Source organism: Gorilla gorilla, chromosome X (genome assembly GCF_029281585.2).
Source record: "Gorilla gorilla gorilla isolate KB3781 chromosome X, NHGRI_mGorGor1-v2.1_pri, whole genome shotgun sequence".
Classification (NCBI taxonomy): Eukaryota; Metazoa; Chordata; class Mammalia; order Primates; family Hominidae; genus Gorilla; species Gorilla gorilla.
In genome coordinates, this window is record NC_073247.2 from 147,796,442 (window position 1) to 147,922,393 (window position 125,952).

A 125,952-nucleotide genomic window follows, 5' to 3' on the forward strand; every position below is an offset into this window, starting at 1 on the left:
TGCACTTCCCACTCTCAAAAATCAAACAATAAATAAAATAAAATACAAAATAAAAATTAATCACATTTCTATATGTCAGCAATGCACATGTAGAAAACAAAATTTCAAACCACAATACCATTTAAAATTGCTCCAGAAAATAAAATCCTTACGTATAAATCTAACGAAACATGTATAAGATATGTGTGCAGAAGATTTCAAAATTCTGATGAAAAAAAATCAAAGATGGCCGGGCATGGTGGCTCACCCCTGTAATCCCAGCACTTTGGGAGGCCAAGGTGGGCAGATCACCTGAGATCAGGAGTTTGAGACCAGCCTGACCAACATGGTGAAACCCCATCTCTACCAAAAATACAAAACCAGCTGGGCGTGGTGGCACATGCCTGTAATCCCAGCTACTTAGGAGGCTGAGGCAGAAGAATCGCTTGAACCCAGGAGGTGGAGGTTGCAGTGAGCCGAGATCATGCCATTGCACTCCAGCCTGGGCAACAAGAGCAAAACTCCATCTCAAAACAACAACAACAACAACAAACCAAGAAAGAAAAAAATCAAAGATGACTTAAAAGACTGGGGAGACACAAGAGTCTTGGATAGGAAGACTCAGCATAGTAAAGATGTCGATTATCCCCCAAATGATCTACAGATTTAACATAATTCCTATCAACATCCCGATAAGGTTTTTGTGGATATAGACAGATGTATTCTAAAATTGAAATGGAAGGGCAAGAAACTTGAATAGCTTAAAACAATTTTGAAGAAGAAGAATAAGGTGGGAGGAATCATTCTACCCAATATTAAGGCTTCCCTGATAGCTGTGGTAATCAATACAGTGTGGTGTTGGTAAAAAGATACATAGACTGGTGTTTAGCTGGACTAGGGCAGGTATTATCTAAGAGTTTCTGTTCCATTAGGGCCATCCTTTTCCTAGTCCCTTGGGAAGGGAGAGCAGGCTTTTCTTAGAGCTTTTTTTGGTCTGTGCCTGTTGGTGGTTCCAACTTTCAGGCTTCTCTGGCACCCTATTTGGAAAATATAAGAGGCCAAAGGGAAACCCAGAAAACATAGCACCATGTTATTCCTGAAGACCCAAGTTCCCTGGCTAAGTTAACCTTCTTCTTTCCACCTGTCTTAGTTTGTTCAAGCTGTTAGAACAAAACACCATAGACAGAGTGTCTTATAAACAATAGAAATTTATTTTTCCCAGTTCTGGAGGCTAGGAAGTCCAAGATCTAGGTGCCAGAAGATTTAGAGTCTGATGAGGGCCCATTTTCTGGCTCATAGACAGTGCCTTCTCACTGTGTCCTCACATGGTAGAATGCGGGAACACGTTTCTTCAGGCCACTTTAGTAAGGGCACTAATTCTATTCATGAGGGCTCCACCCTCATGACCTATTCACCTCCTAAAGGCCCCACCTTTTAATGTCATCATCTTGGGGGTTTAGGATTTCAACATTTGAATTTGAGTAGGACATAAACCTTCAGACCACAGCATCATCTTTGAAAGTCTTCATGTTTGTTTGTTCTGCTATGCCGACTTTTTTAGTTGTAAGAGGGGCTCTTTCTTTCTTTCTTTCTTTTTTTTTTTTTTTGAGACAGGAGTCTCGCTCTGTTTCCCAGGCTGGAGCGTAGTGACAGTGACACAATCTCAGCTCACTGCAACTTCGACCTCCCGGGTTCCAGTGATTCTCGTGCCTGAGCCTCCCAAGTAGCTGGGATTACAGGTGCATGCCCAGCTGTTCTGTTTGTTTGTTTGTTTGCTTTTTGAATTTTTAGTAGAGATGGAGTTTCACCATTCACCTTATTGGCCAGGCTGGTCTGGAACTTCTGGCCTCAGGTGATCAACCCGCCTCGGCGTACCAAAGTGCTGGGATTCCAAGTGTGAGCCACTGTGCCTGGCCCCTTTTGTGGTATTTTCAGTGTAAAAATGTACACATTTATAATCTGTCTGAGAATTTGTTTTAGGACACTAAATGCTCACAAGTGGCCTGGCATGGTGGCTCATGCCTGTAATCACAGCACTTTTGAGAGGCCCAGGTGGTGAATCACCTGGGGTCAGGAGTTCAAGACCAGCCTGGCCAACGTGGTGAAACCTCATCTCTACTAAAAATACAAAAAGTTAGCCGGGTGTGGTGGTGCGCACCTGTAGTCTCAGCTACTCGGGACACTGAGGCAGGAGAATTGCTTGAACCTGGGAGGTGGAGGTTGCAGTGAGCAGAGCTTGTGCCACTGCACTCCAGCCTGGGCGACAGAGCAAGACTGTGTCTCAAAAAATGAAAATAAAATAAAATAAGAAATGCTCACAAGTGCCAATCACTGGCCATTACAGAAGGTTGTTTTGGATTTCATGTCCTGAAACAATTAAGTGTTGAGGTTCAATTTATTCAATTCTGCACCAAGTCTTTTGAATACATTTCCTTTGAAAAGCGTGACGTATTTCAGTGTATAAATGAGGAAATTCGCTGTAAGATTCAATGTTTATTTTCTGGCCGTGAACAGCCCTTCACAACAACAGTCATGTTGCCTCATTTGAATTTTATTTTACAGTATAGTTGTGCATTTAATATAATAGTATTTTAAATTATTTATTTATTTATAGACAGGGTCTTGCTCTGTCACCCAGGCTGGAGTGCAGTGGTGTGATCTCGGCTCACTCCAACTTCCACTTCCCAGGTTCAGGTGATTCTCCTGCCTCAGCCTCCTGAGTAGCTGGGACTACAGGCACGCGCCACCATGCCTGGCTTATTTATTCTTTTGTATTTTTAGTAGAGACGGGGTTTCATCATGTTGGCTAGGCTGGTCTCGAACTCCTGACCTTAAGTGATCCACCCACCTTGGCCTCCCAAAGTGCTACGATTACAGGCGTAAGCCACCGTGCTTGGCTGGCTCTTTCATCTTGATAGGACCAGGAAGTCAGATTTCTTTCTGGGCCTTTTTGAAAACTGATGCTGTCATGCAAGGTATTTAACCACCTCTTCCAAGCTTTATGCCACTTCCACATTCAGTTTCTTTTTTGTTTATTTTTTTTGAGATGGAGTCTCACTCTGTTGTCCAGGCTGGAGTGCAGTGGCACAATCTGGACTCACTTCAACCTCCGCCTCCCAGGTTCAAGCAATTCTCGTGCCTCAGCCTCCTGAGTAGCTGTGATTACAGGCGTGCACCACCAAGCCCAGTTCTTTTGTGTGTGTGTGTGTGTGTGTGTGTGTGTGTGTGTGTGTGTGTGTGTGTTTAGTAGAGATGGGCTTCGCCATTTTGGCCAGGCAGGTCTCGAACTCTTAGCCTCAAGTGATCTGCCCACCTCGGGCTCCCAAAGTGCTGGGATTACAGGCGTGAGCCACCGTGCATGACCTGATTTCCAGTCTTTATTCCAGTTACTGATAAGAAATGTTGAGCTTAACAAAGTAGTTTACCCTGCTTACTAAACCTTCTTTCACTTTTTGTGCTTTATTCCTAGTCTATGTCTGGCCTTTCACAGTTTCCTGGCCAATACTCCCAATTCTACATACTGGCTCTAATTTGTCTATTCCATGATTATTCTGCTTCTGTGATTTTTATTCCTGGTCCACCACAGAATAGCACTGCCAGTAACCCCACTTACACTTAAAGTATATTTAAAAAGCTCTTGTTTACATAAAAATAATCTGGTGACGGTGTCTATATACATTAATGTATGGGAACACCATTTGACTTAGGGGATTTACACACACACACATATATACAGTCATGTGCCATGTAAAGATGGGGATGAGAAACCACCTTTGCAAAAATTATAACAGTGAGAAGATTATGACAGTGAAAGAGATCTGATTTAACCAACCCCCATTTTCCTTTAACCTCTAAACTGCCCTTAGTCATCCCTGGGTTTGGACCAAGTTAACTTTGGGAGAAATTTAGTATTTATTTATTTATTTATTTGTTTATTTATTTATTTATTTAGAGACGGAGTCTCACTTTGTTGCCCAGGGTGGAGTGCAATGGCGCAATCTCGGCTCACTGCAACCTCCGCCTCCTGGGTTCAAGTGATTCTCCTGCCTCAGCTTCCTGAGTAGCTGAGACTACAGGCATGCGCCACCACGCCCAGCTAATTTTTGTACTTTTAGTAGAGACAGGGTTTCACCATGTTGGCCAGGATGGTCTCGATCTCTTGACCTTGTGATCTGCCCACCTTGGTCTCCCAAAGTGCTGGGATTACAGGCATGAGCCACTGCGCCCAGCCAAAATTTAGTATATACTTTAAATGGTAATAACCCTTTCCCCAGTACTAAACTGCCTTTGTAAAGCTAGTGAAAGACCACCAGGTTAGGAGGATGAGAGGAGCCTGAATTCTGCTGAAGTGTAGATATAAATGATTACCACCCATTTTTCCTGAGATGACAAGATTTATAACCTCCCAATTACTCCTACAGATAACATCACTATCCTAGAACCCAAGATTGTCCTTTTGAGATGTCTTCTCAGGTTTTTGCATTTCTGACAACCGATGGCTCCACCCAGACCCACCAAGTGGTCCTGTGGCCCAACCCAAAAGTGGACTCAGCACATACGAGGACCATTTTCCACACTCCTATGATTGCATCCCCAACCAATAAGCAACACCCATTCCTCAGCCTGCCAAACTATCCTCAAAAAATTCTAGCCTTTGAATTTTGTGGGAGGCTGATTTGAGTAATAATAAAACTCTGGTCTCCTGTTCAGTTGGCTCTGTGTGACTTAAACTCTTTCTCTATTACAATTCCCCGTCTTGATAAATTGGCTCTATCTGGGCAATGACAAAAATGAACTCATTGTGTGGTTACAGGGATATGCTCTGAGAAATGCACCATTAGGCAATGTTGTCATTGTGTGAACATCATAGAGTGTACTTACACAAGTAAGTGTACTACGCACCTAGGCTATTCGGTATCGCCTATTCCTCCTAGGCTAAAAACCTGTACAGTATGTTATTGTACTGAATACTGTAGGCAATTGGAACATGCGGTAAATATTTGTGTATTTGAACATATCTAAATATAGAAAATGTACAGTAAAAATATGGTACAAATGATAAAATAAAAGTATTAATACACCTGTATAGAGCATTTACCATAAATGGAACATCCGGACTGGAAGTTGTTCTGGGTGAGTCAGTGAGTGGGTGGTGGGTGAATGTGAAGGTCTAGGACATTACTGTACACTACTGTAGGCTTTATAAACACTGTATACTTGGGCTATGCTAAATTTGTAAAAAAACAAACAAACAAACAAAAAAGTTCTTTCTTCAATAATAAATTGTGGCTCACGCCTGTAATCCCAGCAGTTTGAGAGGCCGAGGTGGGTGGATTGCTTGAGCTCAGGAGTTCAAGACTGGCCTGGGCAACATGGCAAAACCCCACCTATACAAAAAATACAAATATTAGCTACAGGCATGTGCCTGTAGTCCCAGCTACTCGGGAGGCGGAGGTGGAAGAATCACTTGAGCCCAGAAGGTCGAGGCGGCAGTGAGGCATGATGGCACCTCTGCACTCCAGTCTGGGTGACAGAACAAGACCCTGTCTCAAAAATTAATTAATTAATTAACCTTAGCATACTGTAACATTTTTCATTTTATAAACTTTATTCATAACACATCTTAAAATACGAACATTGTACAGATGTACAGAAATACATTTTTCTTTATATCCTTATTCTATAAGCTTTTCTCTATTAAAACAATATTTTTTAACCTTTTAAACATTTTTGCTAAAACTAAGACACAAACACACACATTAGACCAGGCATACACAGTCAGGATCATCTATATCACAGTCTTCCACCACCACATCTTGTTCCCCACTGGAAGATCTTCAGGTGCAATAAACATGAAGCTTTCATCTCCTGTGATAATAATGCTTTCTTCTGGAATATGTCCTGCAGGAACTGCCTGAGGTTGTTTTACAATTAACTTTTTTCTATATAAGTAGAAGGAGTATACTCTAAAGTAATGCTAAAAAGTATAGCATAATAAATATATAAACCTGTAACATAGTCATTTACTATCTTGTTTTTGTTCAAACATTTAAGTTAGGTGCAGTGGCTCGTGCCTGTAATCCCAGCACTTTGGGAGGCTAAAGTGGGAGGACTGCTTGAAGCCAGGAGTTTGAGAACAACCTGGGCAACATAGCTAGTCCTCTTCTCTACAGGAAAAAAAAAATACAAAAATTAACTGGGTGTGGTGGGGCACACCTGTAGTCCCAGGTATCCAGGAGGCTGAGGTGGGAGAATTGCTTGAGCCCAGGTGTTAGTGGCTGCCACTGCACTCCAGCCTGGGCAACTGAGCAAGACCTCATCTCTTAAAAAAAAAAATTATTGAGCATTTTTTTTATAGGACAAGCACCGTGCAAGGTGCTGGGACATAAGAGTAATTACAACAAAGTCCCTCAAGGAGCTCACAGTCTAATGGTAAACCACAGAGTTCACAGAGGCACACAGTGGTAAATGACTTACCCAATGAGGTGGAAATAGCTAGGTATGTGGAAACCTGGGACTAGAGCTGGAGAGAGGGCACGGTAGAACTTACTGTAAGTAAAACCCCTTTGATTGAAGACCTGGGCTGCATACAGAAACACATTACACAATCTGCTTGCAAAAACCTTCAGTTTCCAGTTTTCCCCACAATTGAATTTATGTCTCACAATGAATTAATCTATCATTTGATAGCATTTCTATACTTGACCCCAAAGCCTTGGAGCATGCCATCAATCTGTTGAGACACAGCAATTTAGTAGACAGCTTAAAATCAAGAAGTATCTGACTCCAATTTCAGCATTAAGAACCATATTAAAACACTTCAGTTAAGTCAATGAATGTAAATGTACAGCACATTTATGATACTTCTACATGTAGCAGTTTGGAAAAACTCTCCTCTAACCCTCATCCAGAGTATTCTAATAAGTGATAGATACCAAAGAAATTAGATAATTTGTCACTTTCCAATATATACACTATTTTGGCTGTACAAGGGCAAAAAGTGTCACTTGGAAATAGTGGATAAGTAATCTAAGCTTTATACAGATATATACAAAGACATCACATTTGGATCCAATGTACAACAGTAACTGCAAACATGAACCACTGTAAGGCAATTTCTTTTGTGATATATGACGTAATCCCTGAAGGAAAGGGTAGAGTCTGCAAACAACCGTCCATTTCAGGCCTGACTGTCATTTTCATGACACCCTTTGTGATGAAGCTATTTCAGGAGGCAAGATGTCTATTCCAATGACAAAAAGCAGTGCATAATTATACGTGGAGTTGTTTTCAAATGTGGAAACCAGAATTATTCGGGAATCTAAGTCGTGAACTACTCAAAAATAGTACTGGTGGTAATGCTGCTACTAACCGAAAACAAGAGCATTCCATGTCCATTGCTGTAAGAATCAAATGTGATGTGTAATTCTCCACAGAGGATGTTCCCCCAAAACCTCAACAATACCTGAATTCTCAAATGTTATCAGTTGCTCATGTCAAGCAATTCTTCACCTTGCTGAGGATTTTCTTCTTCTTCAGGGTGTTTTGGATGTCTGCTCTCAGATGAAGTCCCAGTGCTCTCAGATGAAGTCCCGGCACCCTCAGATGAAGTTCCGGCACCCTCAGACGTGTAGTTAGCTTCGTAATCCTTCTTCGATAGACACAAATAGGCGTTAACAGGTCCCTCGGTGTTACTTATACGTAATGAGAAAGAGCCTTCAGAAACTGGAATTTCCAGTGTGATTTCTACTGGCGATTTAGCGACAAAAATGGTCTGTTCCTGGAAGCGTTCCAAGTTGTGAATGTCTTCATGCGTCACATATGCTAGTTTTCCCAATTCTTTGTCATTTGTTAACTCACACAGTTGCTGAGAACAATCTTCAATTAACTTATCCAAGGCATCTTCTGTTGCTGATAATTTGGAAAGTTCCTCCTCTAGCTTCTTTTCTTCGGGTGTTGCTCCAGAATTAAAATCAGGTCCAATCCACTGAATATGGTTCTTAGATGTTTTTTCAATTAGTTTGACTCCTTGTAAGACACTGATGATGTCATATATTCTTCGTCTGTGCACTGCCAGTTTTGCTGCTACCTGGCTTAAGCTAAGAACACCTCCAGGAGCCGATTTGAGAATATCTATAAATTTTCGCGTTGTAGAAGCCAGTGATGTCTTATTATGAGGTTTCATATTTACAGTTTCTCTTTTAGACTCAGGTTGTACATCATCTTTGGAATTAATCCTTATTGTTGATGGCAGTGGGCACTCCGCATTGGTGGCGTCTCGGCGGCGAACCGTCTCCTCCGCCGGGTTAATGGGCAGGTCAGTCAACTTTCCTGCAGGCTGCTGCTGACTCATGGCTGCTCAGCAGGACGGCCTGCGGCCCTCACACCCCACACCCCGCAAGCTCTCCCGCCTTCTCTCGAGCAGCTCGAGCACCGCTCCCAACTCACCAACTTCTGAATACTCAGCACGAAGCGGGTCCAAGGCCTGCTCGGAGGTGCAGTTCGACTAGGCCTTCTGGTCCGCCATCCAACGCGCCACAGCCCCACGCGCCACGGCCCAGCCCGGGAGCTCCGGATGCAGACAGGAAGTGGGCAGGGCGACACGAGCGGCTCTCCGGTGGTCTCGCCCAACCGTCTGCCTACATGTGGAGTGCTGACAATTGTTACCAATTATGTACTGCACAGAAATGCATTTGTTATACTTCTATACCACAAGCAACACAGTAGCTTCGTTTGCAGCAGCATCACGACAAACACGTCCGTAATTCATTGTGCTACCACGACACTAGGTGATAGGAATTTTTCTGCACCGTTATAGTCTATGGGACCACCATCATATATAAAGTCCGTGGTTAAATGAAAGGTCATTAATGCGATGCATGGCCGTATGTATATAGTTTTATACACTTTATTTATGTATTTATTTATTTATTGACAGTCTCGCTCTGTCACCCAGGCTGGAGTGCAGTGGCACAATCTCGGCTCGCTGCAACATCTGCCTCCCGGGTTCAAGCAATTCCCTGCTTCAGCCTCCCGAGTAGCTGGGATTACAGGCACTCACCACCATGCCTGGATTTTTTTTTTTTAGTAGAGACAAGGTTTCACCATCTTAGCCAGGCTGGTCTTGAACTCCTGACCTCGTGATCCACCCGCCACGGCCTCCCAAAGTGCTGGGATTATAGGCGTGAGCCACCGCGCCCGGCCTAGTTGGTTTTTTTTAATGGAGTCTCCCTCTGTCACCTAGGCTGAAGTGCAGTGGCGTGATTTCGGCTCCCTGCAATCTCCTCCTCCCGGGTTCAAGCAATTCTCCTGCCTCAACCTCCCAAGTAGCTGTGATTACAGGTGCACACCACCACGCCTGGCTAATTTTTGTATTTTTAGTAGAGACAGGGTTTCACCATGTTGGCCAGGCTGGTCTGGAACTCCTGGCCTCAAGTGATCTGCCCACCTCAGTCTCCCAAAGTGCTGGGATTACAGTCGAGAGCCACTGCGCCTGGCCAGCTCTTTCATCTTAATAGGACAGGGAAGCCAGATTTCTTTCTGGGCCTTTTCGAAAACGGATGCTGTCATGCAAGCTATTTAACCACCTCTTCCAAGCTTTCACATTCAGTTTCTTCCTTCCTTCCTTCCTTCCTTCCTTCCTTCCTTCCTTCCTTCTTTCTTTCTTTCTTTCTCTTTCTTTCTTTCTCTCTCTCTCTCTTTCTTTCTCTCTCCCTCTCTTTCTTTCTTTCTTCTTTCTCTCTCTCTTCTCTTTCTTGTTTTGAGACGGAGTCTTGCTCTGTCACCCAGGCTGGAGTGCAGTGGCATGATCTCAAGTCACTGCAACCTTTGCCTCCCAGGTTCAAGCTATTCTCCTGCCTCAGCCTCCCAAGTAGTTGGGATTACAGGCACTGGCGCGCCACCGGGCCTGGCTCTTTTTTTTTTTCTTCCCTAGAGACAAGGTTTCATCATGTTGGCCAGGCTGGTCTCAAACTCCTGGCCTCAAGTGATACACCCGTCCTCGCCTCCCAAAGTGCTGGGATTATAGGCATGAGCCACCGCACCCAGCCATAATTTTATACACTTTCAATACTTTTATTTTATGGGTCTGGGCAATGATTTTTTGTATTTGACCACAAAAGTTCAGGCAACAAAAACAAAAATAGATAAATGAGATTGCATGGAGGCTAGTCGTGGTGGATCACTCCTGTAAGCCCAATACTTTATGAAGCAGAGGTGGAAGGATAGCTTGAGCCCAGGAATTCCAGACCACCCTGGGCAACACAGTGAAACCCCGTCTCTACAAAAAATACAAAAATTAACCGGGCATGGTGGCACACACCTGTAGTCCCAGCTACTCAGGAGGCTGAGGTAGGAGGATCGCTTGAGCCTGGGAGGTTGAAGCTGCAGTGAGCTGTGATCGTGCCACTGCACTCCAGCCTGGGCAAAAAAGTGAAACTCTGTCTTAATAATAATAATAATAATAATAATAATAATAATAATAATGAGGCCAGGGTGGCTCACACCTGTAATCCCAGAACTTTGGGAGGTTGAGGGGGGTGGATCACTTGAAGCAGGAGTTCCAGACCAGCCTGGCCAATGTGGTGAAACCCCGTCTCTACTAAAAATACAAAAATTTGTTGGGTGTGGCGGTGTGCGCCTGTAGTCCCAGCTACTCAGGAGGCTGAGGCAGGATTGCTTGAGCCTGGGAGGCAGAGGTTGTAGTGAGCCTAGAGTGTGCCACCACACTCCAGCCTGGGTGACAGGAGTGAAACCCTGTCGAGAGAGAGAGGGAGAGAGAGAGATTGCATCAAACCAAAAAGCTTCTGCACAGCAAAGGAAACATTAACAGAGTGAAGAGGCAACCTATGAATTGGGAGAAAATATTGAAGACCTAGAGGATTTTTTTCCTCCCTCCTCACCTTTCTCTTCTCTAAACCCCAGCCAGACCGAAAGCACAGAAGCAGTCCAGACTGCCAAGTAATGCTCACAGTGAGATGCATCCTTTTTATTGTCTAAGATTTTTTCAAAATCCATCATTTATGATTAATTACTATATGCTAGTTACTGTGCTAATAACTGCATACATTCTCTCTAATTTTCAGACCATTGCTATAAGGTAGAAGCTAGTATTATACGCATTCTCAGAGAATGAAACTAAGGCATAGAGAGGATAAGTAACTTTCCCAAATCACACAACCAGGATTTGAAACCAGGTCTCTATAACTACAAATCCCAAACTCTTAGTCATAATGTTCTCTAATGACTTCCCAATAAAGGGATTTAATCTTTGAGTTGACATAATTAACTGATATAACTGGTTATACTAATTTACATTAAGCCATCGCCTCTCATTGCTACCTTAATATGAATTCTTTCTTCAGATTAGGCCAAACATGAAACAATGTCCAGAGGGAACTGAGAGAAGGACTGGGGAATTATTATGAGGAACAAGGGAGTTTGGAGCCATAGGCATAGTAAAAGCTGGGATTATGGGCCACAGTCCTGGGTGGCAGTCCTATCGGGGCACCATAGGGGCAATTGCAGCCTGTGGATGAGGATGGGAAGAGGACTGGGCAGGGAGTCAGCAGAGATCAGTTTTAGTCTCAGCTCTGTCATTAACAAGCTGTTTGAGCTTGAATGAATTACTTGACTTCTCTGAATTTCAATTTCATCATCTGTCATTGAGATGGTTAGAGTATCAGAGGACATACACAGGGGATCTGTGGTCTGAGTGAGGCCAGTAGACATGTTTTGTTTGGGTAGCTCAGTATAAAACAATTTTTTATTTTAAACACCTTTAGGCAAGTTATGTACTCGCTAGATCAGCACAGCCTCCATCTCTCTCTCTCTGCTTCACCTCAAGGCGGTCTCACTCATTTAGTTCACTGCCAGCTCCTACAGTCATTTTAGGTTTTGACCACTGCCCTGGTCACAGCTTCTTGAAGAGATGTTCAGCCCTAATTACATTCATTACAAATGAAACTACATCTGCCCAAGGGGATCCAGCCTACTAGAGTGGGAGAGTACTGGATGAAGAATCAGAAAGGCCTGAGTTCTAGGCCTGCATCTGACACACAAAACTGAGTGATCTCAGTTAAATCAGCTAACTGCTTGGATTTCTGATTTTGTTTGCTCCTCTATGCAATATCGTGCTCTGCTATGCTCACATAGTTGTTGTGGAAATCAAATACAGGTTGAGTGTCCCTAATCTGAAAATTGCAAATCTGAAATATTCCAAAATCTAAAACTTTTTGAGTGCCAACATGATGCTCAAAGGATATTCTCACTGGAGCATTTTGGAGGTAGGCTTTTCAAATTAGGGATGCTCAGCTGGTTAAAGTACCTGCAAATATCCAGAAATCTAAAAAAATCCAAATCTGAAACACTTCTTGTCCCAAGGATTTTAGGTAAGGGCTACTCAACTTGTAGTATAAAGAATGTATTAGTCGGAGTTCTTCAGAGAAACGGAACCAGCAGGAGATAGATATCTATCTCTATCTCTATCTCTATCTCTATCTCTATCTCTATCTCTATCTCTATCTCTATCTCTATACCTATATCTATATCTATATCTATCTCTACCAATAAGCGTCTTTAACAGACTTTAAGGCAAATTTTCTTATTTCTGGCCGGGCACAGTGGCTCATGCCTGTAATCCCAGCACTTTGGGAGGCAGAGGCGGGTGGATTGTTTGAGTTCAGAAGTTGAAGACCAGCCTGGGCAACATGGTGAAACTCTGTTGCTACCAAAAAACAAAAAAAATAAATAAATAACCAGGCGTGGTGGCACATCCCTGTGGTCCCCGGGAGGCTGAGGCACGAGAGGAATCACTTGAGCCTGGGAGGTGGAGGTTGCAGTGAGCCGAGATTGTGCTCACTGCACTTCAGCCTGGGCGACAGAGTGAGACCCTGCCAAAAAACAAACAAACAAACAAAAAACACCAAGAAAGAATGTGTGTTTGCAGAAGTCCTTGATATTTCTTGTACTTATAACTTTTAAACTGATGTCATTATTCTTTTTTCTTTTTCTGAGATGGGGTCTCACTCTGTCGTCCAGGTTGGAGTGCAGTGCCCCAATCTCGGCTTATTGCAGCCTCCTACTCTGGGTTCAAGTGATTCTCCTGCCTCAGCCTCCCAAGTGGCTGGGAGTACAGGCACACGCCACCAAGCCCTGGTCATTTTTGTAATTTTTTTTTTAGACAGGTTCTCACCCTGTCGCCCAGGCTGGAGTGCAGTGGCACAGTCTCTGCTCACTGCAACCTCTGACTCCCGGGCTTAGGTGATCCTCCCACCTCAGCCTCCCAAGTAGCTGGGACTACAGGTGTGCACCGCCATGCCCAGATAATTTTGTATTATTATTGTGTGTGTGTGTGTGTGTGTGTGTGTGTGTGTAAACAGGGTTTTGCCATGTTGCCCAGGCTGGTTTCCAATTCCAGGGCTCAAGCAATCCACCCACCTCAGCTTCTCAGAGCGCTGGGATTACAGGTATGAGCCACCGAGCCGACTGACCTTTTTTTTTTATTTGTGTGTGTGTGTGTGTGTGTGTGTGTGTGTTTTACCATTCAAGTTATGAGAATGTCTCGTTTTATCCTCCTTCCCTAAAAGTCTGGAATTTTTCAATACTGTTTTTAATTACAGGAATACATGATGAAATATAGCAGAAATGGCACAGGCTTTGTAGTCACATCCAGATTCCAGTCTCTCCTGTACCACCTACTGGCTGAATGTCCTTTGGCAAATCATTTAGCCTCAGTTGCTTCATGTGTACAGTTGGGTTAGCAACAGCTCACTTACGGAGTCATTGCAAGCATTAGAGATAATGGCCCCATGGAGGGAGTGCAATAAAAGACAGCTCTTGACATTCACTACACTTTATTATATGGTGGGTGGGTGTTGAACAGAAGCGAAATCACCTGATTTTTTTTTTTTTCAGTCTCACTCTATCACCCAGGCTGGAGTACAGTGGTGGAATCTTGGCTCACTGTAGCCGTGAGCTCCCGGGCTCAGGTGGTTCTCCCACTTCTACCTCCTGAGTAGCTGGGACCACAGGGGTGTGCCTCCACACCCGGCTAATTTTTGTATTTTTGGTAGAGGTGGGGTTTTGCCATGTTGCCCAGGCAGGTCTCGAACTGCTGGGCTCAAGCGATCCACCTGCCTGGGCCTCCCAAAGTGTTGGGATTGTAGATAGGTGTGAGCCACTGTGCTTGGCCCTGTGATCTCCTTTATGTCCTCCTCCAAGGCTCAGCAATGCCTCTCACCGCTTTCCCACTGGCTCACATAGTTCCAGCCTTTCTGGCTTCCATGCTGGTCCTCAAAAATGTCCCGCACACTCCATTTTCATGGCCTTCACACTTGCTGTTCCCTGTCTAGAATATTCTCAGATATCTTCATGGCTTGCTTCTTTACTTCACTCAGGTCTCTGTCCAAATGTACCGTCTTAGACAAGAGGCCTTTCCTCACCGTCCTAAATGGCATAAATCCACATCCCTCTCTATGGCCTTGATCTGCTTTATTTTTTATGTAAAGGCATCATCGCCACCTGACATATGTATCTGTGTATTACATGTCTCCCCTTCATTAGAATGTAAGCTCCAAGAGAGCAGGGCTTTTTATCTCTTTTTTGAACTGCTGTATCCCTGATGCCTAGAACTGTAGGTGTTCAAGATGTATTTCCTGAGTGAACAAACAAATGGACAGACCAGATGAGTAGAGAAGTAAGCATTCCTTTGCAAAGCAGTGTGATCAGTGCTAGGAGAGCTTTATACCAGGTGTTGTGGGAATCTCTAGTCTGACTTGGGGGTGGAGTGGGGGTAAGAATTATTAATGAAAATTTCTTAGAGCAAGTCACATCTGAGTTGAATCCTGCAGAATGAGTGGGAGTTTTCAGGCCTAGAAAGTGGGGAAAGGGTATTCCAGGGAGATTAAAACAGTGTTGCAAAGTCCTATATACCAGAAGCTTCAGAAATTTTAGATAGTTCAGAGTGACAGAAAGGAAAAAAGAAAGATGGAGGGAGGGAGGGAAAGAACGAGGCAGGAAGGAAGGGAAAGGAGAAGGAGAAGGAGGAAAGGCAAGGAAAAGGAGGAAGGGGAGGGATGGAGTGAGGAAGGAAGAGGAGAGAGAGGAGGAGGGAGGGGAGGAAGGAGGGGAGGAAGGAGGGGAGGAAGGAGGGGAGAGAGAAAGGAAGAAAGGAAAGAAGGAAGGAAGGGAGGAAGGAAGGAAGAAAAGGAAGAAGAGAGAGGGAGAGAAGGAGGAAGAAGAGGGAAGGAGAGAGGGAGGGAAAAGAAGGGAAGGGGGAAGGGAAGAAAGGAAAAGGAGGGAGAGGGGAAAGGGGGAAGAGGAAGGAAGGAGAGAGGGAGGGAAGAAAGAGGAGGGAGGGAAGAAGGAGGGAGGGAAGAAGGAGGGAGGGAGGAAGAAAGGAGGGGAGGAAATCTGTGCTCTCAAGGAGCTCATGATTTAGTACTAGGGGATAACCATGTAAACAATTGAAAATCAGTTTGATTAAATTGGTGGTAGAGCTATATTCAGGGTGGAGTAGGAACACACAGGGAAGGGGGTCCTCCTTCTGTGAAGGGAGGAGGAACCCTGGAGGGAAAGAGAAGGCTTACCAGAGAGTATTGAAGGCCTGACTCTTCACCAGGCAGATGGAGGGGAGAAGGCCCAGTGGAAGGAGAGAGAATAAGACTTGTAAGGACATAGGGCTGTGAGAGCAGAGTGGCCTTTGGAGGTTCCTGGGCATAGAGGCCTTTGGGGCCACAGTAAGGGGTCTGGATTGTATTCCAGCAACAGTGGGAGCCACTGAGGGACTTTAAGTGGAGAGGGGTGAGGGAAATGTTACAGATTCAGGATTAGCTCCTAAATCAATCTTTATTTAATTTTAATTTTTTTTTTTTGAGATGAAGTCTCACTCCGTCGCCCAGGCTGGAGTGCAGTGGTGCGATCTCGGCTCACTGCAACCTCCACTTCTCAGGTTCAAGTGATTCTCCTGCCTCATCCTCCCAAGTAGCTTGGACTACAGGTGCAAGCGACCGCACTTGGCTAATGTTTCCTCTTTTTTTCTGTATTTTTAGCAGAGATGGAGTTTCACCATGTTGGCCAGCTTGGTCTAGAACTCCTGACCTCAAGTGATCCACCTGCCTGGGCCTCCCAAAGTGTTGGGATTACAGGTTTGAGCCACCGTGCCTGGCCTTAAATCAATCATTTCTATCTTCTCTGTGAAGAATCAATTGAAAATAAGATCAAGCTTGGAGGCAAGGAGATCATATTTGCAGACCACATTCTGCAAATATTCTGCAAATATGTACATCAACATAAGCTATGTTGCAGCAGTGGCTATTCAAAGTGTATCACCTGGGATCATGTTAAATAAGCAGAATTTCAGGTCTCACTGCACACCTGCCAAGTCTGAATCTGCATTATAACAAGATCCCCAGGTGACTGGTGCCCATATTAAAGTTAGAGAGTCATTGGCCAAGACTAAATGGGGATGGAGAGGAGGCTACAGATATGGGAGAGTTATTAAGAGGGGATCAACAGGATTTAGCCTCAGCTGTATTGATCTTTTAAAAATTGCCTTATTTCTCCATTTGCTGACTTCCCTGTTTTTTGGTGAACTAGAATTCCAACTGACTGCACTCTCCTGGGTTGGGTTCCCACCACAGCTGAGAAGCTGACCTTCTCTTTGGGTCTGGAGCTGTCTGGAAACAAAAAATTGGTATCTTTTCAGGAGCCCCAGTAGATGGCTCCTTATGCAGCTTAAAATCAATAAAATGTAAAATAAAACCGTGTAGGATAATTCTACTTTTTTTTTTTAATCTGTGTTCTCTTGATTTTACAATTTAGTATACATACATAAGCACACACATTTTTTGGCTCAAACATTTGAAAGTGAGCCAGGAGAATAGGGTCTGGAGGCAAGGAACCTAAGGCCATTTCACGCTGACTTCCTAGTACTAAATAGAAAGGAAAAGTATACTTTGGGCAGTATGGCCATTTTCACGATATTGATTCTTCCTATCCGTGAGCATGGAATGTTCTTCCATTTGTTTGTGTCCTCTTTTATTTCGTTGAGCAGTGGTTTCTAGTTCTTGAAGAGGTCCTAAAAAAAAGAAAGGAAAAGTATAACTTTCTACACCTAAGTAACAAAAGTACCACAGACTACTCCCTTTGCAAACCCCTACCTTTTCTGCACAGCAGATGGGAAATTGAATGTATCTCTGATTGGTCGCTGTTTGCAACCAATCAGGTGTTTGCATAGGAGTGTAACTTTCTAACTGTACTTCAGCCTCTGATTGTGAGCCAAGTCTTCATTTGCATAGAAGTACAACTTTATAATTTCACTTTAGTCTCTGATTGCAAGCCACCACTTTATTTAAATGAGATGAGCACTAAGTGGCCAATGGGAAACTTCTAAGGGGTATTTGCACCCGAGAAGATTCTGTATTCCGGCCCTTGAGCCACTGCTCGGGCCTGCTCCCACACTGTGGGGTACACTTTCGTTTTCAGTAAATCTCTGCTTTTGTTGCTTCATTCTTTCCTTACTTTGTTTGTGCGTTTTGTCCAATTATTTGTTCAAAACACCAAGAACCTGGACACCCTCCACCGGTAACAAAAGTATGTGTTAAGAACTGTGAGGGTCTGAGGTTTTATCCTGTTTGAAAACCCACAAGTTAGGCCAGGCAGGGTAGCTCACACCTGCAATCCCAGCACTGTGGGAGGACTAGGTGGGCGGATCACTTGAGGTCAGAAGTTAGAGACCAGCCTGGTCAACATGGTCAAACCCCGTCTCTACCAAAAAATACAAAAATTAGCCGGGTGTGGTGGCTCCAGCCTGTAGTCCCAGCTACTCGGGAGGCTGAGGCAGGAGAATCGCTTGAACCTGGGAGGCAGAGGTTGCAGTGAGCTGAGATCACGCCACTGCACTACAGCCTGGGAGACAGAGTGAAACAGTGTCTTTGTAACAGAGTCAAACACTAAAAACTAAAACTGACCCTACACAATTATAAAAACACCACAGCAGAAAAACGGCCCCATTCCTTGGCAGTTCCACTTCAACTCCCAACGGTTTGGAGTATAGCAGTAGTTCAGTCTTCTTCCTATAAACAAACAAACAACGTTATGTATGTGTAGTTTTACCTAATCCAAGCATATATCATTTTTTTAGAAAGTTATACGTGTATACATATGTATACTTTTATAATTAACTTTTTATTACTTAACAACTTCAATCTTATTTTCATGACAACTCATATAGATTCTTGTTAAAAGTTCCTGTGACTGTGTTGTATAAAACAAGTCTTCTGGCCAGGCACGGTGGCTCATTCCAGGCTCAAGCGATTCTCATTCCTCAACCTCCCAAATAGCTGGGATTACAGGTGTGCACCACCATGCCTGGCTAATTTTTGTATTTTTAGTAGAGAGGGGGTTTCACCGTGTTGGCCAGGCTGGTCTTGAACTCCTGGCCTCATGTGATCTGCCTGCTTCAGCCTCCCAAAGTGCTGGGATTACAGGCGTGAGCCACCACGCCTGGCCTGGTTCACTATTTTACATTACCATCAGCAATGTGTGAGGTTTCCCATTACTTCACATCCTTGCTAATATTTTGTGCTGGCAGTCTTTTTGATTTTAGCCATTCTAGAGGGTATGAAATGGCATTTCACTGCAGTTTTAGTTTGCATTTACCTGATAATTAATAATGCTGATGAGCTTTTCATGTGTTTATTGTCCCTTCATAGGTCTTCGTTTTTAAAGTGTCTATTCAAGTATTTTGTCTATTTTTCTATTAAGTTTCTGTATTTTGTTCTTTGTCAGTTATATGTATTGTGAATATTTTTTTCCCAGTTTGTGGCTTGACTGTTCATTTTCTTTTTTCTTTTTCTTTTTTTTTTAACTTTTGTTTTAGGTTCGTGTGTATATGTACAGGTTTGTTATATAGGTAAACTCGTGTCACAACGGTTTGTTGTATAGATTATTTCATCATCCAGGTACTAAGCCTAGTACCCATTAGTTATTTTTTCTGATCCTCTCCCTCCTCCCAGCCTCTACCCTCAAGTAGACCCCAGTGTGTGTTGTTCCCCTCTATGTGTCCATGTGTTCTCATAATTTAGCTCCCACTTAAAGTGAGAATATGCAATATTTGATTTTCTGTTCCTGCATTAGTTTGCTAAGGATAATGGCCTCCCGCTCCTTACATGTTCCTGCAAAGTACGTGATCTCATTCTTTTTGTAGCTGCATAATATTCCATGACTTATATGTACCACATTTTCTTTAGCCAATCTACCATTGATGGGCACTCAGGTTGATTCCGTGTCTTTGCTATTGTGAATAGTGCTGCAACGAACATTCATGTGCATGTGTCTTTATGGTAGGATGATTTATATTCCTTTGGATATATACCCAGGAACGGGATTGCTCAGTGGAATGGTGGGTCTATTTTTAGCTCTTTGAAGAATTGCTACACTATTTTCCACAATGACTGGACTATTCATTTTCTTAATGGTGTCATTTGATGAGGAGAAATGTTAAATTTTAATTGTTTCATTTATCAATTTTTTCTTTTAAGGTTAGTGCTTTCTGGGTCTTATCTAAGAAACCATTGCCTATCCCATGTCATGAAGATAATTGCCTATGTATTTTAGAAGCTTTAGAGTTTCAGCTTTTGCCTTTAGGCATATGATGGATCTAAAAGTAATTTTTAATTAAGTAGTGAGATAGGGGGTCAAAGTTCCTTTTTCTTACACAAGAATATCTAGCTGTGGCCAGGTGTGGTGGCTCATGCCTGTAATCCTAGCACTTTGGGAGGCTGAGGCAGGTGGATCCCCTGAGGTCGGGAGTTCGAGACCAGCTTGGACAACATGGTGAAACCCCGTCTCTACTAAAAATACAAAAAAAATTAGCCAGGCATGCTGGCAGGCACCTGTAATCTCAGCTACTTGGGAGGCTGAGCCAGGAGAATAGCTTGAACCTGAGAGGCAGAGGTTGCAGTGAGCTGAGATCACGCCATTGCACCCTCCAGCCTGGGCAACAAGAGTGAAAGTGTGTCTCAAAAAAAAAAAAAAAAAGTAAAAGAAAGAAAAAGAAAAGAAAAAAGAAAAAGAAAAAGAATATCTAGTTGTTGGCCAGGCGTGGTGGCTCACGCCTGTAATCCCAGCACTTTGGGAGGCCAAGGCGGGCAGATCATGAGGTCAGGAGATAGAGACCATCCTGGCTAACACGGTGAAACCCCATCTCTACTAAAAACACAATTAGCTGGGCGTGGTGGTGGGCGCCTGTAGTCCCAGCTACAGGCTGAGTCCGGAGAATGGCTTGAACCCTGGAGGCGGAGCTTGCAGTGAGCTGAGATCACACTACTGCACTCCAGTCTGGGCAACAGAGCGAGACTCTGTCTCAAAAAAAAAAAAAAAAATCTAGTTGTTCCCAGCTCCATTTGATGAACAGACTATCGTTTCCCCCATTAAATTGTCTTTGCACCTTTGTTGAAAATTAACAGGCAGTACCTGTATGGGGTTATCACTGGACTCTCTATCCTGTTCCATCGATCTATTTGCCTCTCTTTATGTCAGTACCACACAGTAGCTTTAGAGTAAGTGTTGAATACAGGCAGTGTGAATCACCCAAAGTTTTTCTTTTTCAAGTTTGTTTTGTTTAGGTCTTTTGCATTTTCAAATAAATTTAGAATAAGCTTGTCAATTTCTATAAAAGAAATTGACTGGGATTATAAATGGGACTGCATGAAATCCAGAGATCAATTTAAGAGCTTGACATCCTAACAGTATTGATTCTTCCAACTCATCAACATGATATATCTCTCCATTTATTTAGGCCTTCTTTAATTTCTTTCAGCAATGTATTCTATTTTTCAGCCTAGAGATCTTGAACTGCTCTCATTATACTTTTTTTGAGTGTTTGAAATTTTTTTAATTTTAAAAATAATAATGTGTTTCAAATTTTCTTTTCCCAGTTTTTCATTGCCAATATACAATTCATTTTGTACGTCAACCTTTTATCTCATAACCTTGCTTAATTTGCTTATTAGTTCTAGTATTTCTTTTGTAGATTCCTTAGCTTTTTTCTATACACAATTATGTTATTTCAAGAAAAAGTTTTACTTCTTTTTTTTCCAATTTCTATATCTTTTATTTCTTTTTCTTGCTTTATTGCACTGGCTAGAACCTCCAGTATGATGTTGAATAAAAGTGATGAGAATGGACATCCTTGCTCTGTTACTAATTTCTAAAAGAATATTCTGGCTGCTGTGTAAAAAAAATGGTCAGTGAACAAGTAAAGGCTAAAGATATAAATTTGTGATTCATGAATATATAGATGGTATTTAAAACATGAGCCCTGATGAATAACAACATTTAAAGATTGGGAAATAACTTAAAATAAAAATAAACTGATAGCAGGACTGGAAAAATGAAAAAGATGCTGCCAGGAGGCCAGAAATAATAACAGATAATATTTATTGAATGTTTACTATTTACCACGACCTATTCTAAGCACTTTTCATGTATTATCTTATTTACACTTTGCATGAGTAGAGGAAATGGGGAAGTAAAAGACTGCAGGAGAAGCTTGAGGATGTGCGATATCACAGAAACAAACCAACCAAAAAGATTATCCTAAGAATGAGAGAATGACTGACTTTAGGATATCACTGAGAAGCTAAATAAGGACAGAAGAATGTTCCTTGGACTTGCCAACATTGAAGCAAGAGCTTCAATAAAGTGGAGAGTCTGGAAGATGGGTTGGAGTGGGTTGAAGAGTGGATGGGAGGTGAAGAGGAAGAGGCAGTGTGAGTAGATAATTCTTTGGAGAAGTTGGGCTAAGAAGGGAGCAGGAAAAAAGTATCAGATGGAGAGGGCTGTGGGGTCAACGAAGGAATGTTCGTGCCCCTAGTGTACCAGCCACACTATCCTTGTCCAGCTCTCCCACACTTGCCTTTGCCCACACTTTTCTTTCCATATGCCAAGTTCTAACTCCATCCTTCTCCATCTGGCAAACTCTTTTCCTTTAAGACCCATCTCAAGTACCCCTTCCTCTGTGAAGACTTCACTAGCAATCAGGGTAAAGTGAACCACTTCCTCCATCATGCCTCTAGGTATCATGTACACACTTCTATTAGAGCACTCAGCACATTGATTTTAATGTAATTGTTTTATTTGCTGTGTGTCTCCCCTACTCTACTATGGCTTCCTCGAGGACCATGGGCAGATTTTACCCATTTTTGTTCATTCCCTTGTTAAAAATCCTCCACTGGAAGTGGGTAACTGGCAATACAGGTGTGTTCAGGTTGTAAAAATTCATCAAGCTCTACACTTACATTCAACACAAAGGTCTTTTTTTAATGTACAAAAAATAAGAAATGTAAAAACTCTTTCCCTATCCCATTTATTTCAGGTTAAAATCCAATTACTGAGTACCTACTATGTTTCCAGCACTGTGCTAGGTTCTTAGATAATCCAAGCAGGCACCTTTGGCCTTCCTGTCCCTCTCCAGCCCTTGGTCTGTGCTGGCTGGAGTCTGAAGAAATCATAAACATGTTCTGCCCCAAGATAATTGGTTCCAGGATGGTGAGATCCTTGCTTGGCTCTGTAGGATACTTCACAAGGAGCTTGAAAATGCTGGATAAACAAAGGGGATGAATTTACAAATATTTTGGACTTCATGTTATCCTGTTAATATACTTCTGGAAAGTAGCAAAGTCTTTTGCAATAATACCTTAATATTTCACATTCTGCTTGTGAGCTATTATCTATATATTAATATTCCTGTTGGGCCATATGTCATTAACCAACAACCAGCAAAGTTCTGAGAAACTGATCTTTGAACCAATGTGATGGAATGTTCTACCTACTTTTTAAAGGCTCAAAATAAATGTTTCATATGTTTATCCAAAAAGTTAAAAAAGCAAACATCTTATTTCTTCATTTTTAGTATTGGAGTGTATTACTTACACTTAATCTGTGTTTAGCAATCTGAAATAGGGCCTTAAGAGTGTTTGAATTCCTGGACCTCTTTCACATTTCTGGACTTCAATTGAGTGAGATGAAAACATTGCAACAGTGGCAATCTGTAAACAGGGAAAATCAACCCATATTTAGCAATTGAAATAGGAATATGACTTGTGTAACATTCCAGTTTTGAAGTTTAGCTTTGGCTAAATTGTCTGACTTCAGCTAAATTGCTCAACTTTCCTGAGTCTTAGGATCTCCATCTTATAAAATGGAAATACTATAGTCTGTAAGATTAGCAATGAGAAGGAATATACTAATAATTGTAGAGCTTTTTGCTAGGAGAAAGTATGATTACTCATATGAATTGCTTTATCTGAAGGAAAGATAATAATTCTGCCCTCCAATTACAGAACCTTCTGAGGTGTTCTCATGTAGAAGTCCTTAAGAAGACACAGGAACTTGTACATTTAAAATGGGTGTTGATGGTGTATAAATATACTTCACAAAAGCTGCTTTTGAAAAAAGACATAGGCCCATTTGAGCACAATGTCTCCAATCTAATAGAACCCACTAAAGAAACTTCTCTCAGGTTCTTATGCCAGGAAAAGCTGCACTCATCCTGAGCAAAACTATGGTTTATCTTTTTTAAATTTTATTATTTATTTATTTATTAAATTTATTTATTTTGAGACGGAGTCTTGCTCTGTCGTCCAGGCTGGAGTGCAGCGGCACAATCTCAGCTCACTGCAACCTCCGCTCCTGGGTTCAAGCGATTCTCTTGCCTCAGCCTCCTGAGTAGCTGGGACTACACGTGTGTGCCACCATGCCTGGCTAATTTTTTGTATTTTCAGCAGAGAGGGGGTTTCACCATGTTACCCAGGCTGGCCTTGGTCTCCTAACCTTGTGATCCACCTGCCTCGGCCTCCCAAAGTGCTGGAATTACAGGCATGCACCACCACGCCCAGACTGGTTTATCTTATATACAAGACAAACTTGATCTTGCTTCCTTCTTTCCTTTGCCCACCAGGAAGCCCATAGGCAGGCTTGTAATTCACTTAAGGCATTCCAGCATACTGTTTTAATTTTACTTTTTGTTTCACTTAATTTTCCTTCCTATATTTTCCCTTGGTCATGAATTTTATCTATTGATTATTTTTTATCCTGTTACATTACACAGGTTGATGTAACCCACTTCATATCCTCTTTGGAAGGAGGCAGTACGTAACCAACCAAACCACTACCTTCGGTTACTTATTAATTAACAGGAAGGCAGTATGAACATAACAAATGCTACTCCATGTTGGAAACACCATTGCTGCTAACCATTTTAGAGAGAGTGAAGGGGGAATGGACTCAGGCTCCACTTGACTTACTAGGTTACTTGGCCATAACAATCTCCAAGAATAGGTGTGCAGATAATGACTGTATGTAAATATCCAATTAAATATCTTTGAAATTTGTAAGGCCAAAGCTAATTTATTATGCTTTGAGACACTTATTTCTCATGGACACTCTGTACCCATCTGCCCAGCAAGAAAGAGACACTCTGGAACAGAAGGTCAAGCAATAGGTGATGGTAGGCAACATTTCCATTTTCTCAGTGTACTTGGAATAAGAATTCCACTGCTCACCATGGGCTGGAAGACCCCAAAGAAGCTGACTGTTGTCTGTCTCTCCAACCTCCTGTCCTTCCACTGTCTCTCTTGTTCCACAGGCCACCATCGCCTCCTTTCTGGAAATGTCTGGCTTTTCCCCATCGTAGAGACTTTAGATTCCTTTGCTCCTTCTGCTTGGAATGTTCTTTTTCCAGCTCTGGGTTCAGGCAATCCTTTCTCCATGAGGCCTCAGCTGACACAGCACCTCCTAGGAGAGGCCTCCTCTGACCACCCTTTGTTTCTTTCCTCATAACCCGCAATTAGATTATTTATTTGTCTGCTTGTTTTTACTCTGCCTCCTTCACTAGACTGAAACCTTCTCAGGGCAAGGCTATCTTATTCATATGAAGAATATTGAATCTCCATAGTGGTGCCTCCACAGGGACTCTTACCATCCCCTCCTGCTTATTTCCACTATAGCTCTAATCACAACCTGAAAGCTGCTTTCTTTGAGTTCTTGGTTATGGCCTGGCTCTCCCTACTAGACTGTGAGCTACATGAGGGCACGAACCGGGTCTCCCTGGCTCACTTCTATATCCCCAGTACCCAGCCCAGACCCTGACACTGGATCGATGACAGAGCCTTAGCTTTTACATTTAGGGCAAGCACCATGGTCACCTCTTTCTGAGTGAAATCACTTGCTTTTAACTGTTTGATCTAGAATTACGGTGGCACTGGCTGCTGGTTCCAAAGGAAGAAGAATGAAGGAGAAATGATCTTTCTATTCCTGTTATGCATGTAAATCATGGAGGATTTCAGCACAACTTTTGAATGGTATTGTAGGAATGCAGAAGTGCACAAGCAAATGTTTAGGCGACTGGAAAACTTTCTGTGTTACTTAGCAGCTGCAATATTGAGAAACATTTTTTATGCCTTGTGTGCACTGTGAAAAGGCAAATGGCCTCTCATTTTTGAGCATTATCCAAACTCTTAGTTTAAAAAACCTTTTTCATATTTTAAAAGTATCAATGAAACCAAACCATATAACACAGGCTACATTGACTAGCTTAGAAATTCCAGTGGTTATCAGGAAATAACAGGGTTAACTGCTACAAGTTGGAGGAAAGTAGTAGAGTCCACAATTTTGAAGGAGTATTGTCAGAGGTGGAGCAGCTGCTGAGAGTTGTGGCAGAGTGGATCTGGCTGGGGATATTGAGAAATCAACGTGGGCCAGAGAGGAGGGAGATATGGGAACCAAATCGAGTCTCCACCTTGCATCTTATTTCTCCTAATATGATTCATGTCTTCCTCCCCTGCATCTGGCTTCTTGCCTTGGTAGCTTGTTTTTATGCAGTTAACAGATAGGTTTTTATTTTATGGATACGATATCGTGCCATACTAATGTAATAAGACCTAAGCTTAAATGTCTAGGGAGTGTAACCACTACACATGGATGAATTCATTTTGTCTATTATCAGCCTAGCAATTGCTGAGCTGATGGGGTTTATTGTAAAAATCTTGACTTGCTTATGTCCTTTACCAGCAGAACATCTGCTTGCAAGTTCAAACTTCAGAGTTCCAAGAGGATTCAGGAAGTGGGTTTGCAGCCTAAATATACATTCAGTTGTTTTCAGTTAGAGGGTAACCAACATCTCTTTCTTATTTTCTTTCTTTCTTTTTTTATTTTGAGATGAGGTCTCACTCTGTCATTCAGGCTGGAGTGCAGGGGCACCATCATGGCTCACTGCAAGCTCCACCTCCCGAGCTTGAGCAATCCGCCCACGTAGCTGGGTCTACAGGCATTACACGGGTGCACGCCACCATGACCTGCTAATTTTTGTATTTTTTTGTTGAGAGGGGGTCTCACCATGTTGCCCAGGCTGGTCTCAAACTCATAGGCTCAAACGTTCCCCCCACCTCGTCCTCCCAAAGTGCTGGAATTACAGGTGTGAACCACTGCACCCGGCCTCTCTTTCTTATTTTCTAATATTTCAATGCAGAACCCCCTTAACACTACTTATAGACAGTTGTACAACTTGACATGTTACTTCTCAGGCACTTAGCCTCTTGAAGTATCCATTTATCTAATTCCACCTAAGCCTGTGGTGATTTTGTACAAAACTGTGCTAAAACACCTTGCATGAAAAATATTCAGATCATGGTTTTTCAATTATGAATTGGATTGGGGCCTGTTTGCTAAAGATAACGAGAATGGAATCTTGGAAACACTAAACACTTAGGTCCAAATAAAACAAGCCCTCCCTACTATCCCCTCCAACCACATACTTGGGAATCTGCACATCAGCATTACAGATTTTATCTGTGCTCCTCAGGAAACTATCACCACGCTTCCCATGAGATGAAGCGGGTCCCCCTCCCTATTCTGTCTTGTTTGGGGAAAGTGGAGACAAGAGTGGCATGGCTATTATTTTGTTGCCATATAAGGAAGCATTCTTTTTATTAATAAGCATCACTTTAGGAATTAAAAAAAATGCAATTTAGCCTTGAAGAAACATGTCAAGATTTATTCATTCATTCACTCAACAAATATTTGTCCAACTTCTATAGGTATGAGGCACTGTGCTAGATGCTGGGGATATAGCAGTGAACAAAATAGACAAGGTCTCTAAGAGATTACATTCTAATGAGACTCAACAGAAAAGGGTCTCTGTGGATCGTTCAGACCCTTATTATCTCGTCAGGACTGTAACACTATCCTTCTAGTTATTTTTCTACTCTCTCCTGGTCAACCTTGGCAACACATTCAGTTAGATTTTTTTAATAATTGCATAATTTAAAATATGTATTAATAGAATACATTTATATAATACAAAACAAATAATTCAGAATCGAAAGTCATATAATAAAAAACCACAGGCCGGGCATGATGGCTCATGCCTGTAATCCCAGCACTTTGGGAGGCCAAGATGGGCGGATCACCTGAGATCAGGAGTTCGAGACCAACCTGGACACCATGGTGAAACCCCGTCTCTACTAAAAATACAAAATTAGCCAGGCATGGTGGCAGGCGCCTGTAATCCCAGCTACTTGGGAGGCTGAGGCAGGAGAATCGCTTGAACCCGGGAGGCAGAGGTTGCAGTGAGCCGAGATCGAGCCATTGCACCCCAGCCGGGGTGACAAGAGTGAAACTCCGTTTCAAAAAAAAAAGAAAAACAACAGTCCTCCTACCCACCCTTTACCACACCCTAGTTCTGCTCCACAAAAGCAGCCACTTAATTAATTCTAGCTGTTTCTTAATCGTAATTATGGCCACATTCCTTTACAGTATGATTTTATTGCTGTTTCTAGAGTCATCCATTTCAGACACCATCTATTGACTTCTTGTTATGCTAGAAGAGCACTAGAGAGATGAAGATCTACCAATTTTACACTATATAGTTGTACTGTGTTGTAAAATAAAACAAGTGTATTTACACTATTACAACTATGTTAACAACACTTATTGTGGAGCCATCAAGTAATATACTATGCTTATTTTTCTTTTCTTTTCTGTCGCCCAGGCTGGAGTGCAGTGTCACAATCTCGGCTCACTGCAACCTCTGCCTCCTGGGTTCAAGCAATTCTCCTGCCTCAGCATCCCAGGTAGCTGGGGTTACAGGCACATGCCACCACGCCCGGCTAATTGTTTTTGTATTTTTAGTAGAGACGGGGTTTCACCACGTTGGCCAAGCTGGTCTCGAACTCCTGACCTCGTGATCTGCCTGCCTCGGCCTCTTTTCTTGTCACATATATTTTTTTCCTGGAACCTCTAATTACCTTTAGTTTTGTTTTGTTTATCTATCATTCACTTATCGTAAATTCTTTATAGCTTCTCCATATTCTATCGAGTCCCCCTTTGCTTCTTCAGACATGACTTTTCTTTTTTTCCTTTTCTTTTTTTGAGAAGGAGTCTCGCTCTGTCGCTCAAGATGGAGTGCAGTGGCACGATCTCGGCTCACTGCAACCTCTGCCTCCCAGGTTCAAGCGATTCTCCTGCCTCAGCCTCCCGAGCAGCTGGTATTACGTGTGCATGCCACCACGCCTGGCTAATTTTTGTATTTTTAGTAGAGACGGGGTTTCACCATGTTGGTCAGGCTAGTCTCAAACTCCTGACCTTGTGATCAGCCCCCCTCGGCCTCCCAAAGTGCTGGGATTACAGGTGTGAGCCACCTTGCCCGGCCCAGACATGACCTTTCTAGGGCCTAGCATCTTCCTATGCCAATCTCTACTACTTGCTCTCTAGGTCTGTTGCACATGCACACTTGCCATCCTGATCCTGTCCCATGCCACTCTCCAAGGTTGGGTCCAGTTTCCTGAACCCCAATTGTTCTCTAGACTTGTTTTATTCCCTTGTTTTGCTACAACATATCCTCTAGTAGTCTCTAAGTAGGATGCACAAGAGAGAAAGTTTCTGATCTCTTGCATTTGTGAAAAAGGTCTTTAACCTCACACTTGATGAGTATTGTAGTTGGGAATGGAATTCTGGGTTGAAGATGATTTCTCTCACATTTTTATAGCATTGCTCAGTTATCTTGTAGCATCTAGCATTGCTCTTGAGAAGCTTGATACTGTTCGGATTCTCCTTTGTATGTTGTGTGACTGATTCTTTGGAGGGTTTTAAGATCTTCTCTCAATCCCTGTTGTGTTGGCATTTCAGCCTCTTCTGTGCCTGGTGTCTTCAAGTCATGAGCCTCTCAAATTCATGTGCTCAGATATCTCGTTTGAGGAGATGTATAGTTAGCACCATGTGATTCAGGGCGAGGGTGGGAGTGAAGGTAGGGTAGGGGATGAGGGTGTTGTCTAAAGCACAGCTCTGCTCATGTAACTCCTCTGCTCAGAAGCCTTCCTATTTATCTCTTGCCTAGTGAGATAAGTCCAAACTTTTATTATGGCATTCAATGCCCTCTAGCATACGGCCTAACCTACCTGCACTGCTTTAGGTTACTACACTTCAGTTATTACCTCCGGGCCAACTAGGGTACTTGACACTTCCTAAACACAATAGGTGCATCTCACTTCCATTGCTCTTCCTGTGCATTGCCACACCATCCTGCCCTAACCACCTCACACAGCTGGAATTGCCTTTCTCATTGACCTGTACCTGTCAAAGTCCCGCTACCCTCCAAAGCCCCAAAAGGTACTTCCTCCATTAAGAATTGACTTTATTCTCATCATAACTTTTGGTGCCTCCTTGGGCTCAGTCTTGGCTTTCTTCCATGTGTTCTAGTTGTTGATACACACAACCGTACTATAAACTCTGAGACAGTAGTGATATAAAATTTTGTTTTGGCTCCAATGGCACCTAGCACAGTGCATGGCATATAGTAGGAACCCTACCAATGCCTGTGAAATAAATACATCTTACATTTCTGTAAGTGTGGAAGAATACCATCACATTTTAACAGCTTTATTGAGATATCATTCAAATACCAGACAATTCACCCATTTAAAAGGTACAGTTAGGCCAGGAGTGGCGGCTCATGCCTGACACCCTGAACTTTGGGAGGCCAAGGTGGGGAATCACTTGAGCGCAGGAGATCAAGACTATCCTGGGCAACATAGTGAGACTCCATCTCTACAAAAATCAACAAAATTAGCCAGGCATGGTGGTACACACCTGTGGTGGCCCCAGCTGCAAGGGAGGCTGAGGTGGGAGGATTGCTTGAGCTGAGGAGTTTGAAGCTGCAGTGAATTATGATCATGCTACTGTACTCCAATCTGGGTGACAGAGTGAGACGCCTCAATAAATAAATAAATAAATAAATAACATACAGTTCAATGGTTTTTAGTATTCATAGAATTGTGCAACCATCACCAAAATCAATTTTGAACATTTCTATCACCCCAAAAGAAACTCTGTAGCCATTAGTAGGCATTCCCTATTTCCTACCAACTCTCTAGCCCTAGGTAAACAATAATCTATCTTCTGTATCTACAAATTAGCTTACCTAGTTATTTCACATAAATGGAACCATAAATATGTAAGTTTTTAATGACTGGCTTCTTTCACTTAGCATAATGTTTTCAAGGTTCACCCATGTTGTAGCTTGTATCAGTACTTCATTCCTTTTGCACTTGGAGATCCAGGTATCCCAGAATTTGTTGAAGAGGCTATTCTTTCTTTCCACATTGAATGGACTTGGCATCCATGTTGAAATCAGTTGATCATAGACTTATTGGTTCATTTTTTGACTCCTAATTCTATTCCATTGTTCTATATGTCTATCCTTATTCCAATAGCACACTGTTTTGATTACTGTAGCTTTGTGGTAAGTTTTGATATTTGGAAGTATGAGTTCTCCAACTTCATTTTTCTTTTTCAATATTGTTTTGGCCATTCAGGGCCCCTCGTAATTCCAAATGAATTTGAGGATTGGCTTTGCCATTTCTGCAAAAACTGCTATTGGAATTTTGATAGGGATTGTATTAAATTATGAATCAGCTTGGGGAATATTGGCATCTTAACAATATTAAATCTTTTGCACCATGACCATGGAACGTTTCCATTTATTTAGGTCTTCTTTAGTTTCTTTGCATGATGTTTTGTACTTTTCAGAATAGAAGTTTTGCATCTCTTTTGTTAAATTTATTTCTAACTAATTTACTCTTTTTGATACTATTGTAAACTGAAGTGTTTTCTTAATTTTATTTTCAGATTGTTACTATAACATTTTGAATAAGATACAAAAAATCACCATGATCAATCAAAGTTTAAAATCAAAGGTTGTTAATATATATTTTTAGGTTGTTGTTTCAGGGCTTCCTGTGTTTTACAATGTCCAGCACAGTAACAAGGCTTTAAAAAATTATCACATTAGTATGTTTTGGTAATGTGGAAACAATTGACCTCACTAATGGATTTAAGATTATCATAAAAATTCTAAGCCAATACTATCATATCTGAGAAAAGTTAATGTGAAACTGTTTACTTTGGTTGTTCCAGAAACCTGTCTGCTAATAGTTAAAGTATTTAATATGCTCCTTGGGTGACTGGGTATTTCCATAATTATAGTTCTTTCTCTAAAAAACGTGGAAAATTCTTGGGTGTTGGCATTAAATGTCTTGTTTTCTTTAATGAACTGAAAATCAGATCCAATCAGATTAAAGTTTTCTCAAGGACCAAGATCTGCACTCTGCAGTTAATATTCTGGATGAGTTTTGTTTTTTGCAGTAGACATAAATTCACACCAACTCCTCACCTAGAGAAGTCAGTCCCTCCGTTTCTCTATTTTTCCCTTAAGACATCACACTTAGCATAGTCCTCTCTCTTTGAATTGCTGGTTCTCCTTGCTTTATGCCTAATTAAATAATAAACAACTTTATCAAAATATCTAGTATGTTATTGGCCAGAAATCAAGTATACAGTGAACACTTATTTTACTTTAAACAATATTTTTTATCTTAAAAAAGGTTTTTATGCTAGTCAGGGTTTTAGAATGTTTACCCAGATTTTGTGTCAACTTTTAAAAAGAAATTTCATAGACGGGAGGCATTTGAGAAGTTGGAAAGAACCTTAGAAATCCAGCACAGGGGTCTGTGAGCCAAGTTCAGCCTGTAGACATGTTTTACTTGGCCCTGGTGGTATTTTAAAACTATTTAAATTAGTTGCCAACATTTACAAGTCATAAAAATCTGGATTTCTGCCTTTTCTTGAAAAAGTGGGTAAACCTGGCCATCTCAGGGCTACACTGCAGCATGGCACATACTGGGTGCATATGCACTCCATCCAGTTTCTCAGGGTCCTCCTGTAGGCTCACTTCCATGAGTTGCATGACCTGCTGACCCTGGGGGGGCCCCTTTGCATCTGTAACTCCTGAGCTAACGTAATCCCCTTCTGAGGTTTTGAGACTGAGGTTTGGAAAAATCATTACTGCCCAAAGCTAGTCAACAGCTAATCAGTTGTCAATTTCTTTTCTTTTCTTTTTTTAATATTTATTTATTTATTTATTTATTTATTTATTTATTTATTTATTATGTATTTATTTATTCATTCATTTATTCATTTATTTTGAGACAGGGTCTCACTCTGTTGCCCAGGCTGGAGTGCAGTGGTGCTGTTACAGCTCATTGCAGCCTTGACCTCCCCAGGCTCTGGTGATCCTCCCACTTCAGCCTCCTGAGTAGCTGGGACTACAGGCATGTGCCACTATGCCTGGCTAATTTGTGTGTGTGTGTGTGTGTGTGTGGCGAAAGGGTTTCGTTTCTCCCTGTTACCCAGGCTGGTTGCGAACTCCTGGGCTCAAGCCATCCACCTGCCTCAGCCTCTCAGTGCTGGGAATACAGGCATAAGCCACCTTGCCAGGCCTAGTTGTCAATTTCTTAATAATGCCAAGAGTATTATTTATAAAACAAATACAGTTAGAGGAGGGCTAATTATTCTACATTTTCAAAGGACTTTCTTGCTTGAATGGCATCCCCATTGATGTAGTTAGGCTTTTAAAATATAATGAACTGACAGAGGATCCAGGGAAGAGCCACAGCAAATCAGAGTGATTATACCTAAAAACAATAAAATGTGTTCTGAATCATCATCATTTCAATCTATCTCCCAGTTTATATCTGACCTCCTCTTTAAAATTTTCTTTCTTGTCTTTCTTTTGTTTCTCTCCTCTTCTTCCAAACCCCTATGATTTATTTATGTATCTGGGTCACAACTAAGTTAGTCCTTAATCATCTGTTCATTCATTAAATATTTATTTCAACACTTACTAGCTGCCAGGTGCTGTTCTGGGCACTTGGGATAGCACAGTGAATAAAAGGGACAAAAATTCCTTGCGCCACTTACATGCTAGTGGGAGAATGAGATGATAAGTAAACAAAGAAGATCATTTCTGATAGTTAAAGGCACTCCGAAGGTGTAAAAACAGGACAATGTGACAGCTGGGGTTGGGGTCTATGAAGCCAGCCATATCAAAGTGTGGGGAAGAGTGATGTAGGCTGAGAGGAAAACAAGCACAATGGCCCTGAAATGGAAACAAGCTTCGTGTGTTCAATGAAGGGACAGGCTAACGTGGCTGGAACAAGGGAAAGAGGAACAAATTGGTAGGAGCTGAGATGGGGGAGGGGGGCAAGGGACAGGCATGCAGGGCCTTGCAGGCCATGGACATAGGTTTAGATTTTATTCCGCATTAGGAGCCCTTGGAGGGGTTTCCTTTATATTGGCCATGACTTATACAGTTGTCTCGCTCTTGATATCCATGGGAGATTGGTTCCAGGACCACTCACTGGTGAACACCAAAATCCACAGGTATAATCCCTGATAGAAAATGTTGCATATTCACATATCACCTATGCACATCCTGCCGTATACTTTAAATCATCTCTATATTACTTATCACACTTATTACAATGCAAATGTTATGTAAAAGGTTATTATACTGTATTTTTAAATTTTGTATTTCTTTTGTTGTATTATTATCTTTTACTGTGAGGTTTTTAAAGAATTTTTCTGCCGGATGTGCTGGCTCACACCTGTAATCCCAGCACTTTGGGAGGCTGAGGCAGGCAGATTGCTTGAGCTCAGGACTTCGAGAGCAGCCTGGGCAACACAGGGAACCCCCGCCTACAAAAAATGCAAAAATTAGCCAGGAGTGGTGCCACCTGCCTATGGTCCCAGTTACTCACGAAGCTGAGGTGGGAGTGCAGCAGGAGAATAGGGCCTGGAGGCAGGAAACCTAGGGCTGTTTCATGCCAACTTCCTAGAACTAAATTGAAAAGAAAACCCTAACTTTCCATGCCTAAGTAACAAAAGGACCAGAAGTGACTCCCTTTGCAAACCCTCACCTTTTCTGCATGGGCAGAAGAGAAATTTAAAGTATCTCTGATTGGTTGCTTTTTGCAACCAATCAGACGTTTGTACAGGAATGTGACCTTTGTAACTTCACTCCTGATCACAGGCTTACATGAGGTGAGCACCAAGTGGCCAATGGGAAACCTCTAGGGGGTATTCGAACCCAAGAAGATTCTGTATCTGGACCCTTGAGCCACTGCTTGGCTGGCTCCCACACTGTGGAGTGTACTTCCATTTTCAATAAATCCCTGCTTTCATTCTTTTGTTGCTTCATTTTTTCCTTGTTTTGCTGTGCGTTTTGTCCAATTCTTTGTTCAAAATGCCAAGGACCTGGACAACTTGTGGTCAAGACCCTCTACCACTAACAGGAGGATCACTTGAGTCTGGGTGGAGGTTGCAGTGAGCTAAGATCATGCCACTGCACTCCAGCCTGGGCGACAGAGCAAGACCCTGTCTTAAAAAAAAAAAAAAGAAAGAAATTTTCCATTCGTGGTTGGTTGAATCCACAGATGCAAAATCCACAGATATGGAGGGCTAACTGTGTTTCTTCTGAGTCTTCCACAGCAGACTGCATAGTGCTAGGCATATAGGAGTAAGTAAATACACACTAATGCGTTGACTAGTTGATAATTGGGTCAGGGACCCTAAGCAATCCTCTGGAAGCAGACTGGCACTAGGAGGACCTGGAATGGCAAAGCTTAGGAATGCTTCATTTGCAAGAGACAGTTTCCTTAGGATAAAACAAGGGCAACGGAAGCAAGCACCAGGAGCTCTTTAGTGTTTCCATCTTACATGATGTCTTGAGAACTCTGTAACACCTCTGTGCAGAAGACAGCAAGTCTTTGACTCAGTGACTCAAATGAGGAAGAAGTTGTCATTGGATGTCACTAGTGTCAACGGTGTCCATCCTCCTGAGTATACAAGATATAAACAGGTCTCCTCTGAGAGAAGCAGCAGTGAGCAGGTGAGGCCCCAGCATTTGGCTGTGGACAAGCCTATTGCCTGGCCCTCAGAGAACTGTGGGTTCTGGATGGGGTGTGTGTGTGTGTGTGCACACGTGCGTGTGCGTGTGTGTGTGCACACCTCTGGAATCTGCTCAGACCTTTGAAACAGTTCAGCTGTTAAGGCAGAAACTTCCCAAGAGATGTCAGAGAAACCAGTGTGGATCATTATCTGATGATTACTAAATATTAGCTTGAGTGAAGGTTAAAGGGGTTCTGCCGAGAACTCCTCTAGGCTGCAATCTCTCTTAGAGTTCTGAACCTTCCATTCACTGACCTATACAAAGTGGCAGGGAGAAGGGAATCTTGCTGATCTATGGGAAAAAAATTGCCCCCAAATAATTATTATGTACCTCAATGGCAAGTTATGATCCAACATCTCTAAAACATGTACATACAGTGGGCCAGGCGCGGTGGCTCACGCCTGTAATTACCAGCACTTTGGGAGGCCGAGGTGGGTGGATCACCTGAGGTCAGGAGTTCGAGACCAGCCTAGCCAACATGGCAAAACCCCTTCTCTACTAAAAACACAAAAAAATAGCCAGGCATGGTGATGGGCGCCTGTAATCCCAGCTACTTGGGAGGCTGAAGCAGGAGAATTGTTTGAACCCAGGGGGCAGAGATTGCAGTGAGCTGAGATTGTGCCATTGCACTCCAGCCTGGGCAACAGAGCAAGATTCTGTCTCAAAAAAAAAAGAAAAGAAAAAAAAAAAAAAGAAAAAGGTATGCACAGTGAGGTCAGGAACACATACACGAAAATAAGTCTGTCTATTCTAGCATAATGTAGTAAGGGTGCCTGGGTTTAAATACTGGTAACTCCTTTTAAGAACTGGGTGGCCTTTGGTAAGTTGCTTAACCCCCCTGACCACTTCAGTTTTCTCATGTATAAAATAGGATAATATAGTACTTCATTCATAAGGTTACTGTAATGATTAAATGAGATCATACATGAAAACCAGTTAAAACACTGCCAGGCACATCAACAAATGCTAGTTACTGTTATTTATTTCTTTATTCCTGTCTTGTTTTAAAAATCACAGAATTAAGACTATTTACATTTGCATTGCATTTGTAGCAATTAACAGTGTGCTATTTGAGCTGAAAATTATTTTTGCAGGGGGACGGAAAAGAGACAGTGTTAGTAATTTCAGTCGCTGTCTTCTACTTCATGCTGTTTTCTTAACAAGCTTTATAGAGAAGCACTTCTTACGTGATTCCCAAATATAGGCCTAATCTCGACCAAGCACGACTCTCACTCCTAAATCATTTCAGTCTAGAAAACAAGTCACGAATTCATTTTCTTCCACTTTTGTTCAATTTTGCCAAACCCATTAATCAATGAAAAACATAAATCATCTAACTCTTCAGAATTCAACTGCTGTTAATATTCAGCCAACTCTAAGCATAACTTAATCCCAGGCTGAGAGGAGCTGTGCATATTTTTACCATAAGCCTATAGGGGACAAGTCTGAATGTGATAATCTAGACCAAGAAAATAATTACCATAGCATGATTTAACCCCAAAGAGATCAAAATAATTATAATATCATGATTTAACCCCAAAGAGAAAAAACTTCCAAAGCCTAAACTGGCTCTTCCTCAGTGGGTCTCTGGCCTCCCTCAGCTCCCGTAGTTCTAAAAAAGGGAACATTAGCCTATGATGTGTATGATCTCATTTTGAAAAAAAAAAAGTTTCATACTTATCAGTGAGTTTCACTTCTGAATTAACAGAAAATATGGTTATTACATTTAAATATTCTGAATATGTATATGTCTTTTATTTTGAGTTGCTTTTTCTATAATATTGTTTGTGCTTAAATAGTGAACAACTGAAATATTAATGGATGGAAAGGAATGTTTAATTAACTTACTTTTATCAGACACCAAGTCCACTTCTATATTTAGCAACTGAACTAATAGAGAAGGCTGCTGCAGAGTTAGTCAGCACATCAGCCTGTTAAATATCAAAGAGCAGAGGAGGCCTTTTGTCTCAGCATTGAACCAGAGACTGAAAATGCATTTAATTTTAGCATTTCCAGAGGAGGAAAAAAAGATATAAAACAAGATAATCAGGAAAAATGTCACGCACCGCCTAAGTACATGTTTGTCAAATGAAAAATGCCAGGAGGGTGGCAGCCTAAGTAAGAGGTCTGCTCGGAAACCAGATTTCATCCTCACAAGTGAATTCTTTAAAATAATTTACCGTTAAAACAGCCAAGGCTCCCATCGCTGCTAAAAGAGGTCCCAGGGAGTAGTAGAGTATTGAGTAGGTGGCGGGTTTTTTTTCCAGAAGCAGTTTCATGTGGTCTACTTTAGCATTTAAGGACTCAGAGGGTGTCATCAGTGCAATTGATGGGAAGGATTAGAAGAATGAAAGAAAAGCTTTCTTTTAAGAGTGAGCTTTTATTTTCTTAAGATTGTTTTATGTTGAGAATGTATATCCAGGTATAGGAGGCAGGGAGGAAGAAGTAGGCAAGATGGGTACCCTTCAAGATAGCCTAGCAATCCATATATATATATATATATATATATATATTTTTTTTTTTTTTTTGAGATGAGTCTCGCTCTGTCACCCAGGGTGGAGTGCTGTGGCATGAACTCGGCTCACTGCAACCTCTGTCTCCCGGGTTCAAGCCATTCTCATGCCTCAGTCTCCCGAGTAGCTGGGACTACAGGTGCATGCCACCACGCCTGGCTAATTTTTTTTTTTTTTAGATGTAGTCTTGCTCTGTCGCCAGGCAGGAGTGTAATGGCGTGATCTCGGCTCACTGCAACCTCCACCGCCCGGGTTCAAGTGATTCCCCTGCCTTAGCCTCCCGAGTAGCTGGGACTACAGGCGTGTGCCACTACGCCCGGCTTTTTTTTTTTTTTTTTGTATTTTAGTAGAGATGGGGTTTCACCATGTTGGCCAGGATGGTCTCCATCTCCCGACCTCATGATCTGCCCACCTTGGCCTCCCACAGTGCTGGGATTACAGGTGTGAGCCACCGCACCTGGCTGCCTGGCTGATTTTTTTTTTTTTTTTTTTTTTTTGCATTTTTAGTAGAGATGGAGTTTCACCATGTTGGCCAGGCTGGTCTCGAACTCCTGACCTCAGGTGATCTGCCTGCCTCAGCCTCCCAAGGTGCTAGGATTACAGGTGGGAGCCACTGCGTCCGGCCTCAGTCCTAATATATTTTAAAGGTTTTGTTGTATTATGAAGGTAAATTGCACATTCTTAATAAATAAAGCATAAAGAGAAGGAAGCTTGAGCTTTGATCAGCCATGATAATATCTTTAATTTATTTTGGTATTCCAAGAAACTGTGCCAGTGCTTGCCACATAGTGAGTCCCAATAAATAAGTGTTGAATAAATGACAAATAGTTTCACATCAAGAAGGTGAAGTGAGCATATGCCTAATTCTCCCCACATTATTTCAAACACATAGGAATGATCTAGAAGGTCTTGAAGATATTTAAAAGTACATAACCGTCAACTGTGAGAGGAAAACTGAAAATTGTCACAGTCCAGAACAGAGACAGAAACTAGAGTGGAGAGCTAGGAGCAGTCTAGGATAGGGCTTCAAGTCCATGGGGAAATTCCGCCAAACTTGCCCAGTATGTGGTAGGAGGCTGGCACCAGGATCTCTGTGTGAAAGCAAGATTTACAGCTGTGCTTCCCACCTGGTCTGCCTCCCACTAGGATTGGACCAGAATCTCCTGCTTGTCTGAAGCAGCAGCTGAGGCAGAAAACTCGAGCTAACATAAGACCTATGCCTGGTTTGTGCCATCTGAGTGTGGGCATTGGAACTGCTACATCTTACAGGAAGAAGCCCTGATCTGAGCTTTTGCTAACTCAAGGAGCCAGGACTGGGAGAACCGAGAAACCACCTCCATGCGGATGGGCATGCAAAAGAAAATTCCCATAGAAAATTAGGTCCCAAACAAAACGATAACATCTATGGGGAAGTTGGGCACCACAAAAAGTGGCCAGAGACCCAATATCTGAGGATATGAAAATAATGGAATAACCTAAAAGGGACTTTCAAGCAAGCATATTTAAAATCTCCAAATTTGGCCAGGCACAGAGGCTCATGCCTGTAATCCCAGCACTTTGGGAGGCCGAGGTGGGTGGATCACCTGAGGTCAGGAGTTCGAGACCAGCCTGGACAACATGGTGAAACCCTGTCTCTACTAAAAATGCAAACATTAGCTGGGCATGGTGGTGGGCGCCTGTAATCCCAGCTACTCAGGAGGCTGAGGCAGGAGAATTGCTTGAACCCAGGAGGCGGAGGTTGCAGTGAGCCGAGATCACGCCATTGCACTCCAGCCTAGGCGACAAGAGTGAAACTCAATCTCAATAAAAATAAAAATTAAAAAAAACCTCCAAATTTTAAATTAAAATTCAATTTAATTTAATTTAAATCTTGTGTTTGCAAGTTGTGAAATACTATATATAGTATTCTACCTTTTGTATAAGAAAGTAGCTAATATCTGCAAAATATATTTTGCAGGAAGGATAAGCCAGACATTAAGGAAGCTGATGACCCAAAAGGAATGGGTGGGAATGGGATGTGAAAGAAAGCAATGGCACTTCTCTGAGTATATTTTTGTATATTTTGTCTTTTAATTATGTTAATATTTTACATATTCAAAAATAAAACTGAATATGAGAAAAAACGAAAATGCAATATAAACAAATAACTGCATATCACACTGAAGATGTAACTATGCAGTAGAATAAAAAGAATTAGTCCACTAACTTTTGACACAGCAATCTCATTGTGCACACTCAGTAAGATATATTATATAGATAAAAATAATGGCAAAGCAACCTTGAACATGTTAGTGGTTTATTATTGATATCAACACTGCTGCTGTAGCAATTTGAAGCTATTTTGTGTATCACTGGACTCAGCAAATGAGTAAATAGGCTGAAAAATGCATAAATACACTGGAAGTTGGGATTCTCACTGTGGGAAAGGGGAAATACAAGTTATGTTACAGGGGAGGGAGTGGAAGAACCATGTGATGTTGGACTGGAATACAGCTACTAGTATGAACTCAATTCTATTTATGTATTTATTTGTTTTGAGACTGAGTCTCACTGTGTCACCCAGGCTGGAGTGCAGTGGCATGATCTCTGCTCACTACAACCTCTGCTTCCTGGGTTCAAGCGATTCTCCTGCCTCAGCCTCCCGAGTAGCTGGAATTACAGGTACATGCCACACGCCTCGCTAAATTTTGTATTTTTAGCAGAGACGGGGTTTTGCCATGTTGGCCAGGCTGGTCTCGAACTCCTGACCTCAAGTTATCTGCCTGGCTCACCCTCCCAAAGTGCTGGGATTGCAACCGTGAGCCACCGTGCCCGGCCTCACGATTTTTTTTTGTTTTTTTTGAGGCAGAGTCTCGCTGTTTCACCCAGGCTGGAGTGCAATGGCACGATCTCGGCTCACTGCAACCTCTGCCTCCTGGGTTCAAGCGATTCTCCTGCCTCAGCCTCCTGAGTAGCTGGGATTACAGGCACGCACCACCACGCCCAGCTTTTTGTATTCTTTAGTAGAGACGGGGGTTTCACCATGTTGGTCATGTTAGGTTTGAACTCCTGACCTTGTGATCCACCCGACTCAGCCTCCCAAAGTGCTGGAATTACAGGCGTGAGCCACCGCGCCCGGCCGGCCTCATGATTTTAAAATGTACGTCTGTCTAGTAAAAGGGCCTAGAATCAATGACATCCCAATGGCAGTGAGCACACAGCACCTAGTTCTTGTACAGTAGTCCTCCCTTATCTGTGGTTTCATTTTTTGTGGTGTCAGTTACCCACAGTCAACCACAGCCTAAAAATATTAAATGGAAAATTCCAGGAATAAACAAACCATAAGCTTTAAATTGTTCTGAGTAGCATGATGAAATCTTGCACAGTCCTGCTTTATCCCTCCCAGGACATGAATCATCCCTTTGTCCAGGATGTTCATGCTGTGGTTACTACCTGCCTGTGCCGGTTATCAGATTGAATGACATAGTTTGTACAGGGTTTGGTACTATCTGTGGTTTCAGGCATCCACTGGAAGTCTTGGAATGTAGCCCCTGAGGATAAGGGAATGTTACCCAAACACCAGGGGTTTGGTCTAGGTACTGCTGCTCACCACACAGAGAGCCAATCACTGAGATGATGATTATTGCCAAGGAAGAAGGCTTTAATTGGGTGCTGCAGCTGAGGAAATGAGAGCTCAGTCTCAAATCCATCTCCCGGACCAACAAAAACTAGGGGTTTATACAGCAGGCAAGAAATGTAACAATGAGTAAGAAAACAGAAACTAGGGAGGGGCCAGGAAGCAATCATGATGAATAAGGGGTCCGACATCTCATTGTCTCCAGGTGGTGATGTGGTGAGTTTCAGTTCTTTGATACTTTTTTTTGACAGAGTCTCATTCTGCTACCCAGGCTGGAGTGCAATGGCAGTATCATAGCTCACTGCAGCCTCCACCTCCCAGGCTCAAATTATCCTCCCACCTCAGCCCCCATGGGTAGCTGGGACTACAGGCGTGCATCACCACACCTAGCTTATTGTATTTTAAATAGAAACACGGTTTTTTTTAAGTTTTTTTTTCTTTTATTATTATACTTTAAGTTTTAGGGTACATGTGCACATTGTGCAGGTTAGTTACATATGTATACATGTGCCATGCTGGTGCACTGCACCCACTAACTCGTCATCTAGCATTAGGTATATCTCCCAATGCTATCCCTCCCCCCTCCCCCCACCCCACAACAGTCCCCAGAGTGTGATGTTCCCCTTCCTGTGTCCATGTGATCTCATTGTTCAATTCCCACCTATGAGTGAGAATATGCAGAGAAACACGGTTTTGCTAGGTTGCCCAGGCTGTCTTAAATTCCTCGACTCAAGTGATCTGCCTACCTGGGCCTCCCAAAGTTGATCCTTTTTTTTTTTTTTTTGAGAGGCCCGACAGCCCTTTCCTGAGGAAAGAACTCAGATAAACAAATACAAATTTCAAGCTTGGCTGGGCGTGGTGGCTCATGCCTGTAATCTCAGCACTTTGGGAGGTCAAGGTGGGTGGATCACCCGAGGTCAGGAGTTCGAGACCAGCCTGGGCAACATGGTGAAATCCTGTCTCTACTAAAAATACAAAATTAGCTGGGCACGGTGGCAGGTGTCTGTAGTCCCAGCTACTCAGGATGCTGAGGCAGGAGAATCACTCGAACCCGGGAGGCAGAAGTTGCAGTGAGCCAAGATCACGCCACTGCATTCCAGCCTGGGCAAGAAGAGTGAAGCTCTGTCTAAAAAAAAAAAAAAAGTTTCAAGCTTTGAGACCAGAAGTGTCTGTCAATTTCTCTGTTTATGAAAAAAAAAAAGTATCTATGGGGCTATTGGGTTGGTTTCAGGGGGACTACTATAGTCTGAATACCACCTGCCTCAGGTGGGGGTCTCTGGAAACAGAAGCTGTGATGGAGTATAAAGTACAAGATGTTTACTAGAGATCAACCAATGTATACCTATGGAAGGACCGAAGGAAGCAGGACTGAGAAGAGAAAGAAGATGAACTGTGTTGCGGACCTCAGCCAACCCAGCAGGGCACTCTGGTACAAGTATTTTGTCCCAATAGAGTGTCCCAAATGGGGCTGAAAAGCCAGGCCTTTTACTTCTGTCTCAATCACTAGACGTAGGTGGCCCCGGAAGGGCATGCACCTAAGTGAAAGTGTTTTGCAGCTGAGGCAGACATTGAAGGAGCAGACAGCTGGAGGCTGCCCGCTGACCACACTCCCGATAGATAGGCAGCAAGCCCTTTCTACTTAAAATTTAATTTAATTTAATTTTATTGTTGTTGTTGTTTAGAGATGGAGTCTCACTAGGTCATCCAGACTGGAGTGCAGTGGCACAATCCTATTTCACTGCAGGCATGACCTCCAGGACTCAAGTGATCCTCCCACCTCAGCCTCCCAAGTGGTTGGGACCATAGGCGTGTACCACCATGCTCAGCTTCAAATTCTTTCTTAAAGGATGATCTGGGTGGCACATGTTCATGTCTAAAACACTGTTCCCACTCAAAAGAACTAGATCTCCTTAGAGAAGTGGCTGATTCCATGTCCAGGGCAAGGGAAGAACAAAGTGAGTCTGGAACATCTGGTAATGTGAGGAAGCAAGGAATACTCGAAAATCGATAAGACTCATGTTAAAAAGATACAGGAGGCTGAGTGTGGTGGCTCACGCCTATAATCCCAGCACTTTGGGAGACCAAGACAGGTGGATCACTTGAGGCCAGGAGTTCGAGACCAGCCTGGCCCACATGGCAAAACCCTGTCTCTACTAAAAATACAAAAATTAGCCAGGCGTGGTGGCACCCACGTGTAATCCCAGCTACTCTGGAGGCACAAGAATTACTTGAAACAGGCAGGCAGAGGTTGCAGTGAGCCAAGAGCGTGCCACTGCTCTCCAGCCTGGGCAACAGAGTGAGACCCTGTCTCAAAAAATAAAATAAATAAATAAATAAATAAACAAATAAAGATACAGGAGCCAGCTAGAAGGGGCTCCCACTAGCCAAATTTGGGACAATTTGAGCATCAAAATGAATAAGGACAGGAATGGATTGTAACATACTGAATAAAAAATTCGGCCAGGCATGGTGGCTCACACCTGTAATTCCAGCACTTTGGGAGGCTGAGGTGGGCGGATCACAAGGTCAGGAGTTCGAGACCAGCCTGGCCAATATGGTGAAACCTTGTCTCTACTAAAAATACAAAAATTAGCCAGGCGTGGTGGCATGCGCCTGTAGTCCCAGCTATTTGGGAGGCTGAGGCTGAAGAATCGCTTCAGTCCAGGAGGCGGAGGTTGCAGTTAGCCGAGATTGTGCCACTGCACTCCAGCCTGGGTAACAGAGCGAAACTCTGTCTCAAAAAAAAAAAAAAGAAAAAAAGAAAAAAAAGAATTCATGGGTCCATACTGATACTGTAGAAAAAAGTTCAAAAAAGGATAGGGGAGAAGAAAAAGATCTTTTTCTTTTTTTTTTTTTCAGGCCAGAGGGGTAAGATGCCAATGTCATAACAAGGTTCAAGGGTGGCACATCTCACACATGTGCATGAACACCCAATCTTCATGCTCATGAACTACAAAAAGATTGAAAAAGCTCTTCTTTATAGGAGAAATCCAACTAATAAATGTAGGATAAATGACAAAAATAGAAAAGCATTATTTTATAACCACCATAGTTAACTGATTCAAGCAAAAATCATCAATGAATGCTGAAACTATCAGGTGAAAACATACTGAGAAATAGAATATTTACACCCTCTCAAAATGTTGTTGAAATGGGAAAAGTTCCCTTATCCCTCTCACAGGGCGTGCGATGGAGGTGTGGCTCGCTTCTTCGGTGCCTCACTGCTCAAACTTCTAGGAGAGCATGCAGATGGGCAGGTTGTGGGGCTCCGACCCCACGGCAGTGGCTAGGAGCGAATGTTTACAGCTCCTGAAGCCCCAGTGGGCGTGTATTACAGGATGCTCTTTTAGTTTGCCATCTATAGGCGACCTGTGCTAGCTCAATTAGACCCCCTTCTTTATCATAAGGACAGAGGGATTTCTGTATCCTGGGGTTTCTTGCCTTGGTGTACCAGAAGAATTGGATCACAAGTGAGCTTGGAGAATGAATGCAAGGTTTTATTGAGTGGAAGTAGCTCTCAGCAGATGGGGGAGCCAGAAGGGAGAAAGTTTTCCCCTGGAGTCAAGCTGCTCAGTGGCCTGGGTTCTCCTCCAACCACCCTGACCAAACTCTATGTCATTCCGCCAGTTGAAGGCCTGCCGGCGTGCCAGCATCTGTCTTGTGCTCTTCCACTGGCGTGCTCCCCTCGACATCCTCTCAACGTCCAGTCACTTGTGTCTTCTTCTGCCAACGTGTTCCTTTCAAAGTCCAGCCACTTGTGTGCCTGCCTGTTAGGGTCTCGGGGTTTTATAGGCACAGGATGGGGGCGTGGCAGGCCAGGGGCGTCTTGGGAAATGCAATATTTAGGCAGGAAAACAGATATGCCAGTCCTCACCTAGGTCTGTGGACACAGGCCTGGGGGTGGAGCCCTAGCCAGGGACCACGCCCTTCCCTTCCCAGCACTTCCCTGCCCCCCTTCCATATCATTACTTCACAGATTACCTATTAATTCTAAGGCTAAAGGAAACTCTTACAATGGAGAAGTCTGATAGAAGCCACCTGAACTCAGTGATCAAACCTCACATTAACAATAATGGGACAAGGTGGCATTATGTGCCCTCTGATGTGGTGCACTAAGAAATACACAACATCACTTCTGTTGTATTCCTGCCAAAAATGGGAACGGTCACAAATCCAAATTGAGGGACATTCTGGGTGAAAACAAACAAACAAAAAAACTAACCTGAGCTCTTCAAAATGTCAATATCACAAGAACCACCTCACCCCAAAAAAACAGCTTGGAAATATTCTAGATCAAAGAAGGCTAAAGAGACTTGACAATAGTGTGATGTTTGGTTCTTTTTTTTTTTTTTTCACTGATGCCTCAACTTCCTAGTTCAAGGGAACCTCCTGCCTCAGCCTTCTGAGTAGCTAGGATCACAGGTATGCACCACCACATCCAGCTAATTTTTAAAATTTTTGTAGAGATGAGTTTTTGTCACGTTGACCAGGCTGGTCTCAAACTTTTGGGCTCAAGCGATCCTCACCTCTTAGCCTCCCAAAGTGCTGCAATTACAGGCATGAGCCACTGTGCCTGGCCAATCCTTGATTACATTTTGGATTTTAAAATGCTATGAAGTATATTATTGGAACAACTGTGAAAATTTGATTTCAGATGTAAATTTGATATTATATCAATGTTAAATTTTCCAAGTATGATTATTATACTATGGTTATGTAGGCATATGCCTTTGTTTTTAAGAGATACATGAAGTATTTAGGGATGAAGTGTCATATCATCCAGAACAACAACTATCAAATAGCTCATCAATAGATAGGTATCGACATACACACAAATAAAGCAAATGTGAAAAATATCAACAATTGATGAATGTAGGTAAAGGGTATATAGGTTTTTATTATGCTATTCTTGCAATGTTTCTGAAGGTTTGAAGTATTTCAAAATAAAAGTTGACAAAAAACAAAAGTGCAAACAAAAACAATTTTCCAGAGATTAAAAAATATATAATAGAATACATAAAACAATAATAATGATTATTAAACAGGAGCCTGCAATAAGAAATCCATTGGAAAGAAAGAAAAAAGTTGGATAAAGGATAGAAAATACAGCAAAATCAACAAAAGTTGTTTCTTTGAAAATATCAACAAAATTGACAATCCTTCAGTTACGACGACCAGAAAAAAAAAAAATTGAGGACTCAAATTACTAAAATCAGAAATAAAAGAAGAAAGTGTATTATTACTGACCTTACAGAAATTAAAAGAATTATATGTGCTGGGCACAGTGCCTCACACCTTTAATCCCAGCACTTTGGGAGGCTGAGGCAGGAAGATCGCCTGAGGCCAGGAGTTTGAGACCAGTCTGGGCAACATAGTGAGATCCTGTCTCTACAAAATATTAAAAAGTTAGCCAAGTGTGGTGGTGAGTGCCTGTAGTCCCAGCTATTTGGGAGGTTGAGGCAGGAGGATCGCTTGGGCCCAGGAAGTCAAGGCTGCAAAGTGAGCCGTGATGGTGCCACTACACTCCAGCCTGGGTGACTGAGAGAGACTGTCTTAAAACAAAAGAAAGCCAAAAAAACCAAACTGGAACTAAAATCGCAGAGAACAAAAACATTAGAGTTGGGGGTGGGGTGGGAGAAATTGCCTTGTTTGGGAGAAGGATGGAGATAGTGATTACATTTGGAGTGTATGATATAAATAGAATGCATGACTTCTAAAATGACTGGGGTGACAGGGAGAAGAGATGAATAAAGAATAAAGCTGGGCATAGTGGCTCGCGCCTGTAATCCCAGAACTTTGGGAGGCGAGTGGGGTGGATCACTTGAGGTCAGTTGTTCGAGACCAGCCTGGCCAACAGGGCAAAACCCCATCTCTACAAAAATACAATAATTAGCCGGGCATGGTGGTGCACGCCTGTAATCCCAGCTACTTGGGAGGCTGAGGCAGGAGGATCATTTGAGCCTGGGAGGTGGAGGCTGCAGTGAGCTAAAATCGTGCCACTGCACTCTAGCCTGGGCAATGGCACAAAGCCTAGTCTCAAACAAACAGACAAACAACAACAACAACAACAAAAAAAAAACAAAAAAACCCCAAAAGAATAAAGCCAGAAGATTGAGTCAAACAGACAAACAGAAGTTGCAGAATGATATAGACTAATGGTACCACTAATGTACATTAAATATAAAATCATGAAACAAAACCAACTCAGAATAGTGGTTGACTCAGGAGAAAGAAGGGGATAGGACTGGAGACAGCAGACAATATTAAATATTTTATCTGCAATATTCAATTCTTTTATTTTCCAAAAGAGAAACAAAGTAAAAACAACACAATAACAAAACAACAACAACAAAAAACTTCTTATTGACCAAGTCTGAAAAAAAATAAACAGAGAGACAAAAGTAAATATAAACTCTTAATAGTTGTGAATTCTGGGTAGTGGGAGCATGAGTTTTATATTATTTTTTGTACTTTGCTTTTTAAGAAATGTCTGGGCCAGGCACGGTGGCTCACATCTGTAATCCCAGCACTTTGGGAGGCTGAGGGGGGCGGATTGCCTGAGGTCAGGAGTTCATGACCAGCCTGGCCAACATGGTGAAACGCTGTCTCTACTAAAAATATAAAAATTAGCCGGGCGTGGTGTCAGGCGCCTGTAATCCCCCCTACTCGGGAAGCTGAGGCAGGAGAATCGCTTGAACCCGGGAGGCGAAGGTTGCAGTGAGCCGAGATCACGCCACTGCACTCTAGCCTGGGCAACAGAGCAAGATTTCATTTCCAAAAAAAAAAAAAAAAAATGTCTGAAAGCCTAAAAAATAGATGGGGAAGTGTGCTGATTAGATTTACAGCCCACATTTATTAATTTCATATGTAATCTTGGCCTAATCATATAACCTTTTTTTTCTTTTTCTAAAGACTGTAAAAAAGCTAAAGATAGGCCGGATGTGGTGGCTCACGCCTGTAATCCCAGCACTGTGGGAGGCTGAGGCAGGCGGATCACGAGGTCAGGAGATCAAGACTATCCTGCCTAACACGGTGAAACCCTGTCTCTACTAAAAATACAAAAAATCAGCCAGGCGTGGTGGCAGGCTCATGTAGTATCAGCTACTTGGGAGGCTGAGACAGGAGAATGGCATGAACCCGGGAGGCGGAGCTTGTAGTGAGCTGAGATCATGCCACCGCACTCCAGCCTGGGCGACAGAGAACGAGACTCCGTCTCAAAAAAAAAAAAAAAAAATAGCTAAAGATAATCCATCGTACTTGTGTAAAAATGGGAATGTCAAGATGGAAAGGTGGAGAAAGAATCTAACGTTTCCTGAACACCTACTATCTGTCTGATGTTGTGCTAGGTTCATTACATGTGGTATGTAATTTAATTTCATTCTCACAATAATCCTGTTACTTAGATAATACTAGACCTGAATTGCAGATGTAGAAACTGAGATAAGGTAAATTAAGTCATACTGGGGTACACATAACACTGGGGATACATGAAGAATTTCCAGGAGTCCGTGGGCACAGTCAGTTGTGAAGAAATCAATTTCTAGACCCTTAACTTTTAAAAAATGATCTGCCTGAGAAAGCTGTGTCTGAGGCAGATGGATTCTCCTTTTCCTCCTCCTTTTTCTCAACAGCCCTTCTCCCATTTTACAAAAGAAAGACAACCCCTTTCTCCATCACTAATCTGACTTTGATGTATTGCCGCAGGGGATATAAACCTCCCCGTGCCAAACAAAGGGAGAAGCCAAAATAAGGGTGTTGTTGTGGAAAAATGAGTGATCCTGAACGCTGCATAACAAGACCTTTTGCAACACAGGTGGTTTCCAATTCTTTGTCTTCAAAAAAATTTCTGAAGGATCTAATGGAATTGCCAACCAATAAATCATTAAAATTAATTTTTGACAATAGATTCAGGATGGGATGGGATTTCAGTTACATAACTCAGAAGAAATACAAAGGTTTGTATGGCAACACTGTGAGAAACGTCCTTCTACTTATTTATGTAAACAAAGCTTCTTAGCCTTAATATTTTTAAAACATGTAAAAAGTCAAAATAACATTGATACAGAGCCCTGTCTCATTCTAACCATAAACAATATTTATCCACAAATGGCATGAACTAATTGAAAAAGACTTCATCCATGTCTAAGAACTACATTTCCAAAAAAGTTTACATTGTGCATTTATATTATTTTCCAAATCTTGTTAAATATTTAAGTTATTTTGATTAATTGTGTACTAAAGATAACTCTATCCAGAAAACTTTTTTATATTCCACCCCCTAGAAAACTTTTTTTTTTTTTTTTTGTGAGATGGAGTTTCACTCTTGTTGCCCAGGCTGGAGTGCAGTGGCATGATCTCGGCTCACCGCAACCTCCGCCTCCCAGGTTCAAGTGATTCTCCTGCCTCAGCCTCCCTAGTAGCTGGGATTATAGGCATGTGCCACCACGCCCGGCTAATTTTGTATTTTTAGTAGAGATGGTGTTTCTCCATGTTGGTCAGGCTGGTCTCGAACTCCTGACCTCAGGTGATCCGCCCACCTCGGCCTCCCAAAGTGCTGGGATTACAGGCGTGAGCCACCGCGCCCAGCCTAGAAAACTTTTAACACGTAGAACTTTACGGTAAAAGAATTTTAAAAATGTAATTTATGTACATATTTGCATTGCAGAGATGTATATAGAGTGATGAAAAACAGACTTACACATGTAAAATATATTACATTAGTACAAAATTCTGTGAAAGAAGTGAAGGAGATATGACTTGAAGAAGAAAAAAGGAGCAATGTAAAATTTCCAACTGTTAATGAAGTTAATCATGTATAATATTTAAATGGCTAATGGTGGGTATGAAACAACTACTCTATTTAAATTTAATTGGATAGAATAAAAAAGTGATGTAATCATTTTAGAATGTCAGTATATACTATATGCCCCAAATAACTTCGTTTTGTAACTATTTAAACATTGGATGAAAAAGTTTAGATACCAGCTTGTAACGTGAATGGTAAGGTAAGTAAAATGTCTCACTCACTATTGTGTACCTAGTGCACCAAGCACAGGGCCTTTCTTGTATTAGACAACCACATACATTATTTCTAAACTGAATGGTGTGGGGGCACACAGGTTTTCAAAATTATTTTAGGAAGCATGTGAACAAAAATGTTTGAACACACCTGAGTTTATAACTTACCCTGGGCCACACCACCAACCAAGGCCAAGCTTAGACTTGAACCCATGTTTGCAAGATTCCAAGACTCCAAGACTCATGGTACTTAGACTATACCTGAGGGAGATAAAGGATGCTATGAATGTTGGTCTTAATTATTAACTCCATTCTGCTTAGAAATAATTTATTTGGTTGTCTAATATGAGCAAGGCCCTGTGCTTGGTGCCACTAGGTATTAGGTTGGTGCAAAAGTAATTGCGGTTTTAATACGCAATAGTGAGTAAGCATTTTACTTACCCTCAAGAAGCTGAAAACTTTACATGAGAGATAAGCTGCCTTCATAAAATCTTTAATATAAGATTAAATGTAATAAGGGCAAGAGACATTTATGATACGTGCTACAGAAAAAGAGAGAGAAGAGAGGCATGGTGGTGCATGCCTCTGGTCCCAGCTATTCAGGAGGCTGAGGTGGGAGGATCACTTGAGCCTGGGAGGCTGAAGTTGCAGTGAGCCGAGATCGCGCCACTGAACTCCAACTGGGTGACAGAGTGAGACCCCGTCTCAAAAAAAAAAAAAAAAAAAAAAAAAGAAAAGAAAAGAAAAGAAAAAGAGAGAGAGAGAGAGACAGAAGGGTTTGAGCAGGTTCCAACATCAGATAGACAGATCTTTGTAAAACAGGTAAAATTTGGACTGTGGTAGAAATGGGTGAAAGAAGGTAGAGAGAATTCATTCACCCATCCCTCCCTTCACCCAAGAACCATTAATCAGAGACATAGCAACCAAATGTAATAAATGGGCCTTTAAAATTTGTGGCTGGCACAATGAGATGTCTCCTCACCCCAGTTAGAATGGCTATTATCAAAAGGACAAAAATAACAAATTCTGGGAAGGATGTAGGGAAAACTGAACTATTGTAGATGGTTGGTGGGAATGTAAATTAGTACAACTATTATGGAAAACGGTATAGAAGTTCCTCAAAAAGCTAAAAATAGAACTAGCCTATAATCCAGAAATCCCACTACTGGGTATATATCCAAAGGAAACAAAATCAATATGTCAAAGAGAAATGTGCACTCCCAAGTTTTATTGCAGCACTATTCACAACAGCCACAATATGGAGTCAACCTGTGTCCATCAACAGATGAATGGATAAGGAAAATGTGATACACACACACACACGCACACACACACACTGGAGTACTATTCAGCCATAAAACAAAAGAATGAAACCCTGTCATTCACAGCAACATTATGAGCTTGGAGGACATTATGTTAAGTGAAATAAGCCAAGAACAGAAAGACAAATACTGCATATTCTGACTCATGTGGAAGTTAAAAACGTTAATCTCATGTAAGTACAGAGTAGAATAGTGGTTACTAGAGCCTGGGAAGGGTAAGGGGAAAGGTAGTAGTGATAAGATGGTTAATGCAAACAATGTTACAGCTAGATGGGAGGAATAAGTTCTGGTGTTGTATGGCACTGTAGGGTGACTACGGTTAACAATTATTGTATATTTTCAAAAATCTAGAAGAGCCAAATTGAATGTTCCCAACACAAAGAAATGATCAAGCCGGGCACAGTAGCTCACGCCTGTAATCCCAGCACTTTGGGAGGCCAAGGCGGGCGGATCACCTGAGGTCAGGAGTTCGAGATCAACCTGGCCAACATGGAGAAACCCCAAGTCTACTGAAAATACAAAATAATTAGCCAGGCATGGTGGTGTGTGCCTGTAATCCCAGTTACTCGGGAGGCTGAGGCAAGAGAATCACTTGAACCCGGGGGCAGAGGTTGCAGTGAGCTGAGATTGCACCACTGCACTCCAGCCTGGGCACTCCGTCTCAAAAAAACAAAACAAAACAAAACAAAACAAAAAAAGATCAGCATTTGAAGTGATGGGTATGCTAATTATCCTGATTTGATCATTACACATTGTATACATGTATTGAAATATCACACTGTACCCCATAAAGATGCACAATGATTATGTGTCAATTAAAAATAATAGTAAAAAAAGATTATTTCTTGACATGGAAAGATGCTTATCATTAAACAGATTACCAGGTCGCCAAAATAGAAATTGTTTGTATCAGGGGTCAACAAACTTTTCCTGTGAAGAACCAGTAAATATCTTCAGCTTCGTGGGCCATATGATCTCTGTCACAACTACTCTACTACTCTGTTCTACTGTTGTACTGAGGAAGTAACCACAGATAATATGTAAACAAATGAATGTACTTGTGTTCCAATAACACTTTATTTCTCGACACTGAAATGTGAATTTCATATGAATTTTACATGTCACAAAAAATACCCTGCTTGAAATAAATGAACTGTAAAAACAACATTTGGGAGACATCTGGAGAATTCAGAATCCTGACTGGGTATTTTTTGGTATTAAGAAATTTTCGCTAACTGTTCCTAGGTGTGATGATGATATTGTTCTTATGTTCTAAAAAGGAGAAAAGCATCTTTATCTTTTAGCCATATGCAGTTAAGTATTTCTGGATGGAATGATATGATGTTTTGCATTTGATTTAAAATAATCCGGTGTATGTGTGTTGGAGGGAATTGGTAGGAGAACTACAATTAAAACAAAATAAATCATGTGTTGATAATTTCTGAAGTTGGGTGTTGGGTGCATGAAAGTTCATTACATTATTTTCTCTATTATGTATATGTTTATATTTCACCATAATGAGTTTTCAACATGGCGAAACCCCATCTCTACTAAAAATACAAAAAATTAGCCAGGCGTGGTGGTGGGCTCCTGTAATCCCAGCTACTCGGAAGGCTGAGGCAGGAGAATCGCTTAAACCTGGTGGGTGGAGCTTGCAGTGAGCAGAGATCAGGCCACTTCACTCCAGCCTGGGCAAAAGAGTGAAACTCCATAACAACAACAACAACAACAACAAAACAACAACACTATTATAATTTAATGCTTACCATGTTCCAAGGAACTGGAAGTATAAACAAGGAAAATACATTGCTTGCCCTCAAGGAGCTTATGATCTGCTGGGGAAAACAGACACATGAAATGACCAGGTATGTCACGATTACCTATCGGCATGAACCAAATGACCAAATGCCACGGGAGAACTGGATTCTGCCTGAGTTGGTCAGGAACGGCTTCAAAGAGACGGTGAGGTTTCACTATTTCAGAAGTAGAATTTCTAGGACTTGATGACCTACGGGATGTGAAAAAGATGGAGTCAAAAGTAATAGCTTTTACTTTGCCCACGTGGGTGGGTGGTGTGCCATTAATGGAAACAGGAAATACGGGGGGGGGCGGGGAGGGGGCTGGAAGAAATAGATCAGGGTGGGGGCAGGCAGGGGAGAGTTCAGCCTTGGACCTACAGGAAGTTGTTGAAACTGCTCTAGGCAGAAGGTTACTTAGTTACCGCAGTAACTAAGGTTTCAAGAGGGGAATGCACAGGATGTTTCTGGAGATACTTCTAGATCCCGGACTAAGAGCCTACAGGCTGGGGAGAGGCAGGAGGTAAGGCTGGCTGGAGAAGTAGATGTGTTCTCTGAGAGCTGTTTTGGGCTCCACCATTGACAGGACACGTGATGATCATGAAATGGAGCCACTGTTTCCCTGTGGATTCCATTGACAAAGTCAGATGAAGGTCTTAGCACCACTTTGGGGGAAAAATAACTTACCTGAAAGAAGCAGCCACTTTGGATGACTGTAATAAAAGTGATGAACAGTCTCCTTTCATTGTTTTGGAAGTGGAGTATACAGGTTTGGATTGTGGGCTCTGGAAGTATGCTGCTTGGTTTTAAATCCTGGTTCCAAGGTTGCTTAAGCCTCGGTTTCCTCATCTGTAAAGTATCTCATATAAGAGTAAATAAAATGATGTATGCAAACTGTCCATTACATAATACATTTTCAATAACTTAGAATTATTAGTTCTAATGGTACTTTTTGAAGAGAATGTAAAGGACTTGATTACTTTGTGTGCTGATAAATGCTCCATATTTCCTTCCAAGGAAATTCTTGGAAATTCTTGCTTAAATTCTATTGAAATTGATGCCGTTTTCCTCGTGCTCTGTTCCTTGGAAAGGCAAGAAGGAAGAATGAATAAAGGAAGAGGGAGAAAGGAAGGAGTCTTGAGAAGAATGAATCACAACTAACACTGATTGAATGCCAAAGAATAGCCAGAAGTTTCCCTGAAAGAGGGTGCTCTGTCCAGAGCCTTCCATCATGGGTGCCTCTTGGCTGTTTCTTTTGAGCTGGGCTGTTTCTTTGGGCTGGTATGGGGTGGGGAGTTGTCTGTGGCCAAGCTAATTGTTCAATGCCTTTCCATGATGGAGTGGGGGCAGATTGGCTTCCTCTTCTCCTAGGCAGTGTAGCGGGACTTCTCTTGCCATCTAGAAGGACCAAACTTCAGTGCTTCTGAGGGCTTAGAAGGGGAAAAGAGAAAGCCCAGGCCCCTGGTGCTAGGAGCAGAGAAGGGTACTTTGTAAGGGCTTATGCTGCTGGTTCTCTGGTAAGGGAGACCACTAGCCAGTTTGTGCGACATGGGGCAAATAGGAATCATGAGGATCTATTTGCTAGATCTGTGTATACCACACCATCCCTACACCCGCCCCTGTCATCATCATCTACCTCCATGATCTTCTGTACAGTGAAGAATGACTTTCGGCAGATGGAGGGCCGATTCTCCCCATGAATCCAGCCCTTATTCCATCTCACCTAGGCAGGGGACTTGACTCCTTTAGTAAACCCTCCTGTCATGCCTCACCAACCCCTCTCTACTGATTATCCCTAAACTGTTGACCAACAGGCTCTCATCTCTCAAATCACAAAGAGAGAAGAGAATCTTTGCTTGTCCCTACTCGCTCCTCCAGTTCTGCTCCATTTTTCTTCCCATTTACATTGGAAAGTCTCAAAACAGTTGTCTACCCTATGCTGTCTCTACTTCAACTCCAATTCCCTCTGCAACCCTGTTCCATCAAATCCTTCCACTTTCCTCCACTAGCACCACCCTAATCTAAACCACCATCAGCTTTGATAGGAACTATTGAGAACGCCTCCTAACTAATCTCCCTATTTAAATTTTTAATCTCTTCTGAACCATTCTCCATATAGTAGTCAAGGTGGTCTTTTAAAAGTGTAAACCAGATCTGGAATACTACTCAGCAATAAAAAAGAGCAAGCTATGGAAACACCCAACAACTTGGATGAATCTCAAGGGACTCAAAACCGAGTGAGAAAAGCCAATCTCAAAATGAATATTGTATGATTCATTTACAAAACATTCTCAAAATATCAAACTTACAGAAATGGAGGACGGATCAGTGGTTGCCAGTGGTGAAAGACTTGGGGAACTGAGGAGATAGTTATTGCTGTTTTATAATTACAATACAACAGGTAAGATCCTTGCAATGATGAAACTGTTTTATAATTGACCATGGTAGTGGAAAGAGGCCACACGTGATAAAATTGTACAGAACTAAACACACACATACCAGACGTGCACGCGTGTACACACACAAACACACACACGGTAGAAGTAAAACTGAAGAAATCAAAATAAGATTGGTAGATTGTATTAATGTCAATATTCTAGTTATCTTATAGTGTAGTTTTGCATTGGGGGAAATTGGGCAAGGGGGACCCCAGATCTCTCTGTATTATTTCTTACAAATGCATGTGAATCTACAATCATCCCAAAAGACAAAAGTTTAGTTAAAAGAAATATAAGTCAGACCATGTCACGCCTTGGGGTTAAGCCACTCATTCAATGCCCTCCCATTGATTTTGGAATGAAGTGGCCTGCCCATGGACTGCACCTGCCCATGGACTAGTATGCAATCCACGATCTGGTCCCTGCCAACCTGTCCAGCCTTACTTTCTGGTACTCTCCCCAGCTTTCCTGGCGCCAATCATGATCACCACCTTTTAGTTCCAAAGCATCAAGATTTGGTCCCTCCTTCTGGCTTATTTTCTGGAAAGCTTTTTCCTGGCTCTTTCATATCTTTCAGGGTTCAGCTTAAATGTCACCTCCTCCTTTCCTAATCACACTATTTGTACGTTTCCTGCACAGGCTTTATCCAAATTTGATTATTTTCTCACTTCTTTATTGTCTGTCTCCCCCACTAGATTACAAGCTCCCAGGACAGGGTGGGTACTGTCTGCAGACAACGCTGTTATCACCAGAGCCCGGCACTGAGCTTGGCACATGGCGAGGGCTCAGTAAACTGAATGCTGAGTGAATGAGACACCACGCGCCGCTTTGCCATCGGTGCTTTCTGAGTGACGTTAAAACGCTCTGGATGGTGGCACTGGGATTATGGATGGGGCTTATTTAGCTCCCTCCGGCTTGCTACTAAGGGGAGGTGTCGTCGGTGGGCCTTTCGGCGCCGCTCCAAGCCACCGGGTTCCGAAGTCGGAGGCCGAAACGGCGTGCGCCCCGAACCGGGGCCGCTTTTCAGGGAGTGCGCAGGTTAGCGAGGACCCCGGTGAGGCGAGACGCCACCCTCACTTGGCTGTCTTTGTTGCTCCCACCTCCCCAGCCCCGGCCGCCTGCAGTGATTCGTGACTCCCGCAGGCCTCTAAGGCCCGCTGCGCGAGGGAGGGGGCCCGAGGCGCCCCCGGCCCGCCCTCCTCCCGGTCTTCGGATCCGAGCCGGTCCTCGGGAAAGAGCCTGCCACCGCGTCCCCGCAGCCACCCTCTCCGCGCGCCCGGCCCTCTCCAGTGGCGGGGCCACGTGGGCGCGCGGGGTGCGTGGCAAGCCGCCCCTCTCCCCACGCCCGTCCGGTCGTCTCCCGCGCGCGCGCGCGCCCCGCACACAGCTTCCGTGCAGTGGGCAGAGCCCGGCCCCGCGCGCGCCCCGCCCCGCCCCTGGCTAGCCGCGCCCGCCCCCGCGCTCCTGCTCCCTCCCCTCTTTCCCTCCCCGCCTCCCCGGCGCGCACCCCTCCCCTCGCGCCCCTCCCGCGCCCTACATCCACCGCCCGGCGGAGGGGGCTCAGTCCGCAGCCGCCGCCGCCACCGCCGCGCTTCGGCCTCGGTGCAGGCAGCGGCCGCCGCCGCGGAGACAGCTGCGCGGGCGAGCATCCCCACGCAGTAAGCCCGCTTTCTTTCCGCTTGTGCGCGCGTGTGTGCCTCCCGCCCGCCGGCGTCCTGGGTCCCGGGGGAGCGGCTGCTCTTCTGCCCCGCCGCCGCCGCCGCTCGGGGCTGGTCCCTGCGGTCCCGGCTGCCTGGCCTTCCAGGGCTGGGTACTGCGGCTTCGGCGGCCTCGCTGAGGCCGGGGGCCAGGGGCCGTCCCGGGCTGCGGGGTGCGGGACCAGGGACTGCGAGGTCCCCCCTGGTGCGTGCCTCGGCCTTCCCTGGGTTTTTGGCTCGATGGGGACTAAGAGGCAGTGGGGTGGAGGTGGGGGGGATCGGGAGTGAAATGGGGGCTCTCCATGTTTTCCTGTGCGGGGGATGGTGGGGAGTGAGGAGGGAGTGAAGGGGGGGCCCTGGTTTTGTCACCAAGGATGGCGGGCAGTGGGGGGTGGGGCGAGGTGGGGACACCTCTTGGTTCTTTCAGCCAGGATAGCTAGCAGGGGCTGTGGGGAGCGGGTGAGGATGAAGCGGTGGGTCGACTCCCTTGGTTTTCCCATCAAGGATGGCGGGGATCGTGGAGGGGGGAGGTGGGAGACCTGCCTTGCTTCGCTCAACGAGGATGGCGGGGGTGGCGACGAGGAGTAGACGTGAGGGGGCCCGCCTCGGTTTTCTTGACTGGGATGCTTGTGGGGTGGTTGGAGGATGGGGGTGGGGTGCAGAATAAGGAGGGAGGGGGAGGGCCCGCTGTGGTTCTTCTGTCCAAGGGGGATGGCGCGGGTTTGGCGAATGGGGGTGGGGAGGGGGTATTTCAGCTCCAGCGTGGAATCTAGAGAAGCACGAGGAAGGTTCTATCACGGGGGTTGAGCCTTAGAAGGTGGGTTTTCAAAACTGCGGGGCGTGACCTCTCCCGCCTCGAAAAACGTGAAATCCTTACAAGGTGCCGTCTGTTCTAGGCTCTGGGAGAGAGGTTTCTGCTTTCGAAGTTTCTCTTCCTTTCCTCTCTGCTCTTAGCGTCCAGGACTAGGTAAAGGTTAAAAAATCATCAAGGCTAAGCGACTGTTGTGTCGTTCGTGTTGAGCGCTGTATTATTTTCTGCATTTGGGAATGTGCGAGTTTCTCAGGTTTGTTTTGATTGCCCTTTACAATAAAAACCCCATACTAGGGAGATCCCTTAGGAAAAGAAAAGGACAAGGCTTATTAATGGGATGCCAGGTTTGGATTTTGAATTTCCTGAAGGGCAGGAGATACATCCTTGTAGCATTTCGCTTGGTTTTCAGAAGAGTAGAAGTAGTAGAATAAGCGTATGTATTTGCTGGAAGTCCCCTTGTATTCATTTAAATTATCCCTTCGGGATTATCCGAGCCCCCTTTGATTTGGGTTTGGAATAGATCCAGTTTTCCTAATTGGAGCCATCATCTTGTAATTGCTTGTAATTCTTCTCTGGGTTGTCAAGTCTATGGCAAGCTTATAGAACAGCAGGAATAATTTTTTCCGTCATCTTAAGACAGTTTTAATGTAAATGTTACGGTGTTCCTTGGAAATGTGAACATTTGCAGAATAGCACAAGTTTAAATTATGGGCCCCCCTGGAATTTTGTAAAGCCTTTCCTGCCCCAGCTCATCTCCAAGAACCGGGCCCTCCCGATCCTTACACTGAAGAAGCAAGAGCTTCTGGGATGGTAGCTTTGCCTTTACAAACTCATGTTCATGTTTGCTTAAGAAGAATACGTATTAAGCAGGCATTTGCCTTTTATGTGGTGAGACTATAGTGTTTTCCCATTTTTGGTTACATAAGGTTCCAATCAAGTCTTTACCTTCAGTCTTTGAAAATGCTTATTTAACATTTTTAAGGGCAAATATAATCTTTATGCAACAGGAAATTGGTCAGATAGGCCATGATTTGTGCAAACCACCTCACGATAAGTACATAGTCTAAGACTATCATATAGATTCTGTAACCATATATGGTTTTTGAAATTCTAGGCTACCATTCCCATATTTAATTTTCAGAAAAGGAAAAATTTTTTTTCAGCCAAGTCTAGATTTTTGAGTGAAACTAAGAAAAATTGTGTAAGATTTAAATTGATAAAATTCCTCCTGTATAATACCAGTGCATTGGAGGTAATTTAATATATATTAAATGAATCGACCGCTAAAACAAAATAATTATTTTTTTTTCCTGGAAGTGTTAAACTGGAAATGTTTAAGGGGAAATAGATTTTTAGTCACAAAGACAGACAAAAATGCATTTATTTACACTATTGTATTATAATGTTAATATGGTATTCATTCTGTGCCCCCAAATAGCAATTGAAAAAATAGCATATTTTTATAATAAAATTTAAGCCTAATGTGTTTTTCTCTGAGGAGTAGAATGCAGAAAGTGGTAAAAAATCTTTTACAGAGAGAAGCATGTTGATAGGAAGTGGGCTTTAAGCTTCTCTCTGGACAAAAGGTGTAAATGGCTTATCTTTTACCTGGCTTTTTGAGAATCTGTTGCCCTCTAGGACATGAAAGACATTTCAGGAATTAACAGAAGTCGGATCAAATTCTCTTGCTAGATGTTCTTAAAGATTTTGCTGATACGCATTTGAAAATTTGTAAATCACGTTTTCATGTAAGAAATTAACCCTCACCTCTAAAGTTTGAGCATTAAAAAAGTTTGTTGAAGGCATGGAAGGTAATCTCCTGTGACTGAACCCTGTTTTCCCACTCTCCACCTCCTAGTTCCCTTCTTCCCCATGCCTCTCCTTTTTCCCCCGTCTGGTGCCAGCAACATTGGCTTTTATAACCTTATGGGAGTTGAACCAAATGTTCCTGCTTGCTCGAACTTGAGGCCTTATCTTTTTGGCTGCTTTCCCCAGCTTTTGCCTACTGAACTTTTTTTTGTTAATTGAACTATCTAGTTGTTTGGATTTGGGGTAAAAGGGAGTAGACTGTAATTGTTTTTTCTTAAAAAATCTTTTAGCTCCTGTGGGACAAGAGCAGAGAAAGGTTCTTTTTTGGTCAGTGGTGTACTTAATTAAGCAGAATATATGACTGTTCGTTTATTCAACAAACATTTGCCGAGTTACCTCCTCTGTTGGAGGCTCCATGCTAGGTGTGGAGTTATTTGGTTGATAGGAAATGGCTTCCACCTTTCTGGTGAAGTTATGAAAATGAAAAATAGACAGTGAATCTGTTGTGAGTAATCAAGAATTGTCTGGAGTTTTTTGGACAGACAAAAAAGATTTCTTGATGTTTACATTCAGCTTTGTATTACTGTATAGAGTAGGGAGAAGTGGATGGCCAGCATCCCTTCCTGCGACTTAATGCATCTCTGATGGCAAATTGGGCCTCCCCAAAATATTTTTCTGGGGTCAACTTTGAATTATGGATAGTAATGGATGATGGAGCCCAGAAGAGTGGATAGTCCTAAATAGTAGCTCGAATAAACCTTTGACCTTCTACAGGGTTGCTTCCTGAGTGCCTGGAGAAATCCCCTCTTTGTGGATAGTGCCACACTGGTGGTTTTCAGCCAGGGCGCTTTTGCCCCCCGGGGTCACTCGACAATTTTTGCTAGATGCACTCCACTGGCATCCAGTTGGTAGAGACAGGGATGCTGCTTAAATATCCAACAGCGCATAGGGCAGTGCCTGGCGGCAAACAAAATTATCCAGCCTGAAATGTCGATAATGCTGAGGTTGATGTAATTTCCTCTACATAATGTAGCAGAACATAATTCCAGGAGAGTAGAGAACAATAACAGCGTCTTGAGGTGACTGAGTAGTTGGCGGAGCTCACTTTATTCGTCTCAAAAATGACTAGTTTCAGCCAGGTGCTGTGGTTCACGCCTGTAATCCCAGTACTTTGGGAGGCTGAGGCAAGCGGATCACTTGAGCCCAGGAGTTCGAGACCAGTCTGGCCAACATGGCAAAATCCTGTCTCTACTAAAAATACAAAGAATTAGCCGGGTGTGGTGTTGTGCGCCTGTAGTCCCAGCTACTTGGGAGGCTGAGGCACGAGAATCGCTTGGACCCAGGAGGCGGAGGTTGCTGTGAGCTGAGATTGCACCACTGCACTCCAGCCTGGGCGACAGAGTGAGACCCTGTCTCAAAAACATAAAATAAATAAATAAAAGTGACTAGTTCCTGCATACCAACCTGAAGAATTAAAGAAAATAACAGCTACCATTTATGGCACTTACTCTGTGCCAGAGGACTTGTATACATTATATATTCTCTTCATTTTGTAAATGAGGAACCACACTCAGAGAGGTAAAAGATCTTGCCTGGAGCCTCACAGCTAGTCAAGGTTAGAAGTAGAAATCAAGATTAAGATTATTACTCCTTTTAAGTTCATGGTTTTAAGCACAACTATGCATTATCTCCCTTGCGGCATGCATCATTCAAAATCTTACGTAACAAAATGAAAATTACTATATGTCCTATATACCATTGGGCTTGCCTGAGAGTAATTAAAACCATGAATGCTAAATGTGATCATACTTGGAGTAAGTGACAAGGAGTAGGGGAAAAGGGAACCAACATTAATTGAACACCTACTAAAATTTCAGGAAGCACGCAAATTAAATATATACTCATTGTCTAATTTGATTCTCACAGCAACTCTGCAGTTATGATGCACATTTTACAGATGAGAGTGGGAGATATTTGTTAAGTAACTTGTCTAAGATTGCACAACTAATAAGCAGCAGGGTTGGGATTTGAGATGATGTCCCACAACCAAGCCACTCTTTGCTGCTTACTCTAAAGGTTGGAAGTAAGTTGAGCCTCTTGGAGAAAGGAAGGTAACTGGCCCTGGGTAAAAAGTAACTTCAGGCAGAGCGCAGTGGCTTACGCCTGTAATCCCAGCACTTTGGGAGGCCAAGCCGGGCAGATCACCTGAGGTCAGGAGTTCAAGACCAGCCTGGCCAACATGGTGAAACCCCATCATGGCTAAAACACAAAAATTAGCCAGGCGTGGTAGTGGGTGCCTGTAATCCCAGCTACTCGGGAGGCTGAGGCAGGAAGAATTGCTTGAATCCAGGAGTCGGAGGTTGCAGTGAGCCGAGATAGCGCCATTCCAGCCTGGGCGACAGAGCTAGACTCCATCTCAAAAAAAAAAAAAAAAAAAGTAATTTGAGAGGTAACACGTAGTAGATGTTGGATTATATTCAGGTAGAGAATGGAGAGATGAATTGCTATACCTTCCTCAGCTGATAAGAATCAAATTCTACCTGGAATTTGTTCTAGAGATCTACTCAAATTGAAACAGTGATTGTCATTTTGTCAAACTTCATTTTCTATCTCACCTGAATTTTCCAAGCTGTGCTTTGATAACCATGAACCTGGAAGTTATGGAAGTCTGTGCTTAACCTTTCGGTAGCTCACCTTCCACCTTTCTTAGGGCTGTCCTGTAGAACTTAGGAGTGACAACATTTGGTTTTTGTCTTCTTTTTACACAATTTAAACATTTGTGCTTGCTATGGAAATTGTTTTTATAATACGCGGCATCAAATTCATTCTTGTGTTTTTCATATGGGGTTGTTTTGTTTTGACAACTAAATATTTACTTTAAGTTTTAACGTGTTTTGTTTCGGAGCACAAAAAGAGGAAACATTTAAAAAACAGCCCAATCACAATCATTTTGTCTGAAAAGCATTTTTTTGCGGGGGGTGGGGGAGGACAGGAAAAGGACCACATGTTTAATTTCATTTGCTTCAATTGGAAAGGAATTTTAACCACGATTCTCAAGGGCCAGGATGCTGGAAAAAATGTTATTTAGATAAAATGCCTGTTTTGATATCCACATAGAACTGTGAGCCATAGATTCTGATTATAATAATAATGTCCTGATTCTACTACAGCAATCAGCCACTTGAGTAATCAACCACCGTGTATAGACATGCATGGTGGTGCCATCTGATTTGTCCCATCACCCATTGATTCATTCTAGAGTAGACTTGAGAGATCTGATAGAACTTGCAAGAATGAATGATCCTTTTGAAAATCAAATTTTTCAATAAGAATGGTACATTTTATTGTAGGAAAATGCAGAAAATACAGAAAAGCTTCAAGAAGAAAACCAAAATCAGTCATAATCCACCACCCCAAAATTAATGACAATATTTTGTATGTCCTTTAAAAATGGAGTACTTTCTAAAAATGGTGGATTCAAGCCCATTGCAAAACCTCCAACTTATATAGTGTGTTATTTTTTTTTAAATGACTAGATTTTCTGAACGACTGCTACATCTCTAGATGGAAGTCATGGTCATAACCCATGAAAAGGGAAAGCTGACAGGTAGTTGGAGAACTATGCTATAGCCTCTTCCTGGCAGCTATCTAAAGAAGCTTAAGGATAGCTCCTTCAAATTTCTCCTCTTCCAGCTTGAATGATCAAGTTTCAATGCTAAAAGAGGCTGTCAGTACCCACCCCCCATTATTTTACAGATGAGGAAACTGAGGCTCAAAGGGGTCAAGCACCTAATGTGCTAACGTCAGAGTTCCAGCTTGAATTTTTAGATTGTCTTCATAGGTAGGTAATTTTTTTATTTCCTAAAGATTCTTCACAGTCAAAAACTTTTTCATGGCCTGACCCTCAAAAGAACAAGCTATTCTGGTGGGAGTATACTATAAAGGATACTAAAAGGCCAAGTATAATACTTGCTAATTTCAGAATATGTTCCGAACAGCTGTGGGCAGTACAGGAATTTTTCATGTTATTTGCTTTATTGTAATTGAACATTTAGTGATGGGGAACCTCTTGGATGGGTCTAGCTCTCAGTTTAATTTTCTCTAGCCTATGAGGCAAGTGCCAAGGCATATGAAGTATGCCTATAGGTACAAAAATGAAAGATGACATTGAAAGAGTCTTTAGACATGGTAGCCTGGAAGATCGCAATTAGGGCTTTTGCTCCACGAAAGTATTTTTTTCCTTTATAAAGGGAGATATCTGTTGAAATTGTGGGACAGAGATTTTAAAGATTGCATCTGCTTCCAAACTAAGGTCGAAAGTTAAATTGTAGTAAATGTGTGCAGTGTGGTATCATTAAACTGTACACACTTACATGAAATTGTTGTTTTAATCTGGCTTTTTTTTTTTTTTTTTGAGATGGAGTCTCCCTGTGTCGCCCAGGCTGGAGTGTAGTGGCGCTCTCTCAGCTCACTGCAACCTCCGCCTCCTAGCATCAACCGATTCTCTTGCCTCAGCCTCCCTACTAGCTGGGATTACAGGCACGTGACACCACACCTTGCTAATGTTTGTATTTTTAGTAGAGACGGGGTTTCACCATGTTGGCCAAGCTGGTCTCAAACTCCTGACCTCAGGTGATCCACTCACCTCGGCCTCCCAAAGTGCTGGGATTACAGGCGTGAACCACCACGCCCGGCCTTAATCTGGCATTCTTAAAAAAATCAGTTATTTAGCTTTCTTCCCCCTTTTCTCCTGCCCCATTTCATTTCTTTCTGTAGCTGTGAGGGTCACTCTCTCTTTGTATCTGTTTCACTCTCAGGGTGACTCTTTTTTCAGTCCACCTGACTGCACTCACTTTCCTTTTTCCAGGCTCTCCGTGGATCCATATCCTTCTATCACATTCATCTGCCACTGCATCTTGCCCTTGTCCCCGTTTGCCAGTGTTAACAATTACCCCCCCTTGGGCTGGGCCAGGGCTGTTTTTCAGCTTAGGCCGGGCAGGGAAGCTGATCTCCATGGCAGATGTGGAGTGAGAAGAGTTGTCATTCTATACAGAAATGTCATTGACAGAATAGGATTAAACAATATGTACAGAGATTACATAGGCTATGTATACATGTAAACTTGTGAACACAAAATCATTCCTTCTTTACAGCTAGGGTCCCAGCAAATGCTACAGCTATGTGAAATAATGAGTATGGATACCTATTGCCGAGGGCTTACTATTTGAACAAGTGAGAGAATTGTACTCTTGCCTAGGGGTGTATTTTTAAGTAGTTTTTGCTCCTGTTCCTTATTATTGCCTGCTAATGGATACGTATATTGTCAGTAAGTGACCAACTCTCCTAGCTTCCTGTAGTACACTGTATTTCTCTTCTGAAAATGGATTTTCCTCTGTATTTAAACCACAGATTTACTTGTGCCTCATTTTTGAACTACTATAGATAAAAACTCACAGATAGGAAATACCTGTGGACTGTTTGAAATGCAGTGAAACCTAGAAAAAAAAACAATCAAAATAATAAGTATCTCCTGTCGGCATTTTACTGCTTGTAGAATTGATATTCTATTTGCCCACATAAAATCTCTCTGGATGTTATTCCTATTGCAAGACATAGTAGCTTTTCCTCCTGTTCCTTATTATTGCCTGCTAATGGATATGTACGTTGTCAGTAAGTGACCGGCTCTCCACAGCTTCCTATAGTACACTGTTTCTCTTCTGAAAATGGATTCCTCTGTATTTAAACTACTGAGATTTATTTGTGCCTCATTTTTGAACTACTATAGATAAAAAAGGCACAGATAGGAAATACCTGTGGACTGTTTTTGAAATGCATTGAAACCTAGAAAAAGAAAATAACAATCGAAATAATAAATATCTCTTGTAAGCATTTTACTGTTTCTTTTTACCCACATAAAAACTGTCTGGATGTTATTCCTGTTGCAAGACATTAAATGTTCTATAGCCTTTTTTTTTTTTTTTGAGACGGAGTTTCGCTCTTGTTGCCCAGGATGGAGTGCAATGGTACAATCATGGCTCACTACAACCTCTGCCTCCGGGTTCAAGCGATTCTCCTGCCTCAGCCTCCCAAGTAGCTGGGACTACAGGCACCCACCACCATGCCAAGCTAATTTTTGTATTTTTGGTAGTGACGGGGTTTCACTGTGTTGGTCAGGCTGATCTCGAACTCCTGACATCACGTGATCCGCCCTCCTCGGCCTCCCAAAGTGCTGGGATTACAGGTGTGAGCTGTTCTGTAGACTTTCTAATAACAAGAATTTGTAACAGTCACAAGGTTTTAAATTTCCTTTTCAGTACTAAGGAAATGATAGCTGGGAATGCAAAAGCTTTATTGGCAAGATTGTTTTGACAAGGATGGCACAAAACTAAATTTCTATACTTGATTAATTTATAAGTCTTGTCACTCACTTTTAGTTTTAGAGTGTGGATAAAGCTGTTTGATTCTTGTCAGATTTGAAATGTATGATTTATGAGACATTAAGGATTGGTTTTTCAGTGCACTCTGCCAGGTCTAGTTTTATGCATCATTCTGGTTTGGGAAGCTGAGTGCAAGTCTGCCTACAGACATAATCAATCACCTGCACTTTCGGGTGGCCAGGTGGACTGAAGTAACAGGTTTGCCCCCAGGTTTCTCAGAGACTAAGGAATACACACACACACACACACACACACACACACAGGCAGACCTGCAAATTATCGGTCCAAAAATATTTATATCACTAAGCCAGAGCAGTGGATTTAGACATTTGACTTAACAAAATTTGTTTTTCAACACGTTCTAGCAACTACCCTGTAAATGATCGTCATTTCACCTACAACAATGAAAAGATAAAGTCCTCAGCCACATAGCTTCTAGAGGCTAAAGAGGCATGTTAAGTTGCTTGTCAAAGACTCCACACCTTCAGATGCCAGGGTCAACACAAGTTTTCAAACCCTAGACCCAATCCCTTCTAGGCCACAGAAGGTCTGCCTCTTGTAAGGAAGGAATTTTCCAAAGCACTAAGCACAGCTAATCACACTAAGGAAAGAAACCAAGCAGCCAAACTAATATGAGGAAGTGAAAGTTTATACTTGCATCTTATAGCAGATGGCCTTTGTTAGAGCCACTTTTAAAATATCAACTTCACCGAGCATGATTTAGGTACAAAAACCGGCATCCAATTAAAGCCTCCAATTTGATGAGTTAGGCAGATGTATATGCCCATGAAACCACTGCCCCAATCAGGATGTGGAATGTTTTTATCACCTCCACAAGTTTATCCTTGCCCCTTTTCCAGTAACATTCTTCCCCCAGCCCCTTTCCCCCAGATATCCCGTTATGCTTTTGTGTGAGAGCCACTTTCAAAACTCAGATTTGAAAGTTTGTGGATCTTCCTTTATAAAAAGACTATATTTATGTCCAAAATGCAATTGTCTTCTCTATGTTTAAAATAATACTACAGAGAAATTCTAGGTATTGATTTCCTAGAATCTTTCCCTCATCCTCTGCAAGTAAGCTACTTAGTAAATAGTTTCATTATGTACTTGAATTGAAGAGAAATTACAGCCAAGAGAAAAACAATTCTGATAGAAAAGCAGTGTATGTTCTTCTCAAGTAGTTACAGTGAGGTGTTAAATCCCTCAAGAACCAGAAAAGTAAAATTTGAATTTTGCTTCGTACTTATTTGTAAAGTAAAAATGAAGACTGAGAATAAAGGTTTTATATGTATCTATCTGTCTATCTATCTAATCATTCATCCATCCACCCATCCCTCCAGCTAGTGTGTGTATATATGTTTCTGTATAAAATTACTATGTATTAATAAACCTATCCCTTGAGGATTACAAAAGATTTGAAGGCTTCAGAGGGAATTTTCTGTGCATGAAAGGTGTACTGTCTTTACACACTTAGGTGCAAAGCAAGCTTTTCATATGCTGTTATTACTCTCATTGATATATTTAATTGAACTAATAATTATTGGGCAATTTAAAGGCTGCCGCATTGAGATGGAGTTTGTCCCTTCGTTTGTCACCTTCTAGAAAAATCCAAGTGTCAAAAAATATCTCGCTGGCTCTCTGTTCTGTTGCTATGACTTCGGCATGCGTCGTCTCCTCTTGCCACTCTCGATTTCTACTGTTTCTGCCCTATCTTCCTTCCCTGATTTTCCTCCTCCATGTCTTTCCCGTATCCTGATGCCACTTCTCTTGCACTGCTCTGCTTTCTCATGAGAAAGCCATTTTTATAAACATCTCCAGACCGAGAGGGCAGCAGACTAATTCCAATGTGTCAGATAGCATCTTGGAGGCTGTTTCTCCTGTGATCCAACACTTTTTTCACACTCCTTTCCAGTTTCGAGCTGTACTGGAAATTGGAGAGTTGTGAAAGGATGGTTTTTGGATAATCAAAGTTGAATATACTTGCTGGGCTGTGTTATGACCGTCTTTGAAGCCACGAATCATTAAAAATAAGTGAATAGTTTACATTATAATATTCCTAGGAAACTTCCTTTGATAATTGTAAAGCATTTAAAATTGTCCTGAGATAAGGTGATTTATTGTTTTTCAGAATGGGCCATAAAGATGTTAAAGAACCCATTCAACATTTGTCAAAACCCATAAAATGCACAACGCAATGAATGAACCCTAATGTAAACCCTAGACTTTAGTTCATTATAATGTATTAACGTTGGCCCATCAATTGGGACAAATGTACCACATCAATGCAAGATGTTAATAATAGGGGAAACTGGGAGATGGATGCTAAGGAGGTATACAGAAACTCAGTACTTCCTGCTTAGTTTTTCTGTAAACCTAAAACTGCTAAAAAAAAAAAAAGTCTACTAATTAAAAAAAAACTCTTCAAATGTATGGGTTTCAGAAATACAAAGACTAGATCAGGAACTTTTTATTATTACCGTGTGGATTAAAGTCTACTGTTTGTGGCCAGGTACAGTGGCTCATGCCTGTAATCCCAGCAATCTGGGAGGCTGAGGTGGGTGGATCACTTAAGGCCAGGAGTTTGAGACCAGCCTGGCCAACATGATGAAACCCCGTCTCTACTGAAAGTACAAAAATTAGCCGGGTGTGGTGGCATGTGCCTGTATTCCCAGCTATTCGGGTGGTTGAGGTGGGAGAATCACTTAAACGCGGGAGGCAGAGGTTGCGGTGAACCGAGATCACGCCACTGTACTCCAACCTGGGAGACAGAGTGAGACCCTGTCTTAAATAAATACATAAATAAATAAATAAAGTCCAGTGTTTGTTTTTCAGAATGAGTGAAATAAGAGATGTGTTTCTCCTTGAGTGATGTAACTTGTGGCACGAGCCCCTGAAAAGGGGAAGTATGAGGTTCCAGGAGAGCTGCCCAGTACCTCCAATGCTATGTCTAGTTGCACAATAGTCAGTAGATAGGTCAGTGGGAGCAGTGGGTTGGGACTTCGCTTGCCACCCTTGAAACATCATGCCATCTTTGCAGTGGAGTCCCAGATTTGGCAAATTCCCTGCCCTACAACCCAGTGGGCCCTCTTTTGACCCTTGCATTTGTGGTATCATTAGCAACAGTGACAGTTGGTGAACTTATGCCAACTCTGAGCCAATATCCAGGTCAGAGTTTGATTGCTTTGGGCCAAAGGCTATTATTGCATGGCTTGTAGAAGCATAGGCCCAATGCCAGAACTTCCATGCACTTACTCAGTATGGCCAGCTCTACAGTAAACGTGTGTGAAAAGATTCGGTTTTTATAGGCATTAATGTAAATAGTTTCTTTATATTGGACCTGGGTAACTATGATGGGCAATTACAAGTACCCATTGCTTTCCTGAGTTGGCTATGAGAACAGAACATTCTGTGGTACGTGGTAGTGGGGGTGAGGGGAGGATCAGGTCTAAGAGGGACATTGCAGCTGCAAAGGGAAAGAAAAAAACTGAGAAGCCATCAAGGATTAGAAGGCAAATGGGAGCCATCACTCAAGCACTGTGTATCTTGAAGTGGTTGTCTGTCAGGTCTGTGATAAGACCTGGGGTGAAAAACCTCATAGTTCATGTGATTATCTGAAAAATACCAATAAAGGGAAGAGTTGATTATAGAGTTCGCCTGTTTAGTTTTTTTGTTTGTTTGTTTTTGTTTTTCTTTTTTTTGAAACTGTGTCTTGCTCTGTCACACAGGCTGGAAAACAGTGACGATCGTGGCTCACTGCAGCCTTGACCTCCTAGGCGCAAGCAATCCCTCTGCCTCAGCCTCCTGAGTAGCTGGGACTGCAGGTGTGCATCACCACACCCATCTAATGTTTTAGTTTTGTAGAGGCAGGGTCTCGCTATATTGTCGAGGCTGGTCTCAAACTCATGGCTTGTTTAGCTTATTAAACTTTATTTTGTATATTGGAAATAATTCTTTGTGTACAGATCTGTTAGGTGTCCTCATTGTTACATCTATTGTTAGACAGAATTTTATTTTTCTTAATTTCATTGGTTGCCTGAATTGACTATATATGTGGTACCACCTGTTAAAAGCAGATTTTGATGAGGAAGGGGAGAAAGAGGATAAAAATAACCTCTCCCTCAAGTCCCATTTCATGATGGAAGCTAGGATTCCAGTTCAGTGGCCAGGCTAACTGGTCACTTGATGCCAGTAGTGAGCCACTGCCGCTGGATTTCTTTCAGTCAGCTTCACAATCGATACCAAATCCTGCAGCTGACGTGACTTTACTGCAATTCATGTTGATTGGAAAAATGGCAAAAGTCACCATCTAAGCCAATCATAATATGTTTGTTTCCCAGATATAGACAGGCTGGGTTAGTCATTAGGCCTAGTGTAGTCATGCTCCCTAACTATTGTGAGTATCTGGAAGGATTGGGGAGGTATAGTGGCAGCGGCTTGTGGGACAGGCACGTGACAGCATCCTTTTGCCCCCTTGCTGCTCACCCACCTGCTTCTTGCCACCTATTGGCTCGTCTTTGTCTTCCCCTCATTCTGTCTTCTCTTTATCCTTAATCCAGTTACTTTTGAATTTTCTGTTAAGGAACCAGGAGAGCCTCAGCATGAAAATAATTGGCTTAAGTATTCAAAGTACCAGAGCAACATACTTTATAATTCTTGGACTGCCTGATTGTTACTGCTGCAGTGGTTTGTTGGGTATTAAATGAGACTTAGGGTATTTTGTAAACATTTTCTGACATACAATTTGAAAGTTGAATTTTGTCACCTTACAAACTTAGTTATTCCTGCAACTTTTAAAACCCCCCTAAATTTTCCTTATGTGTTCATGATTATCCCCATAGCAGATAATGGCCACATGCGTGCTGATACGAAGGATTTGCTCCAGGGCTAATTGATGGGAGCAGAGCTGCCCAGTTGCTGAATTGTAAGGAAACAGTTCATGGAGCGCCAATGCCAATTTAGGAAAAGTATGGGGCTGAGTACTTAGTAAGGTGAAATAAAAAAATATTTATCCAGTGCTTACTCTAAGGAGAAGGCACTTGGCTAGGTTTGCTAGATGCTGTGGGGAGCCTTAAAACAACAGTGATCTCTTCAAGGCCGGGCGTGGTGGCTCGTGCCTGTAATCCCAGCACTTTGGGAGGCCGAGGCAGGCGGATCACTTGAGGTCAGGAGTTTGAGACCAGCATGGACAATATGGTGAAACCCCGTCTCTACTAAAAATACAAACATTAGCTGGGTGTGGTGGCGTCTGCCTGTGGTCCCAGCTACTCGGGAGGCTGAGGCAGGAGGATCACTTGAACCTGGGATATGGAGGTGGCAGTGAGATGAGATTGTGCCACTCCACTCCAGCCTGGGCGACAGAGAGAGACCCTGTCTCAAAAAAAAAAAAAAAAAAAAAAAAGTACTAGCGATCTCTTCAAGCAAAGAACGCCCATTCTAATTGGAGAAGCTATTAAAGACACATGAAGGATGTGGTGGAAAGAGTATTGAACTGCATAGGGTGTGGGGAGAGAGTCAGGAGTTTTGAATCCTAGCCTGAGTTCTGCCACTAAGCATTGGAAACTCTGGGCAAATCATCTCCCCACTCTGGGTCTCAGTTTATAAAAAGGCAAATGAACGAGATCATCTCTAAGATATTCTGTAGATTGATTCATAAATGTGGAAGAGATTCCGGAAAATGGAAGCTTGAGCCCAGGAGTTCCAGACCAGCCCGGGCAATATGGTGAGACTCTGTCTCTACAAAAAAATACAAAACATTAGCCTGGTGAGGTGATGTGTGTTTGTAGTTCCTGTTACTCAGGAGGCTGAGGTGGGAGGATCACATGGGCCCAGGAGGCTGCAGTGAGCTATCACCTGGGAGCTTGTTAGAAATGCAACTTTCATGGGCCCCACTCCAGACCTAGGGAATCAGAAACGCTGGGGATGGGGCCCCGCCATCTGTGTCCTAACAAGGTCCTCTCTCAGGAGATTTTGAGGCACAACAAAGTCTGACAATTACAGGCTATAGGAATTTGGGTCAGTGGTTCTCAGCCTCTGCCGTACAATAGATTCATCTGGGGGAACTTTGTTGGGAGTGGGGCGCTGACTTTGTTTGTGCTGCTGTAACAGAATATCTGAGACTGGGTACCTTATAAAGAACAGAAATCTCTTTCTCACGGTTCTGGAGACTGGGAAGTCCCAAGATCAAGGTGCAAACAGGTTCGATTGTTAAGGGCTGCTCTCTGCTTCCAAGATGACACTTTAGTGCTCCAGCCTCCAGAGGGGAGGAACGCCCTGCCCTCATGTGGCGGAAGGCAGAAGGGCAAGAGAGCCAAAGGCTCTCTTGAAGCTTTAATCCCATCCACCAGGGAGGAGCTCTCCCAGTTTAATCACCCCACCTCTTAGAGGCCCCACCTCTCAATACCATCACATTGTCCATTAAGATTCAACACCTGAATCTTGGACACATGAAAACCGTCGCAGGCACCCAGGCATCACTAGTTGCTTTGGCTCTCCAGGTGCAGCCAATTTTGAGAATCACTGGTTTAGGGGAAAGTGGCATGAACCAAGACTTCTGTCATTCTCTAGAGGCAATGAACCTCAGATGCAGGGAGTCAGCCAAAGCCAGAGGCTTGAATTTCACTCAAAGAAACTTGGCCTTTAGATTACAATGGAGAAAGGTTTTTGGCAATGGGAGTGATACATTCGAGGTGGAACATTTGAGAGATGATTCTGATGCTAGCTATGTGAAGAAGAGGGCATACCCATAGTTAAGAAATCTGATGAAATAGTCTGGTGTGAAGTGATAATGGGCCCAATTAGGACCTTAGAAATGAAATTATAGGGAAGAAAATGTATGAAAGCTCTTTTGCAGGAAAAATGGGCAGGGTTTGGCGATGGTTGCTGGGGTGACAGCAATGTTAGAATGTCTTTGGTTCAGGAGTTCCTCTCAGACTTCTGGGAGGGCCAGTGCTCTCTAGATGCATCTGGCAAAATTGTCATGTATGGATCTGTACAATTCTTTGTTTTTTGTTGCTTTGATTTAGGAGTTATAATGCGGAGGTGACCCACAGCAAGTTATAGAAAAATACAGAATTACAGTCACCTCAAAAGCTACTCATGGTCATCATGTCAGAGGGAAAAAATGCTGTTTTTCTTTTAAGGAAAGAATGCTTGGAGTTGTGGGAAAGTTGTAGACTTGGCAATGAGTAATTCAAGCCTATCAGTCAATTAAGTGAGTTTTTATTTTATCATTTGTTTTATTTGGGAGCGGCTGTAATAGTCATTGAGAGGACATCAGTCTTCATATTTTTAAAACAAAACAAAAATACCATTGAACATTAGGGCAAAGGACAAGAATTTCAAGGTTTTTACCTTTTGACTTCAGCAAATATTTGCTGCTCCCTTTTTCTTGCTAGATTTTGCCATTTGACTTGTGTTTTTCCTTTGTTCCAATTTGTTCTTTGTGCTTGATAACTGTAGTGTACTCTATTTTTTTTTTTTTTGAGACACAGTCTTGCTCTTTTGCCCAGGTTGGAGTACAGTGGTGCAATCTCGGCTCACTGCAACCTCTGCCTCCTGGATTCAAGTGATTCTCGTGTCTCGGCCTCCCAAGTAGCTGGAATTACAGGCACGCACCACCATGTCTGGCTCATTTTTGTATTTTCAGTAGAGATGGGGCTTCACCATGTTGGCCAGGCTGGTCTCGACCTCCCAAAGTGCTGGGATTACAGGCGTGCATCACTGCTCCTTGCCTCTATTCTATTTTCGATGGCTTTTTTATCCATAAGTATTCTTAAGCTTTTAGTATTCCAGTTAAAAAATAAATATATTTGTCCCTTTATGTTTTTCCCAAATATACTTATTCTTCCTTTATGACCAAAAATTATTTAAATTTGCATCCAGAAATGGCTCACAGAAAGAGCTCCTTGGTATTTATTTAGGGCATGGTGGGACCTTTTGTTAGTTTCTAGGTCATGCCACATCTGGAAGGAAAGACACCTTTTAGTTACTAATTTGAAAATCTATGAAAGCGGACTCAGTATTTTACAGGGTTGCATATATTCCTATGCAAAGTTGCATATATTCCTATGCAAAGTTAAAAATGACTCACTACTCCAACTTTGGTAAATGTGTGCACTTTAGTTTTTGAAAGAAGTGCAAAAATCTGCAGAAAAATCTGGACTAATCATAACTTGAAATTTTTAGTATATCTGGTAGATAACTTTTAAAAATATAACCCATCTTTTCCCAAACTGGATAAGGATAATTCCTCTCTTTGCAAATTGTGAGGAATATTATGATTGTATCATATAAAATAAATATAGAAACGTGTAGAATAAATGATCTTCCAGAGTATATAGAGGATATCACCAGATAATACTCTGTACTAAATATAAGGACACAAAACTGGACTTTATTATATGTCTATAACTGGTAATATCCTTCCAGTTTTTGCTTGTTTATTAAATGAATATACTGTTAAAGATTTGGTTATGTTGTAGATCTTAATTATGTTGGAATTATTAAAAATGAGGCATCTTTAATCTGTACTGCTTATTTCCAATAAATTATTTTGCCAAATGAGAGCCAGTTTACCAGTTCTTTTGTTAAAGAAAATGAGCCAGTGGCTACCTCAGTTGTATTTATCATTACCTTTTATGGTAAACATTTAAAATGTGTTTTTAATGGTGCACATGCCAATGTTTCTGACCTCTATAGTAGCATAAGTATTTGAATAAAAGTGAGGTAAATGAGAAGTCTGTGCCGCCCAGTCTCATCACAAGTGTACCTAATTAAGAAGATGTTTGGAATTCACTGTTCTTTGATTTCTTGGGTGGGAGAGAATATTCTGAAGGCTGTGATTAAGGAATCGTTACCATGACAATCACATTCAAAGAATTGAGAGGAGACAGTGAGTCTGTGGGGGATCATCTCTTTTGATTGATTTGACTCTTCTTTTAAGTTCTTTCAAACAGCTGTTGTCACTGGATTTTCTTTTCCACGTAATTCACACAATTGATTGGTGATGTGGGTGGGGATCATTGAAGCTTGGTTGTCAGTAGTGATAAGGGTCAGCAGTGTCCATGACCACAATACTTTTGCTAAACCTGGAGAGTGATTGTATGTGTTAAATGTCACTAAAAAGTAACTCTTGGCTTCTTTCTGGAATAATATATGTGGTTTGTCTATTTTCACTTATTAATTTTGTCAGGGTGGGATATGATTATCATGATCTCTTTGAAAGCATGACTAACTCTAAAGTGTTTGAGCTTTATTTTGGATTACTTTGCTTCATCTTACCCAGTGTTTTGTGTGCTGTTTTGTTTTTATTCTTTAACTTGCACAATGTTGTCAACGTAATTTATATGATGTTCTGGTCAGAGACACAGTTACATGCTGCAGATTGAAAAGTACACACAAATATACCCACCACGAGTGCTTCAGCCTCACGACCCCAGCTCATGTTAAGTGGGACATGCTAGTACAGACGATAAAGTGAAATGGAGATACAAAGGCAGTTCAGATCTGACTGTCAATTTTTCTCCTTTGTGGACTAATTCTGGGTGGTGAAACCATGAACTATGGAACGAAGACTGCTCCAGCATGAGTCTGAGTTGAATCCCATGTGAGAGCTTTGCCTCCTCAGCCTTTGGGCCTTTCTTTCTTCTGCCCTCTGGAGGGTGTCAGAGAACATGAAATGCAAGGACTTTCTGGAAAGGATAGCCAGGGTTTGGTCTGGTAACTAGAAGACACTTTCCCTGCCCCTTCCCCACCACACCCTCCAAGCCGGAACATGTAGAGGTGAGGAGCAGACAGAGAGATGGCAGGGAAGCCATTGGCAAGGTGGGAATCTTAGGAAGGAAGTGATTCCGGTTCTTGAAAAAGACAACCAGATTCCATTAAGTAGAATCGGTATGAATTGTACTCATCTCTAGGAAAAATCAATTCCAGAAGGGTGAGTAAGATGAAATATGATAAGACTAGTGTGTGACAGATTCAGGTTTGAAGCTTAAGGTGGATGGAATCGAAAGAAAGGTATATTTGGTGTCAAGTGTTTGTGGCGGCATGTGAAATCATTATCCACGTTTGATAACAGTTTGACTCTTTGCCTGCTATAATAATAGTAGTAAGTGTGTATTTAACATTCAGTGCGTACCTTGTGTGGGGGAGGCACTGCTAAATGCTTTGCATGGACGTACCTCCTTACCTCTATGAGGTAGGTGGCCATTATGATGCTCATAGAGGCTAGACAGCTAATATGAGGCGGAGCCTGTATTTGAGCTCAGGCAGTCTGACTCTGGTGCCCCTGCTGTGAAGAGCTGTGCCATGCTGCATTCCTCCTGTAGCTGCACGAAAGGGTGTGGAATCTTCTAGAAACAGTGAGTTCTATATGAGTGGAGTGTGGTGGTGGGAGAATAGATGGAGTAAAGCCTTTTGTGTAAACATACCATGCTAAGTACTGGGAGATAGAAATGAAATGAGTGATTTTTTTGTTTTGTTTTTTGAGATGGAGTCTTGCTCTGTCGCTCAGGCTGGAGTGCAGTGGTGCGATCTCAGATCACCGCAACCTCCACCTTCCAGGTTCAAGCAATTCTCCTGCCTCAGCCTCCTGAGTACCTGGGACTACAGACACACGCCACCACGCCGGCTAATTTTTGTATTTTTTTGGTAGAGACGGGGTTTCATCATGTTGGCCAGGATGGTCTTGATCTCATGACCTCGTGATCCACCCACCGCAGCCTCCCAAAGTGCTGGGATTACAGGTGCCAGCCACCACACCCAGCCAAAATAAGACATTTCTTTGCCCCTGCCACCAAGATATTTAACATCTTGCAGGACTAACAAAACCTAACATGAACCAGTCCAGATTCATATGATAGAATATGAAAATGTTTTCTGGAAAGAATAGCCAGAGTCCCAGTCTGGTTACTAGAAGACACTTTCCCTGTCCCTTCCCCACCTGTAGCCCTTCCAAGCTGGAATGTGCAGAGGTGAGGAACAGACAGAGAGATGGCAGGGAAGCTATTGGCAAGGTGGGAATCTTAGGAAGGAAGTGATTCTGGTTCTTGAAAAAGAGAACCGGATTCCGTCAAGTAGAATCGGTATGAATTGTACCCATCTCTAGGAAACATCAATTCCAGAAGGGTGAATTAGATGAAATATGATAAGACTAGTGTGTGACAGATTCAGGTTTGAAGCTTCAGTTGGATTGAATCGAAAGAGAGGTATATTTGGTGTCAAGCGTTTGTGGTGGCATGTGAAATCATTATCCACGTTTGATAACAGTTTGACTTTTTGCCTGCTGTAATAATAGTAGTAAGTATGTATTTAACATTCAATGGGTACCTTGTGTGGGGGAGGCCCTGCTAAATGCTTTACATGGACGTACGTCCTTACCTCTATGAGGTAGGTGGCCATTATGATGCTCATAGAGGTTGGACAGCTAATATGAGGCGGAGCCGGTATTTGAGCTCAGGCAGTCTGACTCTGGTGCCCCTGCTGTGAAGAGCTGTGCCCTGCTGCATTCCTCCTGTAGCTGCACGAAAGGGTGTGGAATCTTCTAGAAGCAGTGAGTTCTATATGAGTGGAGTGTGGTGGTGGGAGATGAGATGGAGTAAAGCCTTTTGTGTAAACATACCATGCTAAATACTAGGAGATAGAAATGCAATAAGAAATATTTCTTCCTGACACCAAGATACTTAACATTTTACTGGACAAAGAAAACCTAACATGAAACAATCCAGATTGATATGATAGAATATGAAGATACTGTCTCTACTTAAGTACAGGTGGGAGGAAGACTGGAAGATGTTCCTTTGAATTAAGTCACTTTAAAACATTTGCTTTCAAATGTTAGCGCTTCACCATGGGCACAAAATTTGTCTTCCTCCAGGCTTTTGGCCTGGCAAACAAGAACCCTGTCCCTATAGTCAGCAGATTCGTCCATTTTGAGTTGGGAAGCATTGTCTTCAGCCTTTTCTTCCTGACAACGATCCTGACAATCGTCGTCAGGATCTCTAAAGAGATGAACTCATTAGCCTAGTGAACCAACAGTCTCAGCTGTTTACCAGCACATTAACAGTTTTTCCATTTATATCCACTGCCTGTGTGACGATCAGCCTGGAAATGGTTTGAGCATAGGGTGGGAGGGGTGGTTACACACCTGGTTGTAATCCTTGGTTTATTTTTGCCCTGTTTCCATCTATACTTCTTGAGAGCTTCCTGTGTTCCAGGCACTGACCTGGGTGTTGGGACAGAGTAGTGAAAAAAACAGACTGGGTCCCCCGCCCAAGGCACTGTCTTTTCCTCAGATTTCATTCGCTCATGTACATTTTCATAGTTGATCTAAAAGTGGCATTTGGTGTGAATTCTAGGATTTCACACTTTTAGGATAATACAGTGATCACACTCCCTTTCTCCTTTGCCCCAGCCAGTCCTTTCTGAATAAAGGTCGAGGGATTGGGGGAGGAAGGCAGTGATGCGAATGGGCCTGTGGGGAGGTCACACGGGCTTGAGGAGGGCAGCATGTCGTAGCGGGCCATATTTGTGTCAGGGTTGGGAACGGCACAGGGCACACCTGTTTCCTAGTGCTGCAGAACCCTCGTCCTGGGATGAGCCTGCCCGCTAGTCTGCATCCTAATCCTGCTGTTGATTGGAGATAACTTCAGCGGTCACAGGGCACCTCGTCTCCATGGCAACCCCTCTAAATATTCCTCTAGTGACTTGTGCTCTACATTCTGGCTGGATCAGAGCCCTCCTGTGGCAAAATATTCTAAAGATGTTAAAAGAGAGAGAGAGAGAGAGAAAAAGGCTCAACTAATAAATCTATTCTAAACGACTGAGTCATTTGTTTTGATTACCCGGGTGATTGCCAAATGTTAATTTAAAACTGAAATAGGCCATGAGCTCACTCCCCTAACAATGCTGAGTGTTTGAGCTAATACGGCTTGATAATGAGGGAGCCAGATCCACTGCCAGTGCTCATGTTATATGATAAACAGACATTTGGAGAAATATGCAGAACATCTTGGCAGTTTTCCTTTAACTCTAAGGGTTGTAAATACAAAGTAGAATGTGTTACCATGAGCCATTTCATAGGAAGTTGACTTTATTTTTTTAGAACTCAGAACTTTGCTTCTAAAAAGGTAACTTTGCCTCTTGATTCTCATTTTTTTCCCCTAACTTAGGCACCTTGGAAGTTGTTTTCAACCATATCCGGCCTTTGCCGAATACATCCTATCTGCCACACATCCAGCGTGAGGTAAGTTTTACTAATTGCCACAAATTCTTACACTGATCTCCAACCTTCTAAGTTGTGGTATTAGGGGCGGCATTGTACAAAGGGCTTTATTTGTACAGGAGGTTTCAGAAGGTTCATTTTAATTGACCCAACCAATGTCACTGCTTACCCTAAATATTAGCTCTCGGGTGCAATGTCTTTTCAAGGGAAAATCTCATTTGCTTTCAACTTGGGCATATGAAAAGGGAATTTGCCAGGCACAACAGAACTATTCGAATGTCTGCTTTAAAGTAAAGATCTGCTCATGTCGTTGCACGAACAGTAGGGAGCAGGAAAGCTGCATGGAGCAAATGCTGGGATGGGACGGAGGAGGCTCCTGCTGCCAGCCAGGAGAAGGTTAGGCTGACCTGATCAGCTATTAGGAATCTTTCTCCCTGGGTGGAAGGAGCCAAGGTGCAGGACTGGCACTGCAAAATCTGGTGATAGAAGGCCAAAGAGTGCTTCTGCTCGGTGACATTAATAGGGTCCAGGAGATTTTCTTCTGATTTGCCCTCAAGTTCAGAACAATCTGTGGGAAGCCAGGTTGAGTAAGACCTTCCAATGCTTATACTGGATAAGCGTTCTCTGTCCTCTTCATTTAGCCACAGTGGCTTGTTTATACTCTGTGATGACTCAGCGTTCCTCAGTTTTCTCTTTGAGAGAAGGACATTGACCTTTGAAAATAATGAAAGGAAGGAATCTAAGAGAAGGCTCATCCAGGCACAATACAGTAATGGTCCCTCCTTTTTGGTGCCCCGGTCTCTGTGCGCTCACAAGAGGGAATGTAACCTTTGCCAGCACCATACCGGTCAGGATTTGCCATTTCATCCCTCAAAAGGTTGCTGCGTTTTTGCCTTCACCTTCACCCTGCCCACCCCTGCATGCAGCCACATGGTCAGTGTAGGTACTTAGATTTCAGTTAGGGTACATGCTCAGCAGGTGACAAGAATTGCCTTTGTTATGTCTACTTGCTACAGAATTCTCCCCAGGTTTTAAAATATATATCTTCAAATACCTAAATGTATTAAACTTTAAAGAGTAAAAAGCATAGGACAAACTTTTAGAAATGCTAAACCTGAATTTTATCCATTTCATCAATTATGGTGGTAGTCGGAAGTCCTTCCAAGGCCCTCGGGCTTGAAGCAGGCTCAGTGATACAAGCTTTCAGCAGCTTGCCTCTGCTGCTGGAGATGGAATCTTCATTTCTGGGTCTAAATCCTGCCATAGCTCTCATTCATAGCCTTTACCTATAATGGTTGTTTTCAAACTTAAAAAAAATGATAGAAACCTATCTTCAAAAAATACAAATCTTTAGATCTAACCCCAATAGAGAAAACCAAAGCCAAACTGCTTTGGCTCAAGTAGGAGGCTGTGACTCTCTGTCACCCTCCTCTAAGGGTGAACCCTATTGAAAGAGCAGAGATTTTAGCTCTGTGCCCTTTCCCAGCTCTTATTTTTATTTTCCCACAGAAGAGGCTAGATTCTTTAAGGAGATATAAAGAAGGGAGATAGAAAGATATAAAGATTCTTTAAGGAGATACAAAGACATCCTCTCATCAGCTGGAAATGCCAGCTAGGTGAGACCTGACTATGCATATGCATTGTTTGCCCTTAGTAATTCCATAGCAATCTGCAAATTCAGTCAGCTTCATCAGCAGAAAACTTTGATAGAAACCATGTGTAAAAGGGCTGTGTTCTTAAAGTGGAACATTTAAATCGAAGTTTTTCAAGCACACATTTCAAGTGGTTTTATGATACCAAGCACACCCCAATGACATCTTTACATTGACCAAAACTTGGTGTCCTTGGGTTTTCTTTTAAAGCACTGAGTTTCTCAGGTGTGTCAGTTGAATAGAATCTGCTAAATTCTGTTTTTTTTTATTTTTTTAAATTTTTTATTGATTTTTTTTTTTATGGAGTCTTGCTTTGTCGCTCAGGCTGGAGTGCAGTGGTGCAAGTGCAGTGGTGTGATCTGGCTCAGTGCAACCTCCGTCTCCCAGGTTCAAGCAATTCTCCTGCCTCAGCCTCCCAAATACCTGGGATTACAGGCGTCTCTACATCAACATGCCTGGCTAATTTTTGTAATTTTAGTAGAGACAGGGTTTCATCATGTTGGCTAGGCTGGTCTCAAACTCCTGGCCTCAAGCGATCCGCCCTCCTCGGCCTCCCAAAGTGCTGGGATTACAGGCGTGAGCCACTGCGCCTGGCCAAATCTGTTAAATTCTGTTTCCCTGTAACAGAAATATATAGGATTACACAACTGCATCTGGTATTCTTTCTTCCTTTCTTTTATTCATTCATTCAGCCCTACTATGGGCCAGGGCAGGAATGTAGTGGTGAGCACAAAAACAACAAAAAAATACCTTTTGGGTTTGATATTCTTCAAGGGTGGGACATGCCTAGATTATTTTCTCTTTTGCAGACAAGGAAACTGAAAATTGCTTTGCTTTTCTCAATTACATTGCCCAGTATTCAGTAGACAGGTATGGATGCAGGGGTACAGTTCCAAGTCCCCATCTCTACTCTGCTCTTTGAGCCTATGATTTATGCCACTTCCATATAAGCATGTGCAAATAAAGTATTCAGTAATTGCCATGGATGCAGCTGTCCCTGGGACCCGAAGGCCCTAAAATGAAAATAAATGTAAACTGTGCGTTTCACACTCTATTTTTAAAACGTTTGTTTGGAATAATTGAATAGTTTAGTAAAATGGGCTTTGCTGTTTCCACATGAGGATATCTTGTTCTTTTATTTTTTATTTTTTTTTGAGACGGAGTCTCACTCTGTCGCCCAGGCTGGAGTGCAGTGGTGCGATCTCGGCTCACTGCAATCTGTACCTCCCAGGTTCAAGTGATTCTCCTGCCTCAGCCTCCCAAGTAGCTGGGATTACAGATGCGTGCCACCATGCCTAGCTAATTTTTGTATTTTTAGTGGAGACGGGGTTTCACCATGTTGGCCAGGCTGGTCTCGAACTCCTGACCTCAAGTGATCCGCCTGCCTTGGCCTCCCAAAGTGCTGGGATTACAGGCGTGAGCCACCATGCCCGGCCTATTTTGTTCTTTTAAGTGATGGTGTGTCCCCTTTTAATACAGTATTTATCATAGATAAACTTTATTATTCAGAAACTTAGAATTATTGCATTTGGCTGCCTTTTAGTTTACAGAATTATTTGGAACACAAGCTTGAACACATAATTCTTAACACATACGTGAACTGGGCTAAATTTGAGTATTTGTACCATAGTAGTGACAATATTGTTAATTAAACATGTGTTTCACATGTAGGAGATATTTGTATCACTGACATATGGTCATTTTCATTATTGATTTGGCAGTTTTTTAATATTCACAAAACACAAAATTTTGAAATACAGTAGTCAAAGTGATTTGATCTGTGCCATTTGTATTGATGTAACCTCTCTTCTTGGTGCACTAGCAATAAGAAGGAGAATCAGCACAGATGGGTTACACAGACTTAGAGGATTTGGAAACCATCACTTTAGAGCCAAGGTCTCAAACTGATGGGCTGGATCTGGCACACAGAGGTGTTCTTTTAAAATTTTAATTGCCAGCATTTAAAAATTGAAAGGTTTCATATTTTTTGAAGTCCAAATTTTTCAGCTTCTCTTGAAATATCAGAAGATCTGGCAATATTGAGCCCTCACTCCTGTTTGGCTACACTAGGCTGGAGCCAGATGGCTGCTGTTTCTTTTCTTTTTTTTTTTTTTCCTGAGATGGAGTCTCGCTCTGTCGCCCAGGCTGGAGTGCAGTGGCGTGATCTCCGCTCATTATAAGCTCTGCCTCCCAGGTTCACGCCATTCTCCTGCCTCAGCCTCCCCAGTAGCTGGGACTACAGGTGCCCGCACCACGCCCGGCTAATTTTTTGTATTTTTTAGTAGAGACGGGGTTTCACCATGTTAGCCAGAATAGTCTGGATCTCCTGACCTTGTGATCCGCCCACTTCGGCCTCCCAAAGTGCTAGGATTACAGGCGTGAGCCACCGCACCTAGCCAGCTGCTGTTTCTTTAGCTAGAGCATGAACTCTGAAGTTTGCCACAGTCTCCGGCAGTATCTGTAATCTCCTTGACACTAAGGACAAGGGTTGGTTGCCATTATCTGAATGTTTAACCCCTATAGACATGTGAGTTTTCAATCCCAGGTCTGGATAAAATTGAGGTTGCAAACTTAAGGTCATCCTTTTTCTCAAGATATCAGCTTGCTAATTTTCAGGGGCACGACATAGGGTGACAGTCATATTAAGGAGGTGCTTTAAAAGGGTTGAGGGCAAACATTTCAGAGGAAGGATACTTTCTGATGATGGTACCTGATTAAGAAAAGGATACATCGACAGGTACGGGTGATTTATTTTATTCTGGCAGATTCCTGTAGTCTACTTTGGTGCTTCTCACACTTTAATGTGCAGATTCTGATGCAGCAGGTCTAGAGTAGGGCCTGAGATCCTGCATTTCCAACAAGCGCCAGGTTATACCACTGCTGATCTGAGGACCTCCCTCTCTTTGAGTAGCAAGGGGACTCTACCTTAAAGCAATCCTAAGAAAAATCAGTCAGGCAGTGATGGTGCTAATGTGTAGAACATTCACTTTTCTCTAGCCTGAGAAAGAAAAAGAGATACGAACCAGGGTATTTTGGGTTGAATCTTCCCAGATAAATCTGGATCTACTTTGAGTTGGAGCAGAGGAGGTGAAAAATCAATTATTTTCAATACAGTATAGCACATGGAAAAGATAAATCTAACTCTGATTTTAAAATTTGTTTTAAATTAAGTGCTTCTGGTAAAAAAAAAGCTAGATATGCTCAGGAATCATGAAATGTAGGGATTAGAGCTTTTAATTTTAGGAAAATATGGGGCTGTTAGCAAACTTGTAAATCAGACCACAGAAAATAGGATAATTATCAAATCCCTGGTTATATGATAACCTTGTAAGCTATAAAATGATTTTAAAAAGTTGGAAAGAAAGAAATCAACAGTTTCAAATATATACAGTCCTATATTGAAAAGTATAATTAAAATGAAAAAGCACACCAGGAAAAATTTATGGCACAGATGACAAGATACATAATTTCTATATCATGCACAGACCTCATACAGATTGTAAGAAAGGTGCGCACAGGCCTAGCACGTGGTAGGTGCTTCCTAACTGTTGGCTTAATGAATTATCCAATTGATAGATGGGTAAAAGACACTCAAGTTATATCACAATGTAAAGAAATGCATGGAAAACATTCAGCCTCACTGGCATGCAAAGATAAGCATATTTAAACGTCAGCAAGGCACACTTTTACTAAGTTAGCAGAATTACAAAAAGAAAACACAATGTTAATATGGTTAACTTGAAATGGATATGCACTTACTCACTGCTGGTAGCAAAGTAAGTTGGTACAAAGCCTTTTGGAACATTGTTTGGCAATATATGCCTAAAGGCACAAAGATTGGTACCCTTTAATCTAGTAATCATACTTTGGGAAATGTGTTCTGAGAAACAAATTATTCTAAGAAAAGAAAAAAAGCTGTGTAAGCATTCATCACAGTGTTATTTGTGAGGACAAAAAGAAAGAATTTAAATGTCTAATGTGAAAAAAATAGTTCATTTATTCAATAAATAGTTTTGATTGAGTAGATTATGATACATCTATGCAGTGGAATTTCATGAATCTGTTATTTATAATGTTCACACTTATATTAGCAATATGAAAAAATTTGTATAATACAGTCTTACTAAAAAATGCAGGATGCAAAATTGTATATATGCTGCGATTGTAACTTGCAAAGTGATATGTACCTGTGGACAAGAACTAGAAGGCACAAGGAAAAAATGTAAGTATCACTCTATTTGAAGTTGTATTCATGTTGTGATGTTGTTTGTACATTTTGCTATTACTTAGATGTTGAGAATCTTCCACTTTTATGTACTTAACTCCATATCACAAGCCGGATATTCTAATCTATCACAGAGTGCTTAGTAAGTAACCAAGAAACATGAGGACTCCTGTCCAGAGCCTAAACATGGGGTTCCAATGCTCTAGTTCCTTCTCGCTTGTTGTGTTTCATCATCCAGAGCCCCCATTTCTCTTTCTTCCGTATTTGGTGGTTGGTAGAGGCATCTTGGTATATACCACATGACACCAAGTATAAATATTTGTTTCAGAACTTTTAATGAATGTCTAGCAGTGCCAGGCAGGGAATGAATGTTCATGTTTAAAGGTCCAGTGTCCACTTAAGGAACATCTTAATGGAGCTACAGCTCAAGAGCAATGCCCATTTCATCTTCTGATTTCCTTTAGATAAGCAACAGAAATTGGCTTTAAGGTCATGAGCCTCCTTACAGCAGTCCCTCTCTCCTTCAGCTGTATTCCCTATTTCAGATATACTTGTTTCTCTGCTGTAAGTACACTTTTCTTTTCTAATTAGGTCAGTTACTTCATGTCTGTTTTTCTTTTTTGACATGGTTTCTTCTGGCTTTGGCACCACATATTTTCCCCATATGTCATTGCCTCTGGAGCTTCATGTTGCAATAGTTTTTCAAGGGGAACGGAGAGCACATTGCTAAGGGTGGGGGATGGCTTTTGCCTCTTTTGCCTGCCCTTTGCTTCAGTGAGTGTTCGTATTTCTTTTGGGCCTAGTTCTGTTTGGTTTTGTAGTCTTCAGAGTCAGTTATGTTTGGACTGAAAGATACTTAAGTAAAAATAATGGCAAGTCAGAGATATGTCTGGCAAAGGTGCAGCACATTTGTTAAGGTTACTGGTTTATTTATCTCCCTTGTCTCTATGGCGACTAAATCTGGGTCTGGGATTTAATGGATTTAGTTTTGACCTCTTGTAACATCTCCTAACTTTTCCCAGCCTCTGATTTAGAAAGAATTCATTTTCACTTGAGGAGAGAAACTGTCTCACTTACAAAAGGGGTCCTAACTGGACTCTCGAAAAGTGGAATCTCTAGTCTTTGATTCTTACACAGTCTTCAACCAGAGTACCCATTGTGGTTGTAAAGAAAGCTAAGAAGTCATGTAGAAATACACACACACACACACACACACACACACACACACACACACAATGTCTCAAGGAAATACTTTTCTTTTTAGTGAAATAAAGTATTATTTAGTTAATGTGAATGAACTGTCTGTAAAGAGAACCTTTTGTCAGAATACCAAATCAATGGAACCATTGACTGGACATTATGTTTTTATTTTTTAAAAGTATCTCCTTTACCCATTACAGGATTATAAATTTGCACACATATAAATGTTTGAACCATATTTCAGAGTTCAAGTGTATTAAATTGTGCCATGGAAGTCCACAATAAAGATTGGGTTTGACCAGGATTCTCATGGAAGAAGTCAGATTTGGACAGCTAAGTTCAAATCTAGTGTTCCATCTTCACAATTGATGTGAAATGAGGACATAGATATCTGATCTCTAAGGTAGGTAGAGTCAAACCATCTTGGACTTCAATTGGTTCAAATGAGCCTTTAAAACTTTTTCTCTTCTCCTGTATGGTGCTTTGAGACTTATAAAAACATTCCAGCTGTAAGAATTTACTAATTTGTTCATCTGTTTACAGGTCTTTTCAGCTTCTCTAAGAATAAGCTCACATGTGAATTTTCTTTGAAACCCCAAAACAAAGGAGTCAGTAAATGATTGATTATCAAGTATTGCACAGAGACTGAGGCAAGGGAAGTGACAAAAGTCCTCTTCTGTCCTTACTCCCCAAGTATAAAATATTAGAGTTCAGATCTGTCATCAAGTTTGGTTCAAGCCCAATAGGAACTTGTGATTACTTAGTAAGGTTTTTGAACATCATAAAAGTTCAGTGCATATGGAAGTTGTTGTAAGATTTTGTCCATCATGAACGCTCCTATTAATAGGCAAAGATTTGAGAAGCCAACAACAGATGCTCACTTGTAAGAGAGAACCATGCCTGGGAGATGAATGTTGGATGCTCCTTAATTTCTGAGTTTGAAACCTTGACTCACTTGTCTTATAACCGTGGACGTAGAATATTTGTTAGATTAAGGTCATAGCTAAGTCATACAAATTTTATTATGATCAGTACAGTAAGCATAGCTGGGGTCAAAGCTTTTATGGAAATCACAGTGTTAAGGCCTGAAGTCCTTAATAATGCTTGAGAAAGAATGGCACTTTTATCATCATCATTATCATTGTCATCATCATTATTATCATATCAACCTTATATCACATGTTGAAAGCCCAGTGTGGTGAACTGTGCTAATAATTGTTATAATTGATGTATTTCATTATTGATATTTCAATTTTGTTTGAACAACTGTAGGGATCAATTTAAAATAAAAAGGAGGAAATATATAAAAATGTATTTAGAATAGTAGCCTCATTGTCCTGTCTTATCAGCCAGATAAGCTTTGTGCTTTGTAGAGCATCTCTCACTGAAGGATACCTAATTATTGGATAAACAATTAGTTCTTTAACAGTTCTTAGGCTGGGTGCAGTGGCTCACGCCTGTAGTCCCAGCTACTCAGGAGGCTGAGGCATGAGAATCGCTTGATCCCAGGAAGCAGAGGGTGCAGGGTGCAGAGATCGCACGACTACACTCCAACCTGGGTGATAGAGTGAGACTCTGTCAAAAAAACAAACAGACAAAACAACAACAACAACAACAAAACCCAAACCAAAGAACAGTTCTTCACCTAAGTAGAAAAGCAGAAAAACAATGGTTTGAGGTCTTTGTGAGTCTGTGGACATCTCTTAAACCATGTGTGAGAGGACCATTTCTTTTTCTATTCTTTCTTTTTTTTTTTTTTTTGAGACATAGTCTCACTCTGTTGCCCAGGCTGGTGTGCAATGACGTGATCTTGCCTCACTGCAACCTCTTGCTCCTGGGTTCAAATGGTTCTTGTGCCTCAGCCTCCCGATTAGCTGGGACTATAGGCATGTGCCACCAGGCCTGGATAATTTTTTGGTATTTTTAGTAGAGACGGGGTTTCACCTTGTTGGCTAGGCTGGCCTCGAACTCCTGACTTCAAGTGGTCCACCCGCCTCGGCCTCCCAAAGTGCTGGGATTACAAGCATGAGCCACTGTGCCCAGCCAATAGGACCATTTCTGTACACATTCATTAGGGCTACAAATTCATAATTTCCATAAGGTACTCTCTGTGTTTCTTTCCCAGGACCAGTAGAGTTTTTCCTATGGGTGGTGGTGAGAGTTTGTGTACATAATTGTCAGCGTGCACAGGCATAGGGATTTATAATCCAGAGGGTCTTTTGCTCCCTACAGTGGTTCAAATGGAAACTAATTGGAGAGGGTGAGTTCCACCCTTTGCATTGGGCTCATGGGACAGGTTTGAACTGGAAAACAGTACAACGTGCTCCAGTATTTTTAGCCTATCCCTTATGTTCCCAGCTCTGCCCTTTGAACTGTCAGTTCTCATAGACTTCACATAGGATCTTGACCTGACTTTTGGTCCTCTCATGGGTGTTTTCCATTTTCCTTACTGGGGCAATCTAAGGCACAAAGAGTAAAGGATTTGGTCAGAGTTACTGTCTTAAATTGTACTCTGCTTTCTCCAGGAAACTGGAAGCTTCTGAGGAGCAAGAAGCCTGATGTTTCCTCTTATGTCCTTTGTATCATTTATTATTTAGTGCCAGAGACTTAGTAGGCATTTGCTAGAGATACAATTAATTGAATGAAAGGCATTATGTAAATTACAAACCATAGCATTACCGTGGTATTACACAGGACTGTCTTAGGATCCCTGTTCCTCTAATATCCATATTCCTGAATTGTTGGAGGATATCCTTGAATAGAACAATCCCTTTTCCTTCACTGTAGCATGACATTATTTTTTCCCAGCATGTTATCAGCAAGTTTTTCGAACAGAAAAGTTGAAATTATACAGTGAACGCTCCTATTCCTACCACCTAGAGTCAGCAATTAAACATTTTACTATATTTGCTTTATCAAATATCCACCATTAACCCATCTTAATTTTTGGATGCATTTCAGAGTACGCTGAAGGCATCTGTATGCTTTACCCTTAAACACTTCAGCTTTATCATTATGTGGTTTCAATTTTGACTTTCTTAGAGCCGCTTTCAAATTTGTTGAGATCCTGACATTTATTTTGGTGGTGGCTAAGAAGAGGTAGTAACTCAAATGTGCAATATGCTCAGTTTTCAGACCCTGGGAGTTTCTCTTTGTTTGTAACTACCAGCAAGTATACGGACACATACATATCGCTGTCCCTTCCCCGCTTCGTTATATGGTCACATTATTTGTATTGTTGAAATTTGGAAAGCCAGCCTAGGAAATGCAGTTGAGGGGCTTGTGGATATGAATGAAATCAAAGAATTGGGGTTGAGAATAGTAGGGCAAAAGGTTAGAGTTAGCTACTATAAAGGGAGGATAGAGTTGGGTATAAGGAGTGGGGAAGAGATTCAGATCAGGAAGTTACCAGCATGATACCACTTTCATATATGAAGTCTAGAGAGGGTTTGGTGGCTGTTTATATGACCTAAAGGTCATGGATTGAATAAACACTAAGAGTGCAAATAGTCCTTCCAGTCTAGTGGTTTTCATATTATATTCCATGGAACCCTAGAATTCATAGACAGGTCTCAGAGGTTTTACCAACATTTGAATTATACTTTCACAAGTATATTGAACTATTTTTAAAAACACTAATAAGAAAACCCAACAAAAACACTTGACTGTGTTTTATAGAAAATTTTATCATCCTGGAGAACACATACTGATTGACTTTATTTTATTTTATTTTATTTATTATTTTTTTGAGACAGAGTCTCACTCTCTCGCCCAGGCTGGAGTGCAAAGGCGTGATCTCGGCTCACTGCAACCTCTGTCTCCCAGGTTGAAGCGATTCTCCTGCCTCAGCTTCCTGAGTAGCTGGAATTACAGGCGCTTACCACTACGCCTGGCTAATTTTTGTATTTTTAGTAGAGACGGGGTTTTGCCATGTTGGCCAGGCTGGTCGTGAACTCCTGACTTGAGGTGACCCCACCCACCTTGGTCCCCCAAAGTGCTGGGATTACAGGCGTGAGCCACCGCGCCCGGCCCTGATTGACTTTAACATAAGTAAAGGTTATTAATGTCAACCTAAAATAAAGTTTTGACTAACACTTATCTGTCATCCATCAAAGTCGGGGTAGTATTTCTATGTGGGAATAAAGACAAAAGGTCCACAGCAGGACCATTACACTAAAGCCATGGGTGTTAAGGCATTGGCCTGCAAAAGCTGAAGTTACGTTTTGGTTTCCAGTTACCATGAGCACTTATCCATCTGTTATATTTAGATTTTTTTTTCTAGTACCTTTAGGAATCTGCAAACAGACGAGTATCTGCTTTAAACTTGAAACGACCATAAAAGGAGAGAGATGGTTAGGATGCTGGAGGCTGGCTACAGTGTCATCCTTCAGATGGGCCTGTGTGAATGGATTAGGGAACCTTCAAAAAGGTCTCTCTTCTGGCCCAAACTGCTCAACCTGGTCTGAAAATGTATGTGTGCAATATTGCACTTCATGATGAAATGTGATTTTCAGGGCTTCTTTAATAATGCCTAAAAAAACCTTAAAATGGGCTTGGCAGATTTCTTTCATTTGGAGGCTGTGGTACTCAACTTTGGTGTTTTGCATTCCAGACTGTACCACGTTCTGTGCCCATAGTTTGAAAAACATTTTGGAAGCCAATACCTGCTTGTGTGTAGCTGCAGTCAGTTTTTAAAGGTTTTGCTGATGTATATTTTATTTTCCCCTAACCTTTATTAAGATCTTCAAAGTTGAAATGACTTTGCAGTGGCCATCTTTATCCCCATCATCAACAGGCTGCCATTAACAGCATTTTATTCTACCTGTTTTATCACTATCTATCGATCCCTCCATCCATCAGTCTATCTTATTTTGGGATGCATTTCAAAGTGAATGTAGCAGATTTCACCAGTTAACTTCATAATACTTTATACACTTGAAGTCTAGCTTTTTGAACAGTACACAAATGTGACTAAATTGCTATAGAATGCTGTGAAAGAAGGTATAAAATAAATGCCCCAGTTTTGCTTGGAAAAAATTTAGGAGCCTTATTTTAAAAGTAACAGGTGTTCTGGAATCCTGGCATGGAGTTGGAAAAAAATATACTAATTTTTAAATTGGAACTTTTTTGTAACTCAGACATTGCTGACCCCTAAAAAAGAGGGGATACACTTGTAGATTTTATTTTCATCCCAGGCAGGAGTTAAGTAACTTCCCGTTCTTATAGAGAGGCAAGATCATCTTGAAAAGTGTTATAGACATAGAATGTTGGTTACGCCCACAGAATCAATTGCATTTGGAAGGCAGAGGAACAGTTAACTGAGGACTAAGTTGATCTATGCAGGGTCTGAGTCCAAACCCTGGTGTCAAGGTGTTAAGTGCAAATTATTATTATTATTTTTTAAAGAAAACACTCTTGTTACAATTTGGACAGAGAGAATGGTATGGAGATGAAAGGTTCTCGTGTATGGCTTTTGCTCCTATTTATGTGGAAAGCACGCCCTACATTCTGTCAAAGCTGTGTTGTTCCCTTTATTCTCAGTCCCCAGAATTGTGTGCAAACACTCTCTTGGCCCAGGGGTTTGGCTGGGTGTGTTTCCTTCTGGAAGTCTTCACTAGCACTCTTGAGTTAGCTGGCAGGAGATCCCTTAAAACCATTTCCAAGCAGTTTTTCTCACTTCCCTGTAGGGGCTAATCCTGTACTTTCCACTTCAATTCCAGCTGCTGTTGCTTGGGAAGAAACGAATTTCTGCTGTGTTCTCAATCTCCAGACGGTCCGTGAAAATTTAATGTATAAGAACAAAGAGGCTGGGCGCAGTGGCTCACGCCTGTAATACCTGCACTTTGGGAGGCTGAGGTGGGTGGATCACCTGAGGTCAGAAGTTCGAGAGCAGCCTAGCCAACATGGCGAAACCCTGTCTCTACTAAAAATACAAAAATTAGCTGAACGTGATGTGATGGTGGGCGCCTGTAATCCCAGCTACTTGGGAGGCTGAGGCAGGAGAATCGCTTGAACTCGGGAGGCAGAGGTTGCAGTGAGCCAAGATTGCGCCACTGCACTCCAGCCTGGGCGACAGAGCAAGACTGTCTCAAAAAAAAAAAAAAAAAAAAAAAAAGGACAGAAAATATATTTTGGGCAGGGATTAGTTGGGGGATGTGGGTGGGAAACCTGGTGATTAGATATATTTAAACGTGTCATGTCAGTATAGAGCGTGAATTAAAAATAAATTATATATGGAGAGGTGTAAGAAATTTACCAGTCCCTTCAGACAGACACATGACCCTTTAAAACCCATTAAAACTCCTTGGCACAATGGAATAACATGCACTTCGGTCTTGGAAGAAACCATTAGGTTGCAATGTTTTTGATTTCTCTACCACTGACTTGCTCTTTGATCTTGGAAAGTGACTGACTTGTCCTGTGATTGTTTCATAATCACCCATAATAAAACTGATTTACTGTATATAGTGAATAGTTAAGTTTAAAACTATATCTAGTTTCCGTTATAGCTCAAGTTTATGTATTATTTTATTAGCGTTTAGATGTTAACATTAAGCTTTCAAATCAGATGAAATTTAATTTGAAAAAAGTTTTCGTGTATGAATACTTTATATTCTGCAGTTCATACATGCAGTACCACCCTTAATTAAATGATATTTCCACAAATCAGTTTGGAAGATTTTCTTCCTGCAAAATATATGTTTAAAATACATAAAAATTGATGGGACCATGTACTTATGGCTAGTCGGAAAGTGGAAAGTTTTTTAGATTTATGCTTAGGACAGGTGATAGTACTTGAGCTTCTATTCTTAGTTTGACCTTGCCTCCCCCACCCCCTTAAAGCAAGACACTTAATCTCTTTAATGTCTCAGTTTATTCATCTTTAACACCTGTATTCTTATTTCATGAAAACGATACCTGGTTTATATTTGGTAGCATTTAAGGACTTGATATAGAAGGTGGTATGGAAGTTCAAATTATATAGAAAGTATTTGTATGCTGAATGATAATCTTGACAAATTACTGATTACTACATTTAGAAAGTTACAACTCTGGAGGGAATTGATATTTGATATTGTTTTCCTGTGTGTTCTAAGTTACCACCATAACAGTAGGAAAATAAACCCTATCCTGGCTGTGTTACAAAGGGATTAACTCACTTCTTCAAGTTGTTACTAAATCTCCAGCCCTTTAAACAACAGAAATAAAAAGTGTTCCTTATTTTAATTTTTCCGAAATGAAAGTCCTATAACTAACCTTGGCTTAATTTTTTCTTTTGTTGAGGGCTTTCCAAGTTATTTTCTTTGTGAGGAATGGAGGCTAAACCATGTCAGTTACTTGAAGCAACTAAAAATACCCCGTACAAATATGCAGAGGAGTATGCTTTTGATTTTTAGATCAAAGCGAAGAAGCAAGATTTTATGGAGCTTGCTTATTATACATTTATTCCGAGCTACTTGTGCCTTTTCAAATAATTAAATATTAACTAAATACAAGAGGATTAAATAGCTAGACTTTAAGTAAAACTAAAATAGCCATATTAGTATTTTCTAAATTCTGTATCATTGAAAGTTTAGGCTGATATGAAAGAGAGGGAATTCCTATCATGGGGATTGCCAGTCTTTTCACAATGACCTGCCACTAGATTTTATAGTATATGATAAATGTATGTGTGTTTATTGTGAAAATTGTGTGAGTCATATGAAAAATTAAGTCTACTTGAAAAATCAAAAGACATTACCTACTTGGGTACAAAGCCTGATTTATATATATATTTCTTTAATGACCATATTATGTTATGTTAAAGTTTGTATAGTACTTGGGCATATATTATTTAATTTCATTCCTAAAACAATTCAATAGGGAAAGCAAGACAGATATTAATATTCCCATTTCATAGATGAGGAAGAAAAAATAACTTGGCTTGTAAGCAATTCAGCAGAGTCAGAGATTGCATTTGAGATTTTTGATTCTAAGTCTAGTGTGCTTTCCTTGGGTTACAACACAATAAAGTCAAAAACATTTACTGTTATTTTCATTAATTGAAAGCTTAAAATCAATTTAAAATTCTAACAGTATAAAATTTAACAGTATAAAAATATTGTTAATTTAATTTTATGACGTTAATTTTTAAATTGATTTTTGAATTTGCTAAAAGTGTTTTAAAATCAGTATCCTGTTTCACAATTCCTGAATTAATCTCTTCTCTGTACATTTCCTGTTCCAGTATGATAATTTATATAGGCTTTAGCATTTACTTATGGTATTAAATGAGTAGACAGTTGGAAGGGAATTAAAATTAATTAGGTCTTGCAGTTCTTATAATACTCCTGGTTTTTGCCACACTGAATTGCCATGACATGGCTGGGGATCCCTGTTTTAACATCTAACAAAGATAGCTGCCAGTGTACTTAATTTTAAAACGGTCTCATCTATTAAGCTGCTTTATAAACATCAACCCCTTTTCTGAAGTCCATAGTTAGTTTTTTAAAATATTCACTGATAATGGAGTGGGGGTGCTGGTGACGTTTCTCTTTCTTGTTTATCTGTAAAGACAGGGAGGTGCAATCTAAGTTAGGAAATCAGTGACAAATAGTCATAGAACATGGGTCACCTGGCTTCAATTAGTTATGTGACCTTTAAGAAAACAAGTGCCCATTTCAGAAAAGACTGACCTTTGAGGCCAGAGACATCAAGCTACTCCTCTACTTTTAGGAAAAAACAATGACAGGGTTAATTTAAAACTCTGATGCAGACGGAGTTGAAAAATCCATGACAGATTTATATAATGAACGTGGATGGTGTTTTGTTTTCCCAGAATGCAGTTTTAAGGTCAGACCTATGACTCAGAGCTGTGCACTTCCCTGGTGGTATGCATCAGTGACATGTTGCCAGTCTAATCGTCCAGAAGGGCTTGTGCCCAGCTGGGCTTGCTCCATTATAATCCCCAGCTGAGAAGCCACCTTTCATTTTTTAAAATAGATAAGGAAGACAGCATGAACATTTGAAACTCAAATACTATATGTAGTTTATAACTTTTCAGCCTGAAGACTTGATGCACACTAAGTTGCCTCTTTAATTTTGAGAAGTATAATCTCCATTGCCACTAATCCATCATGGTGTGGCACTGCATGAGGATATGTTGTGTGCATTGTCAGTATCGGCGTTTTGCTGAGTTTACTGTTTTTTAGTTCATTGGCAAGGCATCGTGGGTTTTGGTGCAAAGAGCATGGATTTGGAATCAAAAGCCACTTCCTCTCTGGGTGGCTGATTAGCTGAGGGTAACCTTCACATAGCTGGCATGGGATTTCCAGATGGCATCCTCTCTGCATGAACAAAAACAATGTGCCATTTCAGTAAACTTTGGTGGGTGCTCCCTCATCCACTCCAGATCTTTTCATCTCTTTCCTTTTATTCTCTCCCTTTCCTTGTAAATCAAAACTCCCATTCCTTTAGTGCTGCTGATCTCTTTTGGGGGTTAGAAGAAAGCAGTCTGATTAAACTAACTTACTACTGTTTTTAGTTGGTTCATCCTATCTTTAAAAAATATATATATATTTCAAGGCTGGGCGCAGTGGCTCACACCTGTACTACCCAGCACTTTGGGAGACCGAGGTGGGTGGGTCAGGAGTTCGAGAGCAGCCTGGCCAACATGGTGAAACTCTTTTCTCTACTAAAAGTACAAAAATTAGCTGGGCATGGTGGCACGCACCTTTAGTTCCAGCTACTCAGGAGGCTGAGGCAGGAGAATCGCTTGAGCCCGGGAGGCAGAGGTTGCAGTGAGCCGAGATCGCACCATTGCACTCCAGCCTGGGTGACAGAGCGAAACTCCATCTCAAAAAAAAAAAAAATATATATATAGATAGATAGATAGATAGATAGATAAATAGATAGATAGATAGATTTCTTACAGCATTGTTTGTGATAAATATTTGTCAATAAGAGACTAACTGTGGTATAGCTTCACAATTGGATACTATGTACATGTTCAAAAAGTAGAAGCTCTTTACGTACTGACAAGGAAAATTCTCTGAATATAAATAAATAGAACCAGCAATAGAATTAATAGAAAAAGCAAGGTGCAGAGGAATATGTATAGTATACCACTATTTATGTTTTTTTTAAAAAAAGAGGAAAAAAAATATATATAGCTGCCTATCTTTTATAAGCCCAGTATCTCCAGAAGCATAAAGAAGACACTGGTATCATTGGTTGTCAGTGGAGAGGGGGAAGTAAATGTCTGGGGATAGATAGGGGGAAGAATACTTTTCACTATGTATTCTTTCATACTTCTTCAAAAATACATCTTTGGAAATAAACCCATGCGAAAAAAAAAGAATGTTCACAGCAGTATTATTCATAGTGGCTAAAAAGTGGAAATAACCCAAGTGTCCATTACCTGATGAATGGTTGAACAATATGTGGTGTATCTGTACAATGGACTATTATTCAGCCATAAAGAGAACTGAAGTACTGATGCATGCTATAGCATGGATGAACCTCGAAAACATTATACTAAGGGAAAGAAATCTGCCACAAAAAGCTGCATATTGTGTGATTCCATTTTTATGAAAGCATTATGCTAAGTGAAAGAAATCAGCCACAGAAGGCCATATATTGTATGATTCCATTGCCAGAAGTGGCACATCCATAAAGACAGAAAGTAGGTTAGTGGTTCCCAGGGGATGGGGGTGGGGTATGCAGAGTGATGGCTAAGAGGTCCAGGATTTCTTTGGGGGTGATGAAAATGCAGAATCAGATGGTGGTAATGATTGATATACATTATGAATATACTAAAAGCTGCTGAATTCTACACTTTATAAAGGTGAATTTTATGATATATAAATTATTTTAAATTTTACTTAGAGATGGGGGTCTCACTATGTTGCCCAGGCTAGTCTTGAACTCCTGGCCTCAAGCAATCCTTCTGCCTTGGCCTCCCAAAGCACAGGCATGTAAATTATATCTCAATAAATAAAATAACATAGCAAAACAACTTGAAGTCATGAACATGGAAACTTAAAGAATCACTGTGAACATATAAAACAATGAACAACTAAAGTTTTCACCTAAGAAATGTTTTTATTCTAAAATATTTTACATATTATCTCTATAATGACAAAGGACTTCATGTTCTTTAGCTACCTTCACTCACACTCACCTGGAATTATTTCATTTTATAAGTGAAGATTGTTAACCCAAATGAAGCCCTGATTGATAAAATTTTGGGTAAAATAACTAAAGAATGAATGTGTGATTATCTGGAATTGAGATGTTGTAGCTGCAGGCCTTGCCCAGGCTGTGCCAGTAGGAGAGGAGGTACGGAGCCTCAGAGAATCTTTTGGACCAGTGTGCCCTTTCTCTCCTCACAGCTCATCCCAGAGCTGTCCCTGCCTCCTTAGGCTGATATGCCCCTGTTCCCTTCCTTGTGTTCTCCTGCAGTGAGCTGAGGCACAGGGTTTAGGGAGCCTATTATAGGAGGAGATTAACTTTGGGGTTCTGGGATGAGATCTGTGGACCTGAAAATATAGCCTCTCTGATCCTAGTCACTAACTGCTCATGCATGGAGAGTGACAGCTAAGAGGTCCGGGGTTTCTTTTGGGTGGGGATGTGAGGTGCTGGGTCATTATGGACATATGGCAATGGTCTGTCTACACAATGGTCAGATAATAGTCTTCTTACAGTCATCCCAACTCTAGATGCTTTAGCCGGAGTTCATCTTGGGGTGGGTATGGGGGATTGACCACAACGTGTTTTTGGTCAAGAGTCGGGTAGATGGTGCATATTTTGGTTCTGCCACCCCTGGGACCTTGGGCATTGCTGTACTCACCCAAGCTATGTCTCGGCACAAACAGCCTCATCTCCTGAGCTGCAGAGTCCTTTCTGTAAGTGGCTTGATGAGATAGGGTCTTTTAGATCCATGTCCTTGGCATTTATTCAGAATTAACTCACATAATATGATGCTAATCTGCATTCTGGCCGGAGCTGCATATAGGTAGCCTCTTTTCATTGTTGGCCTTTATAGCCAACTTAAGCTCAGAGATGTGAATCAAGGGTGGCCTGCCTGATGAATTAGTGCTCATAAGGTAAACCCTTATTTGTTGTGTTGGAAAGTTTATTGACTCTAGCCAGAAAAGGTCTAATTATCCACTGGGCCCTTTCCTGGCAGGGAGGATGTAGGGAAGACCCTCTGCAGCTCAAGACTGGACAGGTGACCTAGACCTATTGGGTATTTATTTCATTAGAGGATCAGTAGAGCAGAGATTTGTTCTCCCCAGGTCTCCATCATCTGTTCATAAACCCTCCTGACCCATGTTGAGTCCACAGCTGTCTCCACTGGGCTGTCAAGCTGCTGAGGCCAATTCCTCTGAGTCCCTAGGACTTTGAGTTTTGCTCTGTGCTGCCCCAGTCATTCTCAGGCCCATGGTCCTTGCAGCTGGGCTCTTGGCCAACATCCTGAGCCCTTATCTCTTTTCCACATATCCCCTGTGAATTAGTAAACTTGATAAATTCTATTTGTAGGAATCTGCTGCTTGGGTCAGCCACATTTTTAGCGTGTAGTTGAATTAATAATATATAGTGCTTACTGTGTGCCAGACACTGTTCTAAATGTTGCAAATATTTACTGCTGTATTTCTCACAATGACCCTTTTACATAGGTACTATTATCATCCCCATTTTACAGATGGGCAAATTTAGTCACAGAGAAGTTAAGTGAAACTTGCCAATGTCATACAACCAGTAAGTGATAGAGGCAGGATTCGAATTTAGATATTCTGGCTTCAGTCTGTGCTCTTAGCCACTGCACTATATTATCTTGAATCATTACAAAATAGATATACTAATCTCAGGGCAAATTTCCCACTATTTGTCTTGGAACTAACCATGTTAATTGTTCAACCAATCTCATATAAAGTTAAGCCTTAAATTTCTTTCATGGAAGCCTTCAAAAATAGTTATGGTCCAGTCTAAACCGTTTTACCTGAATTTCATTGAATGCAATAGGACAATCACTCCTTGTTTCACTCTCTGTACCTTAGATAATCTGGTCTTATTTATACCAGTTAGGTACCTACTTCCCATGTTTGTTCTTGTTGATTATCACACTGATTGGAAATGAGCAAGAAGGGCGGGGATGTGAGGTGAATGGGGTGTGATCTTTCCACGTACATGTCCTTTGGTGGCTTCTGCTCCTCTAGCTGCAGACTCTCCTTGCGTTCTCCTTTCTGGACTTCGTGTTCCTGTCATTCTGTTTCATGTACTTGCTCCCTGGCATGGTGAACTTGTTTGACTTCAAGGGCTTTGAAATCACTCACTCTTGTTCCTTAAGTGTCAGCTGTTTAGGTAGAGCCTCTGCTTCCGCATCCAACCTAGTCCATATCTCTCTCAGCTCTGCGTCAACTACTGCTTCCAAGTTAGCCAAAGTTTATCCATAAACTTTGTTTTTCTTTTTAAGTTTAATAGGGTTTAATTGAGCAAAGAACGATTCGCGAATCAGGCGGCCTCTCGAACCAGAGTAGGCTAAGAGACTCCAGCATTAACCATAACTGTGGCTGAGATAACTTGACTGGACTCTTGCTGCTGCCTGAGAGAATCTGCAAAATGTGTCATCTACACACACAACTGTCCCTTAGTCTCAGGGTCTGTGACCCAGCTTAACCTCTGTTGATGAATATAAAGTCAAGGGATAACAAACCCCCTTTACCATACATAGCATTCCTAAGGTTTACATTGTCATGAGTAAAGATCCCTTGCTAATATGGTACAAGGAATAGTGCCTTCGGAGTCCAGACACTCAGCTTCTAGACCTGGAGCAGCTGTTAACTCAGGGAAGCAGGTCATCTCTCCATCTCTGGGCCTCAGCTTTTCCATCTATAAAATGAGGTGATTGGATTAGGTGGTATCTAAGACCATTTCCAACTCTATCATGCCATTTTTATGAAGCTGGAGACACCCTCAGACCTGGCCCACTTTATCTTCAGGTCCGCCAAGCCTCTCCAACTTGTGGAGGAGCCTATACTCTGTCCTTACCATGCACAGGTTGACAAACAGGGAAGACAAGCTGCCATTGAGGGTGGTAATCTAATGGCAGACCACACACCAACAGGATCACTCTGGTTCTGCAGCTGAGTTTTCACAAAACAGTGCCTGTCCTGGCACAACAGAAGAGCTCCTTCCACAGAAAGTTATTCCTATTTGCTCTCTCAGATACGAATCACTGTGGGCCACCGCTTTCCTCTGTCCACCTGTGGTTACTCCTGCATTGAATCTGAATCAAGACACTGCTCAGGCAGTCAAATGATGGCCTTCGGGGAAACTTGGCAGATGGGAGCCAAGTGAGCTTTCACTTTATGTACTTTCAGTCCTCTGGAAATCTGGATTTCCCCTGCTATCAAAATAGACAATGCTATTGCCTAACAAAATATAGACTTCCTGAGTGACATCCAGGTCACGGCTTGATCTCTTTCCTTCTGCTGTGTTCATGCTTCCACTTCCGTGCACCATGTTAGGTTCAGATGATCTGCTGACCAAACCCCAGAGAACCACTCATGAGTCTTTTCAACCTTTACCTTGAATTCTAGGGCTATGTTCTATTTGGGGTTTGAAAACACCAGTGCATAATAAAGTAATGTATTAATTATAGCTTTTTGGTAAATAAAGATAGATCGTATGTTACTATCCTTGATGTTTCACACAATGAAGCAGAGCTCATGAATTATTATAACATCCCTGAACAAGGCAGTCGATCTCAGTTATCAGCATTAAGAATAAAGGTATGGATGGAACCTTATTTGATTTGCTCTTCTTTCCTATTATGGATATTAACCAGCTGGGTAAATTATAGAATAGGGTCATGGAATGTTTAGCCCTTAAGCATTTATCAGAGGCTTGAAATGTTCATAAAAGGTGGGCTTGGTGAATGCCAGGACTTAGCATGGTCGAAAGGGTGTTTTGAGTCATGGTACATGGCAATATGGAAATAAAACAGATATGTCACAAGTAGGTGGTAGAAATAAACTGAAAGAGAATTTTAACATCTAAAATGTGACAAAGATTTATCCTTACCAGCTTCTCAGTTTCCTGAAACATTTATTTTCCTTTGATTTTAGATTCTGTATTTATGTTATATATTTCTTTCTAAAACATTTTCTGGTTTCTGTTTTCTTTACTTCTTTTACTTTTTTGCCACTTCTGTTTTTTGAAAAATATCATCCTAGGCATGCTCTGAAAGTCATTTCTTCGGTGTTTTCCTGATAGTGATTTCTGGTTATAGGCCCATAAAGTATCTGTAGGATGTGGTTAGGATAGTTCCTACCTCTTGGTAAAAGTCTAGTAGTAACACAGGAAGGGCACAGACTTTGGGGACAAGAGACATTTAAAACTGTTACTGATCATGGCATTACCAAAAATCAAAAGACAGGGGCCATGGCTCATGCTTCGTAATCTCTCTGTGAATATTATAAGGAAAATTCTAAGCCCTGGTCAACTGTGAAATGAACAGGTCTTCAGTGGAGTTAATTAGCATTTTCCAGGTGCTTTGCTGTTTACAGTGTCCTTTATTTCATGTATCTTCTCATTTGTTACAGGTCTTCTTTCATACCTTTTCCTTTTCTCTGAGATTCAGAGACCCTCTGGGGAGGCTGAATTTCAGGTTTGTTTTCATTAGGACCTTACATGACCAAATCCCCCCTCTTGGGGTTCCAGGGGTGCTCCTTCATTTTACTCTCTTGATGGGTATGCCATGAATTGTGACATTTAAGCAGTGACTTTGCAAAATTGGACGTGTCAGTAGGAAAAAGTACTCTTCCCACCTTAAAGATTGACAGGAACATGAGATGGCTGAAGCTGTTCTGAGCTTTTTTCTGGCAAGAGTACATAGGACAAGAAATACTCCGGAGAGCTCAACATTGAATCACATCATATCATAGTGCATGACTAGTTGCCTTAATCTTGCAGTTGGACTCACTCAGGAGAAATTGTTGGCAGAGGGATTAAGTAGCCTGACAAAATTATATTGAGAAAAAAACTTGCAGTCTATTAATTTATTAGTAGTAGATATGAGGGAAAGAAGAGTCATGTAAAAAAAAAAAACAACTGGACATGAAACCACGGATAAATCCACAAAGACTCCATTACAGTTTGTTATCAGCCTCTTGCCCCTGGCCATGACTAATGGCCAGTAATTGTCTGAATAAGTTTTTAACCATTTGGAAATTTCTTCAGGAAAAGAAAAATCTAGTAAAGGGAGAAGGGTGACCACAAGTCAAGCTGTGAGTGAGGAAGTCCTGAAATGTGGGCTAAGTGGGTCACTGAATTTGCCATGTTTGATTCTTCGGTTGCACCACTTTGAACTTTTGAAGTTTGATCCTCCCAGTGGTGTTTCTGAGGTAGAGAGTCTAGGATTAGATTGCAGTGTGAGAAATCCCACAAACGTGATTCTACTGTAATCTTACTGTTCTCTCTCGCTCCTTGATAACTGGGATCCCATTAAAGGGGGTTCATTATTGACATCTCAGAAGAAACTCACTGTGAAGTCTAAAATAAAGTGCCATTCTTCCCTACACCAGCTCTGCCTCCCATATTCCCCATTATTTTCCCAGTCACCCAGAGTCACAACCTCAGAGAGATCCTTGGCTCCTTCCCCTTCTTTCAGTTCTTGTAGCCCTGTCACAGTGTCCCTTACATCTAGTTTTTCCTTTCCATGCCCATTGCCCCTGCCTCTCATTCTTTCAGTCTTTCCTTGCATCTCAGTGGACAATTGCATTACCCTGTGCTGTCTTCCCTGCCTTCTCTCTTCTCTGAGATCTGCTCTTCTTATCACTGCTTGCATGACTCCATCTCATTCTCCCCTTGCACCAGTTGCAGAAAGATCCTCCGTGTGTGGCTTTCCCTCCTCTCTAGCTTTCGGTCCCACTACTTCCTTATCTTGTGCTTCTGTCACAACCCAACCCCCCCAGCTGCATCCTGCTTCTTGAACACGTCCTGTGTTTTTCTCATACCTTAGGTGACATGGTACCATTTTCTTGGAACACTCCCTCCCCCTTGTCTGCATGCCAAAGTCTTAATCATTCTTCAGGGACCAGGTCAAATGCCGTGACATCCATCAAGTCTTTTCTGATCTCCAAACCAGATGTGATCTCTCCCTGTGATAAATCTCAGTAACACTTTATACCTTTCTTGTAATACTTGTAAGGCTCTGCCTTGCATAGTAGTCATTTGCATATTTATCTTGTTACACTTGAAAGTAAGGACTGTATTTTATTCTTTGTGACCAGTAAAATACCTTGCACCACATAGTAGGGCATCTGTCCAATAAATGCTTGTCATATACAATAAAGCAATGGCTGGGGCGGCATTATCTACAGGTTAACCCAACAATAGGTCATAATGCATCTGCAGATAGTAGGACCATAAGGATGTGTAGATAAACCCTGAAGTAAATGATTTGCAGAGGGTCACATGGAAGGGAAACAGGGAGTTTGATACCTAGCACTCACTGAAAAAAGCGTCCGGATACTGCTAGAGTGTGAGACTAGAAGGCCTGAAATGTAACCATCATACACCAAAGAGAGTTGCTCCCAAACACCAGCCAACTCCACCAATAGTATATAAAGGTGCTTTGTAAACAGTACAGTGATTCTTAAAGATATTATTAAACATCATACTGTTAATATGTAACAAGATTGACTAATATGCCAATGAAACCCGTGACTCCAGGTACCTGTGAAATAGCCAGCAAGGGTTCTGAGCCACTGATCCAAGACAGGACAAAGTTACCAACTATTCTTCCTAAGAAATTGTTTCTCATCATGCAAGGGGCTGTTTCTATCTTGGTTTTGTGGAAGGTCTAATTCTGTGGCTTGAGGACATCTGCAGTAGGGCCAGATGTCAGAGCAGGTAGTGGTCATGCTTCATGAAGTTTTTAGGAGGGCAGAGTTACCTGGTTGATGGAAATGGAAATAACTGGAATAAATGCTATTGTTGCAGGCCCAAGCTCCCAGTCCATCCTGGCTGGTCATAGTTGACTAATTCATGGTGGTCAAAAAGTGATTCTCTTGTCTTTGAATTTTCTCTTGTATTTTAGGCAAAACAGATTTGTTTTTTGATACTTTCATAAAGCTGTCTATCCATATTCTGTTGTCGCTTTTCAAAATGATCAGAAACCTAAAGAACTACCATACTTGCCTAAAAGAAGACACTTCCTGATGCATAGCTTGAAACAGGAATTGACTTCCTAAAGGAAAGTATTTGGCACACCAAGCCTATTGTTCACAGCGCTGCAAGAGAGGCATTTCAACATACATGGGCTCTTCCTAAAAATATACCTTGCTAAAATAAAAAATTCAGGGTTCATTAAGGTTAATCATCTAATAAAGTAAGAGAATTTCCTCTAGGTGAAAAGTTTCAGTTTATTTTAGGGGTGTGGTGTTGTTACAACTGGCTAATCTCCGCACCATAATTTAATCAGGCTGGATAAGAAAGAGACTAGAAAGGCGTGGAGCCAGAGCACAGTGTAGCTTCTCTTCTTTTCCCAGGCTTATTTTTTTCCTCTAACATGTAATAAATTTACTCGTAACAACCTGGCTTTTATTGTGTCATTTTCTAGCTAACTGGGAGTTACTGATGTCAGTTGTCTTTTAGAATAACTTTTCCTTAAACATTTGAAGATCGTAAGAATTGGGGAACTCATTCATTCATTTATTCATGGAGCATTTACTGCTCACCTACTCTGTGCTATAGGAACATGAAGACAAGCAAAGCACTGCCCTGGCCCTCAACCTGGTAGGGGAGATGTGTGAATAGGGCCAAAACCACTTAAACAAGACAGTGGCTATAAAGGTGTCTGTACCAGCGAGAAGGTCAGCTGCCTTCCTTGAAGTTGAGTGGCCAAAACCACTTTCAGGATTGCAGGTGGGACTATGTTTTGGAGGCTTGATGGATTTTTCAGTTATTTAGTTCATTCTTTCAAGGAATAGTTATTGAGAGCCTCCTGGGAGGTGGGCAGTGTTCTAGGCTCTGGGGCCACTGCAGTGAGCTCCAGTACTAAATCCCTGCCTTCATGGAGCAAAGCAGGAGATCAGACAGCAAGGAGAGAAATCAGTGCAATACCAGCAGACTTGAAGTAGGGAAAGGAACAACCATGACTCTGGGCACAGGGGACAGTGAGGAGGCCAGTGAGGTGGGAGTGAGGGAAAGGGGGCTAAGGGTAAGACCAGGGAAGGAATGTGGAAGAAGGTCCTGGAGGGACTTGGGGGCTTTCTTTTCCTAGAACATGCTCCTAATAGCCAGCCCCCAGACATCTGATGGCCTGTTGAGCTATTACAACATTTTAGGTTGATGTCTTCATTTTCATTCATGTTTTTCCTTTTATTGTCCCTGATGCTGAAAAACAAGAGGTTGAGTTTGTGAGACAAAATGTCTTCATTGTGTGTGTGATGGGGATAGGCATAGTCTCCCCATCTTGTTCTGTGCTGTCTGCCATTAAGGAGGTGGGGAGATTAGGATCACTCTCCTTTCCTGTACAGTAATCTGCTGATCTCTGGAACATACTAAGGAGGACATAGAGTGACAACATCTATAATCTCCTTAATCTCTATATTCATACTGTCTAATCTCCTTGAGTTACACTGGTAACATAAGTCTATCTCTTAGAGTTACTTTTATCATTAACAGCACAAAAATGTATTATTTACAGGGCCAAATGCAAGCTCTTGAGGCATATAAAGTGGATTAATAAGGTTGGCTCAGCGTTAAGCTATGCCAGAGCCGAGTCCAAATTTTATTCCGGTACAGGGATGACTTTCTATGTGGCCTCTCTGGCTCTGGAGCTAATTTGGATGCTGAGTAGCCCCGCAGGTATTTATATGTAGTGTTTGGTATTTTTACTGGGTCCTATTCTTCTCCCTTGGATCACCTAAAATGGTTAAGAATTTTCTAGTGGGATTAAGGTTGTGATCTCTGGGGAGGGGTGGGACATCTGCTCTCGGTTATTTTTGTGTTAGCCGCTTCCCCTTAAATGTATGTTCACAAATGAGCCACAGCCTTATCAGCTGGGGTTGAGGGAAGACTGGTCTAGGTGCTGCTCCTGAACTTGGTCTCTGAGCCATGGCTTCCCATAGACACTCAGGTAAAACTTCATGCTCTTTATCTTATATTGAGCACAGTTTTGTTAGGGCAGTGAATCCGTCATTGGGCTAAAAGATGGTTTTTGATGAAATGATTTTAGTCTTGTCTGAATAGTAAATAAATTATAGCTTGTCTCTGTTTTGCCTTTGCCTTTCATGCTATTTCAAAGACAAAATATTGTTCAAGTACAATGAACAGTTTGAGTGATTTATTTTAAAAAGAAGTATATAAACATGTTACCACTATATTTTTACCTTTTTCAGGACATCTCATGAAACTATAAGAGATTGTGGGAGGAAAGGTTTTTCTGGTTAGGAATTTTTGGCTTTCTTTTTTATAAGATACAATTCTTCATCTTGACAGTGCTTTACATCCAAGGTGTTTGGAGAAGGTAAATCGAATGTGGAGCTGGAAGGAGGAACATTTGTAACTAAGAAAGTCCATAATGACCTAGCACATCTTCCCTTTTGCTGACAATGTTTTAAATCTTCCCGAAGTAACAGCTATGTTCCTTTTGATATGATAAGTATGTTATTAATTGTTTTTAGCAGAAAAAGGGGCACATTTTGGACTCCTTGGGACATGAGCATTTTCTTCTGGTTTTGTAACCTTACAATTAAGGAAGCCCTTTGGCCATCGACAAGAAATCTATGAACTAGGGGCTGAGGGGCCAAAAGCCCAGTTATTTGAAGCCAGGAGGGTGGCTGTGGCCCTGTGGCCCTCTGCCTAAGTAACGGTTCCCTTTCTTGGGGCTGGTAAAGTCAGACAGTTAGGTATAAAGAAGGCACTTCGTCCTGTCTCCCAGCTTTCAGATTAAGGGACGTCATTATCTATGTTTTTTTTTTTTTTGAAAAATCATTTTTTAAAACTCATTGCCTGTCAATATTTAAACAATGGAAATACTTTAGGAAATTTCTCTTTTTGGGGTTTTAAATATGCTGCAATGGAATGCCCTACCTTAATGAATTAATATGTAATGTCTTCCCTGTTCCCAAGTGTTCAAAAGTTGTCTGTTTTTTTTTTCCCAACCCTCAGGAGCTGTTACACAAACATGGTACCAAATGCTTGAGATTGTGGTTATCAGCCAAGATACACATTCTCTGGGTGTAGGCAAACTAGTCAGCTGTGCTAGTTGTCCTGATGAACCTTAAATGCATGTTACCTGGTAGAATAACTCTCATTTTGTTTACTAATTAAGTGACAGAATAGTGACAGAAAGTTTAAAAGTTTAAATAGTGACAGAAAGTTTATAGCATACCCAACCTTGGGTTTTAAATTGCACCAAATTCTTATGTCGTTCTTGTGTACGTAAGTCTGGAGGCTATAATAACTGTGGCTAAATGGGACCAATTATTTATACCTTTTAGATGATTTTTGAATTCAGGAAATTGCAGTTTGTATTGCATTAGGTTAATAGATTCATGAAAGCAGAGAAGAATCAGTCCATGAGACAGAGAAGTCCTCATAGAAAATCAGTGTTGCCCTGAAACGGGCTCAGTATGGGCAAAATAGAAGCTAGGATAATTGGATCCAAATCCATTTTTAGTGACTATCCATATACTGAGAGGACATTTCAAGGACAAAAACAATGTATACTCTTGACATTGAAGACTTTCAGTCTGCAAAATTATGTAGATTCAATTTCTTTAGCCTTTGGCCTTTCAAGTCGAAAACCAGGTTTGGGGTGTGGAGGGGGATCAGGTCACTTGCCATATTACACAGCCATCGATTCCCTTCACCAGCTGCTGCTCAGTGGGCCGCACAAGCCCGCCAGTCTTTTCTCAGGGCAGGGATGGAAAATGAGAGGGTGGGATGAGAGGAAAGTAATCCAACTGGATTGGCTTCTTAAAATTCAGAAGATTTGAGTGAGTGAAACTGAACATTTTGTGCTTTTGATGACCACCAAATGACTGCCTACTACTTCACCACAGCTGGAGAAACTAAAAACACATGCTCTTTTGCTGCCGGGTCAGAAATGCTTTTTTTCCCATATGAAAGAGGGGCTGTGTTGCACGTAATCTGTGCAACATTATGAAAAATCTTCATATACAGACAAAATGGTACTAGAATTGAATCTGGACTGCAGGAAGTTCAGTGGCACATAATTTTTCTTTTAATAATCTATATCGAACCCTCCTGATACCCGATATAATCTAAAATGGCATTAGTTATACATCAGTGACCCAAAAAAGATTTGTTTTTTTTCTAAATGCAGCATACCAGTGAAGTTGCTAATTACATTGAATCATTCTGTACACGTTCTATTTTGAAGGGAAAAAACACTTTCTGATTTTTGTATGAAACTGTATGAAAGACTACTTTTCAGCCGTGACTCATGAGCTCCGTCTCATTGCAGCTACTTAGGTATTTATTCCCAAATGTCTGACGACACCTCCAGGTGCATTAGCATGTCTACTACACAAGTGTCCTATTCATCGGCTAAGGCTTTGCTCCATTTGTTGAATGTTCTGAGGAAAGCATTATACCCTTTCTTTAGAAGCCAGTGTTTATATGTGGAGTCACTAATGTACTGGTAGGTTGGATTTAGTGAAGAAGAGATCTGAAATAACCTGATTTTTTTCCATTTGGGTTGTTGTTCATTGTTTACACTGTACATTACACCCTTCATGGAAAGCACATAGAAAAATGCTACCTACTCATGATATTCACATTCTCCTTAAATATTCATAATTTGAGCAACTCAGGCATGAGGGAGAAGATGAACAATAGGAAGAAATACATGAGAAAATACATGTAAAAACACAAGCAAGATTTATTAAATACATATCGACTCTTCTTTAATGAGAGGTTTATAGTAAAAAAGAAAAAAGAAAAAAACAAATGTTGTAATGTTATATTACTTGTATGTGTACATGATTAAATTGAAAGCCAAAACTTTTAATTAAGATACTGAGGTTTATTTAGGCACCTCTCAGCATGTTGGATGTAGTTCAAGAATTTTCTGAAAAAGGAAGCTTGTTTATTAAGTGAAAATGATGTGTCTTTTGAAGCAGGCATAGAAAGTCAGGCTACCCTTTTGGAATAAATGTCTAAAATTTTATCACCCAGCCACATTTCTAACTGTATTCTAAGCTTGTAAAACTTTAATTTAATTAATTTTTTAATTAAATTATTTAATAATGATGCTTTCTGTCTTAGAAAATCAGGGGACATTTATGTGACCCTAAGGTGTAGGTTAGACTTCAGCACCTTACACGTCATATAAGATGATTTTTAAAATCAGGAAATAGTATGTCGTATTGCATTAGGTTCATAAGTCCATGAAAGCAGAGGAGAATAGGCCCAAGAAAGAAGTCCTTACAGAAAGGAAATCAGTGTGGTCCTGAAATAGGGTTGGTATGGACAAAATAGAGGCTCAGATAATTGGATCAGAAGCCACTTTCAGTGACTATCCACATACCTAAGTTTTAGAAACTTAGTTGTGGTAACATATCTCCATCTGTCAATCAACAGGCACATACTGAGTGATTCCTGTATACAAAGCCCTGGATTAGGTACTGGGGCCCCCTAGTGTATAAGCAGAACATTTTGTCATAGAGAAACCCCACTTGTTAGCACTAGGGAATGTATCCAAGTCACTCGGCACCGAAGTATGTTAGCAGCGGGGAATCTGTGGGTCTGTAGCAACCTCATTTCTTGCCTCCTCAAGGAAGAACAAGGCAGAGGGAGAAGCCAAGGCAACTTTTAGAGCAGGAGTGAAAGTTTATTAAAAACTTTTAGAGCAGGAGGCCGGGCACGGTGGCTCATGCCTGTAATGCCGGCACTTTGGGAGGCTGAGGCGGGTGGATCACTTGAGGTCAGGAGTTGGAGACCAGCTTGGTCAACATGGTGAAACTCTGTCTCTACTAAAAATACAAAAATTAGCCAGGCGTGGTGGTGCACGCATGTAATCCCAGCTACTTGGGAGGCTGAGGCAGGAGAATTGCTTGAACCTGGGAGGCGGAAGTTACAGTGAACAGAGATTGCACCATTGCACTGCAGCCTGGGTGACAAAGTGAGACTCCGTCTCAAAAAATAAAATAAAGTTTCAGAGCAGGAATGAAAGTAAAGTACATTTAGAAGATGACCAAGCAGGCTACTTGAGAGATTCAAAAAGTGCATGGTTTGACCTTTGACCTGGGCTTTTATATGTTGGCATGATTCGGGTGTTATATTACTTCTCTCCTGATTCTTCCCTTGGGGTGGGCTGTCCGCATGCCCAGTGGCCTGCCAGCACTTGGGAAGTGCCACATGCGTGGTGTTTACTGAAGTTGTGTGCATGCTTACTTTAAGCGATTTTTCCCTTAGCAGTAGAGCATTCCCAGAGGTAGGTCTTATACCAGTTAAACGCCGCCATTTTGCCTCTTAGTGCACGTGCTTGAGCCCACTCACCCACCTCCTGAGATCTCATGGGGACGTGGCTGATCATCAGTTTCAGGTATTTCTGTCTATTAGGGAACCGTGTTTCCTTGGTGCCAGCTGCAACCAATTATTATTTTAGAGAGAGATAGTTTAACAACCATCTGACCTTCACCTGATGGCTGCCTGACATTCCTGGTTGGGTGGGGGGCCCTCTCTTGCCCTGCTCATGTCTAATACCTACTCTGGCATCCCTACTATGTACAGATGAGGGCTACACCGAGACATTAAAATTAGTCAAAGAGCTGCCCGAGGGCAAACATGCCCTCCACAAAGACAAGTGGTAAGGGAAGAAGCATTGTGATGATGTGTAGCAATTGTTTCCTTCAATGATGGCTGACACTCCCATTCCCGGATAACAGCAATAGGTCAAGGCAGACATATCTAGAAGTTCTGGAAGATTAAAGGCCTTCACATTTCATGTACTTAGAAATAGCTAAGGGGATAAAAAATTATTCCCTAAGAAATAAATGCCTAAGTACATGTAATTCTGTAAGGTTGAAGAGAGCCCAAAAGAAGAGGTAAAATGCTGGCTGGGCATGGTGGCTCATGCCTGCAATCCCAAGTTGGGAGGCCGAGGTGGGCAGATGACTTGAGGTCAGGAGTTCAAAACCAGCCTGCCCGACATGGCGAAACCCCGTCTCTACTAAAAATACAAAAATTAGCCAGGCGTGGTGGCATTCACCTATAGTCCTAGCTACTCAGGAGGCTAAGGTAGGAGAATTGCTTGAACCCAGGAGGTGGAGGTTGCAGTGAGCCAGGATAGCACCACTGCACTTCAGCCTGGGTGACAGAGCGAGACCCTGTCTCAACAACAACAAAGAGGTAAAATGCTATCTTCATTTTTCCCTATTCTCTCATTTCAAACAAAAGAAAGTGCAAGCTGGGATGGGCGCGGTGGCTCATGCCTGTAACCCCTGTAATCTCAGGTGCGGTGGCTCATGCCTGTAAAATGCACTTTGGGAGGCCAAGGCAGGTGGATCATGAGGTCAGGAGATCGAGACCATCCTGGCCAACATGGTGAAACCCTGTCTCTACTAAAAATACAAAAATTAGCTGGGTGTGGTGTCACATGCCTGTAGTTCCAGCTACTCGGGAGGCTGAGGCAGGAGAATCACTTGAACCCAGGAGGCAGAGGTTACAGTGATCCAAGATTGCGCCACTGCACTCCAGCCTGGTGACAGAGCGAGACTCCGTCTAAAATAAAAAAGAAAGAAAGAAAGAGCAAGCTTTTCTCTCCTCATGAAGTCAAAGCTTGACAGTAGCTCAGACTCTCAGGGAGCCCACACTCAGGATCTTTGCATGTGTGTCTCAGCATTGTCATTTATAAGCTGGCTTTTTAGAGTTGTTTTGGTCTTGTGCACATCAGCACATCATTCATATTTTATACAAAATTGTGATGTGATCAGTATCTCCTCCAACTTCACCCTGAGCACACTGCGTGCATGAGGGTTTGAAATTGTTTTGTAACAAATAATCATAAATTTAGATGTACATGACGTAAGCTAATTCAGGTTGCCCAGAGTTCCACTTAAAATTTGATTTATTGCAAAACAAATACGAAAGTTCATGAATTTGACATAGACATTGTTAACATACTTTAAGTATTTCTAGCCTGTTTACTTATTATGCAACAAATCCAACATTCCTAGAAGTGCCTATTTTATCTAGACTAATTGTTTCCACACACATTAAAAGGACTCAAGTGAATTGTAGAAATGTATTCTAAAAGAATATGCCCTTTGAAATGATTCTCCATCTGGATACAGACTGCAGGTTTAAGTATAGAGTGGTTGGGAATCTAAGGTGTAAGGTGATCCTAGAGTTTTCAAACTCAGAGTGAAAAAATCTTGCCTAAAGCTAGGATTCAAAAATACCAAGAGATGAAACTCTTCTTATGGGTACTATTAACTTGGGGTTGATTCATTTAATTTTCCTTTTGCTTGGTTTAAGACCATGTACTATAGGAATGATACAGTGGCCAGTGACTTCATTGTCTGACATTTTCAACACCCTTTGTTACTTCTATCTTCACTGGTGAGCTGTGAATTATTTTATCATCTGGATGCTTAGAACTCTGAGCAAGTCATGTTCTAGAACTATGAGACTAAACAATGAAGAACTTTGCACTGGTAATATCAAAGTACTGAAAGTGTGTGGTTTTAAAGTGTGAAAAACATGGCAGTTAAGATCTCTCAGGTACTTTGAACCATAATGCAGTTTTCCTTCTCTTCAAAACCTCTACTTCTAAATGGCATTCATTGTGTTTTCTAGTGTTTTTTCTTTGGTATGACACTAGTTAACCTGTATTTCTTACCATAAAGCTAGGACTCAAATACTAAGAGGTTTGACTCACCTTAGGTGGAACTTTATATAGTACTTTAACTTAGAAATATTTGGAATCAATTTCTGCTTATAAAGGTATCAAAAGCAAGTGATACTAAAACGAGTAGATTCAAAGTTGTATACTAAATAGAGACCTTGGTAAGAGAGAATGAGGGATTTTCAAATATGGTCCAGAAGATAGTCTCTGAAAGGCTAAACCAGCAATGGTTACTAGTCATGCAGGAAGCCAGTGCTGTCTAATCTTACAAATTCTGTTTTCCTGCCAAATGGCATTTAGGAGCAACTGATAATTTATTTCTTGCCACTTGCTGTTACTGGAGATTTATTTGGTTTCTCAACTCAGCCCTTAACAAGAAAGCAAGTCTTTGTTGAGGGCACAATATTATCAGTATGGCAAAGCTAAGACGAGGCTTCTGTGTGACACTGGAAAGACCAACAAGAATGGATTAAGGAGAGTGATTTTCCATATGCTGTCACTGGGACAGGTACTTTTCTCTATAGATACACAGGCTAAAAGCAGTTTAAAAGCTTCCTTACCTAAACAGTACATAGTTCAAGGAGATAGGCCCTGTGTCCATTGCGTCTCTAGTTTTTGTTTCTAACCCATTATATAAAGGAACATCCCAGTTTGCTTTTTAGAGAAAAGTTCAAGTTAGAACCATTCTCTGGTCTTGCTAAGTCTCTTGTGACACAACTGTCCTAAGCAACTGTCCTTGCACAAGAATGTCACTCATCTGCTTCATCTGCCAGCTCCTTAGAGATGAGGGGGGGTCTGTGTGTCAGCAGGAGGCAGAAGGCCCTGTGGCTCATCCAGTGGCCTGATTTCCTTTGTTTGGAGGCTTGGTTCTGAGTGAGAGTTCAACAGCCTTTGCCCAGGCGGCTTCTCAAACACAGGGTGTGGTTTCCTTAGCTCACTCTCTGCTGTTTGGTTGCTCATGGCAACAAGATCCAAATAACTTGGACATGTGTTTGTATAAAAAAAACCTGGGAATGGAACCCAAAGTGAGACTTTGGGGCTTTCAGTTAGTGGAAGAGCTGCGGTGAGTACCAGGCAACTGCTCATTTATTTTCTCTCATTCTTTCTCTCTTAAATTACGCTGGATGTTTGCTAGCACAATAACCATGTTTGTGGATAGTTTTAGAAAGTAGTCTCAATTCTTGTATTTCCTGCACAAATGAAATAATTGCTATCTATTTACCCGTGCAAATTTCTTTTTCGGGGGAGAGGAACAAATTAGCATATGTTTAAAGAAGTTGAAAGCTAATAGAAACTCATATTTGGTACCTTTTGGGTGGCAGGATTCTATAGGAAATGCCTTGGCAAAGGGAGCTGCAGAGTGCCTTAGTAATGCTTGGGATTGCAGGCGTGTTGTCTAGGGCCACAGCCGGGGAGGGGACCAGGGAGGGAAGAGGGGTTGTTCATACGGAGGGAGTGGAAGGGATTCTTGGAATAATTTTTTCCAGACTCTATTTTAAGATTATAATTTTTAAGACAGCAAATATCCCAAATGGTAATACTGGTTACACTTCTATGAGCATATTGATTCTCACTTGCTTGACTCAAGGGAGGGTTTGATTTTGGTCACAAAGCCACCCGTGACTATGACAGATAATTCAAGGTTGCCAAACTTGCCTATGCCAATTGACAAAGCCATTTATATAAGTCCTCTCTTGCTATATTGCTCTGGCCTCAAAAGGCAGTAAACTCTCTTGGACAAAACTCTTTAGGATCTATTCAGGGATTTAACACTTTTCTGCTAAATTGCAAGTAAATTTAAACATTTTAAACAAATTAACAAGGATTGCTTAGGTACCTGGTGTGGTACAGAATGAGCTGTCAGTTTCTATTCTGATGAATAGAATTTATATTATAGATAGGAGGAACGGGAGGCCTCCAGAGGATACTACCCTCCCTAAAAAGAGACGGAGGAAGAGCTGAAAGCGGGCAGAGAGGCTTCTTGATGACAACGTGGTGGGCTTAGAGAAGCTGCTGCCTGCAGGCGGGGCCCCTGCTTTCCTGCACCCCTTTGAGCCTCTGCCCCACACTTCCTTTGTATAAAACAACTGCTTCTTGCCTGCCTGCCCCATCACACCCCTCCACTCCATCGGGTCACTGCCCAATGGCACAATAGCACTGCTCAGCCACACCTCCCAGCATCCTGTCCCCTATCTGGTGACTTGGCCAACACAGGCTCTGATCCACTTGCCCCGCTCCGCGTCTTTTGTGAATCAGCACAGTTGATATATCTGAGCAGGGGCTTCTACCATCTCCCCAGGGAATCACTAGCCATCGGCCATCTGGCCCCGTGGGGTGCTTTTGTTCCTGGAATCATAGTGAAGTATCTGTTGTCTTGGTGCCTGGTAGTCAGCTGGGCTGAAGGGGAAGCTGGGTCTCGGTCCTCAGACCCCATGGACTCCAAGGCAGCATTGTGCAGGTGCCTCTGGGAGCCACTGCTCAGGGTGCTGGGGCATTTCCTGTGGTCATTTGTCCTGTCTGCTTGCCCCCGCAGGTCCCTCCAGCTACAAGGTGGGCACCATGGCAGAGAAATTTGACTGCCACTACTGCAGGGATCCCTTGCAGGGGAAGAAGTATGTGCAAAAGGATGGCCACCACTGCTGCCTGAAATGCTTTGACAAGTTCTGTGCCAACACCTGTGTGGAATGCCGCAAGCCCATCGGTGCGGACTCCAAGGTAACGGGCATCCCCATGTGCCAATGGGAAGGGCTGGGTTTTGGAGTGTCCTTTGCCCACAACCATGGCAGCAGCAGCTGGCTGTTAGGATTTCCCAGCATCACTGCAGCCACCGTGAGGCCTCAAGGAAGCCTCCTCCACTCCCCAGGCCACAGTGGCCCGAGCTGTTTAATGTGGGGCTTGACTGGATGGGCACCAAGGCCCTTGCCAGCTCTTTTGATTGCATTCTAAATATTTCAAGAATTGTGAGATTTTTATCCTCACCTCAGCATCCCTCCTATAAGAACAGTCACTGTGGGGCAGTCCCAGGTGTAAGGGACTGTGTCATCTCAGTGGTCAGTCCCAGGGAAATCAGCCTTATGGGAGGGCTCCTGCCACCACCCCCAGCACCCCTCATGGTGGCCCACCCTGTCTGCTTGGTTTCCAGGAGGTGCACTATAAGAACCGCTTCTGGCATGACACCTGCTTCCGCTGTGCCAAGTGCCTTCACCCCTTGGCCAATGAGACCTTTGTGGCCAAGGACAACAAGATCCTGTGCAACAAGTGCACCACTCGGGAGGACTCCCCCAAGTGCAAGGGGTGCTTCAAGGCCATTGTGGCAGGTACTGCCTCCTTCCCACCCCGGGTTCCCAGGGAGGAGGCCCTGAGGGCAGACGTGATGTGGGCTTGCTTATCACGGTGGGGCTAACGTTGCTCTGAGCTGCTTTGAGATCTTAGCATATATATGTACACATATACATACACGTATATATGCGTACACATATATGCTCGCACACACGCACACACTCGGAGACTAAAGAACACTGGCAAGAACAGCCTGTGGCAACAGAATGAAGTGAACAGTATGTAGCGCTTTCTCATTTGGGCGTAGTAAGTGATGAAAGCATGCTTCTTCCTCAGGGTGTCATTCTGGGCCAGGCAGTCCCTGATTTAATGTCTAAGTGCACGCAGGGTATAGAGGTGGGGGAGTGGGGGATTCAGGCACTGGATCCTAAAATAATAATGCTGGGGTCCCCGCCCATGACAGAAATCCTGGGTTGGCACAAGCACAAGTAGAACACAGGTAGGTTAGTTGGAGGTGTGAGGCCAGTAACTGCAGGGCCTGCATCCCCTCACCTCTGGAGGGCCTGGGGAGGGGAGCTGAGTGGATGCAGCCCCCTGCAGAGCCTGTCAGTGGGGCTATCCAATTGCTTCCCTCTGCAGGAGATCAAAACGTGGAGTACAAGGGGACCGTCTGGCACAAAGACTGCTTCACCTGTAGTAACTGCAAGCAAGTCATCGGGACTGGAAGCTTCTTCCCTAAAGGGGAGGACTTCTACTGCGTGACTTGCCATGAGACCAAGTTTGCCAAGCATTGCGTGAAGTGCAACAAGGTATGCTTTCAAGGGAGTTCTGCATTGACCGTTGTTTCTAGAAGTGTTTGACAGTTTGCAGAGCACTTCCACACACACTATCCCATTCCATCCTCACGACAGCCCTGTGACGTAGGAATTATTATTCCCGTTTTACAGATGAGGAGATCGTGGATTAGGAAGCAGTGCCACAGCCAAGTCAGGCTGTCGGTACGCATCCTCAGCCTGGTGGTGCGGGTGGCCCGTATGGCATGCTGAGCTGGGCAGCCCTGGCTCTAGAAGCCTGCCTCCACCACTTAGGGGCTGTGTAACCTCACATAGGGGCTCACCTTCTCCGAGCCTTGGTGTCTTCATCTGTAAAGTGGGGATAATAATAGCCCCTGCCTCCCATGGCTGTTGTGGAGATTAAATGAGATATTGTATACCAAAGCGCCCAGCACAGTGCCTGGCACGCAGTAGGCATTCAACAAAATGGTTGTTGAATCTGAATCCGGTGCTACACTCCCTGGTCTAGGCCATCACATCTGGAGGAATCACTTACCAGGATCAGCCCTGGCATGCCGATTGCTTTGTGTGTGTTACCTGCTCTAAGAAGCTGGCTGGGCAGCGTTTCACCGCTGTGGAGGACCAGTATTACTGCGTGGATTGCTACAAGAACTTTGTGGCCAAGAAGTGTGCTGGATGCAAGAACCCCATCACTGGTAGGCTAAAGAGTCCTTGCTAAGTCTGCCAGGCTAGGTTTTGCGCATGGTAACCATCTCTCATTTTCCTGTCGTCGGTTTCATCCACAAAGGCCCCCAGAGAATGCCCTTCTCCCCCTGCTATTGTGGTCCCAAAGGCCCCCCAAGAGTTTGGATTCGTCCCCAGGCCAGGTTAGCCTTTGCAATACAGAACACTTCCTGACTGTTGACTAACAATGCTGAGAGTTCACAAGCCTGAGACCTGCCAGCCAACACCGGCAGGCACTGCCACTTTGCAGGGGGATTCTGGGGGGAGGGGTGGGAGGAGGGTAGAAAGAAGGGGGTGAGGGAGGGTGGGGAAGGGGAAGGGGTAAGGGAGGCCGAAGAGTGATAACCCGGGATTGTAATACCCCATAGCTGAAGGCTAGTTCAGAGATGCCTGTTGGCAGGGTTTCTTTTTTTTTTTTGGTTTGCTGTTTATTTGTTTTTGCGATCAGCAAAGCTAATCACTTCATTCCTCATCTCGCGGCCGCGATCCACGTGCCCTGGGCCCTTTCCCTTGCCTCCAATTTTCCCATCTTCCCGGGGAGCCTTGAAATGTACATTTGAGAAGACTTTTGCCATCCTCAGGGAAAAGGACTGTGTCAAGAGTGAGCCACCCAGTCTCTAAAGCTAGGAAGCCCCCAGTGTGCCACGGGAAACGCTTGCCTCTCACCCTGTTTCCCAGCGCCAACCTCCGGGGCAGGCATCCGGGTGGAGAGAGGACTTGTCCCTCGTGGGTGGTGGTTCTTTATAGAAAAAATCGAAGCTTAGCAGCTCCTCGAGGCCCGGTAAGTGCACACCCCACGAACAGCCCAAGTTTGCCTCCTGGTGGCCACTTTGATGTCATGGCCCTGACCTAAATCAAAGAAACTGGTTATGCTGGGAGGTCGGTGCGCGTCACAGGGCAATAGCGTGGTGGCATGGGAACGTGGGGTCTTTACATCAGGGAAGCCCTTGGCCGGGCTCCGGCATCTTCTCAGGTCCTTGAGAGCCACAGCAGGGTTGCGGCGGCATGGGGGACAATGGCGGCGTGGGGGACTGTGCACGATGGAGTGGAGGAGGGGGTCTGGGAGCCAGGCAGACCTGGCTCTTGCGTGCTTGTCGGTCTGTGAGTGGGGCAGGTCGTCATTTTATCTCTCTGAATCGTGGTTTCCTCACCTGTATTCATTCAGCTGTTTCTCTTGTTTTCTTTTCTTTTCTTTTCTTTTTTTTTCCCCCAGGGTTTGGTAAAGGCTCCAGTGTGGTGGCCTATGAAGGACAATCCTGGCACGACTACTGCTTCCACTGCAAAAAATGCTCCGTGAATCTGGCCAACAAGCGCTTTGTTTTCCACCAGGAGCAAGTGTATTGCCCCGACTGTGCCAAAAAGCTGTAAACTGACAGGGGCTCCTGTCCTGTAAAATGGCATTTGAATCTCGTTCTTTGTGTCCTTACTTTCTGCCCTATACCATCAATAGGGGAAGAGTGGTCCTTCCCTTCTTTAAAGTTCTCCTTCCGTCTTTTCTCCCATTTTACAGTATTACTCAAATAAGGGCACACAGTGATCATATTAGCATTTAGCAAAAAGCAACCCTGCAGCAAAGTGAATTTCTGTCCGGCTGCAATTTAAAAATGAAAACTTAGGTAGATTGACTCTTCTGCATGTTTCTCATAGAGCAGAAAAGTGCTAATCATTTAGCCACTTAGTGATGTAAGCAAGAAGCATAGGAGATAAAACCCCCACTGAGATGCCTCTCATGCCTCAGCTGGGACCCGCCGTGTAGACACACGACATGCAAGAGTTGCAGCGGCTGCTCCAACTCACTGCTCACCCTCTTCTGTGAGCAGGAAAAGAACCCTACTGACATGCATGGTTTAACTTCCTCATCAGAACTCTGCCCTTCCTTCTGTTCTTTTGTGCTTTCAAATAACTAACACGAATTTCCGGAAAATTAACATTTGAACTTAGCTGTAATTCTAAACTGACCTTTCCCCGTACTAACGTTTGGTTTCCCCGTGTGGCATGTTTTCTGAGCGTTCCTACTTTAAAGCATGGAACATGCAGGTGATTTGGGAAGTGTAGAAAGACCTGAGAAAACGAGCCTGTTTCAGAGGAACATCGTCACAACGAATACTTCTGGAAGCTTAACAAAACTAACCCTGCTGTCCTTTTTATTGTTTTTAATTAATATTTTTGTTTTAATTGATAGCAAAATAGTTTATGGGTTTGGAAACTTGCATGAAAATATTTTAGCCCCCTCAGATGTTCCTGCAGTGCTGAAATTCATCCTACAGAAGTAACCGCAAAACTCTAGAGGGGGAGTTGAGCAGGCGCCAGGGCTGTCATCAACATGGATATGACATTTCACAACAGTGACTAGTTGAATCCCTTGTAACGTAGTAGTTGTCTGCTCTTTGTCCATGTGTTAATGAGGACTGCAAAGTCCCTTCTGTTGTGATTCCTAGGACTTTTCCTCAAGAGGAAATCTGGATTTCCACCTACCGCTTACCTGAAATGCAGGATCACCTACTTACTGTATTCTACATTATTATATGACATAGTATAATGAGACAATATCAAAAGTAAACATGTAATGACAATACATACTAACATTCTTGTAGGAGTGGTTAGAGAAGCTGATGCCTCATTTCTACATTCTGTCATTAGCTATTATCATCTAACGTTTCAGTGTATCCTTACAGAAATAAAGCAGCATATGAATAACCTGCCTCCTGTCTTTTCGTTCTGCCTGGTGGAATCGCTATAAGGTGATACTCCTAATCCAGAAACCTAAATGACTTATTTTCCTTCCAGGATATACTCAGTTTAGTGCAGGCGCACAGAACATAGGAATTATAAACAAACCTGTAAAAACCACACTTGATTGATAAATAAATAATTAAAAACAAACAGAAACCACTCTGACCTAAAATAGTATTTCCCAGATTTTCACATCCCTGAAAAAGAAAAGGATGAATTGGTTTGATTTGGCCAGGGGATTAGGGAGGGAATCCCTGATGAAGCATGGCACTGAGAAGCCATCTTGGTCCCTGTTTGTTGGGTGCTTCCTCGGTGTGCCTTTCCCCTTGTGCCCTCTGGAGCCTGGGGTCCAGGTTGAACGTGACCATCTCAACTGCGGCTGCCTCCACCTGCCAGCTGAATGACACCCTCGCTCCTTCTTGTGGATGTGGCTCACTAAGGAAGCTGCCCATTTGGGCCCATGCACTTCAATTAGGGGGAACATGCAGGGATGCTGTGGGCAGAGGCAGGGGCTTGGCCTGGCATTGAGGCTCCCCAGTTGCCGCTGCTTCTAGACTAGCACCACACACCAGTGTCTTTTGTTCACCTCTGAGGCTCGTGTTCTTGGGTCATCCAACCTGCCCACACCCATGTGGCCCTTACGGCACAGCACAAGAGGCCCCATGCGACAGGTGTCTGCTGCACTCTCCTGGTGGAAGAGGCTTCAGACCATAAGGGCCCCTCGTCAAACTACAAGCAGAACTGGGTGGGAGGAGAGGGTGTTAGTCTTAACTGGGCCACATGCTGAGGGTGATAAAAGCAAAGGGCAGAAGCCCTTTGGCGCTAACGTTTGCCTTCTGAGAAGGGAACTGAACCTGTCAGCAAGAAACCATGAGCACTTTTAGGAATGTGGCACATCCCCTTGTGTGTGTTTCCTTACAGATATTAGCCATGAAAACCTTGAAACCAATGAAGTCTGTCCAGTCATGTGGGGCCCCAGGGACAATGAGGCTGGCTCAGGGGATGGGGAGTGGCTGCCCTCACTGCTCCCAAGGGAGTGGGCTGAGTTCCTGAGGCTGCAGCAAGGAAAGGAGCCCCATGGGGAGAGGGGAGAGAAGACAGGCCTGGGATGGAGAGGGGGCCCCACCTGCCTTCACTAAGGGCTTTGGCCCCGGCTTATGCTCTCGATCCATTTCGGCTGAGCCCTGGGCCTTCAGCATCCAGACGCATGCTCTCCTTCCTACCCACGTGCTCTCTCCCATTCCGGAACTCCTCCTCACTGCGACAGTTCCTTTCCCTCCAGTCCTCGGTCCACCCTCCTTCTCAGCCCCTTCCCACCCTAATGCCCCTCCGCATCTGCCCTAGATTCTATGGTTTGCACTTCACTCGTTTCCCTCCTCACTCCTGTTATCCCTTTGCCCTTCTAGCCTGCTTGGCCTGCAAAACCTGAGTGGATGGCTCGAGCTCTGCTGAGGAAAACCACCTGGCCTAAAATTCCCCGTCCCACTACTCTGCCACTTGGCCCAAAGTCCCAAGACCGCCTCCACCACCTTCCTCACCCGGGAGACTGAGGTCTATCGGGAGTCAGCTTCTAACTATTGCTTGCTTCGTGATGCCTGCCTGCCGTTCACACTTCAGCATCTTGTGAAGCACCTACACGCATCAGAGCCGACACGCACCATCGCTCCTGTTTCCCAGATGAGAAAACAGGTTAAGAAGCTTGCCTAAGGTCACACAGCTAATAAGTGACAAGCCACACCCTAGACACACCTCTAGCATATCACTCATGACACTAAATTGTCGTAAAAAATAGACACATCACAATAAAACCATCGTGCACAGTGCTCAGTACTTAGAAGGCATTTGTTGAATATGCGATTTTAAGAGTGACACCCCTAAGGCTCAGGAGAAATGAGGGTAAATTTCCCCTTAACAATTTGTCAGCAGAGAAACATTTTCTCCCTCATAATTAATGGGATCAGAATGTCAAGAACCTCTCTGCTTGTGGTTAACAGGGTGGGCTCTGGCACCAGGCTACCAGGGTTCAAATCCTGGCTGCTCTGCCACTTTGAAGTCATGAGACTGTGGGCAAGTTAACCTCTCTCCGCTTGATCCTTCACCTGTGAGACGTAAAATTTCTACTTTGCAGAATCCCATGTGGGAGACATAATGCAAGTGCTTAGTGAGGGGACTGGCACCCAGTAAACACACTAAATGCCAACAAACATTTCATTCCCAGCACCAAAGACACTGCTCTGGTGTCTGTGACCTACCCTGCAAGCCTCAAGACACTATGTCCATTCCCAAAGCAGTGTGGGGTGTTGGTTTGAGGGACAAACGGGTTTGAATATCAGCTCTGCCTCTTTCCAGCTGTGTGACCTGGAACAAATGCTGCTCTCCACAAATTTCAGTGTCCTCATAGGCATAAATGAATACCCACACCTCATTGTTGTGAGCATTGAAAATGCCTGGCTGGGCGCGGTGGCTCATGCCTGTAATCCCAGCACTTTGGGAGGCTGAGGCGGGCAGATCACCTGAGGTCAGGAGTTCGAGACCAGCCTGGCCAACATGGTGAAACCCTGTCTCTACTAAAAATACACAAATTAGCCAAGTGTTGTGGTGTGTGCCTGTAGTCCCAGCTACTCAGGAGGCTGAGGCAGATGAACCCCTTAAACCTGGGAGGCGGAGGTTGCAGTGAGTCAAGATCACGCCACTGCATTCCAGCCTGGGCAACAGAGCGACACTCCATCTCAAAAAAACAAACAAAAAGAAAATGCCTATCAAGTACCTGGCATATTGCACATGTAAACCTAACTGCAATGATTACAATACAGTTGGGGAAATTAGAATTAGATGGGTGCCTAGGACCCATCTGGAAACACTGTAACTGGACTGGTAAGGAGACCAAAGGCAAGGAGGCTGTTTCGGGGCCTGTTTTGACCAACCAGGCCGGCCAGGCACTGGAGGGGTGGGGTCACTGAAAATGACAGGGAATTGCCCTGACATGATAAAATGTCATGCACAGTCCGCCTCCACGCTCTGGCTCCTTGGCCATCGCTGCTGTTTTATGCCTCCTGATCCCTCTTGCTCTGGCTCCAAGGAGTTAGAGGTGTTTGAGAACAGTCGAGTCTCAAAACTGAAAAGGCTGCAAAGATTGTAGCACAGCCCCCTCATTTGACAGACAAGGAACAGGGATCAGAGAAGAGCAACAACGTGCACAATGTCACACGTGAGCTAGCAGCCCTCTCAGCTGGGTTCAGGTCTTCAGGGGCCTGTCTGGCATTCTTTGTGGTATTTCACACTGCATTCTTGTGGTTTTTAGGGATTGGAGCTGTTAAAAAACTTCATTCCACATGCAGTGTCCACAATGACACAGGCGTAGAAAATGCGCTGATCTGCAGAATCTGCTGGTAGAGGCCAGGGGTCTGTCCCTCCGGGTAGAGGATACCAGGAAGGGAAATGCGAGGCAGCAATGCGTGAGGGGAAAGCTAGGTCAGTGTCCATCACCTTGGCCTTGTAAACAGGAACATCCTGGTAGACAGTTTCAATGGATAGATCAACAGGACCTGGCGCCAGACTTGGCAGTGAAGAGTTTCCAGCTCAGATGAGACACACGGAGGTGATATGTTTGACAGGAATGGGATGTGTCTAGTTTGTGCTGATTTAAAAGTATATAGAATGCTCTAGCATGTTCAGTAGGGAATGGCTACCACCATTCTCATAAGCACCAGACCCCAAAGACTTGGGATAAACAAGGACCTTGCCTTATCAAAAACAAAACCTAGTAAAGCAGAGGTCCCCAACCCTTGGGCCACGGACTGGTGCTGGTCTGTGACCTGTTAGGAACTGGGTCGCAGAGCAGGAGGTGAGTGGCAGGAGAGCAAATCTTCATCTGTATTTACTGTGGCTCCCCATCACTTGCATTGTTGCCCGAGCTTGGCCTCCTGGCAGAGCAGTGGTGGCATTAGATTCTCATAGAAGTGAGAACCCTATTGTGAACCACGCATGTGAGGGATCTAGGTTGTGTGCTTCTCATGAGAGTCTAATGTCTGACGGTCTGTCACTGTCTCCCATCACCCCCAGATGGGACCGTCTAGTTGCAGGAAAACAAGCTCAGGGCTCCCACTGATTCTACATTATGGTGAGTTGTATAATTACTTCATTATATATTACAATGTAATAATAGAAATGAAGTGCACAATAAATGTAATGCACTTGAGTCATCCTAAAACCACCACACCATCCCCACCAAAGGTTCATGGAAAAATTGTCTTCCACAAAACCAGTTCCTGGTGCCAAAAAGGTTGGGGACTGCTGGAGTAAAGCACGACTTAAGATTGGAAACTAAACACTCACAGGCAGATCAGAACATTTGTTTTGCCACTCACAGTAACAGTGATGTCATTAAGAGATGAGTATAAAAGAGCACAATTAACTGCCCAGACTTTTCAAAGCAAGAGGGTTTTCCTCATCCAAGGTGAGCACCGAATGTGAGAATT

General features: G+C 42.4%; 1 protein-coding gene and 1 non-coding gene across 11 annotated transcripts; one reads left to right on the plus strand and one right to left on the minus strand.

The window, feature by feature from the left end:
* Positions 1-44,310: 44,310 nt before the first annotated feature.
* LOC115932564 (small nucleolar RNA U13) lies at positions 44,311-44,414 on the minus strand. Its single transcript, XR_004068829.1, has one exon. It is a non-coding gene; the product is annotated as a small nucleolar RNA U13 (small nucleolar RNA).
* Positions 44,415-57,398: 12,984 nt separating this feature from the next.
* FHL1 (four and a half LIM domains 1) lies at positions 57,399-121,438 on the plus strand. Of its 10 annotated transcripts, XM_063703130.1 has the most exons (9): positions 57,404-57,684; positions 79,947-80,020; positions 85,788-85,873; positions 116,479-116,660; positions 117,088-117,262; positions 117,864-118,033; positions 118,527-118,713; positions 119,323-119,522; positions 119,955-121,438. In XM_063703130.1, exons 3-9 carry the CDS (start codon positions 85,789-85,791, stop codon positions 120,036-120,038), a joined length of 1,083 nt encoding a protein of 360 aa, XP_063559200.1. In that variant the 5' UTR covers positions 57,404-57,684; positions 79,947-80,020; position 85,788; the 3' UTR covers positions 120,039-121,438. The 10 variants fall into 10 exon arrangements, with proteins under 10 accessions (XP_004064975.1, XP_063559200.1, XP_063559201.1 ...); XM_063703131.1 differs by lacking the exon at positions 119,323-119,522 and having other exon boundaries at positions 57,429-57,684; XM_019019179.4 differs by lacking the exons at positions 57,404-57,684; positions 85,788-85,873 and adding an exon at positions 77,094-77,138.
* The last annotated feature ends 4,514 nt before the right edge of the window (positions 121,439-125,952 follow it).

Excerpts from the sequence above, each read along its gene's own strand:
- FHL1 (XM_063703130.1), top strand. The coding sequence starts at position 85,789 with ATGCAAAATTGTATATATGCTGCGATTGTAACTTGCAAAGTGATATGT. Across the intron at positions 118,034-118,526 it reads ATTGCGTGAAGTGCAACAAG|GCCATCACATCTGGAGGAAT; the intron begins GTATGCTTTCAA and ends TCCCTGGTCTAG. Across the intron at positions 118,714-119,322 it reads ATGCAAGAACCCCATCACTG|GGAAAAGGACTGTGTCAAGA; the intron begins GTAGGCTAAAGA and ends TGCCATCCTCAG.